General features: G+C 35.5%; 4 protein-coding genes across 4 annotated transcripts; all 4 read left to right on the top strand.

The window, feature by feature from the left end:
- The first annotated feature begins 23520 nt into the window (after nt 1-23520).
- LOC141403718 (uncharacterized) lies at nt 23521-35121 on the top strand. Its single transcript, XM_073986568.1, has 3 exons — nt 23521-24312; nt 34291-34657; nt 34778-35121. Exons 1-3 carry the CDS (start codon nt 23614-23616, stop codon nt 34963-34965), a joined length of 1254 nt encoding a protein of 417 aa, XP_073842669.1. The 5' UTR covers nt 23521-23613; the 3' UTR covers nt 34966-35121.
- A 10884-nt stretch (nt 35122-46005) lies between these two features.
- On the top strand, nt 46006-64346 carry LOC141390703 (uncharacterized). The gene is made up of 3 exons (XM_073963641.1): nt 46006-47122; nt 63535-63901; nt 63973-64346. The coding sequence occupies exons 1-3, from the start codon at nt 46373-46375 to the stop codon at nt 64161-64163; spliced, it is 1308 nt and encodes a 435-aa protein (XP_073819742.1). The 5' UTR covers nt 46006-46372; the 3' UTR covers nt 64164-64346.
- Nucleotides 64347-76212: 11866 nt separating this feature from the next.
- LOC141403724 (uncharacterized) lies at nt 76213-119785 on the top strand. The gene is made up of 9 exons (XM_073986581.1): nt 76213-77313; nt 84489-85051; nt 85117-85355; nt 105953-106449; nt 106505-106871; nt 106940-107132; nt 118226-118925; nt 119019-119385; nt 119461-119785. Exons 1-9 carry the CDS (start codon nt 76375-76377, stop codon nt 119649-119651), a joined length of 4056 nt encoding a protein of 1351 aa, XP_073842682.1. The 5' UTR covers nt 76213-76374; the 3' UTR covers nt 119652-119785.
- Nucleotides 119786-137282: 17497 nt separating this feature from the next.
- Nucleotides 137283-143180, top strand: LOC141403746 (uncharacterized). Its single transcript, XM_073986652.1, has 3 exons — nt 137283-137737; nt 141972-142835; nt 142898-143180. Exons 1-3 carry the CDS (start codon nt 137530-137532, stop codon nt 143086-143088), a joined length of 1263 nt encoding a protein of 420 aa, XP_073842753.1. The 5' UTR covers nt 137283-137529; the 3' UTR covers nt 143089-143180.
- Nucleotides 143181-144179: the final 999 nt, after the last annotated feature.

The following is a 144179-nucleotide window of genomic DNA, read 5'->3' as shown; positions in this document are numbered from 1 at the left end:
CGATCAAGAAAATCTATATATTTACAAATTTCCTTAAATTGTGAGGTTCAACGGTCCATCATCCATGAAAAATAGCGGGAGAATTCGACTTAACAATTTTTTTAACTTTTATAATTAGATCGCTTTAGGATAAAGACAGGGACATGGACGATAATAAATCCTAAAAAGCATAAATTGGCGAAAAAATCAGTCCGTAAGAGAAAATAAAGATTACAGACCAAATCCGTTGATAAATTTAAAATCCTCCACGGTTTGACAATGGACCGAAGATGTGAGGTAGAAAATACCTGTTTTTGAATTGTCAAGCATAAAGTCGATAAAAAGTTGTCATTAAAACTCATTACGACGGGCCAGCAACGCGGACCGGGGTCTGCTATTTCTCAATAAAAATGAATTTGCCAGATTGTGTGAAATTAGATGTCCCTATTACGCCAACTTATAATTGCACCATGCGTTACGGCAAATAATTGTTCGCTGCCTTTAAACTTTGGTAAATAGTAAGTAAAGGGTGGCTACATTTTAAGGGCCGATGTTGACACCTAAACGTCAAGTTTTTTGCATTTAATTTCATATTTCTCAATTTGAAGGGAGCTCAAATTTATTATAGGTATATTAAAAGAAGGTATTTGCATCAGTGAATAGTCATATGCAGGAAGACTGCAGTCCCTGTCTCGATAATGTGGAAGCACAGTGGCAAAGAATAGAAAACTTTTTTCACACTGCCGCAAAATCTATTTTTGGGTACCAAAAAGCAACACATAAAAATGCGTGGTACGATCAGAAGTGTTGTAAGGCTATTGCAGTCAGTAGCAAAACGAAGTGTCTAGGATAAATATCGGATGAAGAGGAGAAAGGAAAGTGCATTTTCAGAAGAAACCAGAGAACCTCCTGATATGCAGGAGTTAGAGTGAAGTCAGAAAATGTCATTAAGCTACACCGGAACCAATCCCAAACGACGGCATTGAGTGTTTACCACCTAGCCAAAGTAAGGTTGTGATATCAATTAATCGGCTGAAGAACAACCAGGAGCTGATGAGCAGCCTGACGAACTGTTCAAGACCGTTGGGGACAAACTGATAAGAACTGCACAAAAATTAAGACAAGATGATTTGTGCCAACTGCAGAGGCATAAGTCTCCTACCCCCCGCATTTTAAGTGCTGTCGGGTGTATTGTGTGAACGGCTAAAACCTAGAGTTGTTAAATTTAGTGAACTAGTTCAACGAACTATGGTATCATTTGCGTATGAATTATTTTATAAAAACAAAGGTATGAAAAAAGTCATACGCAACTCATACAAACGACCGGTGTCCATTGAACTATACAGTGAAATAGGTCGTTCAAACGAACTAGATTTAACAACTCTACTAAACCCTATGGTCAATGGAATAATAGGATCGTACCAATCTACAATATCCCAATAAGGTAAAAGGTGTTTCAAGCATCAGACATGGCTGGTTTTCCTGCAAAATTTTGAAAGTAAATAGCAACAATTAGATTCCTTTCCTTTATAAAAGTACTAAGCTATATTTCCCTTCTGTAGTGCGATTCTCAAACTCACTTTTTGAGTTACCGACAAATGTCGGTAAAATTAAAACGTAAAATTATGAATGAAAAGTTCAAATAAAAGTTGACAACACTGTTGCTATCGGTAGAACTTTACGACTACTTTCTTTTCGTCGCTAACTGACCGAAAAATATCGTTAATTACCGAATTTATAAGCATTTTAATTCTACCGATATTTGTCGGTAACTCAAAAAATGAGTTAGAGAATCGCACTACTGAAGTGGTGCAACTTGGTATTCCTTTAAATGAGCTCACATTGGGTGTCATTGTTGTTCTTTCTAAAAAATTTATCAATTTTGAGTGGGAATTTCCACTTGTGCAATAAAAACACTTCGTTATAGAGAAGTATTCGTTATAGGGATTTTCGTTATAGAGAGGTTAAAAGTATTCCATCTTAATCTGTCATTGACATAATACTTTAATGTCATTGAATGATTTGTTTGTCTTCTTCAGGTCTGCATGCAATGTTCTCCGCCAAGTATTCTTTGCTCGGCCAGTGCGCCTTGCACCTTGGGGGTTCCATTCAACGGCTGCCCTTGGAATAGCTTCTGGGGGCTTTCGGAGGATATGCCCAATCCATTTCCATTTCCGCCTCATGATTTGCTTTCCAATCTTTTCTTCATTAGTCAAGGTAAGCAGATCGGCATTGGAAATTGTTCTTGGCCAAAATATTCTACATATTATCCGTAGGCATTTGTTGACAAATGTTTGCTGCCGTTGGGATATGCTCTTAGACATAGTACTATCGGGAAAATGATCAGAAAATCATTTCGCGAAAAGCTTGAAACATAACTCTGTGCTTGATACGGAACATCATAGACTTTAAATCCCTACAAGATTATCAACGTAGATTCATTCGCTTTGGGATATATAAGCTAACATTAACAAAAATTTAGGTGTTCTATTCTACTGACGTGGAGTGTACATGGATAGTTGATTGCGAGTAAGTTTTCTATCTTCTGGGAACAAACAATTCAATTAACAAAAAATTCGGTAGAAAAATCTGACTAAAATATTCAAAATATCGTAAATCGGCGGTACCCCTATTTGGGGGCTATATCAAAAATTTTGACCTATACTGTCTGATTGTTTGCATGGGATGCTTCGTGCCTGTTATAATATTGTGTACCCCTAGGGAGGACTAAGTACGAAATTTCAGTTATTCCGGTAATGAAGCTAAAACTTTCAAAATGCAGAAAGTCGAGAGTACAGCTCTATGGATCAATTCGACCTGTATCGAGAAATATCTGGAGGGAATTTGGTAACTCCAACGATGGACAATTTTATACCCACTAAATGCAAAGTTCAGCCATTTCGGTTAGATATTGGTGGCACAACCTTCAAAATACCAAAAATCGCCTAGTACTCTTTTGTGAGGACAATATGAAAACGTGGACTTATACCGACAAATATCTGGTGGAAAATATCATACGACCAAGAAAGAATAATTACCAAATTTCAGCCATTTTAGTGGGATATTGATGCCGCAACCTTGAAAATACCAAAAATCGGGAGGTACCGTTCTACTGGGAGTATATAAAGACGTGGATCTATACAAAGAAATTTCAGAAAGTTGTATAAATGCCAAATTTCAGCAATTTCGGTGTGATAATGAGGCTGAATCCTTGAAAATGCCGAAAATCGAGAGGTATCGGTCAGAACATGTCTGATAAATTTGTGGGGAAAAGTTTTAAAGCATTAAAGAAGACTAAACACCAATTATCAGCCATTTTGGAGTGGTAATAATGCTAAAAACTTCAAAATTCCGAAAATCGGTTGGTCCGGTTGTGCGGGGGCTATATCAAAACGTACACCTAACATGTCTCTGGGGGAAAGTTTTGTAGCCCCATGGAAGACTAAATACCAAATTTTAGCCCTTTCGGTGCGGTAACGAGGAAATAAAGCTTAAACCTTCGAAACCTTAGGGAGGTACGGTTCTGTGGAGGCTATATTAAAACATGGTCCCGTACTGACAAGTTTCCGGCGGGCTCCCAAAATAAGACACCGATACTCCTATTATAAATTGGTAGTCCATTCCTTCAGGTTACTTCTCCGCAAAGGTAAATCACTTTTGAGTTTTAATCCACTTTAATAATACATTTAGACTATGCTGGATTTTGCAAATCCAGGGGATTTAAGTTGTCATTTTCGTACAATATACGTCAAACAAATCGAGATAATGCACTTAATCATCGTACAAGTGTATAGCCTAAAAGACGATTGAGGTCACTTCTCGGATAGTGTTGAAATTTAAAAATTGGGTAGTCGTTGTGATTAATAGAACTTACTGTTCTTTTGCTAAGCTTACTTTTTTAACAACTTTATTGAATGCTTTTGAAAGCTTATCGACAATTTGTCTATATTTTTAGAGAAAACACAATCGTCACTAGAAACAATTTAAAGTGTAGACAAGGTTTTCGATTATCGGATTGTTAGAAAGTAAATTTGCTGGAACTATAAAAAATCATTTAAATAGTCTTTGCAGTTAATAATACCGGTACTTCTATTACACTATGCAACACTGAAAATGCAAACAACTTCTAGTATGCATTTTTTGAAAGTACATACTTAGACTACCTATTTTATGGCCTCATCTAAACCGGGCTAAATCTACACTTTTTTGAATTTATCAGGCCTTTATCTCAGAAACGAATAGGAATTTGGCCTTGCTGTCTTTAGCAATATTGTAGCCCTAAGCTAGTGGAACTTATCTTTTAAAAAAATCACATAAGAAAAACTCCATCTAGGGCATCAAAATCTATAAAATATAGAAAATTTTACATAATTGCTGAAATTCTGATCAGTATCGGCTAAACTATTGGGAGTTGAAGCAAGTAACCTTTTGCAAAAATCTTCCAAATAAAGTTCTCAACAATTCTTTAGAACATTCTGAAACTCTAAAATGCTCACTTCGTGTTGTTTCAGCGCTATTTTGCATCATATCTTTTACAACACGTATTTCAAACACAGTTCACACCAGCAGTTTATTCTCGCATTTCGGATTTCACTACATTATTGGCATTTTTATACCCTCCACCATAGTATGGAGGGTATATTAAGTTTGTTTTTCCGTTTGTAACGCATTGAAATACTCATTTGCGACCCTATAAAGTATATATATTCTTGATCAGGGTAAAATTCTGAGTCGATCTGTGCACGTCCGTCCGTCCGTCTGTGGTAATCACTCTAGCATCCACAAAAATGGAGATAGGACGCTGAAATTTTGGGAAAATGCGTCTTTTGTTTGCAGGCAGGTCAAGTTCGATGATGGGCTATATCGGTCCACGTTTTGGTATAGCCCCCATATAACGGTACCCCCCGATTTACGGTATTTTGACGTTTTTAGCTACATTTTCAGACCGATTTAGATATAATTTGACATTTAGGGTTCTTAAGTGCCACTAAACTTATGTAAGAAAACTTGTGGACATGGGTCCACGTTTTGGTATAGCCCCCATATAACGCTACCCCCCGATTTACGGTATTTTGACGTTTTTAGCTACATTTTCAGACCGATGTAGCTATAATTTGACATTTAGGGTTCTTAAGTGTCAATAAATTTATATAACAAAAGATGTGGACATAGGTCCACGTTTTGGTATAGCTCCCATATAACGGTACCCCCTATTTACGGTATTTTGACGTTTTTAGCTACATTTTCAGACCGATGTAGCTATAATTTGACATTTAGGGTTCTTAAGTGTTAATAAATTTATATAACAAAAGTTGTGGACATAGGTCCACGTTTTGGTATAGCTCCCATATAACGGTACCCCCGATTTACGGTATTTTGACGTTTTTAGCTACATTTTCAGACCGATTTAGCTAAAAATTGACATTTAGGTTTCTTAAGTGTCAATAAACTTATATAACAAAACAAGTGGACATGGGCCCACGTTTTGGTATAGCCCCCATATAACGCTACCCCCCGATTTACGGTATTTTGACGTTTTTAGCTACATTTTCAGACCGAATCAGCTATAATTTGATATTTAGGGTTTTTACTGACCAAAAAACTTATATTCGAAAAAATTATGAACATAGGTCCATGTTTTGGTATAGCCCCATATAACGGTACCTCCCGATTTTCGGTATTTTGAGAATTTTACCTACAAGTTTTAACCGAATTATCTGTAATTTGAACATTTGACATTTGAAATTCCTAGTGGTCACCACACCTCTCCATCAAAAATTGTCAAGAAAGGTCGATGTATTGATAAAGCCCCATATAACGGTACCTCCCGATTTTCAGTAATTTGATGATTTTAGCTACAATATTAAACCGAACTAGCAGTAATTTGACATTTGAAGTTCTTAGTGGTCACAACACCTCCCATCAAAAATTGTCAACACAGGTCCATGTTCGGATATAGCTCCCATATAACGGTACCTCCCAATTTTGCAATTTTAGCTACAATTTTTAACCGAACTAACTGTAATTTGACATTTGAAGGTTGTAGTGGTCACCAAACATCTGCATATTTTTGGTGGAGGGTATGAAAAGTTCGGCCCGGCCGAACTTAGCGCTTTTTTACTTGTTATTAAATCGTCCTTGAAAAATGTACAGAAATCAACGGCATAGAGGCATTTTACAACAATGACATGTTCTGAAGAGTTGTGTATTACATTCCAGGGAATATTTTTCCGAAAGAAAATATTCAGAAAAAATTAACGGTTTTGGAGATACGGTGCGAAATGTATAAAAATTGTGCAGTTTTTGCATATATTTTGAAATTTGAGGCAATAAATGTAGTTTTTCGAGTTCACTATTTCTCCAAATATTTTATTCTTGTCCTGATCTAAAAATTTGCTTCAGAGGTCAGAAGAAGATTCGCATTAGTTTCAGAGATATAGCCCCGAATTTCTTTAAAAACTCAATATTTAACCATGTTAAGATGGGGCCATAATATCCGAGCTGGATCTGACACAACAAAACCCAACTAGGGTTTCTTGTCGTTTGGGTCTGTACTTTCAAAAAATCCTCAGTTCGAATTGTTTGCACAAGATCACCTTAAAAATGTTGCACATGATTTTAATTGAAAAAAGCCTATTCTGCCAATAAATACACACGACCGTTGAAATCTGCATATTTATCTTGAGAGTGCAGTTAAACTGTTTCATGTGACTTACAAATGCAGACGACAGTGAAACCTGTTCCTACTGGTTTCTTTAACAAGATAAATTTTCTATTTGCATTATGTGCTAACAAATGTAACATGTTGTAAATGTCTTATCGTATTAAAAGTCAACACTTCTCGTTTGTTTGTATTTTTTCCGCTGTATTTTAATTGCCAATCATGAAAAGTCATTTGGGTAGGTCAAGTTCAGGGCCGCCACTTTGTAACAACAGCAAGTTTATACTCGTGGAAATTGTGTAACGCCTTCTCACAAATGAATGAATATTTTTTAGAATAACGCCCCCCTCTGTAGCAACAAAAAGCTTTAGTAGCAAACATTAACCATACATATCAGTTTTAACGAAAAAAACTTGCAAGTCATGTTCGTGAGAGCAGTTTTTATTATCAGTTTATTCTAGTTTTCAGTCAAACAGAAAACACAAACAAAAACCAGCAATCATCTAGAGAAGATAGGCTATGCTAAACGTGCTAGGGGAGGCTTTAAATCACTTTGATAAAAACCCAATTTGGTTAAGGTTGCCAATTGTTTTTTTATACCATCCTCCATAATATGAGAGGTATAATTTATAGGGTATAAATAAAATATACAGGGCAATCATGAATAATTCCCTTGGAATTTTCCGCAAGGAAAACAAATTGGAAAATTGAAATTCTTCTAAAAATCAATATTTTAAAGCGTTGAAAACTGCTAGAATCACTTAATTAATGAATATTCTCGCCTTTCTGGACATAAGTTTGGAAATTAAAAATTGTGAAATTGGGGAAAGGGAACAAATTCCGCACGGAGTTTTTATTCATGATTGCCCTGATAGTCTTGATTAGCATACAATTTTAAGCCGAAATAAACAATAACAATAAACAAACGTCTGTCCAATATATAATATAGAGCTCCATAATTTGGTATAGGAGTTTCTACTAGTCCTAGGATGTTTGGTATTGAAAATTGGCTATACCGGTCGAAAGGTACCTCCCGATTTTCGGTACATATTTTGTGAAGGTTCTGGCCTCAATATCCCACCGAAATGGCTGACATTTGGTATTTAGTGTTCCTTGGTGGTATACAACTTTCCACCATAAATTTCTCGAAACATGTCCACGTTTTCATATAGCCCGTTTTCATATAGTACCTCCGATTTTCGGTATTTTAAAGTTTGTAGCCACATTATCTTACTGAAATGGCTGAAATTTGGTATTTAATCTTTGCTGGGGTATAAAACTTTCAAACTGACATTTGTCGGTATAGGTCCACACCTTCATATTGCCCCCAGAGAACGTACCTCCATATTTTCGGTGTTTTGAAGGTTTGTGGTCTCAATATCACATCGAAATAGATGAAATTTGGTTTTGTAGTCCTCATTTCAAGTATACAACTTTCCACTGCTAATTTATCGGCAGAGGTCCACACCTTTATATATCCCGCATAGAACGGTACCTCCCGATTTTCGATATTTTGAAGGTAGTGCCCTCAATATCACACCGAAATGGCGGAAATTTGGTGTTTAGTATTCGTTGGTGGTATACAACTTCCGACCAGAAATTTATAGGAATCAATATACGTCTTCATACAGCCCCCATAGAAAGGTACCTGCCGATTTTCGCTATGTTGAATGAAGGTTGTGGCCCCAATATCCTACCGAAAAGGCTGAAATTTATCGGTATAGATCTACGCCTACATATAGACCTCATAGAACGGTACCTCCCGATTTTCGGTATTTTAAAGGTTGTGGCCTCAAAATCACATCGAAATGGCTGTAGTTTGGTATGTAGTCTTCGGTGGGAGTATACAACTTTCCAACATTCCAAACCAATTGTTAAAGCAATTTATCCACTCCTATTGAGACACCGCCAAAACGTGGTTTTTGAACGCTTCAACAGCATCTTCTGGCGACGAAAACCGTCGACCACGCCTTATTTCCTTGATGTGCGAGAATCAAATGAAGTCATTGTGTGCCAAGTTAGGACAGTAGTGTATCACTCTAAATTAACCGTCCTACGCTCCACAAGTTTAGCCGAAGAAACAGAAGACCATTTGCTTCGAAGTGCTTCTTCCATGAACAACTTTCTTTGGATTTGGCTCGTCTTTAGGGTTTTGGGTAGGGAAATCCCGCACAGGGAATTCTCGATTTTTTGGTTAAGGGATTTTCCTGGGAAACAAATTCATATTTTCCGGAAAATCGGGAAATATCTTTTTACATTTATTACAACTAATATAGAATGAATGAATCACCGTCACTTTTATACTATAGAATTCGATTTTACAGAACGCACGAGAACTCTCAAACGAATGCACCGAACAGGTCAAAAATTTGGCATTCAAGATATTTTTCAAACTTAGTTTAAGTTCGAAGATGGACCATATCAGTGGTCCACAACGTCAGGTACCTTCCCCACAAAAGTACAACAATTATCGGTCATAATTTTGCATATGGTAATATTAGTTCCATGCATAGAAGGGGTTCCACACAAAATTCGGAAAAAGGAAAGTTTTAGAGCTCCTTACGGGTCGATTAGAAATTTTTTTCAGCAATTTGTCTACGGCCCCCTTTATGACGGTACAAATTTTGTCGGGAGCAAGTCCATACCTCCTGTGATAATGACTTAAAAGCTCCAAGAAACCTTGACGGCAACAAGTAAAATTGGCAACATAACTCCCGCAGGAAGTTTCTAATTGGTCCAAACTTTGCATATCTTATAATTTCATCTGGTCATGCATCAGATTGGAATATGGACTATATCGGTCCAGCGCTTCGTGTACCTGCAACACAAAATTTAGGAAAAGTGCAGTTTAACAGCTCATCTCGAATCAATTTGAAATTCTTTCCAAAAAGTTCTACTTGAAGGCTCTGTTACGACGGCGCAGCTTTTTTTGGGAGGGCAAGTCCACTCTTTCTGAGGTAAAAGCCCAAAATCTCAAAAAAATTCTGCCTATACCAACTATATTGGGTAGTACGTAAGATAACCGTCGAATGTAGAAATCTCCCACACTCTCTCTTTTAAATGTTTGGCAACATGTTTTGTGTGCGGCCCTAGTTTAAACGGTACAATTCCATAAAATTGGAAAATTCTGATCAATAACTTTATTGTTTGAGCGAAATCACTTTCCATAGAGCGATTTCCTTAGCTTTGACTAATGGAAATAATGGTCAGTGTGGGCAAAATGGACATATTTTTTCGTTTTTAATCGATAGAACGAAAACGTGTCGTCCATTTTTGAACTTTGAAAATGTTGTATTTCATATAATTTACTATGGGAAGATAAAAAATCACGGAAATATTGATCCACTCTCATATTTTAAAATTTCCCGGGAAATCCCGGATTCCCGGGAATGGCGATTTTAAGATTCCCGTTTCCCGGGAATGATAAAAACCAGGAAAACCCAAAACCCTACTAGTCTTAGAAGCCCCCCCCCTTGGTGTTTTGTTTCGGGCTCATACACATAGATCAAAGATTTGTCATCTGTGACCATCATATAAACGTCGTTTGAAGCTCCGCGATCGTATTTATTCACAATTTCTTTACACAAATCTACAAGAGCCTGTTTTGAGCGATTGTCAAATAGTGCCGGATCTAACGAGAAAAAAACGATTTTTGCGACCAGGTGTTCGTGTAATATCAAATATTAGTTGATGGAAGTAATGCCCAAGAATGCCTCTATCTCACGGTATATAACATGGTGATCTTTCATTATCCGTTCACTTGCGGCTTAATTTTTTTCTGCCACAACGACAGTTTTTGAACTTCATTTTTTAGCGAGTGTCGGCCACGATTAAATTCATTCAACCAGTTTTTCAAAGGGGTATAGGATTGTTCTTTTAACGACATACAAAGATTTAATTTGATCGATGCTACTTTGCCGTGGTTATTCCCATCGAAATTTGTGAAAAATGATCGGACGAAAATATTCACAAGTATATTTAATTTCTTTTTTTAAAGGGATTTTTTCAAGTCGCCCTTAACAACGTCCACTAAGGAATCCATGGTACTACTACGGTTGCCGTTCTTCAAGTAAGAAAAAAGAGACATGCAAAACAGGAGTACTAAAAAATCATTATGTAGAGAAATCAGAATAAAGTCCGAAAATGTTACTAAAGCGTGATATGTTATGAAAGCATGAAACGAAGAAGAAAATCTGGTACCTGATAGCATGCTATTATATATCAAGCTACTGAAAATATCACAGAACGAATGCCCGAAGCCTAGCCAGAAAGGGGTTAATAAAACAATAAACCTACTGAAGAATAATAAGTAAGTGGGAACCGATGGATTACAGCCAAACGTTTTTTTTACAGAAAACTATCAATTTTCTAAAAGTTTTCCTCGAAGTATTGTGTCCAGACTTAGTTTAAGTTCGAAGATGGACCAACCGATTTAGCCTAAAATTGTTTCCTCGTAATATTTTCCAGGTATAGATTAGGTTCGAATATAAACTATATCGGTCCACTTCTTCAGGTACCACAAAACTTTTCCCACGAATGCAGTTTAAAGATGTCTTGGATCGTTTTGAAATTTTTGCAGCAGGTTGTTTTCACTGCCTTTATTGTGATAATGGACATCAAGTTCCACGAACGTCTATATCGGACAACAGTGAACATTAAAGACTGTTCAAGGATTGTTTTGACATGCTTATAGAAGGTAGTAAATGCGATTCTGATTACAACGACCTATATTTTTCATGAGCAAATCAAATCCATGCTTCCTAAAAGGTAAAAAATTCATACGGTGAGCCAACTAAATGGTTGTTTGGCACGATTGTTTGGCATAATTAGATCCATTTCCAAGATGGACTATGGGGTTGTGGAAATTTTAATAGCGTGTAGTCCACTATTATTATTTTATTTATTTCTGAGGATATGTCTGTGTCGGCAAGGTTGATTAATAATTTTTCTTGAGTCTTTATTTTAATTTTTTTCGCAGCTGTCCTGATAAAGAATTTGTGGGAATCATGATAGAGAAATTCCTAGTTTTTTATTGATGCAAATTACCATAAAGTACAATTTCTTCAAAAGTATTGCAATACCGGCGCCGAAAGTTAATGCAAAATTCGTGGTTTAAATTATCACATAGCCCGTCCTACCCGAATATAAGCTTTGTTCCTTTACGTTAAAGTTTCTTCAAGTTTTACCATTTTTAACTCGGAGAGCGTTCATTAACCCCAAAACGTAGTAAAACTGGAAACAATTTTTAAGAGAGTGAGAGAGGAGAGAGAGCCAAAATGACTTTCCCTTTTACTACTTTCTGCTCGACTAATTTCGTTGTGTAAAAATTGGAAAATCTGTCAAACTGCTGATTTGACATTTATTTGACAATTAAGGCAAAAGGAATAAAGAAAACTACGCGCTTTGTCAAAGCAAAATAAAAGGAAATAAAATAAAATAATAGTGAAATAAAAAAATAAAAAACAGTGAAATTTATTTTGTTTGTTATTTTTTTTTTTTTTTTGAGCAGCCATGTTTGTTTTTTGACATTGCTGCCAGATCTACTATTTTTCCGTTTCTTTACTTTTGTGCAAAACTTGTTAGGTGTGAGCAAGGAACAAAGCTATAGTCTTTTTATACCCTCCACCATAGTATGGGTTGATTTATGCCTGTCCGTCCATCCATATGTGGTTATCACTCTATTATCCAGAAAAATTGGGATAGGACGCTGAAATTTGGAAAGATGCTTATTTTGTTTGCAAGCAGGTCAAGTTTGAAGATTGGCTTTATCGGTCCACGTTTTGGTATAGCCCCCACATAACGTTAGGACCCAATTTCTGCTATTTTAAAGTTTAAAATTAAATTTTTAGACCGAATTAGCTATCATTTGGAATTTCGGGTTCCAAGAGGTCAAAAAAAGTATAAATAGAGATATTTTGTGACCAGGGAATCCTAAATGTCAATACAATGTCAGAAATTGTATCAACAGATTTATCCTACTGGGCGCCATCTTTATATGGGGGCTATATCAAAGTGTGGACCTATGTTGAAAATTTTTGGTGGAGAAATTGTGTGACCAATGGGAACCTCAAATGTCAAATTACAGATAGTTCGGTCAACACATGTAGCTAAACTCCTGACAATAGGCAATTTTTGTTAGAGAAGTTTTGTGACCACTTTGAATGTCAAAAAACAGGTATTTTGATCAAAAAGTATTTAGGATTCTCATTACACCTAAAATAGTCTATGGGGGCTGAAATCATCAAAATAACGAAAATCGTGAGATACCGTTATACCAAAACGTGGACCTATGTTGACAATTTTTGGTGGAGAATATTTGTGATGTTGAAAATTTGTTTTAGAGTCGACCGCTGGAAACCTCATATGTTAAATTGCAGGTAGTCCCGTCCAAAAATATAGCTAAAATCCTCCAAATAACGTTGATCGGGGGCTATACCGAGTCAATGACCCATGTTGACATTTTTGGTAGAGTAGTTTTGTGACAACTGGGACCCTCAAACATCAAATTGCTGGTACGTCTGTCGAAAAATGTATCTAAAACAAAATACCGAAAATCGGGAGGTACTGTTATATGGGGGCTATACCGAAACATATGTATATGTTTACGATTTTTTGTTGGGGATGTGTTGTGACCACTGGGAATCTCAAATATTAAATTACAGGTAGTTTGGCCAAAATGTAGCTAAAACCCTCAAAATATCGAAAATAGGGAAGTATCGTTATATGGGGACTATACCGAAATTTGGACTTCTGTTAAAAATTGTTGGTAGAGTAGTTTTGTGACAACTGGGAGGCTCAAACGTCAAATTGCAGGCACTACTATTAAAAAATGTAGCTAAAACCCTCAAAATACCGAAAATCGGGAGGAATCCTTATATGGGGGCTATACCGAGACATGGAACTATGTTGACTATTTTTCGTGGAGATATTTTGTGACCTCTGGGAACCTTAAACGTCAAATAACAGGTAGTCAGGTCTGAAAATGTTGCTAAAACCCTCAAAATACCGAAAATCGGTAGGTACCCAGATTCGGATCCGTTAGTCATTATGTAACCCATTTCTTTGCATATATTTTTTTTAGGGAATTCGACTTTTTCAAGGCGCGATATCTCTGGAACCGTTAGTCAAAAGCAATCTAAAAATATACTACAAAAAGCAAAAAATAAAGGATATCAAAAACATAATTTTGAAAAAGTGTCCGATTTCACTCAGAAATCCACATATATACTTTAAATGGTCGCAAATGAATATTTCAATGCGTTAGAAATGGAAAAACAAACTTAATATACCCTCCATACTATGGTGGAGGGTATAAAAATTGCGGACATAGGTTCCTGTTTTGGAATAGACCCTATGTAAAGGTACCTCCCGATTAAAGTTATTTTGAAGATTTTAGATACATTTTCAGACCAAAAAGGCTAAAATTTGGCACTCATGATTCCTTGTGGTCAAATAACGTATCTACCAAAAATTGTGAACAAAGTCTATGCTTTGGAATAGCCCCTATATAACGTACCGCCCGATTTAATGTATTTTGAAGATTTAGCTTCATTTTTCGGACCGAAATGACTAAAGTTTGACATACAGGGGTCCTAGTGGTCATATGTTCAGTACCGTGAAGGTATTTTGAAGTTTTAAGTTAAAATTTGGTAGTTAGTGGTTTCTAGTGGCCAATACAAAATATGTAACCGTAACGCCCGATTAAAGATATTTTGAAGATTTTAGCTACATTTTCAGATCGAAAAAGCTATAATTTAGCATTCTGGTCCCTTGTGGTCAAATAACGTATCTACCAAAAATTGTGGACAAAGTCTATGCTTTGGAATAGCCCCTATATAACGGTACTTCCCGAAATAACTAAAATTTGGCGTTCAGGGGTTCTAGTGGTCATATAACTTATCTACCAAAAATTGTGGACATAGGTCCATGTTTTTGAATATCCCCTATGTAAAGGTACTGAACGTATTTTGACATTTTTAGATAAATTTTCAGACCGAAATAGCAAAAAGTTGGTATTTAGTGGTTTCTAGTGGCCAAACAAAGTATTTTACAAAAATTGTGGTCATAGGTCCATGTTTTGGAATACCTGCATTAGGGTAATGACTTTTTGACATTTTTTCTCAAAAATGATTTCCTGTAGTGAGAATGAATGAACTTTTGCCTATTAATGCCTAAAATAACTTTCATTCTATTTTATTAAAAAAACAAGGGCTGCTAAGAATGTTACATGTTATGATTACAGAAATTTGACTTTTAACATTTCTTCTTTTTACCACATCCCCAAAAAGTGAAGAATTTTATTAGATTTTGATCAAGTATGGAATTAGGTTAAATTAACAGTTCAAAACAAGTAAGAAAAGTCTATAGTCGGACGGAGCCGACCATGGGATACCCTATACCACTAACCCTGGACAATCGCTCTCCACGGAACTTCTTTTCAATGATTGTGAAAATTTAATTATCAAATATCAGAGATGTAATGTATAATACTTATGACGAAAACCAAAAAGTTATCTAGCATGACAAAGACATTTTTGTAGCAGGAAAGGAAAATTTAGTTCACACAAACTAAAATGTAATGAAACCCACATATGTAGTACTACTACTTCCGTTGTTTAACAGCTACGTTATTGAACTTTTTACCAATTTCACACAAAAGTTTCTGTCCATTTAACCCGCTAAGTATTGTCTGATCTTCACGTTGGTTTGTACGCTTCTTCTTCATCATAAACTCAAACGTAGTTTAAAATTTTGCGGGGTATTATTTTGATCTACAGAGCCGCTAGAAAATTGGTTAAAATTTTGTTTTTGGTCCATTTCATCCCCTGTCCAATCGGTCCATAATTGCGGCCTTAAGCTTGTTTACAATTTTTTATGGACGGACACACATCGCTAAATCGCTTTATCTCGTCGAGATATGAATTTTGGCATACCAAATAAGGGGTCTAGGACGAATATTTCGTGGTGTTACATAAACTTTTGGAGAGACAATATGTAGCATGGGATAAAAATGTGGTTCTCTACACAGATCCCATTATATATTAGGCAGTAGGCCCGTTATCTAGCAAACACTTTATTGCAAAGGTCAGTAGTTTTTTTCCATATGTAGGCTACTTTGCGAAATATATATGTCCTCAAGGAATTAAAATATCGACCAAAAATAAAGTTTTTTTTTTATTTTTCATACAAAAGTAATGGTCCATTTCACCCGCTAAATAATATCAGATCATCATTCAAAATTGTAGGCATCTTTTTCGACCTATACTCTCACCCGGTGCAAAATTTCGTGACTATTGATGTATAATTGCGACTTCTAGCGAGTTTATTATTACACTACAAACAAATAACGGAATATATTAGGCTGTAACTCTGTTATCTGATCATGCACACCAACATAATTGGCATCAATTGAAAGGTCAATCGTTCCACTTTCAAGTATATCTCACTTGTCTGGAATGTCACTTCCAGGAATTAAGATATAAGCTGTATATTAAAAATTTTCACAATTTTCACACAAAAGTTTTGGTCCGTTTAACCCTCTAAATATTATCCGATCGCCATCTCAAATTGCAAGCTTCTCCTTTGTGATATATATAATTGTTCCACAAACATCCCATAAGGGACAAGGGAGACTTCTCTCATATCAATGAGTGCACCCCGATTCATATTAGATCAATGATATGGGACCTACAGTTTATCGCCGAGTCCGAACGGCGTGTCCAAGACACCACTTTTGTAGAGAAGTTTTACATGGCTGAAATACTCAGGAAATGTCGCCAACATTACTGAGGGGTATTTTGCCACCGTTGAAAAGTGTTTGATGTTGCCTGGACGGGGAATCGAACCCACCACGCTGTGTGTGCAAGGCATATGTGCATACCATTGCATACCATTGCACCACGGTGACACCCGTGCACCCTTTGTGATATGCTCTTACCTTATTTAAAATTACGCGTTGATCGGACTATTTTTGAGACCTACAGAGCCGCTAGAAAATTGGATAAATAACATAATATTTATTATACCCTCAGCCTTTAGGCTATGAAGGGTATATCGCCAATATTTTTGAAAATTTAACATAGCTGAAGCCAAGGTTTACCCTTTTAGAACACGCGACTCGTGATTGTATATTATACAAATTAAATACTTTTGAATAAAATGAAATGTTTTTGGACATGGCAAAAAATATTGGCCTTAAAAGATAATTTGCGAGGAAGCTGTGGCTATATTTATGTTAAAAAATTGGTGAAAATGGTTTGAAGCCAACATGTCTTTTTTTGTTATCTCTCTATTTGTGAGTAAACCACACTTCTCTTGAGTTTCCTGTCAAAGTAAAAGCAGAAGCAAACTAAATAAGGATCATCTCACTAATGTATTACTTTTCAAAATTTCGTCTGCTTCTACCATTAAATGATGCTGACATTTTGAAGCCAAATTTACAGTGTTTTTTGAAATTGTCTTCTAATTTCATTCCGCAAACAGGTTTATATAAAAACCATATATACGATTGTAGTACTTGCGATTCTGAGTTACTTGATAGGAATATTGTGAATGTAGTCTGCACAGCTTCATAGAAATCTGCATCCAAATGCGAAAATTTTGTGTGAACATTTTTACAAGAAATTCCAAAGTAGAAAAATCGTCTAAAATTGTTTTTGGAAATATCGCGTATTTTATCGCGTTTTCTGCGGTTCGTTTCCACTGCAATGAAAGAACTAGTGCAGCATCTTCGTTTTAGCGGAAACAGAGATTTGAAAACTTCACTTATAAGGGAGCTACATCCATTTTAGCTCAAAAAATAGTGTGTGATGCTACATCCACGGTTCTTGATTGATCGCCTTGAAATAGATATATATCGATATAGATTTTCATGGTGAACACTGAAATCGGATGCGGACAAAAATTGTATGCACTTTGCGCAAATTAGAGATATTTTATAGGTTTTTTAATGCTAGGATGCAGCCGATGCTACATCTTAGCCTCCAATGTAAATTTCGAAGAATCTATATAAATTAAAAGATATAGTCTTGCTGTACATGCAAATCACATGCGGACAAAACGATTTTAATAATTACGCGATTTACACGTATTTTAAAATGCATATAAATTAAAATGGGTTATTTGACCTCTGTTTCCATTTCAGAAGCTTTGACATATATATCCTCATCAACCCAATTACCTTCCCTAATGGAAAAGCTTTAATATGAATGTCAATAAAGCAAAATCCGTCTATTTTATTGGGAGATTGAAGCAAAACGAAGGAAATATTCCTATAGATTTTTCCAATATTTTCTACTACATAATGCATGTGAAAAAATATTTTGTCAAATAAAAAATTCTTTTTTGACCAAAAATATGTGTTTATTTTGGCTGTAACATCAAAACTATAACACCAATCTGTACGATTGTAGTCTCATTTGATTCGCCGTGAAGTTTATATCCACAACAAATTTTCATGTAATTTTATGATCACTAAACTGGCCTTAATTTTGAAAAAAGTTGACTTATATTCAATAATTTATCAAATTTATGGACATTCCGCGAATTCTGTGTAACATTTTGCAGGTATTATGCAATCTACTCGCTGAAGTCACTTCGAGAGAACTTTTTTGTAACAATGGTGGGCATTAAAATAATTAGCGTTTTTATAATATTTTCTTTCTTAAAAAGCGAAATAAAAGCGCCATAACTTTTGTCCGCAACAACCAAAAATTGGCTCGCGACCAGATTCGTACTGGCAATTTTTTTCTTAACCTACATATCAAAAATCGTTGATGTAGCGCGAAAAAAAATTATCATTTTTTTCTTAAATGGAATATGAAATAATTGACAATATTCCTGATATATGGTAACATGGGGCGCCTTCGCCACTGGGGCGGCTACGCCAGCGCCGATTTTCTCGCAAAATACAATTGCTAGAAAAAATCCGTTAAAAGCAAAATTGTGAGTTTAATGAAGATCTATCATCTCCCAAAAGTTGGCAGTTGTGTCGTAGGTAAGATAGTGGGCGCACGCGGTTGTGTGTTTTTGGGGTATTGGGAAAAATAATTATGGTAAATCTATTTTGTGATATCTTCCTTACCTTTTGTGATATCAAAACACACACTTTATACCGTTAGAAGACAGCTACTGAAGAATATAAATCTCAATAATTCGCATGAAAAAAGCAATTGCATATGTTAATATATTAATATTATGAAATATGTAAGGGGTGGGGCGCTTACGCCATGATAGGGACGTGGTGGGTAAATGTTAGAACTTTGTCATGTTTAACTTAAATTCTTTATACCATAGATATACCACACTATAATATGAAGTTAGAATCAAATATTATCCTAAACGTATCTTGTTTTAGTTATATTATGATTTTTGTACCTAAATTCAAGGCACCTACTTCAATTAACCGCTAGAATTGGTTACTTTTTGTGAATTTTAAAATAATTTTTGATTATTCAATAGAAAACATGTTCCTTTTTTGCATAATGTTGATATTTAAGGAAGAAGTATGGTAAATTACAGTTTAAGAGTCCGTTGGAGAATGTTCAATATCGATGGCGAAGCTGCCCCATGGGTGGGGAGGCTTCGCCACTTTTTACACATTTTGTAAATTCTTAAAAATAATATTTTAAAAACAATATTATAACCATTTATATATCGAAACTTATAGTCAAGATATGCTAATATTTGTACCCACAATAATATTTGAAAAAACTTTAACGGTGTCGGTATGAGAACATTTTGAACAAAAACGTGGCGAAGGCGCCCCATGTTACCATACACTTTCATACGGGCAAAATGTGCCTCATCGAAATAATGGTTGTAGACCCCAAGTATGTTTGGACGAAATGTGTTTCAGACAATTTGGAGTCGATTGAGCAATGTCGCTTTGCTTTAGCTACTTGTATTCACTGCCCTCCATACGACGGTATAAGTTTCATCAGGGGCAAGTCCATACTTCCTGAGAAAATAGCCTGAAAGTTGCAAAAAAAAACCTATGACACCGTGTGAGGAGGTTGGAGGGCAAAATAACTCTCGAACAGGTCTGCCGATTCGGTCCAAAAATTGGCCTTAGTAATATTTTGTCCAAAACTTAGTTTAAGTTCGAAGATAAGCCATATCGGTCCACTCCTTCAGGTACCTCCCCCACAAAAGTTCAAAAATGTTCGGAAAAATTGTGCGTACGATAACTCTTGAAGAGAGTGGCCGAATTGGACCATACTTTACACATCCTAATATATCTACTAGATATAGATCAGGTTCAAATATGGACTATATTTGTCCACTCCATCCGGTACCTCCCACACAAAATTTCGGATACATGTTCACTTTAAGACCTGCATTCGAATCACTTTGATTTTTGTTGAAGCAACTTGCATTCGCTGCCTCAATTGCGATGGTAAAAGTTTCAGGGGCAAGTCCATACTTATTGAGCAAACAGTCCGAAGGGTGTAAAAACCCCCTATGGCACCATATGTAGTGGCTGGAGATCCACTTCCATAATGGTCAATGACGATCCATTCCTTTTTGTATCTCCTCCGCAAAACGTTTGATCTTTAATCATAATCAACATTTTTGTCGGTTCAAACGCCCAAAATTTTTAAAACCCCCTAAATACATACGTTTTTTGGGAAAAAAAGTTTCAATATATTCAGGCTGAGGGTATATCTCTGTCGGCAAAGCCGACTGATACTTTTTTACTTGTTTTTGGTCCATTTTACCCGCTAAATATTTCACGATCATCACCAATAAGAATAGGGATCTATTCTGATCCGAACCCGACCTCCATACAAAATTTCGTGACAATTGGTCCATAATTGCGGCCTGGAGCGTGTTTACAATTTATAATGGACAGACGGATGGACAGACGGACGGACACACATCTCAAAATCGCTTTATCTCGTCGAGATATGAAGATTGGTATACTACATTGGGGGTCTCCGACGAATATTTCGCGGTGTTACATGAATTTTTACCAAAACAAACTTATAATACCCTTTTCCACATTGTGGTATAGGGTATAATAAGGTTCCGCACAAACCACATTGAAGAAAAATTTTGACAAAATTCTATAATATGAAAAAATGTCTCCAAAAATTAATAACGACTAAAACAACCCAGCCAAATGTTCGATACCAAGGAAGCTATTTACTCATGGGTACGAGTGATGTGGTATGTCATATTTTTATCATTTTCAACCATGAATTTTATATGAGCGTGATGCTATTTTTACATTTACGAAATCCACTCGATTTCAACTGTCAATTCCATTGCACAAACGTCAAATGAAATCTCATCTGAAATCTATTGGATTTCATTTGACGTTTAACCAATGGAATTGACAGTTGAAATCGAGTGGATTTCGTAAATGTAAACCACGCATGACCCCCAAAAGATGACATTCATTTTTGGATCCTATGCATGTCATTTTAACTAATGCATTGACATGTCATTTTCACCAATGCTTTGGCATGAAATGTTCATGTCTTGTTTGGAAAATGAAAACTGCTGTTTTTAAATATGATTTTCATGACAAACAAAACTCTTTATTAATTCAAACGAATACATGAAATAATTACAACTAATTTATCAATTGCAATTTATCACCGTCGCTGTACCGCAACAGAGTTTACTTCCTCCGCTCTCCGAATTTTAATTTTGTTTCATTCTACAAAATGTTTTTTCTATTATCTTCCCAACACCAGTTCAGATTTCGACATGCACTCCAACTGCACTCCCCTACGAATTTCTTGTTCGTAAATTTCAATTTTATAACAACATTTTGGAAATTTATATTCTTATATTTCGGGAAAAATATGATATCGCTACGTAGGGATCGACTTGCTTATTAGGGACCTCTCGAGAATCAAATGTAACTAAAGGCGAGGGGAGACTTTTTCAGGAAAATATCATTTATGCGTTATTATTTTTTTAAGTTATAACATTTTCTTTCCAAAAGTCGTTTCTTCTTTCTTTTCAGATTCTTGTTCCTTTTCTTTTCGGACTTTTTGTTCAAATTTCGGGAAGCGAGATTTGATTGATTTCATTCTATGTCAGATTTAGAGCAGATAAGGGAACTTTTATAACACCGATTCTATTTTTAGCTCGATGCTAAACGAACGTTTCGAGCGTATGATATACAGGAAATATAAGAAAACATTACGACCAGAGTTTTAAAAACTTTGCACGTCACTTCGAGCCTCCGATAACTTTAAGCATATTGTAAAGAATATTGTAAACATATTTAGATAAATACAAGAAAATATGCAGGAGTGTAAATAAAAAACACAAACATCATCTTTATTGGATCGATGGAATAGGTTCAAATGCTGATGAAATGATCGGATCTTTCACGACTTCGTTTGAACCAATTCAAAAGATGACATGAAATCACGTCATTGCATAGAACCCATTCTTTTAAATTTCGCTGGAAACTTTTATTCCATTTAGATATTAAAAATCGGAACAAACTACTTTTAATTTGTATGATATATGAAATAATGTAATATAAAATTATATATAATACATAATACGATGATAAAATTAGTGAGAAACAAACGATTATGTCATTCTGGTTATGTCGTGTGCCCCTATGGCTTGTTTTCAGTTAAATATATTGTAACAGTGACTTCAACAAATTGCCAAAGGTTCTGAAAAATAAAAACTTTAAAAGCTTTTTGTGCGGAAGTTTTCTTGTTATTGAATCACTTTATAATTACGATTTTATGTAATCTTAGGTAAAAACTCATCAAAATATCATACAGGGGTATGAGGTCGTAAAAAGTCATAACCCAAACCTCCATATAACAGTACAGACCGAATTAGCTGCAACTTGGCATTCGGGGTTCCTGCTGGTCAAAAAACTGATCAAACAAAAATTGTGAACATTAGTCCATGTTTTGGAATAGCTACTATATAACGGCACATTCCTATTTAATGTATTTTGAAGTTTTAGTCGCATTTGCCGAAGAGCGAATTAAGTGATCAAATCTCTGTAAAAATTTCGGACATAAGACTATGTTTTTGTATAACCCGTTTAAAACACTACCACTTTTAAAGATTAAATCTGCATTATCTATCTGAATATGCTGTAATTTGGAATTTATGGTTCAAAATAGTCAAAAAAACTTCTCCACCAAAAATTATATAGGCCTACATGTGTGCACGTCTTGGTTCTAGATGACCAAATTGGTTAAAATTCTTAATTAGGATTCCTAGTGGCCAGAAAACTAATATGGAATAATTCAGAATATTTCATGTTATCCCGGCCGAAGTTAATGCTTTTAATTCTTTTACTTATTTTTTGTCGACGTTGGTTCTCGAATTCACAACCCTCTGTTTGCAGTTGTAAGCATAATTTTTTCCATTATGAATTTTTCACCGCTTTATTTCCTTTCTGGTTTATATTAACTCAGAATAAAATTAAAAACACAATTTCGTAAAACGAGTTATATATTTTAAAAAACAAATCTTAGAGTGTCCAGAAAAGTATTTTCTTTTCATGGCAAATAACTTTTATTTTTCCTGCTAAATAAATCCTAATTTGAAGTTAAACTACAGTAACCCTAGTAACCCTACCAACCAGGGGTTACAATAGGGATTAATTATTTTATATGTAGGTATAAATTTGTTCGTTTAAACAGTTTTTGCATCAGTTTGTACCATACGTGTGGACCGAAGAAGATAAAATGTTTATCTATTTTATAGTTTTATTTTTCACTCTCATATCTTTGCAGCTTTGTGTAGCCATTTTTATTACATTCTAAATTAAAACAGTTGTGTGAGCAAATAGATCTCAACTGTTGAACAGCAATTAAAATGTTTGAGAAGTGTTTTCACTTTAGGTCCATTATTAATTCTTTTGGGTTTATTCCATGCAACGACAGTTAAAATTAGTAGTTCAACAGAATTCCAGCCGAAAGGTTTATTCGTACAAAATAACGGGTGGTGAACGCAAATTCCTACACAAAACGAAAATGGTTAACATGGTCGGTGATGAAAGTGAAAATGGCTCAAATCAGCCGGAATGGCTAACTGCAGAATTATTTCGCGAATTACTTGAAAAAGACTTTCCCAATTTCCATAAAGTCTCTCAATTTCACATTAAACCTGCTGTGGCAGCTGGCGAAAATTATATGACTGTCTTGTTGAGGGTTACTATTAAGGTCGAAATGTCTGACAGCAGTATCAATACCGCATCGTTTATGGTAAAAGTTCAACCCCATGTTGAAAGGCTACAAGTCATGATTAAGGAATGGCAAATCTTCCGCAAAGAACGCACCGCCTACACAAAATATATACCAAAATTTGAACAATATTATGCTGACGCAGGCTGTCCACTTAAAATTGCACCACGTATTTTGGAACCACACCAGGTGCAGGACATCAAAGATGATCTTCTTATATTGGAAGATTTACGTGTTAGAGGTTTTAAAAATTTCAATCGCCAACTGGGTTTAGACTTGATCCACACTAAGGCTGTATTACGGAAATTAGCTCAATTCCATGCTGCCTCAGCTCAGTATGCACTCGAAGAGGAGGATTTTCCTGCAATGTACGATCAATGTTTTACAGCAAAAAAAGATCTCTTCACAGACCATCGTCTACGTATTGGGAAAATATTTCGGGAGAATTTACAGTTTTATGGTGAAGCAGAATATTTGGAAGAGAAGTTGGTAAGTCCTAAAATATATCGGCAAATGAGTTTTACATTAACCCTTTCAGTTTCAAAAATAATTTCTAACCATGTAAAAACATTGCAAAATGTTTATAAATAAAAATCAAATGTCGTTCGGTGGTAATGGCATCAGTTTAGAACGGCTGGACCAGTTTGGATAATTATTTTTTTGAAATGTTCGCCATAAGCCTACTTAGGTTTTTATGCAGAGAAAGTTTGACCACACCCGCTATTACGCCCACACGCAGAGAAAAAAATATGATTGATCCAACAATATTCGAAGAGCAAAATATGTATTGTAAAGATATTGTTAAATTCCAAATGTAGTATTGTGATTCCTACAATTGTGTTTTGTTAAATCCAAAAATTGTTTTTGTCAACTGGACAATAGTTCTCTCTTTTCTTCGACAATTTTTTCTCTTCTCTCGCTATTCGATGCCGTGTTGAAAAAAACAATTATGGTGAGTTTTGTTTGTCTTTGTTTTTGTGTGTATGTATACCAACAAGGAGACTCTTGTTTTTATTTGTTTCTGTTTTGTTTCATTCTTCTATCTTCATTGTGCTTTGAGGTTTGGTGTTATACCGGAGTTTGTTATGGTGTTTAATTATTCCTTATGTTGTGGTGGGTGCTTGTTGCTTTTTGTTTGTCTTTGTTGTCAGCCAATGCAGCAAACCATGTATTGTGTTCATCAATGATTGCAATATTATATGCGACATTTATATCCAAGTTATGCGAAAAGTGTATATGAGAAGTATATACACTCAAATGAAAAATTTCTGGGCTGGTTTTCTGGGTTTACAATACTTTTTGTAAACAAAATTAGATTATGATAGTTCCTACAATCGGTATTGTTAACGATTTTTACAATATTGCGGAAATTCGAAAGTTGTTTTTGTTTTCTATGTTTGGAACAAAAGATGGTATTTTTGGATTTGGATTACAATGTTTGAACAAAACAAATACATTTTTGGAACCAAAACAGATATTTTTGTTCCAACAAAAGCGAAAAATATTATTTCTCTGCGTGCACTTTTTTAATTTTCAATATTAATCTTTCCACAAATATAATTGAAACGATTTTCTTGAAATTGTCAGGGCATGTACAGTGAAAATGGTCTACAAATTTAGTTTCGGAGGGGGCGGGGAACTTATTTCTTAAAAATGCTATATTTACAATAATTACGAATGTATCGGCTTGAAATTAATTTGCGAGACAATTATGGTTATGTCTCCGACCTTACTTACTTTGTTTAGGACACAAAGGCTTGACCACGCCCACTTTTTAAAATATGTTACATCTACAAAACTAAAAACAAAAACAACAAACATTGTTCCACAACATCCCATACGGGACAAGGGAGACTTCTCTCATATCAATGAGTGCACCCCGATTCAAATTAGCTCAATGATAAGGGACCTACAGTTTATCGCCGAGTCCGAACGGCGTGTCTTAAGACACCACTTGTGGAGAAGTTTTTCAAGGCTGAAATATTGAGGAAATGTCGCCAACATTACTGAGGGGTATTTTGCCACCGTTGAAAAATGTTTGATGTTGCCTGGCCGGGGAATCGAACCACCGACCTTCTTCGTGCAAGGCGGGCGTGCATAACATTGCACCACGGTGGCACATCTACAAAACTACTGAACTGATTTTCCTGAAATTTTCAGGAAACGTACAGGGATGGCCCCCGGTGAAAATAAAATGCATATTTTCTTGAATTTCGAAAGGGCGGTTTACTTCCCTTTGTCATATTTAAAGAAACGCCACATCTTTATGTATAAAAATCAAATGCCGTCGTAACCCAACTTAGGTTTTTATGGAAACTACTGAAACTAATTTCATGCAATTTTCAACAAATGTTCAGGAAAGTCCCGTGGTCCAAAATGCTATATATTTGTAGACGAATTTCGTTGGCCTGTTGTTTAAAAATCGCTATATTTGATAAACTTATGAGTGCATCGGCTTGCAAATTAATTTTCGAGACAACAGTGGTTGCGCCCCCGATCAAGAAAAACGATATATTTACAAATTTCCTTAAATGGTGAGGTTCAACGATCCATCAGCCATAAAAAACTGAAACATATAAGTCTCAATAAGCGGGAGGATTCGACTTAACCATATTTTTAACTTTAAGATCGCTTTAGGATAAAGACAGGGGACATAGACGATAATAAATCCTAAACAGCATCAATAGGCGAAAAATCCCACAAAGTCCGTAAGAGAAAAGAAAGGTTACAGACAAAATCTGTTGATAAATTTAAAATTCTCCTCGGTTTGACAATGGACCGAAGCAGTGTCATTAATGTTTAAAACTCGGTTTATAAAGTTGGTTGATCAATGTTTTATGTTTGTTTTTTCAAAAAAGATCCCTGATGATGACCGTCGAAGACGGCCGAAATATTGGAAATAAATAATTAAAAATAAAACAAAATTTCGTTGTTTTATTTCAAGGATCTATAGCCGAACTAAAATCACAAGAAGAAATATTAAACATCAAAGGTCAACAATAAACAAAAAAACAGAATTTACAAATAATGTTTGTTGTGCTTATGGGGTGCCGAGGCAAATTAACTACCTCAAAATCATAAGTACCAACTTCCACAGTTCCGAGTTCTATGGACGTTGAATAGGCTGCCTCCTCTTTTGGTACTAAAGTGTTCGGAGAGATTCTTTCGTATATTAACTGCATGATGACTGGTTTCAGTTTATGCCATCTTGCAAATCCGAATGATTTTTGTGGAAATACCAATTTCTCGCTCGCAATGAAAATTCCAATTGCTGTGATTTAAGTAGTCCATAAGTAGTTTTATGCGGTACTAGTACACAATTGACCACTAAGTAATGCGAAGGGAACCAATTGACACCTTTTTATCCCCATGTAAACGACGAGACGTCAGTTGCGATTATTCACTCTTAAATTAAATCCACCACTTTTTTACTTAAACGACGATTTGTATAAATAATTCACACTTGTATTTTCTTAATAACTTACATATAAATGCAGCATCCAATAACAGAAGCTAGTGCTGATGGACTGAACATATAGGTACATATAGGTACGAATATTCACATTGTTCTGGTATAAAAAAGGAATACGAAGGAAATATACAATTTGCCATCTTCTTCTCTCTACCCACTACCAATGAAAATTCCAATTGTCACAATTAGTCCAAAAATAATTCTGGGCCGAACTAGTACCAAATCGTCACAAAGTAATGTGAAGGGAACCAATTGACACCTTTTTATCCTCAAGTAAACGACGAGGCGTCAGTTGCGACTATTTACTCTTACATTAAATGCACCACTTTTTTGAATAACATACTGGTATATGACTGTAAACTTGGAGCTAGTACAATACTATCTACAGGTAATGAATAAAAAGTCAATTGGTTACCTTCTATGACATCCCCATGTTAAAGTTTACAGTTGATTGCACTCTGAGGGGTCTAAAGTGGAACTAGTTACTGTAGCCCTAAGAATCGACGAGTTACCGATGTCGAACTAGTTCATTTTGCAAGCGGGTTCAGACATGGAATACTGTTGAACGTATAGGACTGTCGAGGGCTGATTTATAATCGAAACAAGTAAAAAAGTGTCAGTCGGCTTTGCCGACAGATATATACCCTCAGCCAAAGTGAAGCGAAACTTTTACCTCCGGACAGATCGAATGTATTTCACAAATGTTGAACTTTTGTAGGGCAGGTACTCTTAGGGAGGACCTATATTGGCCATTTTAGAAGTTTAACTAAATTTTGATAAAATATTAGGAGATCCAAAGTGATATATTTTAAATATTGGGGAGAAGTACCGAAAGTTGTGGACCGGTATTGCCCATGTAACTAAGTTTGGATATAATATGACGAAGACCAACTGTTGGACCAAATCGGTTGAACAGTTCAAGAGTTATCGTGTTCTTCGACCGCCACATATGGTGACATAGGGGTTTTTACACCTTTCGGGCTGTTTTCGCAAGAAATATGGACTTACCCCTGAAAAAACTTTTACCGTCGTAATGGTGGTAGCGTATGCAAATAGCTTCAACAAAAATCCAAGTGATTCGATAGCAGGTCTTAAAGTGAACTTATCCGAAATTTTGTGTGAGAGGTACCAGAAGGAGTAGACAAATTTAGTCCATATTCGAACCTGATCTATATCTGGTAGATATATTAGGATGTGCAAAGTATGGATTACATCGGTCACTCCCTTCAAGAGTTATCGTGCGCAACATTTTTCCGAACATTTCTGAAGTTCTGTGAGGGAGGTACCTGAAGGAGTGGACCGATATAGCCCATCTTCGAATTTAAACTATGTTTTGGTAAAATATTACGAAGGCAAAATTTTGGACCGAATCGACAGATCCGTTCGAGAGTTATCTTGCGCTCCTACCACTACACAAGGTGTCATAGGGGCTTTTTGCAACTTTCCGGCCATTTTCTCGGGAAGTATGGACTTGCCCCTGATGAAACTTGTACCTTCGTATAGGGAACAGTGAATACAAGATGTTGCAACAAAAACCAAGGCAATTCGAGAGCAGGTCCTAAACTGAACTTTTCCGAAATTTTGTGTGGGAGGTACTCGAAGGAGTTTACCGATTGAGTCCATATTGGAACCTCATCTAAATCTGGTAGAAATTTCATAATGTGCAAAGGATGGACCAAATCGGTTGCTCCCTTCAAGAGTTATCGTACGCACAAATTTTCCGAACATTTTCGAACATTTGTGGGGGAGGTACCGGAAGGAGTGGACCGATATAATCCATCTTTGAACTTGAACTAAGTTTGTACAAAATATTACGAAAGCCAAATTTTGGACCGAATCGGCAGATCCGTTCAAAAGTTATCTTGCGCTCCTACCACTACACAAGGTGTCATAGGGGCTTTTTGCAACTTTCAGGCTATTTTCTCAGGAAGTACGGACTTGCCCCCAATGAGACTTACAGCGTCGTATAGAGGACAGCGAATACAACTTGCGTAAACAAAAATCAATGCGATTCGAGACCAGGTCCTAAACTGAACTTTTCCGAAATTTTGTGTGGGAGGTACCCGAAGGAGTGGACCGATTGAGTCCATATTGGAACCTCATCTAAGTTTGGTAGAAATTACACGATGTGCAAAGTATGGACCAAATCGGTTGTTCCCTACAAGAGTTATCGTGCGCACAAGTTTTGCGACAATTTTTGAACATTTGTGGGGGAGGTACCTGAAGGAGTGGACCTATATGGCCCATCTTCGAACTTAAATCGAATCTGGACAAAATATTTCGATACCCAAAATTTGAACCGAATCGATTGATCCGTTCGAGAGTTATCGTGCGCACCAGCCAGCCAGACAGACAGAGAGACGGACAGACAGACAGACGGACGGACATTGCTAGATCTACTCAAAATTGTCTGAAACGAATATCGTACAAACATACTTGGGGTCTAAAACCATTATTTCGATGAGGCACATTTTTGGTCGTATCAAAGTGTAAATACCCTCTTTAGCCTAAAGGCTGAGGGTATAAAAATGGTAAGTGTAGATCTGCATATATAGACCAGTCAAAATTGACATTGTTCTTTTCCGGGATTTTCCGCAAGGTAAATATCTGGTCAATGGCGTGATCAATAGGAAGTCTTGAAGAACGCTCTTAGTTCAGTCGGCACCGAGGTGGATGCGAAGGTCCATGTCAGGGCTGAGAAAAATGGAGAGAGAGGGAAATTTAAGGGAGAATTACTATTTATTTTTTCTTGATGTTTCATCACTTATTTCAAAATTTTTTAAACATTAATGCTGTCTAAAGTCGTCCACAATTCAAATTATTAAAAAATATAAATAAAAAAATGCATAAATGTTTAAATATTCATGGTTCACAAAAATTAAGAGTACCTTTTTAACAATTTGACTGTGTGCTAGTACACAAGCCCTGCTCCATGTTTATACGGGTTTGGCTCATGGCAGTTTCTGATAACTACTGCGCGTCAACCCTCACATGTCTCTCTGTTTGCATAGACAACCAACTTCACTTCGGACTGTACTGATACACTTACTCGACTCAACAGGAGGATGTGCTTGTACCAAAGCCATCAGTTTGATGTTTCACTCATTGGTAGGATTATTGGACTTCATTCTAGCTCCTGCACATTTTAATTTGTATACCCTACACCACTATGTGGGGAGGGTATTATAAGTTGGTTTTGGCCAAAAAGTTTGCAACGCATCGAAATGATGGTCGTAGACCCATACTTATATATACCCAAATTAATGTCTTGATGAGCTGAGTCGCTGTGGCTATATGTGTCCTTCCGTCCGTCTGTAACACCTTTGTAACGTAGGTTGTCGTAGGTGGTCAAACAACGAAGATATCGCAATAGCCGCTAATAGAACACAACTTTTCATTTTTGCGATTTTAATAATAATGACGAATATCACAGACCTTCCAAAAACATAGTCTGACTATGAAAATCCCATCTGTACAACGATGTAAAGCAGTAGGTGGCCAAATAACGGAGATATCGCAACAGTCGGTAATACATCCAATTTTTTATTTTTTTTTGTAATCACGCTACGTCGCAATTTTGATTGGATCGTCACAAAATTTTGGGTGTTAATGGGGGTTCCCCAGAGGAAAAAACCTATTGATTTTGTTAATGGTCCGATATTATTCAGGGGTCGGAATGTGAAAAAAACTTATTTGGAGAAAAGGCAACGTTTTATTTCAAAGCAAATATCTCTCTTCTGTAAGAGGTATATCGAAAGCAAAACCTGGCTAGGAAAGTAGAAAATATCACCTTTACAACGATGTGAAGTAGGTTGTCATAGGTGGTCAAACAACAGAGATATCGCAATAGTCGGTAATGTATCCATTTTTCCATTTTTTGTGCAATCACACTACAGGTCGGAATTTTGATCGGATCCTCACGAAATTTTGGGGGTTGAGGGGGGTCTCACAGAGAAAGAACCCTATTGATGGTTGGCATACATCCCACTTTTCCATTTTTTATTTGAGTTGTACTGACGATACACTTAAATGCGTTTCAACAAAAGGCGCTAAGCTATCCCAATTTAAATGTTTTGAATTTTACCAGTCAAAAGCTTATGCACAGGGGTAGTGGTGTAGGGTATCACATAGTCGGCCCCGACCCGACTATAGCCTTGGCTCACTTATTTTTACACTACCGCTTTTCCATTTCTCTCTTTTTGCTGCGGAAAAAAGTTTCTCCTTTTCTCCCTCTACATCTATCGTTAAGTAATTGTGTAAGTTGAGTGGAATATGATGTGACTATCTGTTGTGACTGCAGCTTACCGACGCATAGTGGTGATTCCTGGCCAAAATCCCATGTTTTTTCTATATGGGTTTCGATAGTAAACATATTGGAACTAAGAAACCAAAAAATTAGTTTCAAATATTGGAACGTGTTGCGTGTTCCTGAAGACGACCATTTTTCGCAATTTTGGAAAATATGGCATTTTTGCAAATTTCTGGAGAAGGAAATATCTATTTCTCGGCAACTATAATGGATATTGTGTTCACTGTTTTTTTTATACCCTCCACCATAGTATGGAGGGTATATTAAGTTTGTTTTTCCGTTTGTAACGCATTGAAATACTCATTTGCGACCCTATAAAGTATATAAATTCTTGATCAGGGTAAAATTCTGAGTCGATCTGTGCACGTCCGTCCGTCCGTCCGTCCGTCTGTGGTAATCACTCTAGCATCCACAAAAATGGAGATAGAACGCTGAAATTTTGGAAAAATGCGTCTTTTGTTTGCAGGAAGGTCAAGTTCGATGATGGGCTATATCGGTCCACGTTTTGGTATAGCCCCCATATAACGGTACCCCCCGATTTACGGTATTTTGCCGTTTTTAGCTAAATTTTCAGACCGATTTAGCTATAATTTGACATTTAGGGTTCTTAAGTGTCAATTAACGTATATAACAAAAGTTGTGGGCATAGGTCCACGTTTTGGTATAGCCCCCATATAACGGTACCCCCGATTTACGGTATTTTGACGTTTTTAGCTACATTTTCAGACCAATGTAGCTATAATTTGACATTTAGGGTTCTTAAGTGTCAATAAACTTATATAACAAAAGTTGTGGACATAGGTCCACGTTTTGGTATAGCCCCCATATAACGGTACCGCCCGATTTCAGGTATTTTGACGATTTAAGTCGCATTTCTAGACCGAATTAGCTATAATTTGATATTTAGGGTTCTTAGTGACCAAAAAACTTATATTCGAAATAATTATGAACGTAGGTCCATGTTTTGGTATAGCCCCATATAACGGTACCTCGGTATAACGGATTTCTGTATCCCCATATAATGGATTTTCGGTATTTTGAGAATTTTACCTACAAGTTCTAACCGAATTATCTGTAATTTGGACATTTGACATTTGTAATTCTTAGTGGTCACCACACCTCTCCACCAAATTTGTCAAGAAAGGTCGATGTATTGATAAAGCCCCCATATAAAAGTACCTCCCGATTTTCAGTAATTTGATGATTTTAGCTACAATATTAAACCGAACTAGCAGTAATTTGACATTTGAAGTTCTTAGTGGTCACAACACCTCTCCATAAAAAATTGTCAACATAGGTCCATGTTATGATATAGCTCCCATATAACGGTACCTCCCAATTTTCAGTAATTGGCAATTTTAGCTATAATTTTTAACCGAACTAACTGTAATTTGACATTTGAAGGTTGTAGTGGTCACCACACATCTGCATCAACAATTTTCAACATAGCCCCAATATAACGATACTTCCCGATTTTCGGTACTTTGAGGATTTTACTTAAAATGTTTAACCACGTAGGTCCATGTTTTTGTATAGCCCCAAAACAAACCTCTTGATTTTCCGTACCTTAGCTTTATTTTTTGGACGAACTTTCTTTAATTTGAAATTTAAGAGCCAACAAAAACTGTTCATTTAATTTCATATTTTCGTATAGCCCACATACCTCCGAACTAGCTGTTAATGACATTTGAAGTTTCCACGTTATGTACCGATTTTCGGTATTTTGAGGATTCTAGCTACAATTTTTAACCGAATTAGGAGTTATTTGACATTAAAGACTCCCATCAAAAACTGTCAACATAGGTCCATGTTTTATTTTAACCCCTATATAACGGTACCCCCAATTTCTCGCCCACCAAAAATTGTCAACATACATAGTTAGATATAGGCACCATAAAAAAGGGCCTCCCGAATGAAGCATTTTATGTACATTATCTGACATTTTAACGTGCCCACTTAAAGTTGGGGACAGAAATGAAAACTAATTATTCCATTTTAGTTCAGAATATTTTATGGTGGAGGGTATGAAAAGTTCGGCCCGGCCGAACTTAACGCTTTTTTACTTGTTTTTTTTTTTTTTTTTTTTTTGTTAGGTAGGTAGGATTGAAGCCTTTAAGAAAAGCTTCAATAAATTACCGTAGCATACACGAAGTGAGATATTTTATTTTTCCTCAGGTACTAAATTTTAGTGAAATTCCAAATTTAGTGGACCAGAATTGATATTTGGTATTTAGTTTTAGCCAAGGCTGCGAAATATTCCTACAGAGGATTGTTGGGTACCTAAATTTCTCGACCAAATTGGCTGCATTTTTGCATTGAGGATTCCTAGTAGACAAAAAACTTTTCTGATAAGAAATACGGGCATAGGTCCACGTTTTGATTTTTTAGGTTTTAGCTACATTATCCATCCGAAATGACTGAAATTTGGTGCAGAGTCTAGATATATTTTGTGTACATCCGCAAATATGTGCCCACAATAGGTAGGGCCCGTGAATTTTTTAGAATACTAAAACTATTCCGTAGATTAGAAAGCGGGATGCTCTTTTTTGCTAGTGCTTTTTGGGCTACAAAATTTCGACTTAGTCCCTCAGTCACCTGTTGTATGGATATGGTGATTCAACTCTTCTCCACTTCTGCATTATTTAATTCATAATTTCCGCATTATTTTTCTTATTTTTTCTTTCAGAAAATCTATGCTGAAACCAAATCCGATCCATTCCAAATGAAATCCGAAAGAGATCCCGAAGAATTTAATGTTCTAAATCATGGAGACTTATGGGTTAACAATATCATGTTCCAGTACAATGAGGATGGTTCACTAAAAGAGACATACTTTATTGATTTCCAAATGGCACGCTATGGACCACCTGCTCAAGATTTATTATATTTCATATTTTCATCAACTAGCATTGAAATTAAATTGAAACATTTCGACTATTTTATTTCATATTATCACCGGAAGTTAATAGAAAATTTGAACTTGCTGAAATACAAAGGAAAAATGCCGAAATTAAAGGATATACAAATGGCTTTGTTTAAACATGATTATTGGGGTAAGTTTTATATTTTGGGGGTTAAAAAAACAACAACAATGACAAACGACATTGAAATCATGTGTAATTATTCGTGTCATTTGCTATTTATGAGCCATGTATTATTTTTTTTTATTTTAGCCTACACCACGGTCAGTACCTTGATGCCAATTGTTCTTTGTGAAGCTCGAGATGATGCCAATGTGGACAATTTGCTTGGTGAGAATGGAGATGATTTTCGACGTGCCATGTATCGTGGTCCAAATTATGTAAAATCGATGGAGGTTTTACTACCTTGGCTTGATAACAGAGGAGCTTTTGATTTATGATCTACCTATGGCTAATTATTATGTACTTACTTATTATTTTATGTAATTATACACAAATATGTATATTTTGAAAAAATAAACATTAAAACAACTAAGGAAAGTCTATAATCGGGGCTGAGCCGATTATGTGATGCCTTACCCCACTACCCGTGTAAATCAGCCTTTCACGAATCAACAATTAATTTAAGAAGATCCTAAAGTTATTCGCCACACTAGTGATTTCGCGCTACATAAAGCAACATTTACCTTTATTTTGAATACAAAAATGAATGTATCTCATTTCGTGATTTCAGCGAAATCAACATCAAACCAACCAACATTTGTAAGTCCCAATTTACATTAAGCGAGTTTACTTGCGGCAATTGTCAGTTTGTGGGTGAGAGAGGGTGTTGAGAGGCAAAGGGTTACCATATACCTCACCTCTCTCTCCATCAAACTGACAATTGCCGCAAGTAAACTCGCCTAATGTAAATTGGGACTAAGCAAGGTGAAAAAATTAAATTGCTTTGTTACAATGCACTATGGGCCCAATGACAGGTTTGTAAGGCAAAAAGTCACGTTTTCATGTCACATATTTGAATAAAATAGTAACGGGATTAGATTCCTGACACTTTGGACGCCAAAAAACAAAAACAACGCTTCATGATGGCATACCGGACTGTCAAAGATAGTACATCTTATATTGTAAAATGTTATAAAATTCAATCGCAAGTAGTACAAAATTGTTTCGCTCGACAATTAAACGACGTTAACATAATTAAAGGTATGCTAGCTAAGATTGTAATTAAGATTTAAAAATGTAAGATGCGATAATGCATTTTTTGTGTAGTTTGTATTGTAGTTTATATGCTTTTTGGAATAGAACTCTCGATATCGCGACGTATCCGTATATGTGGCAGAAGGTAATACTGAGTAATACATGTGTACAAAAATTTGTATCCATATGGGCCCAAGAACTTATAGAAAACTGAACTATTTCCCGTCCGAGAAATCGGAACGACATCTGAAAGATTTGGCTTACGAAATTGTTCAGACGTGTCGAAGATCCGACATTTGGTTTGCTGGGCGGTTTCGCTGTTGGTAGCTGTTCATCAGACATATCGGCTGTGGAGTGGCTTCTTTGTCATCGAACTTTTCATTTCTGAAATTAAAATTGTTTTTTTTTTTTGTACAGTTATGAGCTTTATTCTCATTCAACCTGCATGGCATCCACGACAAACGTTTTTTAGTCCAGTCAAAATAGACATTGAAATAGCAAAAATTCCCACACAGCTGAGTTTTGGTGGAGAGCTAGAGTTTGTTATTACAAGCAATGTCCTAAAAGTCTCCATAAATCCCATGTGTGCAAAGTTCAAGTCAAAAGTTATGGATTTTTTAGGTTTTCGGATTCTTTCTTGAAAACGGCGTATCTAATTAAAAAATGACTAAAGCAAACATTGTCTACAAGTTTGGTCTTTATATTTTTTTCCTAGAAGGAATCATAATTTGTAAGCCTACAACTTTCACTTTAGTCCATTTCTGATATGTCTTACCGTTTTTGAGAAAAATAAAAAAACTGAGTAAGGCCACCAAAAAATGACCTTTGACCCTGAATAACTTATTGGTGTTTTACACGATATGTTATTTTACATATGTGTTGTCACTTTGCGTATACATTTTGTATAGAAAAAGTGACAACTCATATCTAAAAAACATATGGGATCGATGGGGACTTTTAAGGCGTTTTAGCGTTTAAAGCTATCCACCAAAATTCAGCTTTGTGGACATTTTTGCTATTTCCCCCTTATACGCTTGTCTATTCTGACTGGACTATTTAGAGCAGCCTTCGGAAGTTATGAGTTTGGCTGTGAACGCCAATACGCCGTGATAACCCTTTTTTCCATATGTCTTTCAGGGACGCGCGTTCAAACCCCAGCCTGGCTCAAGTTATTTATTTGAAAATTATGTTGGTTGTGTGTGTTCGAATCTTCGGCTTTCTTTTTCACGCGCAAACAAATCTTTGGAAATTAATTAAAATTAAAAATGATCTTCGCCACAATACTCACAATTTTCAAATATTCTTTTATATTTATTGTAAATCCGGAATACTCCTAATTACACTTAAAACCCAAAAAATGGGACGAATTTGCGACTATTGCGATATCTCCGTTGTTATATCATCTTCGCCAACCTTCTTTGTACCATTGTAAAGGGGAATACCCCATATAGAAGCGGAGATATTCGCATACGAATAATACGGCAATTATCAGCTGAGCTCATCTAGACATTCATTTTGCTATATGTATGTATGCATATAAAAGTGTAAGTAAGACCGTTATTTTGAAACAAACTTTTGAGACAAAACCAACTTGTACTACCCTCCCCACATAGTACACGGTGCTCTTGAATCAAATTTAAATGGGAAGTTTTTGCAGATACTGAAACTACAATGTTCATAGATGAGAAAAATCAAAAACAAAAAAAAAATCGCTCGAGCGCTCTTTAAATAAATCGCCATTCAAGATGACATTTTTAGGGGTTGTTTAGGTTTTTGCGATTTTGCTTGGAAACCGCAAGTCCTATCAAAATGGGAATAAAGAAAATGTTGTAGCTATCAAAATTCTCTACAAGATTGACATTAATGATATTTTCGTAGGTTTTACAACTTTTGAGATATAGAAGTTGAAATTGGGACAATTCCAATTCAATTCAAGTCTGTATAGTTTCCTTATAAAACAATGTCACTACTGCAATTTCACAACTTAAACTTATATATCTAAGAAAATGGTACAACCTAGGAAAAATAAATAAGGCAGTCTTGTAAAGAATTTTCACAGCTATAAGATTTTCTCAGGTCCCATGCCGATAAGACTTGCCGTATTCAAGCAAACTCGCGAAACCCTAACAAAAAACCCTAAAAATGTAAACTGAGCTTCTTTATCTCAAAAATGGTACAGCCTGAGAACAAATGATAAACGTCACTCCTCTAGAGAATTTCCACATCTACAACATTTTCTTTAGCTCCACTTCGATTGGACTTGCGGTTTCCAAGCAAAATCGTGAAACCCTAAAAATGTGAGTTTTTACCGCGATTTCTATAAAAATCCCTACAGCGATTTTTTCTTGTTTTTGTATTTTTCTCATCTATGAATATCTGTTTCAGAATTCAAAAAACTTTCCCCGGTGTAAGCGGTTTTCATTAAAAGTTAGTTAAGGCGCCCCTTCATGACATTGTTTTATAAGGGGGGGATACAGTCTGTGCATTGTCCCAATTTGATCTTCCATATCTCAATAATGGTAAAACCTAAGAAAATACCGTAAAGATTAATCTTGTAGAGAATTTTCATAGCTACAACATTTTCTTCAGTCTCATTTTGATAGGACTTGCAGTTTGTAGGTAAAATTGTAAAAACCTAAACAACCCTTAAAAATGTCATCTATGAACATTGTAGTTTCAGAATCCGCCAAAACTTCCCAGGTGTAAGCACCTTCCATTTAAATTTGATTCAAGAGCACCATGAGTACTGTAGGGTATAAATAAATTCATTTCCGTGTGTATGACCTTAGTATATGTATTACATTTAATAAAAGTGGGTTTCACTGGGCTGATTAGGTCAATTATTCGATGAAATAAATAAAACTCGGCTTTCCTTTTTCACTTGTAAAAATCATAGGTCGTTAAGCTCGACTATAACAAGAAATTAATTAAAAATTATCTTCGCCCTAATAGGCAAACTTTTCAAACAAATAAAACTAATTTATTTCATGTTCAATTCAAAGTTTCGTTGCCCTTTCTTCAATTCATCAGGATTTTTATACCCTCAGCCTTTAGGCTAAAGAGGGTATTTACACTTTGATACGGCCAAAAATGTGCCTCATCGAAATAATGATTTTAGACCCCAAGTATGTTTGTACGATATCCGTTTCAGACAATTTTGAGTCGATCTAGCAATGTCCGTCCGTCTGTCTGTCTGTCCGTCTGTCTGTCTGTCCGTCTGTCTGTCTGTCTGTCTGGCTGGCTGGTGCGCACGATAACTCTCGAACGGATCAATCGATTCGGTTCAAATTTTGGGTATCGAAATATTTTGTCCAGATTTGATTTAAGTTCGAAGATGGGCCATATCTGTCCACTCCTTCAGGTACCTCCCCCACAAAAGTTCAAAAATGTTCGGAAAAATTGTCCGCACGATAACTCTTAAAGGGAGTAACCGAATTAGTCCATACTTTGCACATCGTGACATTTCTACCAGACATAGATTAGGTTCCAATATGGACCCTATTGGTTTACTCTTTCGGGTACCTCCCACACAAAATTTTGCTTAAGTGCAGTTAAAGGCCTGCTCTCGAATTGCTTTGATTTCTGTTGCAGCCACTTGTATTCACTACCCCAATTACGACGATATAATTTTTTTCAGGAGCATGTCAATATATCCTCAGAAATCAGCACGAAAACTGCAAACAACCCATATAATACCATGTGTCGTAGTTGGAGTGGACGATAACTCTCGAACGGATCAACATATTTGGTTAAAATTTTGGGTCTTTCAATATTTTGTCCAAACTTAGTTTAAATTCGAAGATAGACCATATTGGTCCACTCCTTCCGGTACCTCCCCCACAAAGGTTCAAAATTTTTCGCCAAGATTGTGGGCATGATAACTCTAGGAGGGAATAACCGAATTGAGCCAAACTTTGCTATTGGTAATATTACTTTCAGGCATAGATCGAGTTCTAATATGGACTATATCGGTCCACTCAGTTGAGTACCTCCCACACAAAATTTGGAAAAAGTATAGTTTAACAACTCCTCTCTGATCCTATTAATTTGTGACGCAGCAGGTTGCACTTGCGACCCCTGTTACGACGTTGTAATTTTTTTTCGTGGGAAAGTCCATACTTCCTGAGATAATGACCCAAAAAGTTCCAGAAAATCCTACCGGCACCACCTAAACTGGCTAATGTGTAAAATAACCCTTTAAGAGAGAAATCGATTTAGCTCAAACTTTGTAAATTGAAAAGTAAAATTGTAATATATTTAAATTCAGAAAATTAATAGTCCGGTCAAAATAGACATCCGTATAAGGGGGAAATAGCAAAAATTCCCACAAAGCTGAATTTTGGTGGAGAGCTAGGGTTGGCCAATAGAAGCAACGTCCTAAAAGTCCCCATGGATCCCATGTGTGCAAAACAAGTTATTCGGGGTCAAAGGTCATTTTTGGAGGCATTATTCAGTTTTTTTAATTTTTCTCAAAAACGGTAAGACTTAGCAAAAGCCAGATAAAGTAAAAGTTGTAGATTCAATAATTGTCTACAAGAGTGGTCTTTATGATTCTTAAAAAAGACTTACCATTTTCGAGATATCGCGATCTAAAAGTCAAATAAAAAATTAGCCGCGTAAGTACATTGTGAGGCGAATTGGTTAAAGTAACGACACTATGTGTTAGATACTTCCGTAAGCTTTCAAACGATATCCGCTTTGCAGTAATCGGTTCAGTAGAACCGGGTCTAACCCGGTTTTTAAATTTGGCCTTTCTGGTCGAATAACCGGCGAACTGGATCCGCAACCGTTGAAAATTATACATTTCCGTAATCAGCGCAACAATCCCCAACTTCGGACAAAACTTGAAAAAAATCGGAGAGTTTTCGTTGGGGTCGTTCCCGTTGGGCTTTCGATTATACATGTGGGTTAAATGGGCTATTTTTGCATAAAATTACTCTAACATTGAATAACTCTACTAAACACGCTCCGATTTTGTTGGAATTTTTTTAGAAGATAGCTATAATTTCGCTCTTCAAGAAAATATATATTTTTTGGGGGACAGATCCGATTACTTCGCTTATTGTAGCCGGTTCGTCTGAATATGTGCATATTCCCCTTATAAGTGCATAAAAATCATGTGTTTGTTAGAACAGCTATATCTCAAGAATGGTTCCTTCTAGGAAAAAAATTATAAAGGTCAAACTTGTAGATAATTTTTCTGTCTACAATATTTACTTTAGTCACTTTTTGATTAGATCAGCCGTTTTCAAAAAATAAATCCGAAAGCCTAAAAACCCTTAAAATTTGACCTTTGACCCCGAATAATTTTTTTTTTGCACACATGGGATCGATGGGGACTTTTAGGACATTGCCTCTAATGGCAAACCCTAGCTCTCCACCAAAATTCAGCTCTGTGGGAATTTTTGCTATTTCAATGTCTTTTTTGGCCGGACTATAAGTACAACATATTTAATTGTATAGTCTGTAAGGAAAATATCCATAGACTAATAAAGAAAAAAAAAATATTTCCTACAGATTCGTATTAGGTCCGAATATGTACTACATCGGATCACTCCCATCGGTACACCCTACCCAAAGTTTGGAAAAATGCACTCGTCTTGGATCATTGTGAATTTTGTTGCAACATGTAGTTTTTTGCGGCCCTTTCCATCCTGGAAAATTTTCCCAACAGCTAAAAAACCTACAGAAGTATTGTGTTAACATTTTTTCTTCGGGTACGTGGCTGAGGGTATATCTCTGTCGGCTCAGCTGACTGATACTTTCTTACTTGTTTATTTGAAAATCAATTAGTTTATTATAACATTATCATTAATTAGGTTTACTATTATAAAAAACTGGACTTCATAACACAGATATTTGTATAATCTTAAAAGTAATTAATAAAAATGTATACAACATATTGCAGCAAAACAACTAAACCTATGTGTATAACAGAACCGTTCCAATTCCCTTTTTTCCTTGTTATAAAAATTTTAGTTATATTGGAGGCTAAAGTAATTTCCCCAGATCACCAAGCTTGTTTTGACAAATTGCTTTATAAACGTGACTGCATGCAACAACTCATCAACTAAAATGTAGAACATTTTACGAACATTTAAACAAAGTAACAAAATCCAGCAAATTAATACAAATGACAAATAATTATTGTTTCTCTTTCGCTGCTCCTCTATAAGACGAAGCTGCAAGAATGTACTATTTTCTAATATTGGTACAGAAGTTTCTATTGCTCCTAGGAAGTTTGGTATTGAAAATGGGCTATATCGGTGCACGTTTTGATACAGCCCCCATAGAAGCGTATCTCCCGATTATCGGTATTTCGACGATTTCGGTGTCATCATCAAACCAAAATGCATGAAATTTGGTATTTATTCTTCGATGGGGCTATAAAATATTCCAAAAGAGAATTATCAGTATATGTCCACTTTTTCATGTATGTATTCCATTAATGTTCATGTATATGTATCGATTATCGGGTTTTTGAAGGTTGTTTCTACAATATCCAACTGAAATGGTTGAAATTTGGTATTTCGTTTTCGTTATGGATATAAAACTGTCCACCTGAAATTTATCGGTATAGATCCACGTCTTCATATAGCGCCCATAGAACGATACCCCCGATTTTCGCTATTTTGTAGGTTGTGGTAGTAGTAAGAACTGCGTTACGATCGGCCGGGCTGAAACTTAACGCAGTTCTTACTAGTTCTATATACATATTAGTCGTGTTCCTTTACTTACCTGAGGTTACCATTTTTACCATTTGTTACCATTTTTAACCTGCAAAGCGTTCCTTAACCCCAAAAAGTGATAAAACTGGAAGCAATTTTTAAGAGGGAGAGAACATAAATGCCTTTCTCTTCTACCGCAGGCTACCAGACAAATTTCTTCGGATAAAAAATGGTAGAACTGAATTTTCGACATTTGTTTGACGATTATTTGATAATGAAGAAAAAAATTAACAAAAACAGAAGAAAAAGCGAACGCTGACAAAACAAAATTAAAAACTGTGAAATAAAAGAAGAAAAGTCAATTTTTATGTTTCTTTTTGACTTCTTTACTTTTCTGCTAAAACTGGTCACGAGAGAGCAATTTTGACAGTCTTCTATTTTACCACTTTTACCATTAAAAAATTAAAGGAACAAAACCATTTATTACATATATAAAGTACTAGCTGAACCCGGTGCGCTTTGCTGCCCCGACTCGATAAAATATAATGGAATGCCATAATTATATTCACGTTTTTAATAACTTAACGAATAAATATAGAATATATGAAGGCGTTATATGCCTATTCAGGGTTGTTATGGAGCTACTATGGTATTTTTGTATGTTCCAGGAGGTAACACTCCTCCGAAAACCTATCCGCCTATAAGTATTCCTAATGATTTAGATATATCATACTAAAACATAAATCTTAAGAAGTCTCTCAAAGATATGATACTTAATAGCTGTAGCCTTGTTAAATTCCTTCCCAACTATAAGTACTTGTGTAAATTATGATGACTTCTACTGACTGCTAAGTCTTCAAAATTTCATTGAAATTGAACATATGTAACAAAAACATGAAATCGACTGAAAATATATATGGGAGATATATTCCTATATGAACCGATCTCGATTTAATTTGTCAAATTTATTTTTAGACCAAATAGCGTGTTTTTTGCATAAAATACAGAAAATTAGACGAAAATATAAATGGGAGTTATATTCAAATCTGAACCGATTTCGATATTATTTGTCCCATTTATTTCTAGAACGAATTTCGTCACGCTTTCCAAATTTCAGTGAAATTGGACATATATATATAGTGTGTCCAAATCTGAACCGGTCTCCATATAATTTGGCACATTTATTTCTAGAACAAATTCCGTCAGAACCTCCAAATTTCAGCGAAATTGGACATATATAGCGTGTTTGGGGCATCAAATGTGGAAAATCGGCCGCAAATATATATTGGAGCTATATCCAAATCTGAACCGATTTCGATATTTCTCGGCACATTTATATCTAGACCAAATTCCGTTACACATTCCAAATTTCAGAGAAATTGGACATATATAGCGTGTTTGGTGCATCAAGTGCGGAAAATCGGCCGAAAATATATATGGGAGCTATATCCAAATCTGAACCGATTTCGATATAATTTGGTTCATTTATTTCTAGACCAAGTTGTGTAACAAATTCTAAATTTCAGCGAATTTGGAAATATATAGCGTGTTTGGTGCATCAAATGCGGAAAATCGGCCGAAAATATATATAGGAGCTACATCCAAATCTGAACCTATTTCGATATAATTTGGCACATGTAGTTCTAGACCAAGTTCAGTCAAATTGGATATAAATACCGCGTTTGGTCCCTTAAATACATGAAATCGACAGAAAATATATATAGGAGCTATATCCAAATCTGAACCGATTTCGATATAAATTGGCACATATATTTCTAGGCCAATATCCATCACACATTTCAAATTCCAGCGCAATTGGATATATATATAGCGTGCTTGGCGCATAAAATACAGCAAATCGGCCGAAAATATATATGGGAGCTATATTCACATCTGAACCGATCTCGATATAATTTAGCACATTTATTTCTAGAACAAATTCCGTCAGACCCTCCAAATTTCAGCGAAATTGGACATACATAGGGTGTTTGGTGCATCAAATGTGGAAAATCGGCCGAAAATATATATTGGAGCTATATCCTAATCTGAACCGATTTCGATATAACTCGGCACATTTATGTCTAGACCAAATTCCTTTACACATTCCAAATTTCAGCGAAATTGGACATATATAGCGAGTTTGGTGCATCAAATGCGGATAATCTGCCGAAAATATATATGGGATCTATATCCAAATCTGAACCGATTTCGATATAATTTGGCACATTTATTTCTAGACCAAGTTCTGTAACACATTCCAAATTTCAGTGAATTTGGACATATATAGTGTGTTTGGTGCATCAAATACATGAAATCGGCAGAGAATATATATAGGAGCTATGTCCAAATCTGAAGCGATTTCAAAATAAATTGGCACATATATTTCTAGGCCAATATCCATCACACGTTCTAAATTTCAGCGAAATTGGACATATATAGCGTGCTTGGCTCATAAAATAAGGAAATCGGCCGAAAATATATATGATGGGAGCTATATCCAAATCTGAACCAAACTCGATATAATTTGGCGCATTTATTTCTAAAACAAATTCCGCCACACATTCCAAATTTCATTGAAATTGGTCATAAATAGCATGTTTGGTACATAAAATAAGGAAATCGGCCGAAAATATATGTATGTGGGAGCTATATCCAAATCTGAACCGATTTGAATATAATGTAATAAATTTATTTCTACATCAAATTCCGTCACACATACAAAATTTGGAGATTGTATCTGTAATAGTTCTAAAGATATTTGCATACAAAATCTAAATTTTTTGGAGGTACCTCCGGTTTTGATGCCATATCTCCAGATCAACGCGAAATTTCAAAAAATGATGTAGCCTATTTTCATTCCAGGCCATGTAGCAATGTACCCTAAACATTAAGATCTGTTCAGCGGTTTTCGAGTCTATAAGGCACAAACAAACAGACAAACAAATTTCAATTTTATATATATAGATGCAATAAATATGTATGAAAGAAAGATAATTAATTGTATAAATTATAATTAAATATATTAAGCGAAATAAAAAAAAATAATTTAAATAAATTATAAAAAAAATTCTTTTTTATATTAGAGAATATGTATATGTTTTTGTCTGCTTAATAATGTTTAAATTGCTGCTTAAATCATTATTATTCAAATTTCGTTTTATACTATAAATGGTACAATTGACAAAAAATAAAGCTCACAGCGCTGAAACTGCCAAACGAAATATACTAAATACTCTGAATGGGTAACATGCATAATGGACTAAGTCTACTTTTCTAAAAACATAAATAAAATAATTTGAGTCAAACTTTTAACGCGTACAGAAAATTAAATCAGTTGTTTACTAATCTCTATTTATATGTGGCAAACATTCTTGTTTATAGATACTTATATCGGTTCTAGCTTCCCTATCTGCTCTCAAGCCATGAGTTTTCACATTAATGGGAAATGCAAACTAAAATCACAAACATGTTATTACTTCAGAACATATCTAGTGACGATATATATTTATCGATTACATTTTCAAGATATTTTATGTATAGTACACATTGACAAACAAAACTGACAGTCATCGAGGTCTATTTCGTGAATATCAAAGCCTAACTGAAAATTTCTTTGTAATATCTAAATAATACCGTATATATTGTATTTAAAATGTTTTTCGCTAAATAAAAGTTGTTATTTGCCGGAAAATTGTCCTAAAAGTACGCTGGCTGTCATTTTTGATTGGTAGTGTGTACTCCCCTTTACAGTTACTTATCACTTGGGCATTTTTTATATTTATTTATTTATTCGGCTGGAATTGTCTACTTTACACTTAAACCATTCATAAACAGACGTGATAGCAGCACACAATTTTGAAAATATGATCAAGTCAAAAATCAACACGCAGTATCTGTTCAGACGTTACGCTTAAACGAACAACTCGGACAAACCGATTAGCCTTTTAAAATACAAACAAAAACTCTACTACATACAACAAACATGGTGCAAAATTCAAATTCAAATGGTGATATTCAGCATGAAAAAGAAGAAATAAACAAAAACAACGACAATAACAATAACAATGAATTTCCAGACAAACCTGAGTGGCTAACCAAAGAACTGTTTAGTGAATTTTTAGAGAAAGATTTTCCAAATTTTACAAAAATCACTAAATTCAATGTAAAGCGAGCAGTGGCAGCTGGTGAAAATTTTATGACAACTCTACTGAGAGTACACCTAGAAGTTGAAATGCCCGATGCTAGCTCGAAATCAACTTCTTATATGGTTAAAATTAAACCTAAAAGTGAACAAATACAAAATATGATAGAGGAATGGCAAATATTTAAAAAGGAGCAGTTGACCTATTCAAAGTATATTCCCAAGTTTGAAGAATTCTATTCGGAAGCGGGTAAAACTGTGGAATTTGCCCCAAAGTTGATGCAATTGCAAAGTGATAGACACAATAGTTATTTGCTTATAATGGAAGATTTGCGTTTAAGAGATTTTAAAAATGCCACCCGTCAATTAGGTCTCGATATGGAGCACACAAAGGCTGTTTTGAAAAAACTCGCACAATTTCATGCAGCATCAGCGCGTTATGTTGAGTCGGTGGAAGAGTTTCCCACAATGTACGATCAATGTATGGTCACAGGTGAAGATGTATTCGCCGAACATCGCCTTAATAGCGGGAAAATCTTTAGAGCTAATTTGCATTTGTATGGTGATGTGGAATATTTAAAGGAGAAATTGGTAAGTAAAATGTATGCATGCAAGTGAGAAGCAATAACATGATCGTGAATTGTTTAAAGGGGGATTTATTCTTTTAGTCTTTGTGTTCAACACATACATACGTGTAAAGGTACAATATGGATGATATCGGTCATTTACTCAAAGAGTGATACATCTCAAAACGTCCAATTTCGAGAGAAATGCGTTTTAAGTTAGCTACTGAAATTTGACTCCTCAACTTAAAAAACACAAAAAATATAATAACTACTTGGGCCATATTCTGCAAACACCTAGCGACATATCAATGCTAAATTTCTTTGCAAGATCAAGCATGATTCCAAGTGTTTAGTGCTTCATAAACTCAAAAAACTTTTTTGTTGAATCATGATAAACTTGTAGTAAGTCATCTGTAACACGTTGCTTTTTAAAGATATTAGCATGGAAAGGTAGAAGTCGTAGAAAAAAATGGTAGTTGCTAACTCAGAAAAAGCATTTTTTTTTGTTATGCCACTCTTTGAATAAATGAGCGATATGGCAAAATATATATTGTATTGGCATTTTTAAACAAGCCTTTGCCAGATTCGGCATGTATGGTAACATGGGGCGGCGCGAAAAATGTGATGTTATCTTTTATATATGTTTACGTTTCTTTCTTACGGTAAACACCCCAGATAAGACGAATATGAAAGAATTTTGTCGATATGTGCATCCATAATGAAGTTAATGCTCTTTAAATATGATAAATATATCCCAGGTAATCTAAAGCGATTTTCATATGAAAACAAGTAAAAATTATTATTATATACCCTCAGCCTCGGTGAATTGAAACTTTCATCTACGGACAGATCGAATGTATTTAGGGTCTTTTCAGAATTTTGTGGCCTTTTTTTTGGTCATTTGAACTTGCCGACAAAGATGTTGATTAGGATTAAAGTTCAAAAGTGTTAAAGGAATGAACCGACATAGTCCATTATGGTAGTGGATGTTATTTTGGGAATCATATCTTTTCGATAAATACAGCCCCCACCAGTAGGTCATTATTTAAATTTGGGCCAGTATGCCAGGAAGCACGGACTTTCCAAAGGATCTTCGACCAGACCCTAAACTCCACTTAGACACAAATGTTGAACTTTTATGGGGAATATAGACTAAGGAGAGGACAGACATGGACCAATTTAGAAGTTAAAGTAAACTTGGACAACATATTAGGAGATCCAAAGGTTGGATCAAATTGGTTGCCCCTTTTAAGAGATATCATGCATACAATTTTAGTGAAATTTTTTAAATATTGGGGAGTAGTACCGGAAGTTGTGGACCGGCATTGCCCAATTTTGAACTGAAACTAAGTTTGGACAAAATATGACGTAGGCCAAATTTTGGAATAAATCGGTTGATTAGTTCCAGAGTTATCGTGCTCTCCAGCCAATTCATATGGTGCCATAGGGGTTTTTTTACACCTTTCGGGTTATTTTTTCAAATAGTATGGACATAACCCTGAAAAAATGTTTACCGTCCTAATGGAGGCAGCGAATGCCAGTTGCTTCAACAAAAATCAAAGTGATTCGAGAGCAGGTCTTAAAGTGAACTTATCCAAAATATTGTGTGGGAGGTACCCGAAAGAGTGGACAAATATAGTTCATATTCGAACCTAATCTACATCTGGTAGATATATTTAGATGTGTAAAGAATGAACCAAATCTTCAAGAATTATGGTGCCCACAATTTTTCCGAACATTTTTGAACTTTTGTGGGGGAGATACCTGAAGGAGTGGACCGATATGGCTTATCTTTGTACTTAAACCCAGTTTGTATGAAATATTACGAAGGCCAAATCTTGGACCGAATCGGCAGATCCGTTCGAAAGTTATATTGCGCTCCAACCACTACACACGGTGTCGTAGGGGTTGTTTGCACCTTTCAGGCTATTTTCTCAGTTCGTATAGACTTGCACCTGATGAAACGAAAACAAGTTTTTACAAGAAAAATCAAAGCGATTCAAGAGCAGGTTCTAAACTAAACTTTTCCAAAATTTTGTGTGGGAGTTACCCGATGGAGTGAACCGATTGAGTCCATATTGGAACACTCATCTAAGTTTGGTAGAAATTTAACGATGTGCAAAGTATGGACCATGAAGAGTTAAAGTGAGCAGAAATTTTCCAAACATTTTCGAACTTTTGTGGGGGAGGTACCGGAAGGAGTGGATCGATATAACCCATCTTCGAACTTAAAATAAGTTTAGACAAAATATTACGAAAGCCAAATTTTGGACCGAATCGGTTGATCCGTTCGAGGGTTATCGTGCGCTCCAGCAAGCCAGACAGACCGACATGGCTAAATCAACCCCAAATTGTCTGAAACTGATTTCGTCCAAACATTATTTCCATTATTTCGACGAGGAACATTTTGCCCTATGAAAGTGTATATACCCTCGTTAGCATAAATGCCGAGCGTCTAAAAAGTTTTCTGACCTCTTGGAACCGTTAATGCCGAATTATAGCTACTATTGTGTGAAAAATTAGCTGAAATCCCAAAAATAGCAAAAATCGGGATATGATGGATATATCGGCATGTAAACTTACACATATACGTACATATGTCAAAAATTTGTCGTGGTGTTTTCTGACCACTGGATACTTTCAATGTGAAACTACTGCTAATTCAATATGAAAAAGTTCTTAAAATGTTAACACCTTAAAAAATACCACCCAACAGTACCGTTATATGGGGTCAGTACCAAAATTTGGAACCATTTTCAATACCAATCATCTTAGGGCTATCATGATTTCAACATACAGCCGGACAAAAATTTAATGGTGTTGCAAAGGGAATGACAAATATAATATACCCCACATCATATGGTGGAGTGTAAAAAATTGATAATGTGGTTGAAAGCTTCTAAAAGCTAAAGTGATGCTTTTATACCCACAGTTCTCTGTAGGAATGTTGTACGTTGTATCCCCGACGGAGATTATATTCCGAATTTTACAAACTTCTTTAGGATAACGCAGCTAAAGCCTTGAAAATACCGAAAATCGGGCGGTACCGTTCTATAGGGCTATATCAAAACGTAGACCTGTACCGACAATTCCCTGCAAAAGTGTTTCATACTAAACTTCTGCACAAGCCACTTGTTTCTTCATTCAAGCATAGGAACAAAATACGAGTTAAGTCGTTCTATGTCAGCGCTCCCAACAAAACAAGTAAATCAACTCAACGAAATTTGTAAGATCAACCAAGCCACAAAACGAAATTTTCAAGACCAACCAAGCCACACAATGAAAGGTTCAAGACCAACCTAGCCGACGCATAATGGTGCCTCAGTGGACAAAAATCGAAGAATGTGTCGTTGACTTTTTTTATAATAGAACAATCCTAAAAGAATTTTGTCGATATATGGTGTTACTATAAGGTTATAGCTCCTTAAACATAGACAATTTTTCGTAGGACACATGTTCAAGGAACTGTAGTTGAATAAGTTATTAGAAATATTACAACTTTTGAATTGGGAATTAAAGAGTGGCCAATAAACTTCCTTTTTGCGAAAAGAAATTTTATAGAAAATGTTTATACATAAAATACCGTTATGAAACGGAAATCCCTTTCGAATAAAATTATGCAAAAATTACATCCGACAATGAACCTTTAGGGATTAAATTTGTTTATTTTGATCCTTAAATCAATTATGTAAAGATTGGGCAAAAACGCGTATCTACAAAGCATTTATTCCTCGCACATATATTAATTTTGCTTCTATTCAAAAAAATTGTTAAAACCTTTACGGTCGAAATATAGATTTACACCATTTTCAGATAGGTATGTTTTGATATTACACTATGGTTTATGTACACCGTGCTTTATTATACCATCAGCATTTATGCTAACGAGGGTATATACAATTTCATACGGGCAAAATTTGCCTCATCGAAATAATGGTTTTAGACCCCATGTATGTTTGGACGAAATATGTTTCAGACAATTTGGAGTCGATTGAGCAATGTCCGTCCGTCTGTCTGTCTGGCTGGCTGGAGCGCACGATAACTCTCGAACGGATAAACCGATTCGGTTCAAATTTTGGCTTTCGTAATATTTTACCCAAACTTAGTTTAAGTTGGAAAATGGTCTATATCGGTCCACTGCTTCCGGTACCTCCCCCACAAAAGTTCGAAAAAGTTAGGAAAATTTGTGCGTACGATAACTCTTGAAGGGAGTAACCGATTTGGTCCATACTTTGCCCATCGTGAAACGTGTACTAGACTTAAATAAGGTTTCAATATGGACTCAAGCGGTCCACTCCTTCGGGTACCTCCCACACAAAATTTCGGATAAGTTCAGTTTAGGGCCATCTCTCGAATCGCCTTGATTTTTGTTTAAGCAAATTGTATTCACTGCCCTCCATACGACGGTACAAGTTTCATCAGGGGCAAGTCCATACTTCCTGAGAAAATAGCCTGAAAGTTGCAAAAAAAACCCCTATGACACCGTGTGAGGTGGTTGGAGCGCAAGATAACACTCGAACGGATCTGCCGATTCCGTCCAAAATATGGCCTTAGTAATATTTTGTCCAAACATAGTTTAAGTTGGAAGATAAGCCATAACGGTCAACTCCTTCAGGTACCTCCCCCACAAAAGTTCAAAACTGTTCGGAAAGATGTTCGTACTGTAACTCTTGAAGGGAGTGGCCGAATTGGTCTATACTTTACACATCCTAATATATCTACCAGATATAGATCAGGTTCAAATATGGACTATATTTGTCCACTCCATCCGGTACCTCCCAGACAAAATTTCGGATAAGTTCACTTTAAGACCTGATATCGAATCACTTTGATTTTTGTTGAAGCAACTTGCATTCGCTGCCTCAATTACGATGGTAAAAGTTTTTTAGGGGTAAGTCCATACTTCTTAAACAAACAGCCCGAAGAGTGTAAGAACCCCATATGGCACCATATGTTTTGGCTGGAGATCCACTTCCATAACGGTCAATGTCGATCCATTTCTTTTAGTATCTCCTCCGCAAAACTTTTGATCTTTAATCCTTATCAACATTTTTGTCGGTTCAGACGCCCTAAATACATACGTATTTTGGGAAAAAATTGTTTCAATATACACAGGCTGGCTGGCTCTGTCGACTGATACTTTTTGACTTGTTTTTGTATATAAACTTAGTCCCAATTTACATTGGGCGAGTTTACTTGCGGCAATTGTCAGTTTGTAGGTGAGAGAGGGTGCTGAGAGGCAAAGGGTTACCATATGCCTCACCTCTCTCTCCTACAAAATGACAATTGCCGCAAGTAAACTCGCCCAATGTAAATTGGGACTTACAATTTACTTCCAAAAATACTTTATTCAAAACAATTGGTCTGTTCCAGTACTGCAAGACTACTACTAATTTTTACTATTTTTTCCGATATCATAAAGGAAAAATATTATCCTAGTAAAAATTTGTATATTGTTGCGGGTTATAAAAATATATAAAACCTATAACGCATTTTACATTTGCATTTAAAACAGGTGTTTTGGGAATTTACGTAAAAACCGTAGAAAAAGGTCTCATATCAGCCAATTATCCAATTCTTTGAATATGAAGAACATTTTTCTTCTGCATGCAGTTACTTAAAGGCATAATGGAAACTGGCTTAAACTTACACTTTATATGGTTCGTTTTGTAAAATTTCAAGAGTGCAAGCAATGATAACAAGTAAGAAAAGAGTGAAGTTCGGCCGGGCCGAACTTTTTATACCCTCCACCACGAACTGTATTGAAGTGAATAGGAACAATTAGTTTTATTTCGTTTATGAAAGTACTAAAATCTTCCTTTTATTGCAGGAGTAGTATGTACATATATCTCCACTGATAATACTTCCTTCAAACAGTTTTTGTTCTTTCCAAAACATGGACCAATATTTACAATTTTCCGAATTGAGCGAAATAAATAAAAGTGGGCAAAACCGACTAGACCTAAACCTGGATATTCTGGATTTGGATAGTTAACAACATCGGGAGCGCCGTTCTATGGAGACTGTATAAAACGTTAACCTGTACCGATAAATTTCTGGAGCGAAGACTAAATACCAAATTTCAGTTATTCCCATTGAATATTGTGGCTAAAACTTTCAAAATACCGAAAATTGGGAGGGATCTTGCTATGGGTGGAACAATAACGGAAATTTTCAGGTGAGACGTTTTATACCACCAACGGAGTTTAAATATTAAATTTCATCCGTTTCGATGGGATACCGAAAATCGGAAAGTACGCTTCTATGGGGTTATTTGAAAAAAGAGCTTATTCTCTTCTTATCTTCTGCAATATGTTTTACACCCATGGCAATTGAAATACTAAATTTCAGTCATATCGGTGGTATATTGAGACCACAACTTTCGAAATACCGTAAATCGGAAGGTACGGTCCTATAGGGGTATTTGAGGACGTCGACCTATACCGGCACATTTCGGCTGGAATGTTTCATACCTCTATCAAAACCTTAATACCAAATATCAGCTATTTTGGTGGAGAACGAGCTATATGTAGAAAATCGTTCTATGGGGACTATATGAAGACATGGACCTATACCGACAAATTTCAGGTGGAAAGCTTTATACCCTCAACGAAGACTAAGTACCATCTTGCAGCCATTTCCGTGTTATAATGAGGCTAAAACCTTCAATATACTGAAAATTGGGACATACCGTTCTATGGGGGTATCCCCCAAAACATGCACGTATACCGACAAATTTCTGAGGGAAATTTTTGTAGCCAAGAAAAAGACTAAATACCAAGTTTCAACCACTTCGGTGGAATAATGAGGCTAAAACCTTCAAAATACCGAAAATCGGGCGGTGCCGTTCTATGGGAGCTATGTATATGAAGACTTTGACCTATACCGACTAATTTCAGGTGGAATTTTTTATACGCACATTGAGGCTAAACCCTTCAAAACATCGAAAATTGGGATGTACCGTTCATTGGGGTGTACATTAAAGCGTGGACCGATACAGATAAATTTCTAGGAGAAAGTTATGCATCCCAAAAGAGGACGAAATATCAATTTTCAGGCATTTTGGTAGTATAGTATAGCTAAAACCTTCAAAAATACCGAAAATTGGGGGGCTATGGGGGCCATATGAAGGCGTAGACCTATACCGACAAATTTCATATGGAATGTTTTATACCCCAAATAAAGACTAACCACCAAATTTCAGCCTTTTCGGTGGAATACAAATTTCCGGGGGAAAGTTTTAAACCCCCAACGAAGACTAAATACCAAATTTCAGCCATTTCGCTTCGATAATGAGGCAAAAACCTTCAAAATACCGAAAATCGGGAGATTTCGTCCTATGGGGGCTATATCAAAACGTGGACCTATATAAACATTTTATGGTAGAAATATTTCTTAGCCTCTGGAAACACAAAATACAAAGTTACAACCGATTCTGTTGTCAAATGGGACTAATACATTCAAAATATATTAAAATGACGCGTACTTTATATGGGGCGTTATATGGGGGCTCTACCAAAACGTGGACCTATATAAACAAACTTTGGTAGAAATGTGTTTTAGCCTCTGGAGACACAAAATACCAAATTGCAACCAATTCGGTGCTCAAATGGGACTAATACATTCAAAATATGTTAAAATTACGCGTACTATATATGGGGCGTTATATTGGGGATATACCAAAACGTGGACCTATGTAAACCTTTTATGGTAGATATGTTTCTTAGCCTCAAAATATCTTAAAATGACGCGTACTATATATGGGACCTTATATGGGGGCTATACCAAAACGTGGACCTATATAAACAAAATTTGGTAGAAATATTTTTTAGCCTCTGGAGACACAAAATACCAAATTACAACCAATTCGGTGATCAAATGGCACAAATATCCTAAAATTTCCTTAAAACCTGGACCTAGATAAACATTTTATGGTAGAAATATTTCTTTGCCTGTGGAAACACAAAATACAAACTTACAACCGATTCTGTGGTCAAATGGGACTAATACATTCAAAATATATTAAAGTGACGCGTACTTTATATGGGGCGTTATATGGGGGCTCTACCAAAACGTGGACCTATATAAACAAACTTTGGTAGAAATGTGTTTTATCCTCTGGAGACACAAAATACCAAATTACACCCAATTTGGTGCTCAAATGGGACTAATACATTCAAAATATCTTAAAATGACGCGTACTATATATGGGTCGTTATATGGGGGATATACCAAAACGTGGACCTATATAAACCTTTTATGGTAGATATGTTTCTTAGCCTCTTGAAATGCAAAATGCAAAGTTACAACCGATTCTGTGGTCAGAATCGCACGCTGATCAAGAATATACATAGTTTGTTGCGTCTACAATGATTATTTCGAGTAGTTACAAACGGAATGACAAACTTAATGTACCCCCCATCCTATGGTTGAGGGTATAAAAATTGAGTTTAAATAATAGATCCCGTTAGTTGCATCCAAGCACACAGTCCAGGTTTTTTCTATTTATACCCTATACCACAATGTGGAAAAGGGTATTATAAGTTTGTTTTGGTAAAAATTCATGTAACACCGCGAAATATTCGTCGGAGACCCCCAATGTAGTATACCAATCTTCATATCTCGACGAGATAAAGCGATTTTGAGATGTGTGTCTGTCCGTCCGTCCGTCTGTCCATTATAAATTGTAAACACGCTCCAGGCCGCAATTATGGACCGATCGTCACGAAATTTTGCATGGAGGTCGGGTTCAGATCAGAATAGATCCCTATTCTTATTGGTGATGATCGAGAAATATTAAGCGGGTGAAATGGACCAAAAACAAAATTTTTATCCGATTTTGTAGCGGCTCTGTATGTCGCAATTATAGTCCGATCGCCTCGAAATTTTAAATAATGTAAGATTATATGACAAAGAAGAAGCTTGCAATTTGAGATGGTGATCGGATGATGTTTAGAGGGTTAAATGGACCACAACTTTTGTGTGAAAATTGTGAAAATTTCTAATATACCGGTAATATCTTTATTCCTGGACCACACATTCCGCCCACATAAATAATATTTGGAAGGACAACTCTTGCCCTTTCAATTAATGCCAATTATGTTGATTTATGTGGTCAGATAACAGAGTTACAGCCTAATATATCGAGTGTTTTGCTTGTAATGTAATCAAAAGCATACTAGAGGTCGCAATTATGGATCAATAGTCACGAAATTTTGCACGAGGTAGTGGTTTTGGTCAAAGAAGATGCCTACAATTTTTGATGATGATCTGATATCATTTAGCGGGTGCAATGGACCATTACTTTTGTATACTAAATAAAACATTTTATTTTTGGTCCATATTTTAATCCCTGGAGGCCATATACCGGCAAAGTCGCCTATTTATGAAAAATTAACTACCGATCTTTCCTCTGATGAAAATTGCAATAATATGTGTGCTTGGTAACGGATCTACTACCTAAGATATAATGAGTTTTGTGAAGAGAACCACATCTTCCCCCCCCTACAAATTGTCTCTATCATGACAGGCAAATTGCCAGTCCTTACAAATAGCGTGGAACCCTTTCATATTACCTGTCCAATTGTCCAAAATTTAAAGATGCAACAGAAATTGCTAGACAACGCCAATTTTCAAATTTAAGAATATTTCTTAAAATGTACTGTATATAATTGTTCCACAAACATCCCAGTAGGGGCAACTTTTTTACTAAAGACTGTGACCTCAGTAATCATATAGCACGTAGTAAGTCATTAATTAACAGTGTTTCTCAATATAATGAGTAGCGTCTTTTAAAGATTGACACAATTGACAGAATTAACTATTGCGCGCTATAACCGAAATAAGTATCCCGAACCGATTTGAGAATGGGAATTTTTTCTCAGTCCATGTACTCACAGGCAACTGTGGTGATGTTCTTTTCAACTTACAGAACTCGATCTGTTCTTAGTTGATAGGTGCTGATAGTTGTTTACAAATATTTTTGTTCTGATGTTTTTTTGGGAAAGCCGAAAAGTGAGTGTGATTCTCATTTATTTGAGAATGCTAGACACTTAAAGAGTTCGGGTTTTCGCTAAAAAAAGGGAGCATTCTCTCATATCAATGAGAGCACCCCGATTAATATCAGCTCAATGATATGTAGACAGCGGAATTTTATGCAACACCTATTTTAGTAAAATTTGCATATTTTTGGCTTCTAATTAAATTCCAATCGAAATATATCACATATGCAAAAATATGCGAAATGTATAAATTATGCATATGCAAATATTATTTTTGCATATGGAAAATTTCTGTACTTCACATATTTTCGTATGCTACATATATTTCAATAATATCTTCTAAAATGTTTATGTGTACATTTTTCTGTTTGAAATTCACCTCAGACAAGTCAATAAAATAGAGAAATCTGTAACCAGAGCCACAATCTTCAAAATGTCGAAACTGGGGATCTTTCGTTGTATGGGAGCTATATGAACGCCTGGACCTATAACGACAAATTTCAAATGGAAATTTTAATACCGCCAATGAAGACTTAATACCAAATTTTAGCCAATTCGGAGGGATATTGAGACCATAACCTTCAAAGTACAAAAAATCGGTAGGTTCTGGTTATGGGAGCTATATGAAGACGTGGATATATAACGACAAATTTCAGGTGGAATTTTTTTTTACCTCCAACGAAGACTGAATACAAAATGTCAGCCATTTCAGTTTGATATTGAGGCCACAACCTTCAAAATACCGGATATCGGGAGGTACGGTTCTATGGGAGCTATATGAAGACCTGGACCTATACCGATAAATTTCAGGTCGAAAATTGTGATGAACGAATACTTAATACAAACTTTCAGCCAATTCGATGGGATATTTAGGACACAAAGTCAAAATATGCAAAAAATTAGACCCAGACTAAATGTCCGTTCTAAAATTACTTATTGGTGCCACCATGGTACAATTGTTTGCACACCTGCCTTGCACGCTGAAGGTCGGGCGTTCGATTCCCGGCCAGCAAACATCAAATTTCCAACGATGGCAAAATACACCTCAGTAAAGTTGGCGACATTTTCTGAGTATTTCAACCATGTACAACTTCTCTACAGGTGGTGTTTTAAGATATGCCTTTCGGACTCGGCGATAAACAGTAGGCCCCATACTATTGCTTATTGTGATAAGGTTGCAGACTCCAAAAATTTATTTCTTGCAATGAGCTTATTTGTCCAAAAGAAACATTTATTTGCTGAAAGCTAACTCGCAGGGTAGTGGTGTAGGGTATCGTATTGTCGGCCCTGTCCGACTATAGCCTTTGCTTACTTGTTTTTATTATAATTTTTCTATTTTTTATACAATTTGTGTGGATAACATTTTTTTAACCACTAGAAACCTTTAATTGCTAATTAGAGTCCTTAAAGAAGCTGAAATCGTCAGGTACCGTGATATGGCTGTAATACCCAAATGTGGTAATATGGCAAACATTTTTCGTAGAGAAATTGTCTGACCCATTATAACCTTAAATGAAGAATTACTGCTATTTTTGTATGAAAAATATACTAAAAAAATAAAAAAAAAACAAGTAAGAAAAGTCTATAGTCGGACGGAGCCGACCATGGGATACCCTATACCACTATCCCTGGACAATCGCTCTCCACGGAACTTCTTTTCAATGATTGTGAAAATTTAATTATCAAATATCAGAGATGTAATGTATAATACTTATGACCAAAACCAAAAAGTTATCTAGCATGACAAAGACATTTTTGTAGCAGGAAAGGAAAATTTGGTTCACACAAACTAAAATGTAATGAAACCCACTTATGTAGTACTACTACTTCCGTTGTTTAACCGCTACGTTATTGAAATTTTTACCAATTTCACACAAAAGTTTCAGTCCATTTAACCCGCTAGGTGTTATCTGATCTTCACGTTGGTTTGTACGCTTTTTCTTCATCATAAATTCAAACTTTGTTTAAAATTTTGCGGGTTATTATTTTGACCTATAGAGCCGCTACAAAATTGGTTAAAATTTTGTTTTTGGTCCATTTCATCTCCTGAACATTTCACGATCATCATTAAAAACTAATCATTTCTATTCTGGCCCGAACCCAACCTCCTTAAAAAATTCGTTACAATCGGTCTATAATTGCGGCCTTAAGCTTGTTTACAATTTTTAATGGTCGGACACACATCGCTAAATCGCTTCATCTCGTCGAGATATGAATTTTGGCATACCAAATAAGGGGTCTAGGACGAATATTTCGTGGTGTTACATAAACTTTTGGAGAGACAATATGTAGCATGGGATAAAAATGTTGTTCTCTACACAGAACCGATTATATAATAGGCAGTAGGCCCGCTATCTAGCAAACACTTTATTGCAATTTACATCAGAGAAAAGGTCAGTAGTTTTTTCCCATATGTAGGCTACTTTGCGAAATATATATGTCCTCAAGGAATTAAAATATCGACCAAAAATAAAATTTTTATACTTTTTATACAAAAGTAATGGTCCTTTTCACCCGCTAAAGAATAACAGATCATCATTCAAAATTGTAGGCATCTTTTTCGACCTATACTCTTACCTGGTGCAAAATTTCGTGACTATTGATGTATAATTGCGACTTCTAACGAGTTTATTATTACACTACAAACAAAATCCGGAATATATTAGGCTGTAACTCTGTTATCTGATCATGCACACCAACATAATTGGGATCAATTGAAAGGTCAAGCGTTCCACTTTCAAGTATATCTCATTTGTCCGGAATGTCACTTCCAGGAATTAAGATATGAGCTGTATATTAAAAATTTTCACAATTTTCACACAAAAGTTTTGGTCCATTTAACCCTCTAAATATTATCCGATCGCCATCTCAAATTGCAAGCTTCTCCTTTGTGATATACTCTTACCTTATTTAAAATTACGCGTTGATCGGACTATTATTGAGACCTACAGAGCCGCTAGAAAATTGGATAAATATTATGTTTTTGGTCCATTTCACCCGCTAAATATTTCACGATCATGACCAATAAGAATAGGGATCTATTCTAGTCTGAACCCGACCTCCATACAAAATTTCGTGATGATCGGTCCATAATTGCGGCCTGGAGCGTGTTTACAATTTATAATGGACAGACGGGCGGACGGACGGACTGACGGACGGACACACATCTCAAAATCGCTTTATCTCGTCGAGATATGAAGATTGGTATACCACATTGGGGGTCTCCGACGAATATTTCGCGGTGTTACATGAATTTTTACCAAAACAAACTTATAATACCCTTTTCCACATTGTGGTATAGGGTATAAAAACCGAAAATCATGTGTGCTTCTTATATGAGGCTATTTCGAAATTGGCATCTATACCCTCAATTCTCTGTAGAAAACTACATTTCAGCCATTTCGTTGTAATAAAGAAGGTAAAACCTTTAAAATATCGAATATCGGGTGGTACCGTTCTATGGGGGCTATATCAAAACGTGAACCTATACTGGCAGAAAGTTTTGTAGTCCCAAAGAAAACGAAATAACAATTTTCAGGCAATTCGTTATGATAATATGGGAATATGGGGAGCTATATCAAAACGTGGACAGATATAACTCATTTTCTATACCAATTATCCCAGGAGTAATATAAACTACAATATCAAATTATAGAGCTCTATCTTTATTTCAACAGACGAACGGACGTACATGATTATATCGACTTAAAATTTTATATTGATCAAGAATATATATATATATATACTTTATAGGGTCTCCGATGAATATTTCAATGTGTTGAAAACGGTGGAGGGTATAAAAATTAAGGACTTAGGACATTATAATATAAATGCACCATTGCTTAGTAACACCATTTTTCAGGCCGGGTGCCGCGATCGTTATGTTTATTCAACTGCAAAAGAAAGAATTCAATTAATATGCTCATTAGTTCTTACCTAAGACAAAAAGCAACAGCAGGTAACGGGCAATGAAATCTGCGGGATTTCGATCTACATTGCTGTATGCTGTGACTGGGTCCACTGATTACAACTTATTCTTATTTATTTGCCAACCCATATTCGGGTGTTAGCGATCATACAATTGTAGAGAGGTTTCTATTCTTTGCGGCATTCAGGAGGCTTCTTTCGTCTTTGTAGACCCATCCATTCTTGAATGTTTTTTATCCACGATGTTTCTTTTCTGCCTCTCGGTATTCTTCCCTCTATATTTGTTTGGATAATGGCTTGGAGCAGCTTATATTTTCCATTAAGCATTACATGTCCTAAGTAGGATGTTTTTCGGCTTTTTATATTGCGTATGACTTCTCGTTCGACATTCATCCGTCGTAGCGCTTCTTCATTTGAAACGCCGTCAGTCCAGCGATAAATCCACATTTCAAAAGAATTAATTCGTTTTACGTCTGCTAGTTTTAGCGTCCAGGTTTCGGCAGAGTATAGTAATACTGAAAATATGTAGCATCTGACAAAACGCATTTTTGTTGATAGACTTATATCATGGCTAGTCAGCGTTCTCTTATATTTAGAAAATGCGTTTCTCGCTGCTTCAATTCGACATTTGATTTCGCTTGACATATCCCACTGTTCGTTTATCTGTATTCCTAGATATTTATATGTTCTTACTCTTTCTATTTGTTTGTTATTTATTATCATTGGTACATTACTATCCACCTGTTTTCTGCTGACAATCATATAGTCCGGTCAAAATAGACATGCGTATAAGGGGGAAATAGCAAAAATTCCCACAAAGCTGAATTTTGGTGGAGAGCTAGGGTTGGCCATTAGAAGCAACGTCCTAAAAGTCCCCATCGATCCCATGTGTGCAAAACAAGTTATTCGGGGTCAAAGGTCATTTTTGGAGGCATTATTCAGTTTTTTTTTAATTTTTCTCAAAAACGGTAATACTTAGCAAAAGCCCGCTAAAGTAAAAGTTGTAGATTCAATAATTGTCTACAAGATTGGTCTTTATGATTCTTAAAAAAACACTTACCATTTCCGAGATATCCCGATCTAAAGGTCAAATAAAAAATTAGCCGCGTAAGTACATTATGAGGCGAACCGGTTAAAGTAACGACACTATGTGTTTGATACTTCCGTAAGCTTTCACTTTGCAGTAATCGGTTCAGTAGAACCGGGTCTAACCCGGTTTTTAAATTTGGCCCTTCGGGTCTAATAACCGGCGAACCGGATCCGCAACCGTTGAAAATTATACATTTCCGTAATCAGCGCAACAAACCCTACCTACGGACAAAATTTGAAAAAAAATCGGAGAGTTTTCGTTGGGGTCGTTCCCGTTGGGCTTTCGATTATACATGTGGGTTAAATGGGCTATTTTTGCATAAAATGACTCCAACATTGAATAACTCTACTAAACACACTCCGATTTTGTTGGAATTTGTTTAGAAGATAGCTATAATTTCGCTCTTCAAGAAAATATATATTTTTTGGGGGACAGACCCGATTACTTCGCTTATTTTAGCCGGTTCGTCTGAATATGTGCATATTTCCCTTATAAGTGCATAAAAATCATGTGTTTTTTAGAACAGCTATATGTCAAGAATGGTTCCTTCTAAGAAAAAATTATAAGGGTCAAACTTGTAGATAATTTTTCTGTCTACAATATTTACTTTAGTCACTTTTTGATTAGATCAACCGTTTTCAAAAAATAAATCCGAAAACCTAAAAACCCTTAAATTTTGACCTTTGGCCCCGAATAATTTTTTTTGCACACATGGGATCGATGGGGACTTTAAGGACATTGCTTCTAATGGCAAACCCTAGCTCTCCACCAAAATTCAGCTTTGTGGGAATTTTTATGTTGATTGCTAATCCATATTTTTCACTAGTCTTCATAAGTGCATCTACTAGTCGTTGTAATCCTGCTGAGCTGCTTGCCAGTAATGTGGTGTCATCAGCGTAGCCAATGTTATTGATGAGGGCATTGTTTATACTAATACCAATATTCTTGGAAGCTTTTGATTTTGATAGATTAAAAAGAAGTGGTGACAAAATACATCCTTGCCATACACCCTTTCAAATTGGAATATTGTCAGATAATTTAATTTGTGATACTTGTTTCCATTATAGATTTTGAATACATCTTTTATCGCATTCTTCTAGTCCAATATCCTTTAAAATATCCATTAGTTTATCATGTTTCACGCTATCGAATGCTTTCTCGTAGTCCACGAAGCAAAGAAAGACGTCCTTTTGACCTTCGCGGCATTTTTGAACTAGAACGTGAACTCCAAGCAATGCATCCCGGGTACCCATGCCTTCTCTGAATCCAAATTGTGTTTTACCCATATGCATTTCGCATAATGGGTATATTCGTCAGTGTATTATTTTTAAAAAGATTTTTATCATTAAGTCTACATTACAACTTATCGTACTGTTTGATTCATAATTTAAATGTAAATAATTTTATTTCTCTTTGCAGAAAAAATGTGTCGAAACTCAATCGGATCCATATCAAATGAAATCAGAACGAAACCCTTCGGAATTCAATGTTCTAAATCATGGTGATTTATGGGTTAATAATATCATGTTTCAATACAATGAAGATGGATCGGTGAAGGAAACCTATTTCATTGATTTCCAATTGGGCCGTTATTCTTCACCAGCTCAGGATTTGCAATATTTCCTATACTCATCCACGAACATTGAAATCAAATTGAAACATTTTGATTATTTCATCGCTTATTATCACGGACAGTTAATTGAGCATCTGAAACTGTTGAAGTATGAAGGAAAAATGCCCAGCTTAAGAGATATACACATGGCCATGTATAAACATGATTATTGGGGTAAGTGTACTAATTAAAATGTACTGCAATTTTACCTTGACCCTGACTAAATGTGTGTTATTATCGTTTAGCTTATAGCATTGCCACAAATCTAATGCCCGTCATTCTTTGTGAGTCACGTGAAGATGCGAATATTGACAATGTGATCGGTGGTGAAGAGGGCAACGCCTTCCGTCAAGCTATGTACACTAACAGTAGATTAGCAGAAAATATGAGCGTTTTACTTCCATGGTTGGATAACCGAGGTGCATTTGAAGTATAATTTAAAAATCTAAATAATGTTTGCTGCTATTAAATTTCAATGAATAACAATTTGTAATTATTATTTGAATGTAAACAGCTAATAATTGATGTGTTGTTATTAATGTTTAAAATGTTTACTAATATAAAAAAATTAAAACTTTTAAAGTTTATGAGAAAATAAATTTTAAAATATGACAAAAAACTAGTATTCCTTAATTTTAGCAAATATTTAAATATTTATGCAAAAGTAAGTAATATAAAATTAAAAATCATGCATTAAATTGACCGACACAACATGACATATTAAATTTGGACGATAAGACAATACAAGGCCAACAAGGTTAGTTATTGGTTTTTCCAAATATAGTGTTGCTTATCACCTGAGATAAGATTGTACAGGTTGGAATCTTTAAAAAATTGAGTAATTATATGTGCTATTGCATCATTGTCATTATTTATCAATATTTTTAATTTTTGTTAAGGACCCACAGATATACATAATAAGATTAAGAAAAAAAAAATAAATCCGATTTAAATTTCTAATTGGAGTTGAGCTTAATGTTCGAGGATTTTTTGCAAGTGAAAAAGAAAACCAAATTATGTGACCGGTTTCGCTGTTAGTTTTGCAGCTCATCAGATATATCGGCTGTGGGAGTGGCTTCCCTGCCATTGAACGTTTTATATTTCTCAAATGAAATGTCTTTTACAGCGACGGATATTTGTCCGTTCAATCTGTATGGCTTCCTGAATGTTTTTTACTTGAAATGTTTTCTGGTAGGGCGAAGATAATTTTAATATTAATCATACTATCAGCATTTATGCTAACGAGGGTATATGGCAAAAACCAAAAATCCTTTGCAAATTCCACTAAAAAAAAGTTAAAAAAATTTTTTACGAGCACATCTACAACTTTTGGCATAGAGGTTAGGAAAAAAATTCTGGTTTCAAATCTGTTCGCGTTCACATAATTGGACGATGCGCGCAAAAATTATAGCGATTTTTATTCTCATATAAAGAAAAATATTTAAAAATATCTTATTTGTTGTTATGAGAAAATGTATGCATAAATCGTTAACTGCATTCCACATATATTCGTAGGTGTTTAAATAGTTATTAACTTTATTATTATAAATAATAAATAATAAAAATTTTTTTAAGTAAATCCAAATCCTTACCAGAGTCCGTACAAACCCTCAAAAAATAAATTAAAAAATATATGAGGAATCTAGACAATGCGTAGAAAATATGATACCAAATTTATAGAGATTGGGTACATAAATTGCATATTATAGCAACAACAAAATAGAAAATTATTTTTGAAAATATTGTTGGAAAATATTGTTGCAAATATATTTTTTGGTTTGATTCGAAAAATTAGAAAAAAATATTTGGGAGTTCTCCAACTATTTCGCTAAAATACCATATAATAATTAATGTGTACTGCTAAAACTTCATCAAGTAATATGGGTTGCCATCGCGAAAGCTTAGTTGCTTACAGTGGTAACTTATAAGGATAGGAAATTAAGAGTAATATTCAACTTACAATCATTCAAAAAATATGAAAATTACAAAAACCTGTTGATGAGCATCCGCTTCTGTATACAGCGAATCAATCTCTTTTAATATCTATGTACATTTCGATATTTCACACAGCGGTGAAAGTGTGCCGTCAGTTGCATCACACAATGCAAAAACTTAAAAGTGGGTAAAATTCGCGCAATGTGCATACGATTTCGATGCGCATCCGACTTCAAATACGTCAATATACACCTATTTTAAATATATTCTTAAAGAACCGCGGATGTGCCTCCAAATTATTTTATTGAGAAAAGATCCATATTACTCGCGTATCTCTATAATTTATGACATGCTTTTTCGAAAATATTATAATCGCGCATAAAGGATTCAATTTAGGTAAAAAATTTCAAAGAAAATTATTTTAAAAACAAGTAAGAAAAGTCTATAGTCGGACGGAGATGACCATGGGATACCCTATACCACTATACCAGGGCAATCGCTCTCCACGGAACTTCTTTTCAATGATTGTAAAAATTTAATTATCAAATATCAGAGATGTAATGTATAATACTTATGACCAAAACCAAAAAGTTATCTAGCATGACAAAGACATTTTTGTAGCAGGAAAGGAAAATTTAGTTCACACAAACTAAAATGTAATGAAACCCACTTATGTAGTACTACTACTTCCGTTGTTTACGTAGCGGTTGTTGACATTTTTAACAATTTCACACAAAAGTTTCAATCCATTTAACCCGCTAAGTATTATCTGATCTTCATCTTGTTTAAAATGTTGCGGGTTATTATTTTGACCTACAGAGCCGCTACAAAATTGGTTAAAATTTTGTTTTTGGTCCATTTCATCCCCTGAACATTTCACGATCATCACCAAAATCTAGTCATTTCTATTCTGGCCCGAACCCATCCTTCTTAAAAAAATCGTTATCGGTCCATAATTGCGGCCTTAAGCTTGTTTACAATTTTTAATGGACGGACACACATCGCTAAATCGCTTTATCTCGTCGAGATATGAATTTTGGCATACCAAATAAGGGGTCTAGTACGAATATTTCGTGGTGTTACATAAACTTTTGGAGAGACAATACGTAGCATGGGATAAAAATGTGGTTCTCTACACAGAACCCATTATATATTAGGCAGTAGGCCCGTTATCTAGCAAACACTTTATTGCAATTTACATCAGAGGAAAGGTCAGTATTTTTTTTTCCATATGTAGGGTAATTTGCGAAATATATATGTCCTCAAGGAATTAAAATATCGACCAAAAATAAAATTTTTATATTTTTCATACAAAAGTAATGGTCCATTTCACCCGCTAAAGAATATCAGATCATCATTCAAAATTGTAGGCATCTTTTTCGGCCTACACTCTTACCCGGTGCAAAATTTCGTGACTATTGATGCATAATTGTGACTTCTTTGGAGTTTATTATTACACTACAAACAAATAACGGAATATATTAGGCTGTAACTCTGTTATCTGATCATGCACACCAACATAATTGGCATCAATTGAAAGGTCAAACGTTCCACTTTCATGTATATCCTACTTGTCCGGAATGTCACTTCCAGGAATTAAGATATAAGCTGTATATTAAAAATATTCACAATTTGCACACAAAAGTTTTGGTCCATTTAACCCTCTAAATATTACCCGATGCAATTGCAAGCTTCTCCTTTGTGATATACTCTTACCTTATTTAAAATTACGCGTTGATCGGACTATTATTGAGACCTATATATAATAATATTATGTTTTTGGTTCATTTCACCCGCTAAATATTTCACGATCATTACCAATAAGAATATGGATCTATTCTGATCTGAACCCGACCTCCATACAAAATTTCGTGACGATCGGTCCATAATTGCGGCCTGGAGCGTGTTACAATTTATAATGGACAGACGGACGGACGGACATACATCTCAAAATCGCTTTATCTCGTCGAGATATGGAGATTGGTATACCACATTGGGGGTCTCCGACGAATATTTCCCGGTGTTACATGAATTTTTACCAAAACAAACTTATAATACCCTTTTCCACATTGTGGTATAGGGTATAAAAATGAAAAATACCCTGAAATTCCGACTTCATATCATGTTGCTCATTCTTTTAGTCTTTCTTTGGGCATAGGTCCATAAAATGTAAGCTTAAGTCAGAAATCGGAAGGGAACATACAAAAACTTGTTGGTTTTAACCCATTTTTACACATTTTTCTACATTGATGCCAACATAGCTTCCACCTTAATTAATTTTAATGAAGGACACTATGCACTGTGGTCGGGCTTGTATGGAAAGAGCGGCCAAAATTATTTCCAGTTTAGATATCAATATGAAATTTCCAATATACGTTTGTATAGCAACACAAGGATGTACGAACCAAAAAAATCGATATAGGTACACTTTTAGGCATAGCCCCCATATAACGGTATCAACTGATTTAACTGATTTAATGCATTTTTCCACATTTTTAAAACATTTTCATGGTATTCTCCAAAGTGTGAATATGTTATTTTAATTTATGTCGGTATAAACGTAAAAATCAATCAATTACTTAGCAAAAATACTCATTACAAAACCCCTTACTAACCCATTATTTTAACAAGGAAATATAGCGCGAAATAAGTGTTTGTTTTTTGCAACTAAAATTAGTAGTTAAATAAGTAGTTAGGAGTTTTAGTTAGTAATCGGTTTTGTAATAAATATTTTGCTAGGTTTCATTACAATTCCATCTTTAGATGTATTTTTAGGAATTTGTTCAGCAAAATTTTAGGAATTGAAAGTAAATTGTACTTTTAAAATGTCATATTACACTGTGCAACACTGGAAATGCAAACAACTTCTAATGGGCATTTTCTGTAAGTACATATTGAGACTACAAAAACCTTAATTGGGTTTTGTGTTCTTAGATCGGGTTTAGATTTTATGGCCTCATCTAAATCGACCTAAAATGAGCCTTTTTTCCAGTGATCGGACCTTTATCTCCGAAACTAATAAGAATTTTGCTGTGCAGTCTTCAGCAATATTGTAGCCCTAAAGTAGTAGAACTTATGTGTCAAACAGATGAATTAGGAAAAGCTGCATCTAGCGCATCAAACTCGTTAAAATATAGAAAAGTTTACATAATTTCTGAAATTCTGGTCAGTAACAACTAAACTGTTGGGAGTTGAAAAAAGTAACCACTCTCAAAATTTTCCAAATAATGTGACCATCAATTCTTCAGAACATTCTGAAACTCTAAAATGGTTATTTCACGTTGTTTAAGGGTTATTTCATAACATACCTTTTACAAAACTTATTTCAAACAATGTTCACACAGGCTGTTTATTCTCATGTTGGATATTTTAAGGAATTATTGAAATATTTACCAAATTGTTGTTGAAAAATTTGCTATAAACAAGGCGATAGAGGCATTTTACAACAGTATAATGTTTTGAAGAGTTGTGTATTACATTGCAGAGAATATTTTCCCAAAAGGTAACATTAAGAAGAATTTAACATTTTGGGAGATACGCTGCGAAATATACACAATATATAGAATTTTTAGATATATTATAAAATTTGAGGCAATAAATGCAGTTTTTCGAGTTCACTATTCCTCCAAATATTTTCTTCTTGCTCTTATCTACAAGTTTGCTGCAGATGTCAAAACAAGATTCGTATTGGTTTCAGAGATAGAGCCCCGATTTGTTTTAAAAATTCGATCTTTAACCATGTTTAGATGAAGCCATAAAAACCGAACCCGATCTAAGAGAACAAAACCCAAATATGGTTTTTGCCTATTGGTCCTCTACTTTCATAAAATTCTGGACAGAAGTTGTTTGCACGCGATTGGCTCAAAAATGTTGCACAGTGTTATTCAAGTAAATCAAAAACATGTTTTAGTAATATTGGCTTGTGTTTGTTTGGCAATTTTTGCTGCCCGGTTATTTCCGTGCCGTATTTCCATCATTGAAAGAACCGCTTCCTCCAATCTTCGGTTTATCTACATTTAAACCCAGTTTCTTCCGAAACTCTGACTGGATTTTCTCTTTCCTTTTTCGCTCTTATTTGCCATTTCTTTACATCAAGTTTATAAGATAAGTGTAGGAAATATTCAAAAAATCTAATATATGCGTGGAGGGGAGATAATTCAAATTCATAATTACTTGTTTGAACTTCTTTTTGCATACATTCTTCAATATCATTCATTTCTGTGGGTTTTGCTTTGCATATGTAACATTTTGCTGAAGACGTTTGAGTTAATGCATTACAAACCTTGCATTCCAACATTGTAAGATGTAAACTGTGGTCAACATCAATCGTTTTCTGTGATATTTCAATTTTTGTTGGAGTTAACTTGTTTATTTTTTCCACAAAGTACTTCTGCTCATCTATTGACAACTGAGTGGACTCCTTTTTATATTGAAACCTTATAGGACGACAGTAGCGAGTTGAAGATGGTCGAGGATTTTTCCAAATGATTTTATTATTATTTGTTCCTTCTGAGTTTACAATTAGTTGCTGTGGAACATATGAAGTAAACAAATTACTGTCTTCAAACTAGTATCCTGAAATGTTTGCTTATATTCGCTGTGACCGGAACTATCATTGAATCCACATTTACCTATAAGCTTAAAACGATTTGTGGACGTATCCATAACCTGGTTGATTACGTCGCTCTGAAGTTCTATTATTCGCATAGTGGTGTGGTCTAGTAAACTTTGCAACTCAACTTTAGCATAAGATTCAGTTACCATTATTTGGTTGGGATAACTCTTTTTCTTTTCTTTTAAAATGCTGTCATAACTTGGTAAAAAATCGGTTTTTATTTTACTATTAACGAAAGTTCTTAATAGCATATATTGGTGTTTCGTTAGATTTGCCTCTACCATTAGCGATATTACATCCGCAATATTTGGTTGAGTAATTGAAGACGCATTATGTTGCAGGGAGACACGTAAATCTTCGGCAGCCGATACATTAACTTCCGACAATTCAGCTATTCGTCGTCGTTTTGTTCTATATGAGGACTCTATAAAATTTATTCGTGGACCTCGTTCTTAGATCAATGCCGTAGATTGCATGTCATCTTTTTTCGTTACTAAAAACGAAGCGGATTTGATAATCCAATATGAATGTGTTGTTAGCACTTTTAATTTGTTGCGATTGCATATTTTCCAAAACAGTGAAATTTTTTTGCAATTGTAATTTATAAAATCTTCGAACTTAGTTGGTTCAACGATAACGTAGTCATTTTCAATATTTTGTTTTATAGTTTCATAAACATGTTTGGTCTTTTCAGACATTGTTCCGCTTTTTGAACACCAAATCTCAAAAATATGTTTGCGCGAAATGTCGCATTTCCATGATGAGTCTATTAGCGAAATTAAACATAAATAAAAATTTAAAAAAAAAATGTAATACAACAACAACACAAACATACATAAATAAATCAACACCACAAAACACGTATCACTTGTACAGTCGAAACATGACAAAAAATGGGAGGTTCCAATGGTATTTTGGATACAACTCCTTAAGATGCAAAAAGATGCAGCTAATTTTTTGCAAATATAGTCTTAAGACTTCTACTGATATTTAAAAACAAAAATTGTTAGAGGGAAAGTTTTACTAAAAAAAAAAACAGTACAAAAGTACAAAAGGCCATTAGAAAACAGACATTTTAAATAATGCACCCAACCACATAACATTCACAAAACTGCATTAAAATTTAGTTAATACCTTGTTTTTCAATATTCATATTTAGTTTTATCAATATACACTTCATTTAATTTGATTAAAATATTTTACTTCCACTTCACTTTTGCACTGATCTTACTTCAAAAATCAACTCATTACATATTCTCTTTTTTGGTGATATTCTTGAAGAGTACCATTAGATTTAAGCAATGACACGTTTATTTTAGAAAAGCTTAACCCCTTAGGAGTACATATGGACATATTTGGTACCAAAGACTTTAATTTTTTTTTAATTTTGGCCAATGGCAGCGACCACTGTGCTATGGGATCCCTCCTAAAACACTTCATTTTAAAGAATTTTAATCATTCTATATAGAATATGTTAACAGTTCGCGAATTCTGATAGGGTGAAACTCGGATTCATCGATTGTAAAACATTTTTGGTTTTTACCATATACATATCGCTCATTTACTCAAAGAGTGGCATAATTCAAAAAATGCGTTTTCTGAGTTAGCAATTTATATTTTTTCTACGACTTCTACTTTATCTTGTGTCAAATTTTCATGCTGATATCTCTAAAACTCATCGAGTTACAGCTCATTTACTACGAGTTTGGCATAATTCAACAAAACAGATTTTTGAGTTCATGAAGCACTAAAACAATTCAAATCATGCTTGATCTTGCACAGAAATTTAGCACTGATATCTGGCTCGTTTCATTGGTTCGAAAACATTACCATGACAAACTGTATATTATCTTAGTTGTTCGATTTCCAAACATTATAGCAATCTTATATTATGTACAACAAGACTCTTAACTAATTATTTGTATTATCAATATTTTGGCTTACGCCAAATATAACGTCATAAATACATTTTGATATGATTTATAAAGATAAGAAATTGGCTTACGAACATAGACATACGAACTCTTTCGTTGTTATTTCTTGAGATTTGAAGAGAATATAATGAATTTGCAAAATATAAAACAATGAAATGCATTTTGTATGGCAATATATTTTGCGAAGATTTCATTGGAATACAAAGTCCACGATTTGTGACTACACGGAGGAAAAAAAATGGCCTCTCTTACATATGACCCAAACATACTTTGCAGCAAACATATATGTTTGTGTGCAAACAAATATTTGTTTGGATGAAATATAAATACAGACCCAAAATACACAAAAAACATACACACACATTCATAAATGGTGTGGGTTTTTTCTTTTATTAGAAATACCAAACACACAAGCAACAACAGACGCATAGTGTCGCACTTTTAGAAACAAAAGCAAATTAAATCTATTAATTATAAAAATAATTAAAAGACATTAAGTTACAGTGTTTAATTTATAAATGCACTAAACACTAGAAAATAATTTTTCGCTTAGACTCAATAAGTATATTCTTCTTCATGAATGACTCTATGCCTTTCAATAAATCACCACCATTTATAAATGTGTGTATATGTTTGAGTATACATTTCAATGTATTTCACATCGAAATTTACGCTCCCTTGCTCTCAGAAAGCGCCCACTTGTGCATGTGTTTGTTTTTTGCCGCTTTTGGGTTTGTATGGAAAAATGGACCCATATTGGTTTTGGTTTCATATACATATATGTATTGTCATTCAAATCTGGAAAGTGTGCAAAGTTTTAGTTCGATTGGTCAACTGCATCTGTATTAAAAATGAGTTACTAGATTGGAACTAAACGGACACCAAAGCAAGTTAAACAAAACACCGTAAAATATAGAAACATCGTTGAACGCTTCTCGTTAGTTGTGAATTAAAACACATTGTCTTCAAAATTGAAATCATCAACAAGAAATCGGCACTTGGAATCGAATGACTATATAATGTAATAAATACACGCAGAAAAACATTTAGCTAACATATAATGTGTTTGGATGCAAACATAAAATAGGTTTGGATCGAAACATATTATATGTTTGGATGCAAACATAAAATATGTTTGGATCGAAACATATTATATGTTTGCCACAGTCCCTTACATAAAATATGCTCGGATCCAAACATATTTTAGGTTATAACATATATTTTTATGTTATGTTTGCTGCAAAATATGTTAGAGAGACCGTTTGTTTCCTCCGTGTAGGTACATCCATATTTCAAATATATGCATGATTATAAAAATTATATTAATGTTATTACCAATATTAAATGCGATTTCTTCTTTGTCCAATAAAATATGTCCATTTACCTTTTTGATTCAATTTTAAAACATCCAATTATAAAATGTGTTGGGCATTTAATTTACTAAAACGCATCAGTACTTAAAAAACACAAATCACTGATTTATTCAATCATTTTACCGTCTTACGTCTCAAAAAAAAAAAAAAAAAAAAAAAACAAAAATAATGTGTACCATTTGTGTACCCTACACCACTCTCGGTGTGCCTTAACCAAATTTAAATGGAAGGTGCTTACACCTAGGAAGTTTTTGCAGATTTTGAAACTACAATGCTCATAGGTGAGAAATATCAAGAAACAAAAAAATCGCCGGAGGGATTTTTAAATAAATCGAGATTTAAGTTCACATTTTTAGGTTTTCTTTAGGTTTTCACGATTTTGCTTGGAAACCGCGAGACCTATGTAAATGGGCCTAAGAAGAATGTTGTAGCTGTGAAAATTCTCCACAAGATTGATTTTTATGATGTGTAGGTTTTACCGTTTTTGAGACATATAAGTTCAAATTGAGACAATCCACTGACTGTATCGCCTCCTTATAAAACAATATCATGCTCAGTGCGCCTTAACTAACTTTTGATGAAAACCGCTTACACATGGGAAGATTTCGCGATTTCTGAAACAGCAATGTTCATAGATAAGAAAAATAAAAAACAGAAAAAATCGCTGGAGGGACTTTAAAATAAATCGTGATCAAAATTCACAATTTTAGGGTTTTTTAGGTTTTCACGATTTTGCTTGGAAACCGCAAGTCGTATCGAAATGAGTCTAAAGAAAATGTTGTTGCTGTGAAAATTACTACAAGACTGACCTTTAGGTTTTTTCGTAGGTTTTACCATTTTTGAGATATAGAGATTCAGTTCAAATTTTTAGGTTTGGAGAATTTGTGGAGAATTTTCACAGCTACAACACTTTTTTATGCCCATTTACATAGGACTCGCAGTTTCCAAGCAAAATCGTGAAAACCTAAAGAACCCCTAAAAATGTGAACTTAAATCGCGATTTATTTGAAAATCCCTCCGGCGATTTTTTTTTTGTTTCTTGATATTTCTCATCTATGAGCATTGTAGTTTCAGAATCTGCAAAAACTTCCCAGGTGTAAGCACCTTCCATTTAAAATTAGTTAAGGCGCAACGTGCACTATGTGGTGTATAAGTTGTAAGTTGGTTATAAGTTGGTTTTGGCCAAAAAGTTTGTAACGCATCGAAATAATGGCCGTAGACCCATACTTAAATATCAAAATTAATGTCTCAACGAGCTGAGTCGATCTGGCTATATGTGTCCGTCCGTCTGTCCATCTACACCTTGTAATCACGCTACAGGTCGCAATTTTGATCGGATCCTTACGAAATTTTGGGTGTTGATGAGGGTCCCGGAGGGGAAGAAGACTATTGATTTTGGTGATGGTCGGATAATGTTCAGGAGTCGGAATGGACAAAAATGTATTTTGGAGAAAAAGTCAACGTTTTATTCCAAAGCAAATATCTCAGCGTCTATAAGGGTATACCAAAAACAAAATGAAAGTAAAAAATATCACCTTTCTAACGATGTAAAGTAGGTTGTCGTAGGTGATCAAACAACGGAGATATCGCAATAGTAGCAAATAAAACCCAAATTTCAGGTGGAACGTTTTATATCCTCAACGAAGACTAATTAACAAATTTCAACCATTTTGGTGGGATAATGAAGCTAAAATGAAGCGTGAACCTATACCAACAAATTTCAGATGGAAAGTTTTATACACCCAACGATAACTAAATACCAAATTTCAACCATTTTGATGGGATAATGAAGCTAAAACCTTCAAAATACCGAATATCGGGAGTTACCGTTCTATGGAGACTATATTAAGGCGTGGACCTATACCAACAAATTTTAGGTGGAACGTTTTATATCCGAAAATCGGGAGGTACCGTTCTATGGGGGCTATATCAAAACGTGGTCCCCATTTGCTTTCCATACTACTTTCCATATGAAATTTTTCAGTATAGGTCCACGTTTCAATATAGCCCCCATAGAACGGTACCTCCCGATTTTAGTAAGTGTGAAAGACGTGAAGCCAATATCCCTCCGAAAGGACTGAACTTGCACAGAACTTAGGTATTTTGTGGTAAATCGGTAATTGTTTGTATTTCAATCAGAACTTTCGAAAAAAAAAAAAAAACAAAGAAATATTCCCCACAAAACAACAGACCTCTTAAATGTTTGTTTGAATAATTGGGGTCAAAGAATTCCTGGTTAAACTATGGGTCTTAATTTCCACAATCTCTGGAAATGTTGGGCATTAGATTCTTTCATCAATACGGACACATGTGACGACGATAATTGTGTCTCATTTGTGGACACTTTCGTCATAGTCGATATCAAAATTAAGCTTTGTCATTAAAATAGATTTCTAAAATATAGAGACACACAGTAAGAAGCGAGCAAAACAAGAGAGAACCTATATTTCTGCTGCTATATTTTCGATATAAATTGTGATAATTTTACTACGCACTACCATCGAAAGAATCAACAGCCGGCAACCGATTACTGCCTGAAATAAACATGATAATCTAAATGTTTAAAGCAACAACAGCAATAGAATAACGCTCTCTATTTATCGCTAAACTATTCATGGAGATCGTAGCGTTCTACACACATATCTATGAAGTGCATATAACCGAAAAAATGGTTACTCGCCGCTCTTCAGTAGTGGACTTGTAGTGAACCGTGGAGGTTGTTTCGTATCGCATTTTTCCGGTTAATAATTTTAAAATATTTATTTATTATTTCGTGTCTAGTCAGTCAGTATGGGTTCACGTAGTTCGAAACACGATCCCAAGAGTTATGACATAGCTCCTGTAGTCTCTGACAAAGATTTCAGTTACAAGAGAACTCCCAGACCATTGCCGGAAATTAAATTACCCTCGGTGATAGTTACACCAGAAACCCCTGTAGCGGAGGAGCCACCGAATGATGAGGAGGCCACAAAGGTTGAACCAACTGTGGTTGCTAAGGAAGAGATACAGGTGCCAGTTGTCACCTCAGCTGTACTTGATGAAAAAGTTCCAGAAGTAGTCGATCCTCGTATACCCACCTGGGTGAATGAAACAAACATAAAACCATTGCTTATGAAACAATATCCCAACTTAAGTGATATTGTTTCATTTAAAGCTCAACCCGCTTTGGCAGCTGGTGAAAACTATGCCACTCTTATGTTGAGAGTATATGTAACAGTCAGCCTTTTGGATGGTACCACCAAGGATCTATCCTATATGTTAAAGGTGGCCCATGACAATAAGGAAATGAAAGAAATGCTGCAACACATTAATTTCTTCCAAGTCGAAAATAGTGTCTACAACGAAATCATACCCGAAATGGAAGAAATGTATCGTAAGGCTGGGGTAAATGTATCAATTGGCCCCAAAGCCTATCGTATGGCCGAAGAAGCTCCTGCCGATTATTATGTCTTATTGGAAGATTTACGTCCTCTAGACTACAAGAATGCCAATCGTTTGGAGTGCTTAGATATGGAACATACAAAAGCCGTTTTGCGCCTAATGGCTCAGTTCCATGCTGCCTCGGCTGTCCGTTATTTGCTCAAGGGAGAATATAGTGAGAAATTTAATCGTGATTTGGATACACCAATGACTCGTGGTTTTATGCAACAAATGTTCAGTTCTTTCAAGAAACCATTTTTGGAAAATATGAAACATTTTGAAAATGGTGATAAATATTATGATGCAATGGTGAGTACGTGAATACGTGAGGTAAAATATACTATGTTTAAATTTCAAATAAATTCTCGTAAAAAATGTGAAAAAGGAAATCCGAAGATTCGAACCCACACAACCACCGTTATGTGACCGGTTTCGCCGTTGGTGGCGGCTTATCAGACATATCGGCTGTGGAGTGGCTTCTCTGTAGAGCTGGCAAACCATCGATATTGCCAACATTAGATATTTTCAATATAATGTTTTAAAATATCGATTGCTATCGATATTATCGTTAAGTTGTCATCGCTATTAATTTGGCGATGAAAATGGCGAAAATGTCAATGATTTTCTTGAAATTATGCAAAAGTAGTTCACAGAAATGTAAAGGAGGATAAAAAACTGCTTTTATTTTATAAAAAATGTAAAAAAAATACATTTTACTTTACCGAAAAATGTGTACCTGTGACTACGGACTTAAGGCCTGCGTACATAAGCTGCTCTGCCTGATTGCCTTGCTTTCCTGCTTCATTTTTGACATAATAAAAATAAAAGAATAAAGAAGGCCGAGGAAATTTCGAACTGGGTTGCCCTTTTCTTTTTTATTCTTTTATCATAAGTAAGCACGGTAAGCAGGCAAGGCAGCTTATGTACGCAGGCCTTTACTTTCTTACACACATATAACCGAAAAGCAGCGAAATTTCTATTTATTTCAATGGATTTCAGGTTAGGGGTTTTTATTCCGATAATATCGATAGGCAAAACTATCTATCGATATTGAATTTTTAAATAACAATCGATATTATCGATAGTGCCATCGATTTTTTGCCAGCTCTACCTCTCTGTCATCGAACTTTTTATACCCTCAGCCTTTAGGCTAGAAAGGGTATATGAGGAAAAGTCAAAATTTTTTAGTTTCCATGAAGCCAAGGTTTGCACTATTATAATACGCGAACTATTGTAGTTTGCCAGTAACTATGGCTATTGCTGGATTAATTTAGATGTTTTTGTACAAAGCTCAAAAATTTAGCAAAAAAAATTAATTTACGTGGTAGTTACGACCGCGTAAAGGAAAAACCATAGGTAAAAACACGTTGAATCTAAACAGGTTTTTTACAATGCTATTCGATTTCTGATTAAACCATTCAAATGACGGACATCTGTCCAAAGTAAAAGTTGGAGAACACAAAATGAAGATTACACTTCTAATGTATCACTTTCCAAAATTTCCACTGCATCTACCTTTTATGGATGCTGACATTTTGAAGCCGGATTTCAGGTGTTTTTTGTATTTTTTATGTAACTGGGACGCGCATTCGGATATTTCGAAAAACCAATTATAGGACTAAAGAACTCGCGATTTCGCATAATCTGATATGTATATTAAGTATGTAGCCCACACAGCAGCAGAGTAATCTACTGCCAAAGGCCAAAATTTAGTGCGATATTTTTTCTAAAAAAACCTATTTTTTGGGTACAGTATTTACAATATCCTTTTGAGTGTGCTGGTACCCCGCGATATTTTAGTTTTTCGGCGGTCCGGATCATATAAATCATAGATCGTGAAAATCCATCCCTTAGAACGGCGAAAACAGCAACTGCAAAAACCGAAAAATGTGCGAAAAATGTTTTTGAAAATATCGCGGATTTAGTCGCATTTTCTGTGGATCTTTTTCTTGTCAATGAAAAAACTGACACATCATTCGCGGTTTTGCGAAAACAGCGGTTTAAAAAATTTAGTGGCATGTGAGCTGTATCCGATTTATCCCAAAAATAGTGTGTGATGCTACATCCACGGTTCTTGATGGATTTGATCGAAATAGGATTCGATCGATGTATTTTTTCACGGTTGATAGTGAAATCGGATGCGCATAAAAAGTGTATGCACTTTGTGCAAAATATAAGCGTTATACAGTTTGTTGCACACTAAACTGCAGACGATGCTACATCTTAGCGGCCAAAGTAAATCCTGGCAAAAGTGTACAAATTAAAAGAGAAGAATTCGCTGTATTGGTAAACCGCATGCGCATCAAGTGATTTTGAGGATTTCGCGATTTACACGCATTTCAAAATGAACATTACCCGATACAATTTTATTTCAAGATTATACCCCATTTAAAGGAACCCAACATTTATTTGAAAGATATCCATATCTTCTGCTAGATGTTAGCGTGTTTTCGAGAAGTGATTAGAATAAAAAATGTGATTTATTGCGTGGAATTTAACTAAAATAGAAGAAAAACTCCGACCTATTTTTCTTACATTTTGTTCAACTAACTCACAAAATAAATTTTAATAAATATGTTCTCTTACAAAAATTTTACAAATTTCCTCAATATATTTTTTGTTTTTTGCTATAATATGCAAACCGCTAAACGGATTTGTATAGTTTTGGTTTCATTTGAATCTTCGCGATGTTTAGATTACGTACATATTTTTTATATATTTTTCAGATGCATAAACAGCTTGAATTTTATTAGAACAAGTTGTAAACTACCAATTGTTTTGAATGCTTTCCTAATTTCCGCGAAATTTTACAACTTTTTCACTAAAGTTATGGGACCTCAGTAACCATATAGTATGTAGGGAGCCCCTAATTAAGAAAGTTTCTCAATATTATGATTAGAGTCTTTTAAAGATTTTTTTCTTTTTATCAGAATTGAGACCGCCATAACTTTTGCGCGCAACAACCAATATTAGTATCTCGAACAGATTTAAGAATGGAATTTTTTTCCCAATGTATGTACCAAAAATCATTCATGTAGCTTAAAAAAAATTTTTTAACTTTTTTTTTATGGAAAACTAAAAACTTTTGTCTTTTCTTCATATACGAAGAATTAGATCTGTATGTCATCGAGGGGCTAAGCTATGAATGCGCAAATTATTACGAATATAGACGAACGAACAAAAAATAGTTACAAACACAGGGGGTTTGTCTTCGTTGGGGGTATAAAACTTTCAATATGAAATTTGTCGGAAAAGGTCAACGCCTTCATATAGCCCCCATGGAATGGTATCACCCGATTTTCCGTATTTTGAAGGTTGTGGCCACAATAACCCGTCGAAATGGCTAAAATTTGGTATTTAGTCTTCCACTTTCAACCCTAAAGATAATAACTTTTTGTGCTATTAGTGATTTCTATTGTTATGGTAACTTAGAGCCGCATTGAAAACTCGTGAAAGAAAAAGTTTTGGGGGTATTGACTTTAACAAATAATTTGTCTTTTTGGGACACCCTAATGTTTGACCACTGCAAAACGTGTAGATTTTCCCCGCACTGAGAACCAAAAATACATTATTACAAGTAAGATTTGGGACTTTTGGATATCGTCGTTATAACCGATATGACGTTATAAACGACGACGTTATAAGCGATTTCGACTGTAATTGTGCAGAAAGGGGTGATTAAATTATATAAAGTACCGAAAAATGATGGTAACTGTGGTAAGCTGTGGTCGTAAGTGGACCAATATGACATTTCTTTATAATGTGGTATTCTGAACTCAGAGGTCATTATTAAAACCTATTCCGTTTGAACTTTTGGTTAACATCTGTCGAAAGAAATCGAAATATAAATCGTATAGGTAGTATACCAAATCATGGACCAATACAGACAATTTTTCGCTGGGAGGTTTACTATGCAATAAGAACTCCTGGTACCGGATTACCACAAATTCGGTTGAACAATGTGTTGGTAACAGTAAAATTCTTCAATTCAGGATGATTCGTTACATGGGAACCACGCGAAAACTTGGACCTAGTACTGCAATATTTTGTTAGAGTGTTTTAGGTTACTAGACCCCATTGATGCAAACTTCAGTTCGATGTATTATCTAGAAGTATTTTTGTCACACCTTACCAACCGTGCGTTGGGGCTATACCAAAACATGGACATGCATATGTTGACGATTTTTACGGGAGAAGTTTCGTGACTACAGGGAACCTCAAATGTCAAATGACAGCTAGTTCGGTCAAATTTTTAGCTAAAATACCGACAATCGGTAGGTACCGTTAATGGGGACTAAACCTAATTTTGGAGTATTTTTTTTTTTGTCACTAGCAACCCTAAATGTCAAATTCGGTCAAAAATGTGACTAAACACGTCAAAATACCTAAAGTCGGGCAGTACCGTTATATGGGGACTATACCAAAACGTGGACCGATATAGCCTATCATCAAACTGACGTGCCTGCAAACAAAAGACGCATCTTTCCAAAATTTCAGCGTCTTATCTCCATTTTTGTGGATGCTAGAGTGATTACAACAGACAGACGGACGGACAAGCATAGTTCGACTCAGAATTTTACCCTGGTCAAGAACATACATATATTATTTCAATGTGATAAAATGATTATTTCAATGTGATAAAAACCAAAAAACACACTTAATATACCCTACATACTATGGTGGAAGGTATAAAAATGAACACAATGTCTCTTATTGTTTCCGGGAAATAGCTATTTCATTCTCCAGATATTTGCACAAATTGAGTATTTTCCGCACATCCTCATCAGTTTCCTTTTTCTTGTTTGGGATATTCTCCTTAGAGAATCTCTTCTTCTTTATTTGCCTACTCGTTTTTCGAATGCAATTATATACATTAGAGTGGGGCGATTTGAACACCATAGCGGGCGCCTGGAGTTTCTGATTCTTGGGATTGTACTGAGCAAAAAAGTCAACTAGACCCTATGTCTACGGTGAAAATCGAGCCCCCGGATTTTGACTTGAAGTTTTTTTTCAACGATTTTTCGATATTTTGGCATATAACAACCAAACCACTGAGATTTTCGATCCAACACAAAGACAACAATTGTAGCCAAGACAATAATAAAGAACTCTCTAGTACATCGCAAAAGCATTGGAACGCTCCTTCAGGTAGTTATGGCCTCGAGAAGGTGCACATTTTTCGGAAAATATCGATAAACGACACTGTGCTACAAAATGGAACTCAAAGTCAGTGGGTGGAAAGTTTCTTTTGGAGATGAAAGCCCTTGGTGAGTGTACTGAGAACCCAAAAGGAAATTTTCACCATAGGTCAAGTTTCCGAGATATTGCGTGATTAATGGTTTAATTTTGGCCCCTTAATTTGTGATCAAATAGCTTTATATCTCTCTAAAGCGTTATTGTAGCTTCATTTTGACATTACATGTCTTCAGTCAAATCGAATGGTGAATCTTTTTGTAGAATATTTCATCCCTCTAACTCAATTCCTTTCATGTCCTTTTCGTCCTTTATTTTTTGAACCGTAGTAAAAGTACCAAAAGGCGAGATTTTACAGCATCCAAATATTCTACAAAAATGTTGTTCAGAAGATTTTAGGTACGGTTCTCATTGATGACCAATCGATATTTCCCCGTTTTCATGGTTCTTTTTGACATTTTACCGGTTTTTGTTCAGAAAACTACGTTTTGTTTTTATGTATATTCGTTATTGGTCTGTGGTGCTTCTGAAATACTTACCATAAATAGCTCTTGTAATGACGAACACGTTAATAACAAATTTTATTGGAGGACAGATCCGGTTATCTAAATTTTTGAACCGGATATTCTGATATTAAAACCGATTTTGGAACCGGTTTTAAGTAACCGATTAACCGAATATGTATATCATTAGAAAGCTAATAAAATGGTCAATCAAATGACAGCAAGTAGCTGATTATAACTTTGTCGGTTACGAAGCTTTTCAAAATAAATATTGAACAAAACAAAAAACATTATAATTAATTAATTGGATTAATCGAGCTAACATGGCCTAAGGAGTTTTGTATTGAAAAATGAATTCTAGCGAAATACCACACACTCAACCATTACGCTACGTTGATTGACCATTTTATTAGCTTTCTAATGATACACATATTCGGTTAATCGGTTACTTAAAACCGGTTCCAAAATCGGTTTTAATATCAGAATATCCGGTTCAAAAATTTAGATAACCGGATCTGTCCTCCAATAAAATTTGTTATTAACGTGTTCGTCATTACAAGAGCTATTTATGGTAAGTATTTCAGAAGCACCACAGACCAATAACGAATATACATAAAAACAAAACGTAGTTTTCTGAACAAAAACCGGTAAAATGTCAAAAAGAACCATGAAAACGGGGAAATATCGATTGGTCATCAATGAGAACCGTACCTAAAATCTTCTGAACAACATTTTTGTAGAATATTTGGATGCTGTAAAATCTCGCCTTTTGGTACTTTTACTACGGTTCAAAAAATAAAGGACGAAAAGGACATGAAAGGAATTGAGTTAGAGGGATGAAATATTCTACAAAAAGATTCACCATTCGATTTGACTGAAGACATGTAATGTCAAAATGAAGCTACAATAACGCTTTAGAGAGATATAAAGCTATTTGATCACAAATTAAGGGGCCAAAATTAAACCAATAATCACGCAATATCTCGGAAACTTGACCTATGGTGAAAATTTCCTTTTGGGTTCTCAGTACACTCACCAAGGGCTTTCATCTCCAAAAGAAACTTTCCACCCACTGACTTTGAGTTTCATTTTGTAGCACAGTGTCGTTTATCGATATTTTCCGAAAAATGTGCACCTTCTTGAGGCCATAACTACCTGAAGGAGCGTTCCAATGCTTTTGCGATGTACTAGAGAGTTCTTTATTATTGTCTTGGCTACAATTGTTGTCTTTGTGTTGGATCGAAAATCTCAGTGGTTTGGTTGTTATATGCCAAAATATCCAAAAATCGTTGAAAAAAAACTTCAAGTCAAAATCCGGGGGCTCGATTTTCACCGTAGACATATGGTCTAGTTGACTTTTTTGCTCAGTACAATCCCAAGAATCAGAAACTCCAGGCGCCCGATAACACTTTTTTCCTTCCACACAAATCGCCCCGGCCTAATATACATACATATTACATCTGTTACATTATAAATTTCATTTTGGTGTTTATAAATTTCTTATTATCTCAGCAAATGACTCTCTGTTTCGGCTTTCGCTGAGAAGATTCCCAACATCTTGGATACCAGTCCACTCCTGTATGTTATTAATCCTTAGAGGATATCCTCCTCTAAAACAAGAAAATTCGCCGACTCTATATCAATACACATGTCAATAAGACCATCTATCAAATTAAACACAATAAAAAACGCTCAAACAATAGGTTTCCATCTTGCCTGAAATTTACTTTTGTATTGAATTCCTCAGATATGTTCTAATAAATGAATTCATTCAACTTATATTTTCAGGAAAATTTCTTCGATTGCTGCATTGAAGAATTCATACAGGGTCGTAAACCAAATCCCGAACACTTCAACGTTCTCAATCACGGTGATTCTTGGTCGAATAATATACTCTTCAAATACGACAGTGTAGGCAAATTAGAGGATGTTTTATATGTTGATTTCCAAAACACCAATTACGGCTCTCCCGCCCAGGATCTTTTCTATTTCATTATCTCATCGACCCAAGTCGATATTAAAATATCCAAATTTGAATACTTTATAAATTACTATCATCAACAATTGGTGGAACATTTGAATTTGTTGGCATATCCCAAGGAGAAAATACCCAGCTTAAGAGAACTGCACAAACAACTTATTTGCTATGGTTCTTGGGCCTCCTCCACGGCTTTCATGACCATGGGCATTGTGTTGTTGGATCCCACCGATAATGCAAAGTTTGAAAATTTCATGGGTGAAGAAAAAGAAAGTGTGGACTTTAAAAATGCCATGTACAACAATCCGCGCTATATTAAACATATTAACGAGGTATTGCCTTGGTTGTACAATCACGGCTATTTGGAACCAAAGTGAGTAAATTATAAATTATTGGTTTTGAAATAATACGTTTATTGCCCTTGGTATTTCCACACAGATTTGCTGTTGCTGATAAGCCAAGCGTGCCACCAAGTTCAGTGTCAGAACCCGCCCCAGCTACAACCCCTGCCAACAACTATCCCGAATGGTTAAATGAATCGTATTTCGAAGATATTCTTCGTGGAGAATTTGAAAATTATCAAAAAATTGTTAAGTTTAACGTCAGTCCAGCAACAAATGCTGGAGATAACTATTCATCGATAATGTTAAAGACTGATATTGATATCGGGCTAACAGGTAAGTGCGAGTGTAGTTGTCGGTATTTATGGACGTTTTTTTCTGTTTTAAATTGCCCACTCATCGAGTGCTATCTATTGAATTTTTTGATTTGATAATATTTTTGTACTGAGTTATCACACCGATGTGGACTATAAAACTGACTGGTATCAGAAATTGTTGTTTTTGATATCAAGGCAATAATTTGAAGCGTGTCCTAGGTGACAAAAGATATTGGTGTTATTCTTTTGATAAGAAAAGTGTTTGTTTGTTTGTTTGTCTTAAACATAGGTAAAATTAACAGTAAAATTATTTTGGGACCAGGAATTCAAAAAATTACGGGTACATAGAATAATAAATATATGCACAAATAAAAATGATATCAACGATGGATTTGATATCCAGTGGACTAGTGATATTGTTACATACGTATATACTCACCTAAAACGAAGTTTTGATATTATAGTCTAGGAGGAATGAGGTGTAGATAAACTACTTAATATTGGGGGTTTCAAATAGAAAAGAAAATGTACAAAAACATATAAGTAAATTTTTTGAAGCATTAACTAACCAAAACGGAAACCGACTTTAAGTTTTTATACCCTTCACCATAAACTATATTGAAACTGAATTTCGGTCATTTCGGTTGGATAATGGTAAACAATTTAAAAAATCGGCGAAAAAGTTCTATAGGGGCCATATCAAATGTGGGCCAATACCGACAAATATGTGTACATATGTATATATTTTATAGCACCAACGGAGATTAACCCCCTTTTTATGTATGAAACACACCCAAACTTTAGTTTTGGAACTATTATATCCGTTGCTTTTGCTTCAAAACAAAAAACAAATTTGAAAAACACACTCAAATTTGGTAATTTTTTTTACGCATTCATTTTCTTATCGACATACATAAACAGGCCCTAAATACCAAATTTTATAAATTTCGAAAATCTGGCGGTACCGTTTCAAATACCAAATTTCAGCTATATCGGTTGGATACTGTAGCCCAAATCGGGAATTAAAAATTTTGTATCCCCAACTAGGTTAGGTTAGGTTAAGAAGAGGGGTGATTCAAGATCACCACATGTCCTCAAAAAGAAAGGGCATACACTTAAGCCAGAAGAGGCCTGTTGTGCGCTCTAATTTTATGTGTCTGGAAGTTGTTGTTAGTTTAGGAGTTCCGTCCCATTGACGTAGTCCCTCAAGTTTTTGAACCCGATGTCCTTGATATGGTCGAGTCCTGTAATTATGTCGTTTCCCATTAGCTGAGTTCTCAAGTTTGTGAAAGCCTGGCAGTGGCAGAGATAGTGTTCCAACGTTTCGTTGTCCTCGCCACATGCCCTGCAGCCTATCCTGTGCAGATGCGCTTGTAGTCCTAGATGCCCTGTGAGGACACCGATCAGTCTACTGATATCCTTTTTACTCATCACTAGGAGGTCACTTGTTTTGTCCTGGTCTGTGTTTCCCATAGGATTTTGTAGTTTTTCCCTTTTCCTGGTTATTCCATGGGGATACATGAGCATTCTTTGTCCAAGCTTTTAGTTCTATACGCGCCGCCTTTAAAGGTTTGGCATTGATTAGACTTACTGTAGGTAGCTCCCTGGCTTGTTTTGCTACTTCGTTTCCCGTAATCCCTATGTGTCCTGGTACCCATATAATGTTTACCGAGCCATAATGGGAATAGTCGTTAATTGAATTTTTACACTCTAAGACAGTTTTCGATATTGTTGCCTTACTTCTTATAGCTCTAATTGCTGCTTTACTATCCGTAAGGATGTTAACTGTGAGTGGCCTTGTATTTGTTTTAAACCAGTTCAGACATTCTGTGATCGCTCGGATTTCGGCCTGGAGGATCGTGTTATGATCCGGTAGACGAAGGGAGATCCTCGTTTCCATGTCTACGATATAAAGACCCAGTCCGTTCTCCCCCCTAACACAGCCCCGTCCGTAAACCCTCAGCTTCCAGCGGGAATCTGTGCAAGGGTTCCATCGATCCACACATCTCTTTCCGGTATTAGAACTTCACACAGAGCTACTTCATTTGATTCTGTATCCGGTCCGATACTATTTGATTTATAGATTCACCCTTATTACGCTTCTGTATAGCCAGTGTATCATTCTAGGATTAAAACCCCATTTTGAGCCTATAGCCCTTCTACAAGTTGACCAACATCTGTGTGCTTTGGCAGCCCTTTCCTGAATATGGTCTTTCCATTTGAGTTTCCTATCTAGGATTACCCCCAGATATTTAACTGTTGGAGATATAGTTAATGTCTTATTCAGGGGAAAACTGGTTCCTCGACGGAGCCCAATTTCGTTTTCCTAGTGAAAAGACATAACTCTGTTTTTTTCCGGGTTAACATTAAGACCTCTTGGTCTAGCCCAGTTGTAAGCTATATTTAGAGCCTCTTCGGCTCTCCTGCAAATTAGATTTGGATTCTTTCCCCTTAGAAGTATTATAACGTCGTCTGCATAACTTCTTCTTCTTCTTTATTTGCGGATCCGTTATTCGGATATAAAGCGATCATACAATAGTATACATTACATTTATATATATCATATGTACATGTTATGTTATTTTATTTTAGAAATTATAAACAGCTCTCGATTTTTAGCAGCATGTAGCAGATTTGTTTCATCTCTGTATCCTGTCCACTCTTGGATGTTACTTAGCCAGTATATCTCCCTTCTGCCTCTTGGTCGTTGTCCTTCTATGTTGCATTTAATAATGCATTGAATAAATCTGTATTTGTCATTTCTTATCAGGTGTCCAAGGTATGCGATTTTTCTCGATTTGACCGTGTGTAAGAGTTGCCTGTCGACATGCATTCGTCTGAGAACTTCTTGGTTTGAAATGTGCGATGTATAGGGTATCTTAAGTATTCTTCTATAGACCCACATTTCAAATGCTTCAATTCTTTTTTGATCTGCACTCTTGATGGTCCAAGTTTCTACGGCATATAATAGTATAGACCAAATATAACATTTGACGAATCTTATCTTGGTTGCGAGACTCAAATCCTTCCTTGGTTAAGGACCTTAGTAGACTATTTATGGTAGTGACCCACAGAAGCGGCGATAAAATCCCCCCCTGTGGCGTTCCCTGCCCTACTTTGTCTCTTCTTGTTACGTCATGTAGCGCGCAGCTTATCCATCTGTTCCTTAGCATGTCGTCTATCCAGTTCCTCAGCGTTCTGTCTACACGAAATTCGAAATTCTAAGAAGTGGATCAGCGTTTCCGTGCTGACGTTGTTGAAAGCACCTTCTATGTCGATGCAAACTGCGAGTGTGTACATCTTCATTTCGAAGGTCCTCTCTATGTGGTGTACTACCTCATGTAATGCGGTTTCCACTGATCTACCTTTCACGTATGCATGTTGTTTATATTTCAACATGTCGTTGGGGATTTTGCTCTTGATCATGGTATTTGCTCTTGATCATGGTAATCCCCAACTAAGACTGAATACAAAATTTTAGCCATTTCGATGGAATAATAGTCTCATTAAAATAAAGAAAAAGTAAGTTCTATGGGGGCTACATATAAACGTGGACGAATATATATTTTCAATGTGGTGAAGAGTATAATATAATGTGTAACATAAATAATAATAAAATAAATCTGGAAGATTTCGTAGAAAACGAATAATGAAGACGTTAAGTTCGGTCGGGCAGAACTTTTTATATCATCCACCACGAGTTGTATTGAACTAAAATGGAAAAACAGTTTCCTATCATTAATGAAGGGGAATATTCTAACTGAAGAATTCTACTTTTTTGTAAACAAGGTTTAATTCCAATGAGATATGACGTTTAATACCCATTTAAAATCCGAAATACCATACACCTTCAATTGGGTATATACCATAAAATGAACCTATATTGAATCTACATATATATACCATATACAGTAACAGTAGAAAAATCTTTAACAAACAAGTAAAAAAGTATCAGTCGGCTTTGCCGACAGAGATATACCCTCAGCCTGTGCAAATTGAAACACTTTTTTTCACAAAAAACTTATGTATTTAGGGGGGTTTTAAAATGTTGGTCGTATGAACCGACAAAAATTTTGATTAGGATTAAAGTTCAAAATTTTGCGGAAAAGGTACTTAAAGGAATGGACCAACATAGACCATGGGGGGTGCCATAGGGGGTTTTTACACCCTTCGGGCTGTTTTCTCAAGAAGTATGGACTTGCCACTGAAACAACTTTTACCATCGTAATTGAGGCAGCGAATGCAAGTTGCTTCAACAAAAATTAAAGTGATACAATAGCAGGTCTTAAAGTGAACTTATCCAAAATTTTGTGTGGGAGGTACGGGATGGAGTGGACAAATATAGTCCATATTCGAACCTGATCTATATGTGGTAGATATTATGAGATTACACATTATGGACCAATCGGTCCTGCGCTTCCACCCATAAACATGGTGTCATAGGGTTTGTTTTTCAACTTTCAGGCTATTTTTTCAGGAAGTATGGACTTGCCCCTGAGGAAACTTGTACCTTTGTATTGGGGACAGTGAATACAAGATGTTACAACAAAAACCAAGGCGATTCGAGAGCAGGTCCTAAACTGAACTTTTCCGAAATTTAGTGTGGGAGGTACTCGAAGGAGTTTACCGATTAAGTGTATATTGGAACCTTATCCAAGTCTGGTAGAAATTTCATAATGTGCAAAGTATGGACCAAATCGGTTACTCCCTTCAAGAATTATCGTACGCACAAATTTTCCGAACATTTTCGAACTTTGTGGGGGAGGTACCGGAAGGAGTGGACCGATAAAATCCATCTTTGAACTTGAACTAAGTTTGGACAAAATATTACGAAAGCCAAATTGTGGACCGAATCGGCAGATCCGTTCGAGAGTTATCTTGCGCTCCAACCACTACACACGGTGTCATAGGGTTTTTTGTAACTTTCAGGCTATTTTCTCAGGAAGTATGGACTTGCCCCTTATGAAACTTACAGCGTCGTATAGAGGACAGCGAATACAACTTGCGTAAACAAAAATCAAAGCTATTCGAGACCAGGTCCTAAACTGAACTTTTCCGAAATATTGTGTGGGAGGTACCCGAAGGAGTGGACCGATTGAGTCCATATTGGAACCTAATCTAAGCTTGGTAAAAATTACACGATGTGCAAAGTATGGACCAAATCGGTTATTCCCTACAAGAGTTATCGTGCGCACAAGTTTTGCGACAATTATGGAACATTTGTGGGGGAGGTACCTGAAGGAGGTGGACCTATATGGCCCATCTTCGAACTTAAATCGAATCTGGACAAAATATTTCGATACCCAAAATTTGAACCGAATCGATTGATCCGTTCGAGAGTTATCGTGCGCACCAGCCAGCCAGACAGACAGACGGACAGGCAGACAGACGGACGGACATTGCTAGATCTACTCAAAATTGTCTGAAACGGATATCGTACAAACATACTTGGGGTCTAAAACCATTATTTCGATGAGGCACATTTTTGGTCGTATCAAAGTGTAAATACCCTCTTTAGCCTAAAGGCTGAGGGTATAAAAAGCTTCATATTGGGCAGTATTTTTTCCTTCCAATATAAGATCGCGCTCCACGAAATTACAGCAACATCGGTCGGGAGAAACTGTTAGATGTGGACCTACATATGCCTACAATTTTTGTGGATAAGTCTTTTAGAAAATAGCAATCGCAAATGGCAAATTATAGGTATTTTGGTTGGAAAATATAGCTAAAGCTAACAAAATAGGTAAAGGTGTCAGGTAGGTTATACCAAAATGTGCATATGGCTCAAATATTCTTAAAAGATTTTTCTGCCTTCTTGGAACTTTAAATGCCGCATTACAGCTATTATTTTGTGAAAAATTCTCAAAAAAAAAGTGTATGTGGGGGTTATATCAAAATGTGGACCTATGTATATCAAAATTGTTTCTTGGAGTTTTGTGGCCACTGAGAACTTTCAATGTGAAATTACAGCTAATTCAATAAGTAAAGGTTCTTAACCCAAATGTGCCCAATGTCCTATATATAGGACACAAAATTGTTGTTTTCATGATATGTCAGCTTTATCAAAGTATGTACCATTTTTATTGTTGACTTCAAGAATATAGTTAGAAATGGATCTCGACACCATTTCGGAGGGCCCAGTACACAAAATTTTAATTATACCCTCAGCCTTTAGGCTAAAGAGGGTATTTACACTTTGATACGGCCAAAAATGTGCCTCATCGAAATAATGGTTTTAGACCCCAAATATGTTTGTACGATATCCGTTTCAGACAATTTTGAGTCGATCTAGCAATGTCCGTCCGTCTGTCTGTCTGTCCGTCTGTCTGTCTGGCTGGTGCGCACGATAACTCTCGAACGGATCAATCGATTCGATTCAAATTTTGGGTGTCGAAATATTTTGTCCAGATTTGATTTAAGTTCGAAGATGGGCCATATCGGTCCACTCCTTCAGGTACCTCCCCCACAAAAGTTCAAAAATGTTCGGAAAAATTGTCCGCACGATAACTCTTGAAGGGAGTAACCGAATTAGTCCATACTTTGCACATCGTGCCATTTCTACCAGACATAGATGAGGTTCCAATATGGACCCTATTGGTTCACTCTTTCGGGTACCTCCCACACAAAAGTTTTTGTTGCAGCCACTTGTATTCACTACCTTCATTACGACGATATAATTTTTTTCAAGAGCAAGTCCATATATCCTCAGAAATCATATAACACCATGTGCCGTAGTTGGAGCGCACGATAACTCTTGAACGGATCAAAATATTTGGTTAAAATTTTGGGTCTTTCAATATTTTGTCCAAACTTAATTTAAGTTGGAAGATAGACCATATCGGTCCACTCCTTCCGGTACCTCCCCCACAAAGGTTCAAAATTTTTCGCCAAGATTGTGGGCATGAGGGAATAACCGAATTGAGCCAAACTTTGCTATTGGTAATATTACTTTCAGGCATAGATCGAGTTCTAATATGGACTATATCAGTCCACTCATTTGAGTACCTCCCACACAAAATTTGAAAAATTATAGTTTAACAACTCCTCTCTGATCTTAATAATTTGTGATGCAGCAGGTTGCATCCATACTTCCTGAGATAATGACCCAAAAAGGTCCAGAAAATTCTACCGGCACCAGCTAAACTGGCTAATGTGTAAAATAACCCTTTAAGAGAGAAATCGATTTAGCTCAAACTTTGTAAATTGAGAAGTACAAGTAAAAAAGTATCAGTCGGCTTTGCTGACAGAGATATACCCTCAGCGTGGGCAAATTGAAACACTTTTTTCACAAAAAACTGATGTAGTTAGGGGGTTTCAAAATTTTGGTCGTATGAACCGACAAAAATTTTGATTAGGATTAAAGTTCAAAATTTTTGAGGAAAAGGTACTTAAAGGAATGGACCGACATAGACCATGGGGGTGCCATAGGGGGTTTTTACACCCTTCGGGCTGTTTTCTCAAGAAGTATGGACTTGCCCCTGAAATAACTTTTACCATCGTAATTGAGGCAGCGAATGTAAGTTGCTTCATCAAAAATCAAAGTGATTCAATAACAGGTCTTAAAGAGAACATATCCAAAATTTTGTGTGGGAGGTACGGGATGGAGTGGACAAATATAGTCCATATTCGAACCTGATCTATATCTGGTAGATATTATGAGAATGTGTAAAGTATGGACCAAATCGATCACTCCCATCAAGAGTTATCGTGCGCACAATTTTTCCGAATATTTTTGAACTTTTGTGGGGTAGGTACCTGAAGGAGTGGACCGATATGGCTTATCTACGAACTTAAACTAAGTTTGGAAACAATATTACGAAGGCCAAATTTTGGCCGGAATCGGCATTTCTGTTCGAGAATTATCTTGCGCTTCCACCCATAAACATGGTGTCATAGGATTTGTTTTTCAACTTTCAGGCTATTTTTCAGGAAGTATGGAATTGCCCCTGAGGAAACTTGTACCTTCGTATAGGGGACAGTGAATACAAGATGTTACAACAAAAACCAAGGCGATTCGTGAGCTTTTCCGAAATTTTGTGTGGGAGGTACTCGAAGGAGTTTACCGATTGTGTCCATATTGGAACCTCATCTAAGTCTGGTAGAAATTTCATAATGTGCAAAGTAATGACCAAATCGGTAACTTCCTTCAAGAGTTATCGTACGCACAAATTTTCCGAACATTTTCGAACTTTTGTGGGGGAGGTACGGGAAGGAGTGGACCGATATAATCCATCTTTGAACTTGAACTAAGTTTGGACAAAATATTACGAAAGCCAAATTTTGGACCGAACCGGCAGATCCGTTCGAGGGTTATCTTGCGCTCCAACCATTACACACGGTGTCATAGGGCTTTTTGTAACTTTCAGGCTATTTCCTCAGGAAGTATGGACTTGCCCCTAATGAAACTTACACCGTCGTATAGAGGACAGCGAATACAACTTGCGTAAACAAAAATCAAAGCGATTCGAGACCAGGTCCTAAACTGAACTTTTCCGAAATTTTGTGTGGGAGGTACCCGAAGGAGTGGACCGATTGAGTCCATATTGAAACCTCATCTAAGTTTAGTAGAAATTACACGATGTGCAAAGTATGGACCAAATCGGTTGTTCCCTACAAGAGTTATCGTGCGCACAAGTTTTGCGACAATTTCTGAACATTTGTGGGGGAGGTACCTGAAGGAGTGGACCTATATGGCCCATCTTCGAACTTAAATCGAATCTGAACAAAATAATTCGATGCCCAAAATTTGAACCGAATCGATTGATCCGTTCGAGAGTTATCGTGCGCACCAGCCAGCCAGACAGACAGACGGACGGACATTGCTAGATCTACTCAAAATTGTCTGAAACGGATATCGTACAAACATACTTGAGGTCTGAAACCATTATTTCGATGAGGCACATTTTTGGTCGTATAAAAGTGTAAATACCCTCTTTAGCCTAAAGGCTGGGGGTATAAAAATTGTAATATATTTAAATTCAGAAAATTAAGTACAACATATTTAATTATATAGTCTGTAAGGAAAATATCCATAGACTAATAAAGAAAAAAATATTTGCTACAGATTTGTATTAGGTCCGAATATGTACTACATCGGATCACTCCTATGGGTACACCCTACCCAAAGTTTGGAAAAAATGCACTCGTCTTGGATCATTCTGAATTTTGTTGCAACATGTAGTTTTTTGCGGCCCTTTCCATCCTGGAAAATTTTCCCAACAGCTAAAAAACCTACAGAAGTATTGTGTTAACTTTTTTCTTCGGGTACTTGGTGAGGGTATATCTCTGTCGGCTCAGCTGACTGATACTTTCTTACTTGTTTTTGTGAGAAAAGACTACAGAAAAAGTCTAAAAAATATCATGGTAATTATCAAGGCTTGAGCATATCTGGGTTAAAATCTTAACAGCTTCAAAAATAACACGCGACAGTACCGTTATATGGTTTAATCAGCTGTAAATTGTATGCGGGTCCAACAAGTACACTTTTTAGATTCTCTAACAACAATTTAATGGTGTTGCAAACAGAATGACAACTACAATATACCCCACATCTCATGATGGAGGGTATAAAAGTAAATAATGTGGCTACACGGAGGAAAAAACGGCCTCTCTAACAGTCCCAAACATAATAATATGCAGACTCGGTTCCAGATTTGGCCTTCGTAATATTTTGTCCAAACTTAGTATAAATTCGAAGATAAGCCATAACGGTCCACACCTTCAGGTACCTCCCCCACAAAAGTTAAAAAATATTCGGAAAAATTGTGCGCACGATAACTCTTGAAGGGAGTGACCATTTTGGTCCATATTTTACACATCCTAATACATCTGTTTTGAATATGGACTATATTTGTCCACTCATTCGGGTACCACCCACCCAAAATTTTGGATAAATTCACATTAAGACCTGCTCTCGAATCACGTTGATTTCTGTTGAAGCAACTTGAATTCGCCGCCTCAATTACGACGGTAAATGCTTTTTCAGGGGCAAGTCAATACTTATTGAGAAAACAGCCCAAAAGGTGTCCAAACTTAGTTTCAGTTCGAAGATTGGCAACAACTTCCTGTACTTCCCCCCAATATTTAAAAAATGTCACTAAAATGGTATGCACGATATCCCTTGAACGGGGCAACCAAATTTATCCAAACGTTGGATCTCCTAATATTTTGTCCAAATTTAGTTTTACTTCTAAAATGGCCGATATCGATCTTCTCTTTATGTTACCTCCCCCGCAAAAGTTCTACAATTGTGTCGATCTGTCCGTAGATGAATGTTTTAATTCACACAGGCTGAGGGTATATCTCTGTCGGCAAGGCCGACTGATACTTTTTTACTTGTTCTTTTATTAGAAATACCAAACACAAAAGTATAGGTACATAAAAAATTCCAAATACAAGAAATAGTGTCACACTTTTACAAAGAAAATCAAATAAAATCTATTAATTATAAAATATAGAAACATCGTTGAACACTACTCCCCAGCAAACACAATGTCGGACGTCCGACACGTCTGTGAAGACGTTAATAAAGTAAACGAAAAATGAGTGCTCGGGTTTTAATTTAATTGTATCGGAGAACAAATTTGGTTACTTTTGTTATGCGCATTGATGCATGATAGTGTTTAAAGATCATTCATAGTGAACCGTTGTATACATATTTGTTTATTTTTATGAAGTTAATGAAAGTAAAGATTTTCTTCGTCAAACTTCAACACTTCCGTGGAAAGTCATATATTTTATATATATTGCCAAAGTTAAGTTTCTTAATACTTTTATATATTAATTACAATTGTTTTACATATTTCACAGATCATGTTGATAAATTAGTTGTTCTCCACTGTTGGTTTTTTCTACGAAGTGGCGCACGAACATTTAACAGCCTAAGATGATATTAAAACTTTTAATATCAGACTTCGGACCGAATTCGGTCAGATTTCGGACCGAACTCGCATCCGAACTCGGATGTTTCTTCCGACTTTCGGACCGAATTCGGTCCGAACTCGTATGTTTCTTCCGATTTTGGTTTGCTGGGTCGTTAGTTGTGAAATAAAACACATTCTCCTCATATGCATACCGCATACACACCACCAAAGCAAAAACAATTTTTTTTACCCTCCCGTCTTCGCTTCTGCGTCTTCTATTACACCATACACACAGCTCTAAGTTATGAAATAATAATAAGTTACTCTCTTTGACAAAAATCCTCTCTCCACCCAAAAAATATGTTGATACACAAAGAAATAAAATCGAGATATTTAAAAAATTTTGGAAACATATATTTGTTTGGACCCAAACATAATATGTTTGGATCCAAACATATAATTGTTTGCAACCAGTCCCAAATACATATTTGTTTGGATCCAAACATATTTCTAACATATATTTTTCAAAAAAAAAAAACTGAAATCGAGCGGTTACGTTATGTGGGCTATTCTGAGTAGTGGACCTGTGTCCATAAAATTTTTGTGGAAAAGTTGTTTGACCACTAGCAACCCCAAATGCCAAGTTATAGCTAATCTGGTCCGAAAATGTAGCTGCAAATTCCAAAATACCTGAAATAGGACGGTACCGTTATATGGGGGCAGGACAAAACATTAACCTATGTCTAGAATCGAAATCGAGTGGTACCGTTATATGGTGGCTATTCCAAAATACCTGAAATAGGGCGGTATCGTTATATGGGGGCTGGAACAAAACATGGATCTATGTTTACAATTTTGGGTAGATTCATAGATCGATCGACTCAGAATTGTACATTGATCAAGAATATATTCCTTATAGGGTAACAAATGATTATTTCAATGCGTTACGAAAGTAAACAGTATACCCTCCATACTATGGTGGAGAGTATTCAAATATATCATATCGGGTGGTACGCCATTCAATGGAGACTATACCAAAACCCGAAACCATATTAAAAATATTATTTTGAACAGAAGTTTTCTATCCACTAATCAATGCACAAATTTGCCGGTTGAAAAATACATTTAATACAGAAAACCACAGGTCTACATTAGGACGGTTTTAAAAAATCGATGTGTTTAAAGTGTTTAGATTTGTTATATTTTAAGATTGCCAAAGTTGGGGCCTCGAAGTTTCCATAGTAATTTGCATGGGACCAAAGTTGAATTTTCCCGAAATTGCTCTAAAAGCCACATTTATTGTCCAATCGAAAAGAAAATTTTACCAGTTCATTTGTGTGGCTAAACAAGTAATCCAACAAAAATTTGTGTAAATCGGGTGAGATTTTGATATGGCTCCAATAGTATATTTGAACATTGAGGCCCTATAAATAACCTTATATTTAAATCTAGCAGATTTTCAGATGTAAGATTACTTGTTTAGCCACAGAAATGAACTGATAAAATTTTCTCTTCGATTGGACAATAAATGTGGTTTTTGGAGCAATTTCTTTAAAATTCACCGTTGGCTCCATAAAAATTACTATGGAAACTTTGAGGCCTCAGTGGCACGTTCAAATTCCTCCATATATGAATGCTGTTCATAATTCGGAAAATACTGGTTTCTTCTGAGAGAGATTGAAACAAATAATTTTGGCGAGTTGTTTTGTTTTTTTTTACCTCGGATAATTTATTTTAATTGACACAAACCAGCCGCCACCAATGAAAGCAGATACACGTTTTTCTGCTTTTTATAATGATTTTATTTTATATTATTGTAATTTACCGTTTCTTATAATTAATGATTTTCACTGTAGTTGTTATCGTCTTGTGAGCATAGCATAAGGCTTATTCCTGGGAGTGGAATGGTATAATGCTACCTCACAAAGTAGCCTATCTATCATTTTTAAGTAAGTAAGAATTAAAGTTGAGAGAAGTCTCCCTTGTCCCTTATTGGATGTTTGTGGAACAATTATAAGAATTAAAGTTTGTATGCACTCCATCGTAATTTATATTGGAACCAGATTTCTGCCGAAAACCGGGCGGTACCGTTCTACAGGGACTATACTAAAACATGAACCTATACCGATAATTCTGTGCGGAAATATGTTATAGCTCCAACGGAAACTAAATAATATGTGTGAGAAAAGTGTGGTTTAAACCTTCAAATACGCGAGGTACCGTTGTTCTATGGGGGTGTATATCAGACTGCACTCTCTGCGGGAACGTCTTAATCCCTCAACGAAGACTTTAACCAATTTGAGATATTTCGGTTAGATCATGCGGCTAAGACCTTACACATTCCCTTTCAATTGGGGCTATATCCAAACGTTGACCTTCATCCAAAAATTTCTGTAGAAAAGTTTTGTGGCACAAGGGCAGGCTAAATACCAACTATCAGCTATTTCAATTGGATACTACAGTTAAGACTTAAACATTCCCCAAATCGGGGGGTACCGTTCTATATATAAAAATGTTGACCTGCTCAGAAAAATTTCTGGAGAAAAATTTTGTAGCCCAAGCCCTTCAGAATAGTGAAAATCGGAAGGTATCGTTCTAAGGGTGCTATATATTACAGTCAATTTAAGCCGCAAATGTAAATAAAAACAAGCAAGAACGGCGTTAAGTTCGGCCGGGCCGAACTTGTTATACCCTCCACCACAAGTTGTATTGAAGTAAAATGGAATAATTAGTTTCCTTTCATGTATGAAGAAGACTTAATACTAAATTTCAGCAATTTCGGTAAAACAATGTGAGGCACCATTCTATGGACAAATTTCTAACGACAAATTTCTGACGGAAAGTTTTTAGGCTCAAAGAAGACTAAATACCAAATTTCCTATATTTCGGTAAGAGAATGTGGCTAAAATTTAAAAAATACCGAAAATTAAGAATTACTCTTCTATGGGGATGTAGGAAGATGTGGACCTATACTGACAATACTCTTCTGGAATATTTTATAACTCTTGGATGACGAAATAACGAATTTCAGCCATTTCGGTTGGATATTGATGTCACAATCTTCAGTATCACGAAAATCGGGAGGTACCGTTCTATGGGGGCTATATCGAAACGTGGACCTATACCGACGAATTTTAGTCAGAAATGGGGCAATATGAAAGCGTGGATCTGTACAGACATATTTCTGGCGAACAGTTTTATATCACATTGAAGACTTAATACCAAATTTCAGCATTTTGGTGGAATATTGAAGATACAGACTTCAAAATACGAAAAATCGGGAGGTACCTTTCCATGGGGGCTATATGAAGGCGTGGATCAATACTGACAAATTTAAAGGGGAAGTTTAAGTACCCCCAACGAAGTCAAAATACCAAATTTCAGCCATTTCCACAAGGCCACAACGTTCAAAATACCGAAAATCGGGAGGTACCGTTCTATGGGGCCTATATGAAGGCATGGACCGATAACGACAAAGTTCTGGGGGAAAGTTTTATACCACCAACGTAGGCTAAGTACCAAATTTCAGCCATTTCGGAGTGATAATGAAGCTAAAACCTTCAAAATACCGAAAATCGGGAGGTACCGTTGTATGGGGGCTATATGAAGGAGTGGACCGATGCCAACAAAATTCTGGGGGAATGGTTTATACCCCTAAAGAAGACTACGTACCATTTTGGTAGGATAATGAAGCTACAACCTTAAAAATACCGAAAATCGGAAGGTACCGTTCTATGGGGGCTATATCAAAACGTGACCGATATATCCCATTTTCAATACCAACCATCCTGCAAGTAATAAAAACTTCTGTACCAAATTTTGACTCTCTATATTTAAAATTGCGTGCTGTTTCTTGATTTCAACAGACCGATAGACGGACGGACAGACGGACATTGTCAAATCGACATAGAATTTTATGCTGATCAATAATACAGTATAGTCTCGATAATCCGGACACCACATGTTTCGGCGGTGTCCGGATTATCGAATTGTCCGGATTACCGAGTAGCAACAAAAATATATAATTTTGTACGTTATAATCATTAATAAGAGACTTTTAATATGTAACGAACTGACATGTAAGGCAAACAAATTCATATTAAGTAAATATTACGGGTTGCGACCATTTTATGACCCGGAACAACTTCCTGGCTACCAAATTTACTTCTTATATTCACCAGCATAATAAGTGGCTTTTGGTGAGTATTTTTTCATCTAAAACTTCTCTACAACTGGTGTATATTTATTCATAGTTTTTTTAAAGATATAAGCTTCGTAGTCCATGTACATTTATTGATTTCGCTTGTCCATGGGACATGAGCCCCTTATGACTAGTGATAGAACTCTAGAACTCAAATGCACTCATTTTAGTCCATATTTAGCCATTTCTATGAACAACACCAAATCAGCTCATCTCGTCCAAGAAATCTATTGGAAATTTAAATCTATTGGTTGAATAATTACGAGAATGCTATACAAAAATCCTTAGTTACCGGCGATTTAGAATGTCAAATATAGAAAATAAAAGGGGCCATGCTTTTTTTTAATTTACTGAAATTCCTATATAAGGTCTCTCTAGTCGTGTCCTCTTTTAGCTAAAAATCCCAACAAGTAAAAAGTCGTTAAGTTCGGCCGGGCCGAACTTTTTATACCCTCCACCATAAAATAGTCTTAATTAAAATGGAATAATTAGGGTATTTTCACAATTTAATTGGAACAACTTTTCGACAATGGATAGACGTCTACTGCCTCCCACTATTGCTTAAATTACACTGTGAACACAAATGTTGGGGCAGAGATAATTCCTTTTGAAGATGGCGCCGTGAGTCGAACTTCCGCGTTATGGCGTGATGAAGTTTTTGCAAGAGACCCTGTAAGCCATCATGAATTAGCATTATATCTTTGTTTGTTGTTTTTGTAGAGCACTTAAGCAACAGTGAACAAAGATATAACGCTAATTCCTGATGGCCCACAGGGTCTCTAACAAAAATTTCATCACGCCATAACGCGGAAGTTCGACTCACGGCGGATCTGTCCTTCGGGGTTCATAATATATTCACCAAGGCCTTTCTTCCCCAAGAGGAATTTTCCGTGCCCCGGACTTTCACCTCCATTTTGTTGCACAGTGTTATCTAATCTAATCTAAAAAAATGTGTTCAGCTAGGTGAAAGGTACCACCTACGGGGCTATATCAAAGAGTCAACCTATCTTTAAATTTTTTGGCGGAAAAGTTTTATAGTTGCAGGGAACTTCAAGAGTCAAATTGAGGATAGTTTCATCAAAACAATGTAGACCCTCAAAAATGGACCATGTTGACGAATTTTAGTGAAGAAATTTCGTGACCACTGAAAATTCCCGAAAATCTGGAGATACAGTTATATGGGGGGATATACTAAAACATGGACCTATATTGACGATTATTTTTGAATAGACAAAATTGTAGCTAAAATTCTCAAAATACCGATCATTACAGCTAGTACGGTTAAAAATTGCAGCTAAAATTCTCAAAATACCGAAAATCGGGAGATACCGTTATATGGGGGCTATACCAAAACATGGACCTATGTTGACGATGTTTCGTTGTAGATGTTTTATGACCACTGAGAACTTCAAATGTCAAATTACAGCTATTTCGATTAAAAATTATAGCTAAAATTCTCAAAATACCGAAAATCGGGAGGTACGGTTATAAGGGGGCTATAACAAAACATGGACCTATGTTGACGATGTTTGGTGGAGATGTTTAATGACCACTGAGAACCTCAAATGGCAAATTACAGCTAGTTCGGTTAAAAATTTTAGCTAAAATTCGCAAAATACCGAAAATCGGGAAGGTACCGATATATGGGGGCTATACCAAAACATGGACCTATGTTGACGATGTTTGGTGGAGATGTTTAATGACCACTGAGAACCACAAATGTCAACTTGCAGATGGTTCGGTTACAAATTGTGGCTAAAATTCTCAAAATACTGAAAATCGGGAGGTACCGTTATATGGGGGCTATACCAAAACATATGGGGGCTATACCATTCATGACCACTGAGAACCTCAAATGTCAAATTGCAGATAGTTCGGTTAAAAATTGTGGCTAAAACTCTCAAAATACCGAAAATCGGGAGGTACCGTTATATGAGGACTATACCAAAACATGGACCTATGCCCATATCTTTTGGGATATAAGTTTGTTGATCACTAGGAACCCTAATTGCCAAATTATAGCTAATTCGGTCTGCACATATGGCGAAGAATGTCAAAATACCTCAAATCCGGAGGTACCGTTATATGGGGGCTATACCAAAGAGTGGACCGATATAGCCCATCTTCGAACTTGACCTGCCTATGGAAAAAAGACCATCGCGTGCAAAATTTCAGCACTCTATCTCAATTATTGCGGACGCTAGAGTGAATACAACAGACGGACAGACGGACGGACAGACGGACATGGCTAGATCGTCTTAGAATTTTATCCTGATCAAGAATATATATACTTTATAGGGTCGCAAATGATTAGTTCTATGTGTTACAAACGGAATGACAAACTTAATATACCCTCCATACTATGGTGGAGGGTATAATAAAAACTTAACTATGAAGTACAATGCTTTAAATTATTTAAATATTTCTTGGTAAAATATCTTTGGAATACAAGGGACTTTCTCACTAATCGGAGGGCAAATGACCTAATTCCTTTAGTGGAAAGGAACACGCCACATCGAGTTTTCGGGGAACAGTAGTGGAATTCTCTAACTAATTTTTTGAGTTACCGACAAAAATCGGTAAAATTAAAACACAAAATTATGAATGAAAAGTATCATTAAAAGTTAACAACTCTTTTGCTATCGGTAGGACTTATTTTGGTTGTTAATTTATTTTAATTACCGAAATTAAAAGCATTTTCATTTTACCAATTTTTGTCCGTAACTCGAAAAACATGTTACAGAATTCCACTATCCAACACTATTTTTTAAATATTGTTGTTTATCATAGCCAGTCATCAATGCTTGAACGGTAGAAAAATCATTTGACAGATTCAAATAGTTAATTCCATATTGACTCTATATCTGAGTTAACAGTGACTATCTAGAAAGTCGAGATATGGACCAAAAACCTTGAAAAACTTATTTTTTCTTATTTGTACACCAATTGCTATTGTTAAGAACGAAAATGCCAATGAAATAAATAAGAATCTAATGTGCTATACGAGTAAGAAAAAAATATTGATGTCCGGATTATCGAGGTATGAAAAAAATGTGATGTCCGGATTACAGAGTCTACAATGTAAAAAATGCTGGTGTCCGGATTACCGCGTTGTCCGGATTATCGAGACTATACTGTATATGGAGATTTCAGAGTGAAATCGGACACTTTTTCAAGATGAGGTTTTTGATTTCCTTTATTTTTTGCTGTGGCGATGCTGCTGATTAACAAAACATTTTAGTATATTTTCAAATTTTTTTTGACTAACGGTTCCAGAGATATCGCGCCTTGAAAAAGTCAAGTTCTGTAAAAACTACATGCAAAGAAATACTCATAACTTCTTTAATATTGGTCCAAATGGGACCATCTTTTTTTATTTGTTTGTTTGTTTTATCAGCTATCGAAAGAAATATTTAAAAGAAAAATGCACAGTGGGCTTCAATGCAATTTTCTGGATTTAATATTTAAAATCAATTTTTAAAAATGATTGCACCCTTCGATTTTTTCAAAAAAAAAATTATGTTAAACTACGTTCAATTACAAAAATTTTAAGCCTTATGTGGTAATGGGATTCGGACTATTACTATTTTTTCTGAATTTTTTAAAATTTGTCAATACAATTTTTCCTTTATATCTTTGTTCAAAATTTATTATTTTATTAAAAAATATAAAAGTTTCATTTATAAATATTTGTTTTGATTTTATATTTATGAATTTATCTCAAATATCTTAAAAACTGCGTCATTTTTCGATTTTGAAAATGCATCAGCGAAAATTCCATTAAGGTCCACTGTGGATTTTTTTCTATTTTTTATGATAAATATATAATATATAATGATAAAAATGTAGTCTTAGCTTCAAAAATACAGGAAATACAAATTTTGGACAAAGGTATTAAGGAAAAATTGTATTGACAAATAGGGCCTAAAATTTTTGTAATTGAACGTAGATTAACATAAAATTTTTTTTAAAACATTCGAAGGGTGCAATTATGTTTAAAAATTGATTTTAAATATTAAATCCCGAAAATTGCATTGAAGCCCACTGTGAATTTTTCTTTTAAATATTTCTTTCGATAGCTGATAAAAAAACAAACAAATCAAAAAAAGATGGTCCCATTTGGACCAATATTAAAGAAGTTATGAGTATTTTTTCGAACATAGTTCTTTAAAAATGCGATAATTTCAATAGGCGATATCTCTGTACCGTTGGTCAAAAAATAACACTATGCAACACTGAAAATGCAAACAACTTCTAGTATTCATTTTTTGAAAGTACATATTTAGACTACAAAAACTCTAGTAGGCTTTTGTCCTGTCAGATCCAGATCGGATTTTATGGCCTCATCTATACCGGGCTAAATTTACACTTGTTTGCATTTATAAGGCTTTTATCTCAGAAACGAAAAGAAATTTGGCCTTGCTGTCGTTAGCAATATTGTAGCCCTAAACTAGTAGAAATTATCTTTTGAAAAAACCACATAAGAAAAACTCCATCTAGGGCATCAAAATCTATAAAATATAGACAATTTTACATAATTGCTGAAGTTTTGGTCAGTATCGGCTAAAGTATTGGGAGTTGAACCAACTAACCTATTGCAAAAATATTCCAAATAAAGTTCTCAACAATTCTTTAGAACATTCTGAAACTCTAAAATGCTTACTTCATGTTGTTTCAGCGGTATTTTGCATCATATCATTTACAACACGTATTTCAAACACAGTTCACACCAAGAGTTTATTCTCGCATTTCGGATTTCACTACATTATTGACATTTTTATTAAATCGTCGTTGAAAAATGTACTGAAAACAAGCGCATAGAGGCATTTTACAACAATGACATGTTCTGAAGAGTTGTGTATTACATTCCAGGGAATATTTTTCCAAAAGAGAATATTCAAAAAAAATTAATGGTTTTGGAGATACGGTGCGAAATGTATAAAAATTGTGGAATTTTTGCATATATTTTGAAATTTAAGGCAATAAATGTAGTTTTTCGAGTTCATTATTTCTCCAAATATTTTATTCTTGTCCTTATCTACAAATTTGCTTCAGAGGTCAGAAGAAGATTCGCATTGGTTTCGGAGATATAGCCCCGAATTTCTTTAAAAACTCAATCTTTAACCATGTTTAGATGAGGCCATAAAATCCGAGCTGGATCTGACACAACAAAACCGAACTAGGGTTTCTTGTCGTTTGGGTCTGTACTTTCAAAAAATCCTCAGTTCGAATTGTTTGCACAAGATCACCTTAAAAATGTTGCACAGTGTAATTTTAAAATATACTAAAATGTTCTGTTGGCTAGGAGCATAAATTGAACCCAAAACAATTGAAATCAAACATTACTTTTCTCCGAACTGTCCGATTTCACTTGAAATTCCCCATATATACTTTATAGGGTCTCCGACGAATATTTCGATGTGTTACAAACGGAACGACAAATTTAATTATACCCTCCATATGGACCTATACAGTGGACAGTTTTTTTTGTGAACAGTTTCAGGTTTGGCATTTAAAAACTTATCGATATTTTCGTTCTGCTTTATTTCACAGATAACACTCAAAGTACCGTCTCGTATATGGTGAAGATTCCACCAAGTGGTGAAGAAGCATTGGCCATGATTGCTTTCTTGGGATCATTTGTTAAAGAAACAATTGCATACAATAACATCATAACAAAATTTGAAAAGATCTTCAAGGACGCTAATGTTGATGTGGTATTTGGTCCAAAAAGCTATAAACCTACTGTGGAGAATGGAGTTGATACTTTGATTTTGGAAAATCTACGCTTGAAGGGATTTAAAAACGCCAATCGTTTACAGGGACTGGATATGAAACACACCTTAGAAACCCTAAAGAAGTTGGCGCAATTCCATGCCGCTTCAGCGTGTCTGTTTGAGGCTGAAGGACATTATCCCGAAATATTTGAACGTTCCGCTTATCGTCCAGAATATAAAGAAATTCATATGGCTAAATTCAAAGGTTTCTTCAATATCTTCCTCGATTGTTGTAAGCAGTACGATGGACATGAGGAGTATATTGAACGAATGGTAAGATTAAATTGATATAATTTATATAATACGATTTATATTATTTTATTTTTAGACAAACTACTTTGAAAATAGCTACGATAGCCTGGCAAAAGCATTCACCCCCGATTTTAACAAATTCAATGTTTTAAATCACGGTGATTGTTGGTTGAACAACATCATGTTCCAATACACTGATGAGGGTGAAATATCCAATACATATTTCGTTGATTTCCAATTAATGTGCTACGGTTCCCCAGCCTATGATCTCTACTATTTCATTTTATCCTCAACACAATATGAATTGAAAATAGAAAAGTTTGATTATTTTGTACGTTTCTATCATGAAAACCTGAAGAGTTGTTTGGAGCAGTTGAAATATCCCAAGGCCATACCCAGTCTTAAGGATTTACATGTCGATCTTTTGGAGCACGGACCTTTTGGTGAGTATTGAATAACCAGCGATTTTATTATAGAGCGAAAATAATTGACATTTGTTTAATGTGATTAGCTGCATATGCTAGTTCTGGAGTTATGTGCGCCGCCCTATTGGATCCAACAGAAAATGCCAGTCTTGAAACAATGTTGTCGGGAGGCGAAGATGGTGATGCTTTCAAGAGAAACATGTATTTGAACCCACGTTATCGTAAACATGCCGAGATCGTATTCCCATGGATGGCTAGACGTGGTCTTTTCGAATTGGTGTAAGTAGAAAGAGCTTTGTGGATAAATATACACATGTATGTTCGTAGGTATATTATTATGACTTGATTGTAAATAAATTTTTAACTTTAACTTTAACGTAATTAACAATTAATTTTTCTGAGATTTCGTTTCTGAGGTGCGTTCAATGCCTCTTTTAAAATGTGTTTATAATTTCCCATGTCAAAGCCGTTGATATTATTTCGCACTTCGCAAAACTTCAGGAGTCATGTGAAACGAATAACCCGTTATAAAGTAATGTAAGAAATATACATCCTGACATTTCCAATAGCTGAAAACTAATCGATTAGAAAAAAAAGTAAAGATAACATTAAAAATGTAGCTCAGACCATCAAAATACCGAAATTTGCAAGGTACCGTCATATGGGGCCTGAACATAGATCCACTATCTTGACTCTTTTTGGTGGAGAGGTTTTGTGACTATACAGAACATCAAATGTCAAATCACGTATAGTTCAGTCCAAAAAATGTAGCTAATGCCCTCAAAATACCGAAAATCGGGAGGTACCGTTATGTGGGGCCTATTCCAAAACACGGTCCTATGTTGATAATTTTTGGTGGAGAAGTTTTGTGACTGCAGTCAGGGTTTCGGAGTCGAGGTATTTTTGGTTTCTTTCACGACTCCGACTCCGAGGGTAAATTCCTATACCACTAAAATTAATAAAATTTGCACAAATATTTAACTTTTTCATATATTTGGCCCATATAAGGTAATTAGTGGCTTTTCCTAACATATTCGGTAGAAAGTAGAAAGCCCGGGACCCCCCACCCCCCCAAAATGATTTGTTCCGATAAAAATTTTGAGCTACTTTAACAAATTATTACGTTTTTTCTCTAAAATAATTTTTAGTTTTGGAAATTTCAAATGAAAACTTATATTTTTCTGAATGTTCTCTACTCAAAATTTACTTTATTAACAAGTTGTCTGAGAATTACTCAAATTTTTTTTTTTACTGAAACTTCCAGTAAAATCTGAAGTACTTCTATATGCCATGTCATTTCATTATCAAATAATAAAGGAATTTTGTAATAAGTATAAAGGTCTTGAGGTCTTAAGCTCATTCTGTATTCAAAAAATTACCAGTTCAGTATCGTAGTGAGAGTATCTATATCGTATCTACCCAACAGTCCGCTTCTTCTTGGGTATAATAATGGGACCTACAAAGTAGATGTTCAACCGCCTCTAAGTTTGTTCTGCATCCGGTTTCCATTAGCCATCTCCGAGTAGAACTCACAAAGTTTGCTTTGTAGTAGCACATTGGTGGATTAACTTACTCACCAGTTGGTAGATCGATTTACTTAGAGCTATCTTCAGCTGGTGCATCTGCATCATTAATATCATTAGAAGTGCGTGAAATTACTTGTCTATTGGACAAAATCTACGATATATCCGTGAAGTTTATCTCGAAAACCAATTAGAAAATCGTTTTACTGTCTTAATCAAAAATTCATATTTATATTTTATATAAATTTGTTTCTAAATAGTAGGAGAAAATAATGGAGAAAAAAGCAATGTTGTGCGTCATAAAGTGCTAATATCTGCCATAAGTACCCAACTGAAATTTTTCCTATCACTAACAAAGTTGTAGCTGAAAGCAACCGTAAACGAAATTAATGCTTAAACATCGGTTATATGGTATTAAAATCTGTTTTAATTTTTATTGGATATTGTACCCTCAGCCTTTAAGCTAACGATAAAAAAATACATAATCGAAATAATGGTCTTAGACTTCTCATCTGTTTTGAGAAACCCGCTTCAAACAATTTGGAGTCGGTTTAGTCCAGTTCGCATGGTCCAAATTCTGGTCCAAATTTTAGATCTCGACATATTTCGTCCAAACTTTATGTCATATCGATCCACCCCTTCGGGCACTCCCCCCACAAGACTTCAAAATGTTTCGCTAAAATGGTGTTCACAAAAACTCTCGAAGGTTCAAATCGGTTCACTCATTCAGGTACCTCCCACACAAAATTTCAAATATCCGATTTCACTGAAACAACCTAAAATTACTTCCAGACGTACATATATTAAGAGGGTCTATATTGGACAACATCTTCGGATACCTCCCGAAAACGTTCAACATAAGTAAAGTTTAAGGGCTGTTCGAGGATCCATTGAACATTTTGACCAATGGTACTGTTTTCAGTCTTATTTACAGCGATATTCTATTTTTCGTGGGTAAGTCCATGATTTCTGACCCAAAATCTCTAAATCTTACGGTGACTAACTTAAATGACGGCTTGATATGACAACTATCAAAAGGAATGACTTTTAACATTAGGTCCACTTTCCAAATATAATATAGCGGACCCTTATTTCAGGTATCTTCTCCACAAAAGTTCAAAACTTTTTCACTTTTATCGAAGTCAAATTTTTGAGCACAACATAAGCATTTATTCGCAAGACCCACAATCGTGAAGAACCCCCAGACTAAACAATTTTTAAAAAAAAAGATTTGGTTATGTGTATATCTTTGTCGGCAAACTCGAGTTATGATTTTTTATTTTGATAATCAAGCTTAACTCCAACTAGGAAATTAATAAAAATTAATATTATCTTCGACCTAACAGGCACAATTTCAAAATAAAAATCCAGATGAGCCTGGCTTGGACTTGAACCCACGTCGTCGAAAAACACAAGAGAAATGTTATCACGACGTGTTAGCGTTATAATCCAAACTCACAACTTCCAAAGGGTGCGCTATAAAGCGTTTGTCATGGAAAACATACAGATTGAACAGACAAATATCCGTCTCAACTCCAAGGAGAAAATTAATAAAAATTATGAATTTTATAAGTTTACCTCCGCTGTACCGACAAAAGTGATTAATTATTGGACATAGTCCTTGCAAAGGTTTTTAATGTCATCGAGTCCATAAACATCTACTCGTACAATTAAAATAGAAATAAGCCGGAACAACAACCATTGCGGTATTTGATGGAGTTTTTCGACCTAACCTACTTTCTCAGGACTTAGCTAAAATTTTTTTGTTCCATGTTTTTTCTTAATGTAATTTTCTGACTTTGTTAGTTGGCTCACATCTATTTTAACCACTTTCTGCACCAAAAGGATTCCCTAAATCCATATCACAGACGAAATTTTTAAAAATTCGAAATACTGAAAATCTTTAAATACCGAAAACGTGGACTTTATACATTAGCAATTCTCTGCGGAAATTAGAACCCAAAATGCCAAATAAGAGCTAATGTGATTGAAAATTACGAGATACTCCGAACCGTAAACCTATATGCGAAATATTCATTTGAAAGATTTTTTATTTATTGCGTCAATTCTGTTAGAGTTAAAAACATCAAAATACCAGACGGAACTTTTGTATGGGGACTATAGCGAACGTGGTCGATATGGTTCATTTTTAATTCTAAACACCCAAACACTAATATATTCTTCTCTGTTCCAAATATCAAAATTGTATCTAAAATATTGTGAACTCTCTTTATTGAATTTATATACTTTGTGTCAATATTGCATATAAAATCAACTAAAAAACTTTTAAAATAGCTTTATGTTACGCTACGCAACATTTTAAACTTTCATGAATTTTTGGCAAGTTGGGATTGTAGCTAAAACCTTCAAAATACTGAAAATTGGGGGTGCCATTATATGGGGCCTATACTTAAACATGGACCTAGATCGACGATTTGTGGTGAAGAAGTGTTGTTACCCCTAAGAACCTCAAATGTCAAATTACAGATAGTTCGGTTAAAAAGTGTAGCTAAAATCCTCAATATGCCGAAAATCGGGAGTACCATTATATGGGTCTAAATATGGGCAGATATAGCCCATCTTCGAACTTGACCTGTCTGCACTTGACTTAATTTATTTGGATGCTAGAATGATTACCATAGATCGACTCAGAATTTAACCTGATCATCTAATGTGCTACAGACGGATAAAAAAATCTTAATACAACCACAACACTATAGCTTTGTTCCAGAACTAAAAATTGTTTTTAATTTTTTACAACCACAACCACAACATTATAGCTTTGTTCCAGAACTAAAAATTGTTTTAAATTTTTTACCACTTTTACACATTTTACCCCGAAAACCGTTCCAGTACACAAAAAAATTGTAAAATGTTTATTTCTCTTCAAACAACAAGTAAAAAAGTATCAGTCGGCTTTGCCGACAGAGATATACCCTCAGCCTGTGTGGATTGAAACAAATTTTTCCCAAAACACGTAGGGGGTTTTCAAAATTTTGCATTTGAACCGACAAAAATGTTGATTAGGATTAAAGATCAAAAGTTTTGCGGAGGAGATACTAAAAACAATGGATCTCCAGCCACTACATATGGCGCCATAGGAGTTTTTACAACCTTCGGGCTGTTTGCTCATGAAGTATGGACTGGCCCATGAAAAAACTTTTACCATCGTAATTGAGGCAGCGAATACAAGTTGCTTCAACAAAAATCAAAGTGATTCGATAGCAGGTCTTAAAGTGAACTTATCCGAAATTTTGTGTGGGAGGTACCGGATGGAGTGGACAAATATAGTCCATATTTGAACCTGATCTATATCTGGTAGATATATTAGGGTGTGTAAAGTATGGACCAATGCGGCCACTCCCTTCAATAGTTACCGTACGAACAACTTTTCCGAATATTTTTGAACTTTTGTGGGGGAGGTACGTGAAGGAGTGGACCGATGTGGCTTATTTTCGAACCTAAACTATGTTTAGACAAAATATTACTAAGGCCAAATATTGGATCGAATCGGCAGTTCGATTTCGAGAGTTATCTTGCGCTCCAACCACCTCACATGGTGTCATAGGTTTTTTTTGCAACTTTCAGGTTATTTTCTCAGGAAGTATGGACTTGCCCCTGATGAAACTTGTACCGTCGTATGGGGGCAGTGAACACAAGTTGCTAAAACAAACACCAAAGCGATTCGAGAGATGGCCCTAAACTGAACTTTTCCGAAATTTTGTGTGGGAGGTACCCGAAGGAGTGGACCGATTGAACTCATATTGAAACCTTATCTAAGTATGGTACACATTTCACGATGGAAAAAGTATGGATCAAATCGGTTACTCCCTTCAAGAGTTATCGTGCGCTCAAATTTTCCGAACATTTCCGAAGTTTTGTGGGGGAGGTACCGGAAGGAGTGGACCGATATAATCCATCTGAACTTGAACTAAGTTTGGACAAAATATTACGAAAGCCAAATTTTGGACCGAATCGGCAGATCCGTTCGAGAGTTATCTTGCGCTCCAACCACTACACACGGTGTCATAGGATTTTTTGTAACTTTCAAGCTATTTCCTCAGGAAGTATGGACTTGCCCCTAATGAAACTTACAGCGTCGTATAGAGAACAGCGAATACAACTTGTGTAAACAAAAATCAAAGCGATTCGAGACCAGGTCCTAAACTGAACTTTTCCGAAATTTTGTGTGGGAGGTACCCGAAGGAGTGGACCGATTGAGTCCATATTGAAACCTCATCTAAGTTTGGTAGAAATTACACGATGTGCAAAGTATGGACCAAATCGGTTATTCCCTACAAAAGTTATCGTGCGCACAAGTTTTGCGACAATTTTTGAACATTTGTGGGGGAGGTACCTGAAGGAGTGGACCTATATGGCCCATCTTCGAACTTAAATCGAATCTGGACAAAATAATTCGATACCCAAAATTTGAACCGAATCGATTGATCCGTTCGAGAGTTATCGTGCGCACCAGCCAGACAGACAGACAGACGGACAGACAGACAGACAGACGGACGGACATTGCTAGATCTACTCAAAATTGTCTGAAACGGATATCGTACAAACATACTTGGGGTCTAAAACCATTATTTCGATGAGGCACATTTTTGGTCGTATCAAAGTGTAAATACCCTCTTTAGCCTAAAGGCTGAGGGTATAAAAATGGCGCTGAATGACGCTCTTTTTAAAAACTTTTTACTCGACAAATTTGAGCGTGATTCTGATTGGCTGGTAGGTCGACTTTGACATTTGTTCCAGTTTTTTTACGTTTTTTCCATTTTTCCGTTCCCGTACATTTTGAACAAAGTTGCAGGTGTATCTCATTTTTCGCAGTTCGCTCTTTTACTATTAAACAAGTAGGGAAAGTGTAAAGTTCGGTAGGGCCGAACTTTTTATACCTTCCACCACAAATTTCAGCTATTTCGGTGGATTAATGCGGCCACAACCTTCAACATACCGAAAATCGGAAGGTACCGTTCTATGGGGGCTATATGATGACGTAGGTCCACGTCACAAATATCTGGGGGAAGGTTTTATATCCCCAACAAAGACTAAATACCAAATATCAGCCATCTCAGTATAATGAGGCCAAAACTTTCAAAATACCGAAAATCAGGAGATATCGTCCTATGGGGGCTATATCAAAACGTGGACCTATATAAACATTTTATGGTAGAAATGTTTTTTAGCCTCTGGAAACACAAAATACAAAGTTACAACCGATTCTGTTGTCAAATGGGACTAATACATTCAAAGAATTTTAAAATGACGCGTACTTTATATGGGGCTATACCAAAACGTGGACCTATATAAACCAACGTTGGTAGGAATGTTTTTTGGCCTCTGGAGGCACAAAATACCAAATTACAACCAATTCGGTGGTAAAATGGGAGAAATATCTTAAAAAATCCTTAAAACGACGACGCGTCACGCGTCATTTTGTATGGGGGCTATACGAAAGCTTGGACCTACATAGCCCGCTTTCAATACCAAAAGTCCTACGTACAAATAATTGATTTTCCCAAAATTTCATACACCTACGTCAATCCGTTCGGACGCTAGAGTGATTTCCACAGACGGACAGACAGACGGACGGACATGGCTATATCGATGTAGAATTGCACGCTGATCAAGAATATATATAGTTTGTGGGGTCTACAATGATTACTTCGAGTAGTTACAAACGGAATGACAAACTTAATATACCCCCCATCCTATGGTGGAGGGTACAAAAAGTACTGGAACACACATTATGGTGGAGGGTGTAAAACGCAATCTACGTTTGGGCCGTTGTTACACTGCTTTGTTGTGCTCATTTTCATTTGAAATGCGGGTGCAAAACAGACCAACAAATCGAGATGATTTTATTGCCTACTTTTGGGCTATTTTGAAAGATGATACCACTGTTGATAATGCAGTGTTTATCTATGTTTCGATTGTCAGTAGTATTGACACGAACCACAACCAATTCGACATGTTATTACAACACTACATTACATAACTATACACAACAGTGTTGCCGTGCACCACTTAATTTTGCTACCAAGTTAAATTTGAAAAAAATGTATGGCCTGTTACACTAAGACGATTCGAACACAAATTCGATCGAACTACTACTACCTTTCTCCAGCGGGCTTTGTCGGATCTCTCCACCCAATGATGCTGTTTAGGGCTGAGAATCGTCCCTGTTCCATATCTTTATCCTTATGTGATCTATTTATAAAAATTTAAAAAATGGTAAAGGAGAATTCTTCCCTTACTTATGTTTTTAGTTTTTAAATGATGATGGGCAGATCTACGCCTTTTGTACCGTTTAACCTAACCTTTTTAGGCAATTTGTAAATACAGTATAATCTAGATCATGTTTCGGCGGTGTCCGCATTATCGAATTGCCCGGATTATCGAATAATAACAAAAATAAATTATTTTCTATTATTAAGTAATCCGCGGTAGGCGTAGACTAATAATTTAATTGTAGTTGCTAAAACCTAACACTGAAGTAAACAAGTAAGAACGGCGTTAAGTTCGGCCGGGCCGAACTTGTTATACCCTCCACCACAAGTTGTATTGAAGTAAAATGAAATAATTAGTTTCCTTTTTGTGTATGAAAATTTCAGCAATTTCGGTAAAACAATGTGAGGCACCATTCTATGGGGGCTATTTTAAAACGTCGATATATACCGACAAATTTCTGACGGACAGTTTTTAGGCTCAAAGAAGACTAAATACCAAATTTCCTATATTTCGGTAAGAGAATGTGGCTAAAACTTAAAAAATACCGAAAATCAAGAAGTAGGCTTCTATGGGGATATAGGAAGACGTGGACCTATACTGATAATACTCTTCTGGAATATTTTTTAAATCTTGGAAGACGAAATAACGAATTTCAGCCATTTCGGTTGGATATTGACGTCACAATCTTCAGTATTACGAAAATCGGGAGGTACCGTTCTATGGGGGCTAATCGAAACGTGGACCTATACCGACGAATTTTAGTCAGAAATGGGGCAATATGGAAGCATGGACCTGTACAGACATATTTGTGGGGAACAGTTTTATATCATATTGAAGACTAAATACCAAATTTCAGCCATTTTGGTGGAATATTGAAGACACAAACTTCAAAATACGAAAAATCGGGAGGTGCCTTTCCATGGGGGCTATATGAAGGCGTGGACCTATACCGACAAATTTAAAGGGGAAGTTTGAGTACCCCAACGAAGTCTAAATACCAAATTTCAGCCATTTCGGTGGAATATTGAGGCCACAACGTTCAAAATACCGAAAACCGAGAGGTACCGTTCTATGGGGGCTATATGAAGGCATGGACCGATACCGACAAAATTCTGGGGGAAAGTTTTATACCACCAACGTAGACTAAGTACCAAATTTCAGCCATTTAGGTGTGATAATGAATCTAAAACCTTCAAAATACCGAAAATCGGAAGGTACCGTTCTATGGGGGCTATATGAAGGTGTGGACCGATACCGACAAAATTATGGGGGGAAGTTTCATACCCCTAAATAAGACTACGTACCAAATTACAGCCATTTTGGTAGGATAATGAGGCTAAAACCTTAAATATACCGAAAATCGGGAGGTACCGTTCTATGGGGGCTATATGAAGGTGTGGACCGATACCGACAAAATTCTGGAGGAAAGTTTTATACCCCTAAAGAAGACTATGTACCAAATTTCAGCCATTTTGGTAGGATAATGAAGCTAAAACCTTAAAAATACCGAAAATCGAGAGGTACCGTTCTATGGGGGCTATATGAAGGTGTGCACCGATACCGACAATATTCTGGAGGAAAGTTTTGCACCCCTAAAGAAGACTACGTACCAAATTTCAGCCATTTTGGTAGGATAATGAAGCTAAAACCTTAAAAATACCGAAAATCTGGAGGTACCGTTCTATGGGGGCTATATGAAGGTGTGGACCGATACCGACAAAATTCTGGGGGAAAGTTTAATACCCCTAAAGAAGACTACGTACCAAATTTCAGCCATTTCGGTGGAATATTGAGACCACAACGTTCAAAATACCGAAAATCGGGAGGTACCGTTCTATGGGGGCTATATATGAAGGCATGGACCGATACCGGCAAAGTTCTGGGGGAAAGTTTTATACCACCAACGTAGACTAAGTACCAAATTTCAGCCATTTAGGTGTGATAATGAATCTAAAACCTTCAAAATACCGAAAATCGGGAGGTACCGTTCTATGGGGGCTATATGAAGGTGTGGACCGATACCGACAAAATTCTGGGGCAAAGTTTTATACCCCTAAAGAAGACTACGTACCAAATTTCAGCCATTTTGATAGGATAAAGAAGCTAAAACCTTCAAAATACCGAAAATCGGGAGGTACCGTTCTATGGGGGCTATATGAAGGTGTGAACCGATACCGACAAAATGCTGGGGGAAAGTTTTATACCCCTAGAGAAGACTACGTACCAAATTTCAGCCATTTTGGTAGGATAATGAGGCTAAAACCTTAAAAATACCGAAAATCGGGAGGTACCGTTCTATGGGGGCTATATGAAGGTGTGGACCGATACCGACAAAATTCTGGAGGAAAGTTTTGTACCCCAAAAGAAGACTACGTACCAAATTTCAGCCATTTTGGTAGGATAATGAAGCTAAAACCTTAAAAATACCGTTCTATGGGGGCTATATCAAAACGTGGACCGATATATCCCATTTTCAATACTAACCATCCCGCAGGTAATAAAAACTTCTGTACCAAATTTTGACTCTCTATCTTTAAAATTTCGAGCTGTATCTTGATTTCAACAGACAGACGGACGGACGGACAGACGGACATGGTCAAATCGACATAAAATTTTATGCTGATCAATAATATATATACTTTATAGGGTCTCCGACGAATATTTCGATGTGTTACAAACGGAATGACAAATTTAATTATACCATATGGAGGGTGGAGGGTATAATAATGGGTGGGAAAGGAGGTTTGTAATGAGGATTTTTGCTGGGTATGCGCAATTTTTTCTAATTTTTTATTAGATAGCTGATAAAAAGCAGAAAATAGAAAAAACATTTGCTTATCAATATTAAAGAAGCTATTAATAATAATAATAATAATAATAATAATAATAATATATTTGAATATAGTTTTTAGGAAATTCGATTTTTTTCAAAAATCTATATCTCTGTACCCATTAGCCTAAAAGTATGAACATGTACTTCCGAGCTTGTATCAACATAGCAAAAAATAAATTAAAAAAACTACTTTTCTCCAAAGAACCCAGTTTCACTCAGAATTTCACATATAAAATCACCCAAAAATATAATAATTTTTCTGTTTGAAATTTTGAACAATATGCAAAATCCGATGTCTAGTAATAACATAAGTGCATACGTATATCCGATGAATTGCCTTTTATAGGATTTGTTTTAGTAATTTTTAATAGAAAAGTTATTTGTTTCATTGTCAGGAGTGTTAATATTACACACGGTGTGCCTTAACTAACTATAAATATAAATTCTCTACAAGATAGACTTTTATGATTTTTCCTAGTTTTTAAAATTTTTGTGAATTTTTGAGTCCTTTGACCTCGATTTATTTAAAAATTATCCAGCGATTTTTTATTTGTCTCATCTATCAACGTTGTATTTTCAGAATCCGCAAAAACTTCCCAGGTCTAAGCACTCTTCATTTATAGTTAGTTAAGGCGCACCGTGTGCAGTATTCATAGCTCCTTTCTTTTCTGCCAATCCCACCACCATATCACACTAAGTTAGTGGTAGGAAATGACTACTTCTTCTAAAATCTTAGCCTCTTCCTAATAACATCTAATAATTTTAATTTCCCCTTTCAGGGTTGAGTTGCCCTCAACCAAAACTCCAGAAGTAGATATGAAAAATGTTGCAATTCCACCATGGATTGATGCTGAACACTTTGAAGATGTAATGAAATGTGATTTTCCCAATTTGGACAAGATCACCAATATCACTGCCCATTCCGCAACAAAACCAGGTGATAATTATGCCTCCAGTCTGTTGAGAGTTAAAGTTGAAGCGGTGCTTAAGGATGGTAGCAGCGTTAGTAAATCATATATTGTGAAATTCTCATTAGCATCGGAAAAAGAGAGTGGCATGGTTTCCGTATGGAATTTCTTTGAAAAAGAGATACTCATGTATTCGAAATATTTACCAGAATTTGAGGAACTGTATGGCAAATATGGTGGTAAATTTAATTTTGGACCAAAATCGTATAAATTTGCCGCGGATGTGGGTGCAGATTTGATTATTATGGAAGATTTATCAGAGAGTGGTTTTAAATGTGGCAATCGTCGTGAAGGATTAGATATGGCTCATGTTGAATGTGCCCTAACAAAATTGGCTCAATTCCATGCCGTATCGGCAAAATATGTTGAAGTTAATGGACAATTCCCCGAAAAATTACATAAGGGTATCTACAGCGAAGAAAGCAGGGCAATGTTTGAACACATGGATAGGAGTAAATTTGCCAAATTCTTTACGGAATTTGAGAACAATGAAGAATATATCGATAAAGTGGTAAGTTTGATAAATATGTTCCAGCGAACAGATGTGATTTCGGAGCTGAATTTATTTTTACTGAAATGCAATTATTTTCATATTCAATTTCAGCCTGCCCTCACGAAAAATATGATAGATATCTGTATCCGTTTGTCTCAAGTCGATCCAACAGAATTCAATGTTCTAAATCACGGTGATAGCTGGCTGAATAATATCATGTTCAAACATGATGATGCTGGTAACATAGCGGGCACTTATTTTGTTGATTTTCAAGTCTGCAAATATGGCTCTCCTGCCCAAGATCTGTGGTATTTCATAATGTCATCCACCGAGCTATCAATTAAAGTGGATAGTTTTGATTATTTCATTCGTTATTATCAAGAAAAATTGGAAGAAAATTTAAAAATGTTGGAATATGCTGGCAAAGTTCCTTCTTTGAGTGAATTACATCAGGTTATGTTGAAATATGGCTACTTGGGTAAGTTTCATTGTTTTCGTAATAAGTTTTTAAAAAGGCAGCTATAAGAAAATTATAATTTTTATTACATCATAGGTTTTAACACAACCTTTGGCACAACAGCTGTATGCCTCCTGGAATCTAACGAACATGCCAATTTGGCCAACTTCACTGCTGATACACCCGAAGGAGACGCATTCCGTGAAGCATTGTTTTTGAATTCTAAATATAAGGCCAATGCTGCCATCGTTTTCCCATGGCTAGCTAGACGTGGCTGTTTGGATTAGACAACACACAATAATTAACATGTAATTTTAATTATTTATTACAAGTTTAGTTATATTTATTGTATAATATTGAAATTTGCAAATAAATAAAAACTAAAAAATATAATAATGAAATTAATATTTTAAAAGATAAATGGGTCGGTCAGTAATCTGTAGACATCGGATTTTGCATATTTGCATATTTTTATTAATAAAGATACGAAAATTCTGATTTGACCAAAATTCGTTTTGAAGAAAACTGAATGCAATGACAGGCTCATATTTTTTATTTTTTTGCATGCACAAAATATGCAAAATATGCAAGTAATTTTTTTGACGAAAATCATCAAATTAATTTTGGAAATTCATCAAAAAGTGTTCTAAATTAAGTTTATTGCCGTTAAACATCGATTTCTTAGCAGATTATTATGTTATTAATTATTATTCCGCCTCAGCAATAAATCTGGACTAAAAGACTTAGAAAATTTCCTATAACCCAGCCTTCTTATTACAACATAAGTTGCTTTCTAATACAAATTTGTTCAAAAACTCAATCAGAAATGTCGAAATGAACGTATCCAAATATGTTAATAGTTTCTGCTCGGCCAAAATTGTCTGGCAGAATAACAAATGAGCTAGAAATTAAGACTAAGAAAATAGTGAATATTACATAAAATCTTTGATATTTTACTAAAAACATACAACATATAAAAAACAAGTAAGCCTAGGCTATAGTCGGACGGAGCTGACCATGTAATACCCTACACCTTTACCCCTGGGAATTAGCTTTCCACATATCAAAATTTCTTTATAGAACAAATAAACTTATTTTAAGAAGTAAATTTGTGGAATCCTGTACCGTATCACATCAAGGTTAAATAATAACATAATAATTGTTTCACAAACATCCCAAAAGGGACAACGCTCAATGATATGGAACCCCACAGCTTATCTCCGAGTCCGAACGGCGTGTCTTAAGACACCACTTGTAGAGTAGTTTTACATGACTGACGTACTCAGAAAGTGTCGCAAACCTTACCCAGCAAAATTTGACGGAAGGGGTTCTTTGCGATGACGTGATTTCATGTCATCTTTTGCATTGGTTCAAAGGAAGTCGTGAAAGATCCGATCTTTTCATTAGGATTTGAACCAATGCAAAGGAAGTCGTGAAAGATCCGATCTTTTCATCAGCATTTGTACCCATTCCATCGATCCAATAGAGATGATGTTTGTGTTTTTATTTACACACCTGTTTATTTTCATTTTGGTATGTTCCAGTACTGCAAAAATCTACTAATTTTTACTATTTTTTCCGATAACATAAAGGAAAAATTGTTATCGTAGTAAAAATAAGTAGATTCTTGCAGTTTCTGGAACAGACCAAAGTTGTTAGAACTGTCGTCGTGATGTTGTCTTACATTTCCTGCATATCAAACAACTAAAACTTCTAAACAATTGGTATTATATGAAGTCCCAACCATCGAGCTAAAAATAGAATCGGACTGCACACATTGCTATTTTAAAAGTTCCCTTGTCTGTTCTAAATCTGACATAGCATGAAATCAATCAAATCTCGCTTCTTGGAATTTGAAAAAAAAGTCCGAAACGAAAAGGAACAAGAATCTGAAAATAAAGAAGAAACTACTTTTGGAAAGAAACAATTAAAAATAAATTAATTAAGCATAAATGGTATTTTCCATAAATGGTCTGTTCCTTTACTTTTGAAAATGGTAAAACTGGCAAAAGTAGCAAAAGTTGTAATCTACTTCCATATGAATTGTATGGTGCCTGAAGTAAAGGAACGCTTTTCGAGTAAAAAGTTGTAAAACTTGAAGATTCTTGCACGTAAAGGAACAGAGCTAAAAAGTCTCTCCTCCCCGTTCGTTACATTTTGTTCTTAGAGATCCCTAAAGCAAGCCGGGTTGTAGATCCCTACATATTTCCGTCACTAAACAAAAGAGTATAAATTACGAAAATGTTATAAAATGACAAAATTATAAAATAAAAGTAATTTACGAAATAAAAATACTTAAAGGAGTGCATTTGGAGTCCATGTTGAAATCTGAACTGGTGATGGGAAGATATTTGAAAAAACCTTTTGTAAGATGAAAGAATATCAGTTGCGGAGAACGGAGGAAGTAATCTTTTGCGTTGCAGCGGTGGTGATTACATTGCAATTTTGGATGTAAACTTTTGAAAAACTAAACTGATAAATTAATTGTAGCTATTTCATGAATTCGTTTGAATTAATAAAGAGTTTTGTTTTTCATGAAAACCATATTTCAATACAGCATTTCCATTTTCCAAACAAGACATGAAAATTTCATGCCAAGGGGTTGGTGAAAATGACATGCCAAAGCATTGGTTAAAATGACATGTCAAAGCATGGGTGAAAATGACGTGTCAAAGCATTGGTGAAAATGACATGTCAAATCATTGGTGGAAATGACATGCCAAAGCATTAGTGGAAATGACATGCTTAGGATCCAGAAAAGAACGTCATCTTTTGGGGTCCACGCTCATATAAAATTCATCGATGAAGATGCTAAAAAGATGACATGCTAGATCACTTGCACCCATGATTGAATGTCATCTTTGGCATCGAACATTTTGCTGGGTACTGAAGGATATTTTGCAACCGTTGAAATTTTGATTTTGCCTGGCTGGGGAATCGTTTTGAAAAAAGGTGGCAAAGCGACCCATTCTGCAATCTATATATATAAAAGAGCTTAGTGAGTGAGTGAGTGAGTGAGTGAGTGACTGAGTGAGTGACTGACATATCATCGCCCAGACGAAACCGCTGAAGCTAGAAAGCTGAAATTTTGACTGTGGGTTGCTGTCGGTGTGTAGGGGTGAGATAAGGCTGGGTTTTTGGAAATTCGACCTAGAAGGGTACGAAAAGTACTAAAAGGTACTAAATATGGTACCCTTTGTATTAGGCAAACGGGAAGAGCTAGAATTCTGAAATTTGGAATGAGGGTAACTGATGAAGAGTTAGAAAGATGTACCAAAGGGTTTTGGGAAATTCGACCTCTATGTGTACGAAAAGTACTAAATTTAGTACCAATTGTATATTTTGAACGGGTTTAGCTAGAAACTTGGAATTTAGTATGGAAATGAAGGTTGAGAAGTGGTGTTTATAAAAGGAAATGGTTTGTGAAATTCGTACTCATGTGTACGAAAAATACTAAATGGTACTAAATTTAGTACAATTTGGATTTGGGTGAAAAGATAGAGCTGGAAATCTGAAAATAGGAATTAAGATTACTGACGGAGTATAGGATTGAGGTATAGGGGTAGTTTTGGAAATTCGTACTTATGTGTACGAAAAGTACTAAATTTAGTACAACTTGGATTTGGATGAACGGATAGAGCTAGAAACCTGAAATTTAGAATTAAGATTACTGACGGAGTATAGGATTGCAATATGGGGGTAGTTTTCGAAATTTGTACTTATGTGTACGACAAGTTCTAAATTGTACTAAATTTTTTACAACTTGGATTTGGGTGAACGGATAACTGTGTAGGTGTACGATTGATATATTGGGTAGTTTTAGTACTTATGTTTACGAACAGTACTAAATGGTACTAAATTTGGTACAGTTTGGATTTGGTTGAAGGAATAGAGGTGGAACCTAGCAATTTCGTACTTATTTCGTACAAAATATGGTATCCATGGTATTAGGCAATCGGGAAGAGCTAGAATTCTGAAATTTGGAACGAGGGTCCCTGATGGAGAGTTATAGAGAGAACCCTTTGGTATGGTTTTTGGAAATTCTACCTATAAGTGTACGAAAAGTACTGAAGTTACTAAATTTGGTACCAATTGTATATATTGAGCGGATATAGATACAATCTTCATATTTGGTATGGGAATCAGGGTTGGGAAGTGGTGTTGATATAAGGAAATGATTTTGGAAGTTCGTACTTATGTGTACGAGAAGTAATAAGTGGTACTAAATTTGGTACAATTTGGATTCGGGTGATCGGATAGAGCTGAAAACCTGAAATTTGGAATTTATATTACAGTCGAAGTGAAATATGGGGGTAGTTTTGGAAATTCATACTTATGTGTACGAAAAGTACTTAATGGTACTAAATTTGGTAAAATTTGGATTTGGATAGACCTGGAAAACTGAAACTTGGAATTAAGATTACTGATGGAGTGAAGGACTGAGGTAGTTTTGGAAATTCGTAGTTTATGGGTACGAAAAGTACTAAACGGTACTAAATTTGGTACAATTTGAATTTGGGTGAACGGATAGAGCTGGAATCCTGAAATTTTGAATTTATTTACTTTTGGAGTGTAGGATTGACTTAGTTTTGGAAATTTGTACTTATGTGTACGAAAAGTTGTAAATGGTACTAAATTTGGTACAATTTGGATTTAGGTGAACGGATAGACCTTGAATCCTGAAATTTGGAATTATGATTACTTTTGGAGTGTAGTTTTGGAAATTCGTACTTATGGGTACGGAAAGTACTAAATGGTACTAAATTTGGTAAAATTTGGATTTGGATAGACCTGGAAACCTGAAATTTGGAATTATGATTACTGATGGAGTGAAGGACTGAGGTAGTTTTGGAAGTTCGTACTTATGGGTACGGAAAGTACTAAGTTGTACTAAGTTTGGTACATTTTGGATTTGGGTGAACAGATAGAGCTGGAATTCTGAAATTTATAATTAAGATTACTTATGGAGTGTAGGATTGAGGTAGTTTTGGAAATTCGTACTTATGGGTACGGAATGTACTAAATGGTACTAAATTTGGTACAATTTATATTTGGGTGAACGAATAGAGCAGGAATCCTGAAATTTCGAGTTAAGGTTATTGTTGGAGAGTAGGGTTAAGGATGTTTTGGAAATTCATACTTATGGGTACGAAAAGTACTAAATTTGGTTAAATTTGGATTTGAGTGAACGGAGAGAGGAATCCTGAAATTTAGATTACTGTTGGAGTGTAGGACTGAAATAGTTTTGGAAATTCGTATTTGTGGTTATGAAAAGTACTAAATGGTACTAAATTTGGTACAATTTAGTTTTGGGTGGACAGAATTGGAATTGGAATTACTGTTGGAGATAGTTATTGAAATTCGTACTTTAATACGAAAACTATTAATGGTATTATGGATAGAGGTGGAATTCGGAAATTTGGTATTATAGACCCTCTTGATGTGTAGGGTTGAGATATGGATGTGGTTGTGGTTATGCGTACAATAAGTGTACGAAAATTACAAAATGGCACAGAATTTGGTTAAAATTGTTATTGTGTAGATTAGTACATATTATAAGTACTGAATTTGGACCAGTTTGGCGTTGCTTGAACGATTAAAGGTGGAATTTCGAATTGTTGTATGAGGGATGGTGTTGGTGTTTAGATAAGGATTTTTTGAAATGCATACAAATTCTGAAATTAGGTTGAGGGCTGGCTGACTTATTGAGAAATACGAAATGGTAATAAATTTGACGTTGATGTAGCAATGAAGCTGGGATTATATAATTAGTGTGTGAAAAGTACAAAATTGCAATATATTTGGTATTGGGCTAAGGAATAGAAGTGGAATTCTGATTTATTATTTATTTGTCAGGTTCATTGTTAGAAGTGGTCGTACAATAAATGTACTAGAAGTATTAACTAATACTAAATATTGAAGCACTGGTATTGAGTGAATCGATAAATGAAATTTGTTATGAGGATAACTGTTCAGATTGGATCAGAATGTTTATTTAAATCCGTCTTTAAATGTATGAAAGGTTTCTACATGTTATACTATTGGCATTGAGTGAACAAGTAGAGCTAAAACTGTAACATATGAACTAAGGTTCTGGATTCTAAAAATTGTACTGAATAATGTACTATTGTTTCTATGTTAACACGAATTCGGTTTCTAAATAATGTAATAATTTTTCCACAAACATCCCAGACGGGACAATGGAGACTTCTCTCATATCAATGAGTGCACCCCGTTTCATATTAGCTCAATGATATGGGACCTACTGTTTATCGCCGAGTCCGACACCACTTGCCTTACGACACCACTTGTAGAGAAGTTTTAAATGCCTGAAATACTCAGGAAATGTCGCCAACATTACTGAGGGGTATCTTGCCACCATTGAAAATTTGATGTTGCCTGACCGGGGAATCGATCGGTTTTCTACATTTTGATATCACAAATTCCAAAATTCGTTTGGAAAATGTGGATAAAATTTTCAAAATACCCATACCGTTCTAATAAAACATGGACTGAAATTTAAAATGTAGGCCGCTGTTCAAGTTTAGAGGTCTTTTTTTAGATTCGAACAAAATGTGTACGAACAGTACCTGAAAGAAATGAAATGTCAATTCAAATAGGTATTAGTACATAATATTTTTCAGTGTTCACCAATTAAATATTGTTTATTTGAATATTATTCTTTTTTCGCATACGAAGTAGCGGGCATTTTGCTAGTGTATGTATAAAAATCCAATTGGACAATGAAAAGGGCACCATGTAATTTGCAATAATGCAATAACTGAGAATGGGAAAATGTGGCTCTCTACCCAATACCCATTATATATTAAGCAGTAGGCTCATTATCTAGCAGACACTTTACTGCAATTTTCATCAGGGGGAAGATCAGTAGTTCTTTTTTCATATGTAGTCTACTTTGCCGGTATATGCCCTCCAGGAAATAACATATAGACCAGAGATATGTTTTTTCTATTTTTCACACAAAAGTAATGGCCCATTTTACCCACTAAATAATATCAAATCATCATCCAAAATTGTGAGCATCTTCTTCTGCCTCTGCCCCCCTCTTACCTCGTGCAAAATTTCGTGATTATTGAGCTATAATTGCGACCTCTAGCGTGTTTATGATTATACTACAAACAAATAACAGGGTATATTAGGCTGTAACTTAGTTATCTTATCATGTACACCAACACAATTGACATCAATAGAAAGGTCAAGCGTTCCTCTTCCAACTACAACCCAGTAAAATCTTCGATAAAAAATCATGAGTTGAATCATGGGTGCAAGTGATCTGGCATGTCATCTTTTTGTCATTTTCACTCATGAATTTTATATGAGCGTGGCCCCCAAAAGATGACGTTCTTTTGTGGATCCTAAGCATGTCATTTTAACCAATGCATTGACATGTCATTTTAACCAATGCATTGACACGTCATTTTCACCCATTTTTTGGCATGTCATTTTAACCAATGCTTTGACATGTCATTTTCACCAACCCCTTGGCATGACATTTTCATGTCTTGTTTGGAGAATGGAAATGCTCTATTGAAATATGGAAAAACAAAACTCTTTATTAATTCAAACGAATTCGCGAAATAACTACAATTAATTGATCAGCAAAAAGTTTACATCCAAAATTGCAATGTAATCACCACCGCTGCAACGCAAAAGATTACTTCCTCTGTTCTCCGCAACTGATATTCTTTCATCTTACAAAAGGTTTTTTCTATTATCTTCCCATCACCAGTTCAGATTTCGACATGGACTCCAAATGCACTCCTTTAAGTATTTTTATTTCGTAAATTACTTTTATTTTATAATTTTGTTATTTTATAACATTTTGGAAATTTATACTCTTTTGTTTAGTGACGAAAATATGTAGGGATCTACAACCCGGCTTGCTTTAGGGATCTCTAAGAACAAAATGTAACGAACGGGGAGGAGAGACTTTTTCTGGAAAATACCATTTATGCCATGGTGGAATAAGAAGGTGTTACATCGATAACAATAATCGGACCATTTATCAGACCAAACGTCAAAATTTACGAACAAATGTTGACGTTTGGTGTGGTAAATGGCCCGATTATTGTTATCGATGTAACACCTTGTTATTCCGCCATGATTTATGCTTAATTAATTTATTTTTAATTGTTTTTTTCCAAAAGTAGTTTCTTCTTTATTTTCAGATTCTCGTTCCTTTTCGTTTCGGACTTTTTTTCAAATTCCAAGAAGCGAGATTTGATTGATTTCGTTCTATGTCAAATTTAGCACAGACAAGGGAACTTTTAAAATAGCAATGTGTGCAGTCCGATTCTATTTTTAGCTCGATGATTGGAACTTCATTTTTATTGTAGACATTTCGAGCTTCATACAATACCAATTTAATTGTCTGATATGCAGGAAATGTAAGACAACATCACGACGACAGTTCTAACAACTTTGGTCTGTTCCAGAAGCTGCAAGAATCTACTAATTTTTACTACGATAACAATTTTTCCTTTATGTTATCGGAAAAAGTAAAAATTAGTAGATTTTTGCAGTACTGGAACTTACCAAAATGAAAATAAACAGGTGTGTAAATAAAAACACAAACATCATCTCTATTGGATCGATGGAATGGGTACAAATGCTGATGAAAAGATCGGATCTTTCACGACTTCCTTTGCATTGGTTCAAATCCTAATGAAAAGATCGGATCTTTCACGACTTCCTTTGAACCAATGCAAAAGATGACATGAAATCACGTCATCGCAAAGAACCCCTTCCTTCAAATTTTGCTGGGAACTTACTTGCCCGGAATGTTTCTTCCAGGAATAAAGATATAAGGTCTATATTAAAATTTTTCACAATTTTCACACAAAAGTTTTGGTCCATTTAACCATCTAAATATTATCGGATCGTCATCTCAAATTGCAAGCTTCTTCTTTGTCATATACTCTTACCTTATTTAAAATTTCGATCCGATCCGCCCATTATTGCGACCTACAGAGCATCTACAAAATCGGATAAAAATTATGTTTTTGATCTATTTCACCCGCTAAATATTTCACGATCATCACCAATTAAAATAGCGATCTATTCTGATGTGAAGCCGACCTCCATACCAAATTTCGTGACGATCGGTCCATAATTGCGGCCTGGAGTTTGATTACAATTTATAATGGACAGACGGACACACGGACGGACGGACACACATCTCAAAATCGCTTTATCTCGCCGTATGAAGATTGGTATACCACATTGGGGGTCTCCGACGAATATTTCGCGGTGTTACATGAATTTTTACCAAAACAAACTTATAATACCCTTTCCACATAGTGGTGTAGGGTATAACAAGTGAGAAAAAGCTATAGTCGGTACGGGGCCGACTACGTGATACCCTACACCACTACCCATGTACATTATCTTTTCACTCGAAAACATTTCTTTTAGGGAGATACGAACGTTTTCACCTATCTGGCTTTTATACCAAATGACTTAAGGCGAACTGAACCAAAATAATTAATATTTAATTTTATATTTGACTACTATCGAGATCACCAACATCAATATGCTTCTATCTCTGTGAGAAAATTTCGTGATGATCCAATCAAAATTCCGACCTGTAGTGTGATTGCACAAAAAGTGGAAAAATGGACTATTGCGATATCTCTATTATTTTACCACCTACGCCAACCTACTTTGCCTAATTTTAAAGATGGGATTTTCTACTTTCTCAGTCAGGCTTTGCTTTTAGATGGTCCCCAACCAAAGGTGTGATATCCGTCATTATTATTAAAATCGCAAAAATTAAAAGTTGGGTTTTATTTGCGACTATTGTGATATCTTGTTTGTTTGATCACCTACTGGAACCTACTTTACATCATTAGAAAGGTGATATTTTCTACTTTCATTTTCAGATTTTGTTTTTGATATACCCCATATAGAAGCTGAGATATTTCCTTTGGAAAAAACGTTGTCTTTTTATCCAAATAAGTTTTTTGCCCATTACGACCCCTAAATATTATGCGACCATCACCAAAATCAATAGGCTTTTTCATCTGCGAGACCCCCATTAACCCTCAAAATTTCGTGACGATCCGATCAAAATTGCGACCTGTAGCGTGATTTCCAAAAAAATTGATCAATGGAATGTATTACCGACTATTGCGATACATATCTCCGTTATTTGGTCACCTACGCCGACCTAGTTTGCATCATTGTAAAGATGGAATCTTCTACTTTCATGGGCAGGCTTTGCTTTTGGAAAGTCCCCAACCAAAGCTGTGATATTCGTCATTATAATTAAAATCGAAAAACTGAAAATTTTGGTTTTTTGCGACTATTGTCATATCTTCGTTGTTTGATCACCTACGAGAACCTACTTTACATCATTAGAAAGGTGATATTTTCATTGTCAGGTTCTGCTTTTGGTATACCCCATACAGAAGCTGAGATATTCGCTTTGGGAAAAAAACGTTGTCTTTTTATCCACTTAAGTTTTTTGCCCATTCCGGCCCCTAAATATTATCAGACCATCACCAAAATCAATAGGCTTCTTCCCCTCCGGGACCCCCATCAACATCCAAAATTTCGTGACGATCCGATCAAAATTGCGACCTGTAGCGTGATTACAAGGTTTAGATGGACAGACGGACGGACGGACACACATAGCCAGGTCGAGACATTCATTATACCCTCCACCATATGGAGGGTATAATTAAATTTGTCATTCCGTTTGTAACACATCGAAATATTCGTCAGAGACCCTATAAAGTATATATATTATTGATCAGCATAAAATTCTATGTCGATTTGACCATGTCCGTCTGTCCGTCCGTCCGTCCGTCAGTCCGTCCGTCTGTCTGTCTGTTGAAATCAAGATACAGCTCGCAATTTTAAAGATAGAGAGTCCAAAATTGGTACAAAAGCTTTTATTACTTGCAGGATGGTTGGTATTGAAAATGGGATATATCGGTCCACGTTTTGATATAGCCCCCATAGAACGGTACCTCCCGATTTTCGGTATTTTTAGGGTTTTACCTTCATTATCCTACCAAAATGGCTGAAATTTGGTACGTAGTTTTCTTTTGGGGTATAAAACTTTCCCCCAGAATTTTGTCTGTATCGGTCCACACCTTCATATAGCCCCCATAGAACGGTACCTCCCGATTTTCGTTATTTTTAAGTTTTTAGCTTCATTATCCTACCAAAATGGCTGAAATTTGGTTAGTAGTCTTCTTTTGGGGTATAAAACTTTCCCCCAGAATTTTGTCGGTATCGGTCCACACCTTCATATAGCCCCCATAGAACGGTACCTCCCGATTTTCGGTATTTTGAAGGTTTTAGCTTCATTATCCTACCAAAATGGCTGAAATTTGGTACGTAGTCTTCTTTAGGGGTATAAAACTTTGCCCCAGAATTTTGTCGGTATCGGTCCACACCTTCATATAGACCCCATAGAACGGTACCTCCCGATTTTAGGTATTTTTAAGGTTTTAGCTTCATTATCCTACCAAAATGGCTGAAATTTGGTACTTAGTCTACGTTGGTGGTATAAAACTTTCCCCCAGAACTTTGTCGGTATCGGTCCATGCCTTCATATAGCCCCCATAGAACGGTACCTCCCGATTTTCGGTATTTTGAACGCTGTGGCCTCAATATTCCACCGAAATGGCTGAAATTTGGTATTTAGACTTCGTTGGGGGTACTCAAGCTTCCCCTTTAAATTTGTCGGTATAGGTCCAGGCCTTCATATAGCCCCCATCGGGAGGTACCTGATTTTTTTGAAGGTTGTGTCTTTAATATTCCACCAAAATGGCTGAAATTTGGTATTTAGTCTTCAATGTGATATAAAACTGTTCGCCAGAAATATGTCTGTGCAGGTCCACGCTTTCATATTGCCCCATTTCTGACTAAAATTCGTCGGTATAGGTCCACGTTTCGATATAGCCCCCATAGAAAGGTACTTCCCGATTTTCATAATACTGAAAATTGTGACGTCAATATCCAACCGAAATGGCTGAAATTCGTTATTTCGTCTTCCAAGAGTTATAAAATATTCCGGAAGAGTATTATCTGTATAGGTCCACGTCTTTCCAAATCCCCATAGAAGCGTACTTCTTGATTTTCGGTATTTTTTAAGTTTTAGCCACATTCTCTTACCGAAATATAGGAAATTTTGTATTTAGTCTTCTTTGAGCCTAAAAACTTTCCGTCAGAAATTTGTCTGTATAGATCGACGTTTTGAAATAGCCCCCATAGAATGGTGCCTCACATTGTTTTACCGAAATTGCTGAAATTTAGTATTAACTCTTCTTCATACACGAAAGGAAACTAATTATTCCATTTCACTTCAATACAACTTGTGGTGGAGGGTATAACAAGTTCGGCCCGGCCGAACTTAACGCCGTTCTTACTTGTTTTGGTATATATAAGTATGGGTCTACGACCATTATTTCGATGCGTTACAAACTTTTTGGCCAAAACCAACTTATAATACCCTCCCCACATAGTGATGTAGGGTATAAATATATGTACAGGGCAATCATGAATATTTCCCTCTGAATTTTCCGCATGGAAAATAATTTTAAAAAGTGAAATTCTTTTAAAATCAATATTTGTTAAAATTTGAAAACTACTAGATTCGCTTCATTCTAGTCGAATCGACAAAAATATTCCCTTTTTGGGCATAAATATGGAAGTAAAAAAGTGTGAAATTGGGGAAAGGAAGCAAATTCCGCATGGAATTTTTATTCATGATTGCACTGATAACTATATTTTAATATCCTAAGGGTATAATGCCTTAGTGAATGTGTTTGCAACATGCAAAAGGAAACGAAATAGACCCACAGTTCCTTTTGATGATCTGCATAGATTCGCACTTATCCATCTGGCCATGTCTTTTTTAAAACAAAGTACAGGTCACATTTATAATAATCCCCAAACCACAGGTTTCGGCGGTGTTCGAATTATCAAATTGTCCGGGTTAACGAATAGTAAAGAAAATAAATTATTTTCTATGATTAAATCACTTGTGGTAGTTATATCATAATACTTTTTTAAATTGTAATTGCTAATACCGAACTTTTAAATAAAATAAAGAAGTTAAAAATGCTCTACGTGTAAAAAATGGTGAGATTTTTCTACACGGCAATCCGGACATTTTTATTGGCATTGTCCGTATTTGTTCCTTTCCTTACTTTTTACCAATTTACGATGCAACAAGACTCAATTTTCCCAAATTACAAAAAAAGCCAATCAGATTGTGAAAGTAGAGCTAGAAATATGACGTTTTTAAAGTTTACATCAGGATGTAAGCAAAACACCGGACAGATGTGAAATTTCATTTTTTGTTTTTGGAAATTATGATTCCTTGAAATCTTTGCCTTTTAGGTGTATAGTGCCTTTGGCAACTTAAATGACAATATTGCGGCAACTATTTTTCTTAATACATTTATATTCCTATACAACAAGACTAATGTGTTATAAAAGATGTTATATCCTTGTACTCGATAATTTTTACTAAATGTTGCAGAAACAATTGTTTCAGCAACTTCTCCATTAAACAACTATCAAAATTCGAAGCATTTGTAATAATTAGTACAAATTATCGAGTACACGGGCAGGTATAAGTTAATTGATTGTGTATACAAAAGGGCTATGACTTTTCGACTGTGTTATCAAAATTGTTTTCCTGTAGCAGGAATGAATGAACTATATTTTTTTTAGCTTTACAACTGCTTTTCTAGCAGAAATATGTGAGTGATTTTGGCATGTTAAAGATAATTCCAAGGTTTTTGACATATTTTACCACTACCACGCTATTGTGTGGTTTTTCTGAGTGATGTCATTTTTAGAGATGGTTTTTACCGGGTATTTATTTGGGTATTTACTATATTGAATGGGAAATACAACATTTTACACCCTATTCCTGGGTTTAGGTTGTAAATTCGTTTCAAATGGATAGTTTTACAATACTTTAGACTAGTGGGTAAATACTTGGGTAAATACCCGAGTATTTACCCAAGTGTTGGGTAAAAACTCATTAACTGCCGAACCACTTGACGTAGGCTGACAAAATTTGGCTTACATCTTTCTTATGTCAACAGAACTTCTGGTACTGAACAAGGGGTCTCTGGGTCCATGTTTTGATATAGCCCCCATATAACCGTACCTCCCGATTTAAGGTATTTTTCATCTATTAGCCACATTTTACAACCAAATTGGCTGTAATTTGGCACAGTGAGTCCTCAATGAGTATAAAATATCCTTGCAAACATTTGTCACCGTAGGCTCACGATTTCTTATAGCCCCCATATAAGGGTACCCCGATTTCGAGTATTTACCCAAACATAGGGTAAAAACCCTTTATCTGCCGAACCAGTTGACGTTGGCTGACAAAATTTGGCTCAAAACTTTCTTATATCAATAGTAATAAGGGTATTGAAAATGGAGTCCCTGGGTCCATGTTTTGATATAGCCCCCATATAGCCGTACCTCCCGATTTAAGGTATTTTTAACTATTAGCCACATTTTACAATCATACTGACTGTAATTTGGTACAGTGGGTTCCCAATATGTATAAAATATCCTTGCAAAAAATTGTCGACGTAGGTCCACGTTTTCTTGTGGCCCCAATATGGGTTTCTGAAATCGGGAGGTACGGCTATATCAAAAAGTGGACGCAGGGACTCCATTTTCAAAACCTTTAATACTATTGATATAAGAAAGTTTCTAGCCAAGTTTTATGAGCCTACGCCAATGGTTCGGCAGATAAAGAGTTTTTACCCAATATTTGGGTAAATACTTGAAATCGGGGTACCCATATATGGGGGCTATAAGAAAGCGTGGACCTACGTTGACAAGTTTTTGCAAGGGTATTTTCTACATATTGAGAACTCACTATGCCAAATTTCAGCCACTATGATTGTACAATGAGGCAAATAGACAAAAAATACCTTAAATCGGGAGGTACGGTTATATGGGGGCTATATCAAAACATGGACCCAGAGACCCCATATTCAATGCTAGATATTCTCTTGACATAAGTAAGATTTAAGCTTAATTTCGTCAGCCTACGTGAAGTGGTTCGGCAGTTAAGGAGTTTTTACCCAAAATTTGGGTAAATACTCGAAATCGGGGTACCCTTATATGGGGGCTATTAGAAAACGTGGACCTATATTGACAAGTTTTTGCAGGGATATTTTCTGCTCCTTGAGGACTCACTGTGCCAAATTACAGCCAATTTGGTTGTAAAATGTGGCTAACAGATGAAAAATACCTTAAATCGGGAGGTACGGCTATATGGGGGCTATTATAAAACATGGACCTAGAGACCCCATGTTCAGTACCAGAAGTTCTTTTGACATAAGAAAGATTTATGCCAAGTTTTGTCAGCCTACGTCAAGTGGTTCGGCAGTTAAAGAGTTTTTACCCAAAATTTGGGTAAATACTCGAAATCGGGGTACACTTATATGGGGGCTATTAGAAAACGTGGACCTATGTTGACAAGTTTTTGCAAGGGTATTTTCTACATATTGAGAACTCACTATGCCAAATTTCAGCCACTATGATTGTACAATGAGGCAAATAGACAAAAAAATACCTTAAATCGGGAGGTACGGTTATATGGGGGCTATATCAAAACATGGACCCATAGACCCCATTTTCAATGTTAGATATTCTCTTGACATAAATAAGATTTGAGCCAAATTTTGTCAGCCTACGTCAAGTGGTTCGGCAGTTAATGAGTTTTTACCCAACACTTGGGTAAATACTCGGGTATTTACCCAAGTATTTACCCACTTGTGTAAAGTATTGTAAAACTATCCATTTTGATTCGATTTCATAGCCTAAACCCAGAAATAGGGTCTAAGATGTTGTATTAGCGATTCAATATAGTAAATACCCAAATAAATACCCACAAATGGGTATTTACCCGGTATTTACCCAATTTACCCAATTTACCGGGTATTTACCCATTGGGTATTTACCCACTAGTCATTTTGCACTAATCATTGGGTGTACTTCATTTTGCTTATTATTTATCGTGGATGGGTATAAAAATAATGCATTACTTTTCGCCAAGGAGTGAACCCTTCCCAATTCTGCATTAAGCGGTTGTATGCGTACAATATAGATCGATATTATAAAATTATGTATTTTTAGTGCATTAAACTAAAACCATGTCATCAAGATTAAAGCGGCAGTCAGAGCATTTTTCCAAAGGAGCTTTTTGACCACAAAGAACAAAAATTGCCATTTTATGTCTGTATATACTGAATAAAGGACTAAACACTATAAAATATACTCAAATCTAATATGTGGATATTCAAAACGTATACTTCCAGAACCTGGAATCGTAAATGGAACTCTAGTACTTGTTCCCATTTTGTGCAAAAAACTTACCCTTATTCCAAAAACTAGAAAAAATTCCGCTTTTATCTTAACAAAAATTGCGATGACTAATTCTAGCTCCTTTGTTTTTCTGCTAGACAATTTTGGCCGAGTAAAAACTATTACCATATTTGGACACGTTGATTTTGACATTTCTGATTAAGTTTTTGAAATTTTTCCATTACCTACATTTGTATAGGAAGCAACTTATGTTGTAATAGGAATGCTGGGTTATTTGACATTTTCTCATCTTGTGAAAACTGATTAAAGTCTTATTAGTCCAGATTTATTGCTGCGGCGGAATATCTGGAGAGTCTCAATAACATAATAATCTGCAAAAAAAACTATGCTAAACGGCAAAAAACTTAATTTAGAACGCTTTTTTGATGTTTTTCAAATTTAATTGACGATTTTCGTCAAAAAAACACTTACATATTTAGCATATTTTTTGCATATATTTTGCATATTTTTTGCATATATTTTGCATGTTTTTGATATGACCCCAAATATCGAAAAAATTGACCCTCAAAGCGCCTAGATTTAAAATTTGAGTCCAATCGGATAAGAAATAAAAAACATGCTAAAATCCGATGTCTAATGATAACCTTTAAATTTCGATACGAAAGCAAATGGAAAGAATATTCATATATCAAAATTATTTACAGATCATGAAAGAACGGACTATGATCATAATGAAAATTCTCGCGTAAATGAAAATTTTCTTGTAAGTAAAAATACTATTGTCAAAGAAGAAGTCATATATGCAGTAAAAGAACAGAAAATTTGTTGGTCTAGACGCAATTCCAGCAGAAATGCTGAAATTAATCGATGAAAATTGTATAGAATTGTTTGTAAAACTCCTCATTAATATATACGAAACAGAACAATATGCACGAGATTGATTGAAATCTACATCTGACATCCATGCACATTAAATACAAATACATAATATGCATAAAAAATATCTACTGGAACCAGACAGCATCAGTAGAAGTATCCGGTGAGACTTCAGTGAAATAGCAATATCAAAAAGTGTTCGACAGAGGTCTATACCCTCACCATTATTATTTAATAAATGGAACAAATATTTCGAGAAGTTGTGGAAGCATTTGAAATGTGAGGAGCAAAAAATATGTAAGATCCTGCAGATAATTCTCAAATCCCAAGTTGAAGAAATACACGGTAGAGGTCAGAGGGAACTGTTCTGGCTAAAAATTTAATGGACCGGACCCCGTAATGAACTCAGACAACTATCGCTTTCCACATAAAATACATATTTCCAATAATAATATAACAAAATGTACTATTGCTTGTCGCTTAACATACGGATAACGGTTATGCAAATAAGAATAAGATATTTGACATTTTGTATGTAACTTCTTGAAATACTCATTATAACTGTAAAAAGGATTCAAAATAATTTCACAATTTCAATTTTAACTGACCAAATATAGAGAACACATTATTTTCGTATTTTTTTAAAGCCCACACAAAAGAGAGGGTTGTGTTTATAAACAACTTTGTTTCCAAAAACAAACAGAGCTTTCAAAATATAATGCAATTTTAAACTTGGAGAGTTTACAAACGCAAATTTCATCAGTAATGTTCTTGTCGTCATCGGCATTGTCCAGAGATATATAAAAATTGCAATCAGACAAGTTTTTGCTTTTGGTTGATAAACACCAAGCACTTGGTGGATATTGTTGTATTGATCAGCTGTTATAAAAGCGTGCCGTAAATAAATATTTACTATTCAATTGACGATTTACTAAAACAATTTAATCAATGAGTGCAAATAGCAACAACAACGACAATGACTCAGTGCCATCGATTGTTCCGAAATGGATCGAAGCAAAACTATTTGAGAAACCTCTGAAGGAGGTTGAGTCGGAATTTAAGGAAATTGTTGATTTCAAAATTGGTGGTGCATTGGCACCGGGAGAAAATTATGCTACTATTATGCTGAAAGCAGACATTGTTGTCAAATTAAATGGTAAATATGCAAAAATAATTGATGGGGAAGATTGATGTGATAATCTGGGTGGAATATGAATATTTAAAATATCGTTTATAAGACCGATAATTTAATAGTGTTGGTCATAAGGAAATCCTATGTTTTGGGCAATAACATTTCGGATGAGATTACAAAAATCTCCTCCCCATCTTGTGGGCTACTTCTTGCCACTGATTGCTGAGGAGCGAATGTTACTCGGGTACAATGCGGAATTCTCTGGTAGAAATTTGGGACCGTTTGAATAAGACTTTGGGAGTATTGAACAAGTAAAATATCGTTAAGTTCGTCCGGGCCAAATTTTTATACCCTCCACCATAAAATAGTCTTAGTTAATATGGAATAATTAGTTTCCTTTCACATTTTTAGGTGGAGAAATTTTTCGACCACGAATACCCCAAATGCCTAAATCATCGAATCTAATATAAAAAATGTGTTCAGCCAGGTTAAAAGTACCAGCTACGGGGCTATATCGAAGTGTGGAAGAAAGATAGGTCTTTACAATTTTTGGTGGAAAAGTTTTATAACTGCAGGGGACCTCAAGAGTCAAATTATGGGCAGTTCCGTCAAACAATGTAGGTAAGACCCTCAAAATACCGAAAATCGGGAAGTACCGTTGTATGGGAGCTATACCAAAACATGGACCTATGTTGACGATTTTTAGTGATTAAGTTTCGTGGCCACTAAAAATTTCAAATGTCAAATTACAGCTAGTTCGGTTAAAATTGTAGTTAAAATCCTCAAAACACCGAAAATCGAGAGTTACTCTTATATGGGGACTATACCACAAAATATGGACCTATGTTGACTATTTTTAGTGAAGAAGTCGTGAACTCTGAGAACCTCAAATGTCAAATTTTAACTAGTTGGGTAGAAAATTTTAGCTAACATCCTCAAAATACCCAAACATGGACCTATATTGAAAATTTTTGGTGGAGACTACTATGACACTCAAATGTCAAATTACAGATAGTTCAATTAAAAATTGTAGGTAAAAACCCCTGAAAATACCGAAAATCGAAAATACCGAAAAAGGTTACGTTATATGGGAGCTATGTTTGATCTGCCTATATTGACGATTTTTAGTGGAGAACTATCGTGACCGCTGAGAACCTCAAATGTTAAATTACAGCAAGTTCAATTAAAAATTGTAACTAAAATTCTCAAAATACCGAAAATCGGGAGATACCGTTATATCGGGGCTATACCAACACATCGACCTATATTGAGAATTTTTAGTGGATAACTTTCGTGACAGCTGAGACGATACCCAGATACTATACCAAAACATAGACCTATGAGGACAATTTTTGGTGGAGAAGTTTTGTGAGTGCAGTGAACCTTAAATGTCAAATTACGAGTAGTTCAATCAATAAATGTATTTAAAAACATAAAAAATCGAAAATTAGAAGGTATCATTTTATGGGGGATGTTCGAAACCATGGACCTATATTGAAAATTTGTGGTGGAGAAGGGTTGGGACTACTAAGACCCTCAACTGTCAAATTACAGCTAGTTCAGTTAAAAATTGTAGCTAAAATACTAAAACTACCGAAAATCGAATGGAACCGATATATGGAGCTATATCAAAACGTAGACCGATATATCCCATATTCGAGCTTAAACTACCTATGAAAAAAAATACAAGCGGATGCAAAAATATAAAGTCCTAGATCAATTATTCAGTAGATTCCAAATGTTAAAAAAATTTAATTTCTTATTTTTTTGGTAAAATAACAAATATTTCACACTGGAAAGAAAAACTTGTACTGACAAATTTTAAAAAATTAAGAAAAAAAGAGAATTCGAATCCTACTACCAAATAGGACTTAAAATTTTTGTAAATAATCGTACTTTAATAAAAAAATTCATGAAAATCGAAGAGTATAATCATTGAGAAAAATTGATTTTAAATATTAAATCGCGAAAAATGCATACAACCCCACTGTGCAAAAAATTCTATTTTTTATTAGATAGCTTATAAAAAAATAAAATGCAAAAAAAAGATTTTTCCCATTTGGACTAATATTAAAAAATTATGAGTATTTCTTTGCATATAGTTTTTACAGAATTCGACTTTTTCAATTCTAATCAATTCGAAACAAAAATCTGAAAACATACTGAAATGATTTGCTGATTAGTAGCATCACCACAGCAAAAAATAACGGAAATCAAATAAATTTCACTCAGAAAACCCCATATATACTTTAAGGGTCGCTAATGGATATTTCAATGCATTACAAACGGTAAAACATACCCTCCAATTTATGGTTAAGGGTATATAAAAAATAGTTCATACTGCTTCTTGGTTCACATGTTTGAATTTTTGGAGCAGTGAGCATTGTGGTTTATTTCTCCGTAACAGTTTATTGCTTTATTTGTTCACTCCAATACGTCTATTTTTTGAAAGATGCTGCGTTACAATGTTTATATACATATGTCAATCATTTTTATACCCTCAGCCTTTAGGCTAAAGAGGGTATTTACACTTTGATACGACCGAAAATGTGCCTCATCGAAATAATGGTTTTAGACCCCAAGTATGTTTGTACGATATCCGTTTCAGACAATTTTGAGTAGATCTAGCAATGTCCGTCCGTCTGTCTGTCTGTCTGGCAGGCTGGTGCGCACGATAACTCTCGAACGGATTAATCGATTCGGTTCAAATTTTGGGTATCGAAATATTTTGTCCAGATTCGATTTAAGTTCGAAGATGGGCCATATAGGTCCACTCCTTCAGGTACCTCCCCCACAAAAGTTCGAAAATGTTCGGAAAATTTGTGCGCACGATAACTCTCGAAGGGAATAACCGATTTGGTCCATACTTTGCACATCGTGTAATTTCTACCAAACTTAGATGAGGTTCCAATATGGACTCAATCGGTCTACTCCTTTGGGTACCTCCCACACAAAATTTCGGAAAAGTTCAGTTTAGGACCTGGTCTCGAATCGCTCTGATTTTTGTTTACGCAAGTTGTGTTCGCTGTCCTCTATACGACGCTGTAAGTTTCATTAGGGGCAAGTCCATACTTCCTGAGAAAATAGCCTGAAAGTCACAAAAACCCTATGACACCGTGTGTAGTGGTTGGAACGCAAGATAACTCTCGAACGGATCTGCCGATTCGTTCCAAAATCTGGCTTTCGTAATATTTTGTCCAAACTTAGTTCAAGTTCAAAGATGGATTATATCGGTAAACTCCTTCCGGTACCTCACCCACAAAAGTTCGCAAATGTTCGGAAAATTTGTGCGTACGATAACTCTTGAAGGGAGCAACCGATTTGGTCCATACTTTGCACATTATGAAATTTCTACCAAAATTATATGAGGTTCCAATATGGACTCAATCGGTCTACTCCTTCGAGTACCTCCCACACAAAATTTCGGAAAAGTTCAGTTTAGGACCTGCTCTCGAATCGCCTTGGTTTTTGTTGTAACATCTTGTATTCACTGTCCCCTATACGAAGGTACAAGCTTCCTCAGGGGCAAGTCCATACTTCCTGAGAAAATAGCCTGAAAGGTACAAAAAAGCCCTATGACACCGTGTGTAGTGGTTGGAGCGCAAGATAACTCTCGACCGAATCTGCCGATTCAGTCCAAAATGTGACCTTCGTAATATTTTGTGCAAACTTAGTTTAAGTTTGAAAATAAGCCCTACCGGTCCACTCCTTCAGGTACCTCCCCCACAAAAGTTCAAAAATGTTCGGAAAAAATTTTCGCACTATAACTCTTGATGGGAGTGACCGATTTGATCCATACTTTACACATTCTCATAATATCTACCAGATATAGATCAGGTTCGAATATGGACTATATTTGTCCAATCCATCCCGTACCTCCCACACAAAATTTTGGATAAGTTCACTTTAAGACCTGCTTTGAATCACTTTGATTTTTGTTGAAGCAACTTACATTCGCTGCCTTAATTGCGATGGAAAAAGTTGTTTTAGGGGCAAGTCCATACTTCATGAGAAAACAGCCCGAAGGGTGTAAAAACCCCCTATGGCACCCCCATGATCTATGTCGGTCCATTCCTTTAAGTACCTTTTCCGCAAAATTTTTGAACTTTAATCCTAATCAACATTTTTGTCGATTCATACAGCCAAAATTTTGAAACCCCCTAAAAAGTGTTTCAATTTGCACAGGCTGAGGGTATATCTCTGTCGGCAAAGCCGACTGATACTTTTTTACTTGTTTTAACCAACTTATCCATTACAGATGATTCGACCAAACCCATAAGTTTTATGTTAAAAGTTGGCCATGATACAGACCTTTTTCGTGAGATGATGGAATCCCATGATATATTCGGTGCCGAAAGTGGAATGTTTAGCGAAGTAGTTCCGGAAATGGAACAAATATTTGCCGATGCAGGCGTCAATGTGAAATTTGGTGCAAGGTCGTACACTTTGCCCACCAATCAACCATATATTTTATTGGAGAATCTTAAAGAAAAAGGCTTTCGAAATGCCAATCGTTTGGAAGGTCTTGATATGGATCATACTAAGTGCGTACTTAAAAAAATGGCCCAATGGCATGCTGCTTCAGCAGTTAGGATAGCAACCAAGGGCATGTATCCTGATGTCTACAACGATGGCTATGTTAGACCAAAATCCTATGATTTAATTAAAGGCATGTTCGATTCTTCGACCAAAATATTGTTGGCATGTATTCGAGAATATTCCAATTCCCACATGTATTATGATAAAGTTGTGAACATGCATGATAGTGCAGCTGAAAAGCTTTTTGAAACTGCTGACCACAAGCACGATGAAGGTTTTAAAGTTCTCAATCATGGTGATGCTTGGGTAAATAATATTATGTTCCAATATAACGAAGAGACGGGTGAAATTCTTGATACCTATTTTGTTGACTATCAAATACCTCGTTGTACAACACCGGCCCAAGATTTACTCTACTTTATTTTATCGTCTACTCAATTGGAGATAAAGTTAGAGAAATTTGATTATTTGCTTGCATTCTATCACCGCCATTTGGAAGAAAATCTAAAGTTGCTTAAATATCCCAAGAAAATACCAACGCTAAAGGATATACAATTAATGATATACAAGGACGGAATATGGGGTAAGTAAACAAGTACTCTGATTCTGGATACTATTATTTCACATATGTATGTATATTTTTAGCTTACAGCACAGTTGCAAGTCTTTTAGCCGTTGTTTTATGCGATCCAAGTGATAATGCCAATCTTGATAATTTCATTGGAGATTCTGATGCTGGTTTAAATTTCAAGAAGCAAATGTTTTCAAATCCCCGATATCGTAAGCACATGGAGGCCATATTGCCATGGCTGTTAAATCGTGGTTTGCTTGAATAATTATCGACACAAGCAAGATATTGTTATTTTTTCTAAGTCAAATATTGTTTTATAGATAAATTTTAAATAAATTGTTGTAGTTGTAATTAAAAGTTCAGACAATAGTGTGGTATTATTACAAATCCATGTCTATCTTAAAAAAATTTACTGCGTAGTTTTTATTGCCACTTTATCACAATGCATGTCTGTTTTACTTTATTAAAAAAAAGCAAATTAGCACGTAAGGGGGTGTGGTGTGTCTTAGTAAAAATGTAAGATAACAAGTACATATCGCTCATATACTCATAGAGTGTCACATCTCAAAAAAATCAGTTTCGTGGAAGACACATTTTAAGTTTTCGATTGAAATTTTCGAACATTGGTGGCGTTGTTTTTTATTGGGATAGCTAATACAATTTTGTTTTTTTTTTCAAAATAGTCTGGCTTAATCCCATTGTTGTTGTTTTATTGTTTTAAAACAACTAATTTATTAGTGGAAAAAGGTTGGCATTGTTCGCCAAGGGGTAAGGCAGGGAAGACTAGTTTCGATCCACGCCACTGGATCTCATCAGTTCCCTTGTTTATTGATTGTGGATATTATCCACCGAAGTTATTTTTCAATAACTTCTTTAACAAAAACAAAAACGTATTTATACCCAAACATCAATCGTCAGCTCAAAGTATAAAGGTGAACAAAGAAAAAACTTCAATGAGAAGTTTTTCTTTGGCATCCTAACACAACTCCGACGAAAGTGTTTACGAAAAAAAAAACTAAACCTTTTCCCACTACCGTGAAGAAACGAACACCCCTGCCCTACACCACTTCCTCTGGGCAGTTTTTTCCACTGAATTTATTTAATACTAGCAAAATTCCCGATACTTCGTATGCGGAAAAGGAATAATATACAAATAAACAATATTTAATATGGAGAACACTTAAAATTTTGATGTACTAATACCTATGTATGTATTTGAATTGATATTTAATTTCTTTCAAGTACTGCTCGTACAGGTTTTGTTCGAATTTCAAAATAAAACCTCTATACTTCAACCATTTTACATTTTAAATTCCAGACCATGTTTTATTAGAACAGTACGGGTATTTTGAAAAT

Source organism: Musca autumnalis, unplaced genomic scaffold (assembly GCF_047663935.1).
Source record: "Musca autumnalis isolate F117 unplaced genomic scaffold, ASM4766393v1 scaffold_1, whole genome shotgun sequence".
NCBI classification, from domain to species: Eukaryota; Metazoa; Arthropoda; class Insecta; order Diptera; family Muscidae; genus Musca; species Musca autumnalis.
The sequence above is the reverse complement of the archived record's forward strand: the minus strand, read 5'-3'. Positions and strand labels throughout refer to the sequence as shown.

Bases quoted from the DNA above. Each gene is read 5' to 3' on its own strand.
- LOC141403718 (XM_073986568.1), top strand. From the start codon at position 23,614: ATGGTTAACATGGTCGGTGATGAAAGTGAAAATGGCTCAAATCAGCCG. The intron at 24,313-34,290 runs GTAAGTCCTAAA...TTTTTCTTTCAG, and splicing joins AATATTTGGAAGAGAAGTTG to AAAATCTATGCTGAAACCAA. The intron at 34,658-34,777 runs GTAAGTTTTATA...TTTTTATTTTAG, and splicing joins GTTTAAACATGATTATTGGG to CCTACACCACGGTCAGTACC.
- LOC141390703 (XM_073963641.1), top strand. From the start codon at position 46,373: ATGGTGCAAAATTCAAATTCAAATGGTGATATTCAGCATGAAAAAGAA. The intron at 47,123-63,534 runs GTAAGTAAAATG...TTCTCTTTGCAG, and splicing joins AATATTTAAAGGAGAAATTG to AAAAAATGTGTCGAAACTCA. The intron at 63,902-63,972 runs GTAAGTGTACTA...ATTATCGTTTAG, and splicing joins GTATAAACATGATTATTGGG to CTTATAGCATTGCCACAAAT.
- LOC141403724 (XM_073986581.1), top strand. From the start codon at position 76,375: ATGGGTTCACGTAGTTCGAAACACGATCCCAAGAGTTATGACATAGCT. The intron at 85,052-85,116 runs GTGAGTAAATTA...ATTTCCACACAG, and splicing joins CACGGCTATTTGGAACCAAA to ATTTGCTGTTGCTGATAAGC. The intron at 119,386-119,460 runs GTAAGTTTCATT...ATTACATCATAG, and splicing joins GTTGAAATATGGCTACTTGG to GTTTTAACACAACCTTTGGC.
- LOC141403746 (XM_073986652.1), top strand. From the start codon at position 137,530: ATGAGTGCAAATAGCAACAACAACGACAATGACTCAGTGCCATCGATT. The intron at 137,738-141,971 runs GTAAATATGCAA...TATCCATTACAG, and splicing joins CATTGTTGTCAAATTAAATG to ATGATTCGACCAAACCCATA. The intron at 142,836-142,897 runs GTAAGTAAACAA...GTATATTTTTAG, and splicing joins ATACAAGGACGGAATATGGG to CTTACAGCACAGTTGCAAGT.